Here is a 121,896-nt window from a genome sequence, read left to right on the forward strand (position 1 = left end):
AGAATAGTTCATGCCGCCAAGTACAGAGCTGACTCCACTTTTATTAATTATCTAAGAATTACCTTGAATTGGCACATTGTTTAATTATAAGCAGGTGCTAGTTAAAGTAGTTTTAGAGATCCCGTTAAATAGTTCTTTAACTTGTTATCTCCATTTACATCCTTAACTGACATTTTTATATGTATACATATTTGGGGCAAAGATAAACTACAACGTAGTCGGTATATACACAGGACAACAAAGATAGATTAGTACTGGTTAGCTATTGGATGCTACTGTGGTTCTGTGCTGAGGAAAGGATTGGAAACAGAAAAACAGATCATTCAACTCCTAATTAATGCACATTCTTTCAAATGACTTAGAAGAGAGTATTTTGAAACTTCCCTTGGCTCTGCTTTTCTCAGACATGCAAAGGGAAGAGAACTCTTACTTCATGGAATAATTTCAAAGACAAGCTAGACCAAAATGGGAGCTGTTGGGGACTTCGAAATTCTAAGAAATGTAGCGTTCTGCTTATGAATTGCTTCGGGCCTCTATATACATTATTTCACTGACACTTCCCCAGTGCTCTGTCTTAGCAGCTCACTACTGAGTGTCAATAATTACACTCACAGCTAGCAAAACTGAAGACTGTAACAACCACATAGGAAAGACAGATAGTGATCCACTAGAAATTTTCCGTCCTCATTTTCAAGTACAAAATTCATACTCCTATTTCATCACTGCTTTCCTAGTATAACTTTTCTGAGAGATAGAAATAATGATGATTACAAAGCCTTTAAAGTAACACATAATGTAATCCCAATGTTTACCACCTACTTTCCACACTCATCATTGACCTTAAAATCAGATGGTAATTGTGTTTAATGTATGATTCTCACGACAATCAAGACACATTTGGCGTGATGAGTTTTTCAATCTTATTCTAGCATTATAATATGGGTTCATCCCACTTTAAATTTAGATCTTGTCAACAGATAAAATAAAGGATCATGATCCACATTACAAAAGGATCCTTCTATTTATCAAAGGGTTCATTGCAAGAAGTTTTCTTTAAAGGATGAGCTCTTATAGGTAAAAATGTTTCAGTTTAGAACAAGTTAATCTGCCTGCAGCTTTTCAGTACTGAAGGTGGAACATCAATGTCCTGGGCACGTCTCATTATAATGATAGAACTTTCCAGAGCAAAAGGCAGTCAGCCATGACTCAATAAATCAGAGAAAGAAAAAGGAGGCTCAGCCAAGGAGAGTCATGGAGAAGGATAAAGCAGGAAGGAGGAAGGACGGAATAAGAAGCTTCAAAGGTTCTGAAGGTTCGGGAGTGAAGGCTCTGAAAAATGTTAATCCTCAAATATCTGGGGGGACCGTGAAATATTACAGCAACTGCATGGCTTGTTTACATTGTATGCATATATAGTTAATCTGCCCCAGAGAGTATTTTGAGGTCAGAGGCTCTAATTGTCAGGCCCCATCTGGCAATGGGCCCAAACGTAGGAGTCCTCAATAAATATTTGTGGGATGAAATAATTAACAAATAATGTGAAACGACACATGTGCTAAATTCCACTGAATGGACTCTTCATTTGGGTACCTCTGGAAATATGGCGACAGGTGAAGGACGGCACAGGGATTAAAAATATTGTTCAATCCTCCAATACAAAAAGAAAAAAACAAACAAAACATCAAATCACAACTATTGGCAAGGTGATTACGGAAATTCTCCTGGCGAGGCAATGACTAGTTTTGTCTGTGACATCTTCTGTAATTGGTTCCATCCAGATCCCTTGATCAGAAGCCAGGCTTGTAGGAACACCCTGACTCCCTGCCCCCCAGCTCTGCTACCTAACCCACAGTCAGACTGGGATGCCCTGCTCTTCCTCAAAGGGGAGGGTCCCACCTACTGATGTGTCCTGTCCCTCTGCAGACGGACAGCCCTCCTATCGGCGGTCTAGGACTCTCGCTCTTATCACTTGCCTCTTGGAGATGCAGAAAGGCTGCAAACAGCAACAGGCCGCCACTTCCAGTTCAACGATCCTCTCCTCAAAATGGGAAGAAGCTGCAGTTAATGGAGAGTGCCTGGAAAGAGATCAAAGGAGATTTGTGTCCTCACCTCCAGAAGCCGTTGTCCCGATCTGCAAGCCTGGAAGCTGATTCCATAGCCAAACCTCCATCATTTTTGTTAGTGGAGGACAGGCAGTAAATGCATAATAGAAGTTCAGATGATCCCAAACCCAACTGTAGCTAGTAGTTCTACCTCATTGCCCCACATCCTGGGTCAGAGCAGCCCGGTAAGAAGCCGTAAAGCTGTGCCACTCCGTTGTCAGCTTATTTTTACACTCCCGTCAACCCAGCCAGCCTTCCATGTTCTCCTGCCATTCGCCCACCACCACGTCAGTTTTCCAAGGTGGGCACTTATTAGCCAAAACAGTAGGATTCACGGGTCCCGAGGAAAGAGACGGAGAAAAGAACCTTTAAAACTGGCCTCTGAGGGGCACCTGGGTGGCTCAGTCAGTTAAGCGTCAGACTCTCGATTTCAGCTCAGGTCATGAGATTGGTTCACAGTTTGTGAGTTTGAATTCCACATTGGGCTCTGTGCTGGCAGTGAGGAGCCTGCCTGGGGTTCTCTCTCTCTCTCTCTCTCTCTCTCTCTCTCTGCCCCTCCTCTGTTTGCACTGTCTCTGTCTCTGTCTCTCTCAAAATAAATAAATAAACTTTAAAAGAAAAGAAAAAGAGCCAAGCAAGTTCTGAAGTCTGTATTTTCAAAATCTACCTCCAGTCTGAGCACCTCGTGTCACCCCCATTTTGCCCCACCCTAGGCCAAGTCACTATGACGATATTGAAATGTTTCTTCTTAATCTCCCCACCCATGCTACAAAGATCACACATGAATTGGATAATCAGAACAAATAGCAATCATTATTTTTAAACCAGTGCGCACTGAATGGTGATCGACCATTTCAGTCTGACATTTAAACTTCTCTAAAGTCCAAACTGAACTCTCATTTTTCCCCTCCATGGAAGCTTCAGGCCTCTTTAGAATCACTTCAGAGTGGACCGCCTCTGGAAACTCAGTGCCCAGCATGACAGCAACTGACTGTCCGTGCTGAGATGTCATCCCAGGAAGAAAATATCCCAGAGAAACCTGCCTGACAACTCTAAAACTGAATGTCCTGAAGCCATGCTCCAGACATAGAAAGCTTGGGAGACCATGATGCTAATGACTATCAGCAGCCTATAAGGACTGAAAGACCAGCCACAGGCTGGTCCTTGTAAAAGCAGACAGGAGAAATGTAGGCCAGTGAGCACACAGTCTGAATCAGCAACATTCTGCAAAAGCCCCACCAGCTAACCACAGTGCTGATGTCCAAGAGGGGGAGGGCCACGCCGGGTCTCACGGAAGCATAACTAACCTCCCCTCCCTTCCGCCACTCCTCCCCCAGGCCTGGCCTGGAAACACACAGACGCCTGCACACCTGGGCCAGATCCCCATGCCCGAAGTTATACAATGCCAACACAGTTACTAAGGTAAAACATCAACCAACCACTCTAGGCCCCCACAGGCTAGCTTCTCCTGATCCATTTTTTATCCTCGGGCCTCAGAGGCCTCAGCTGTTCCAAAACTCAAGCTTACCAAACCCTTCAACCAGCCTGATAGGGCTAATTCAACCAGATAGACAGGTGGGGGTAAGTTCAGCTGCTAAGACAAATTAATTAAAAGTTTAAGAAATTAGAGAGTGGGTCCTGGGCAGAGGGAGAGATTTGGATAAAAGCAAGAAAATCAATAGCAGCAAAGGGAATAGAAAGAGGAAAGTATGTCATTTGCCAAGTGCTGATCTGAACTAGGGCAGATATAAAGAAAGGGACGTTGAGATCACTTCATGCTATAAAGAGCCAGCTTGTTGGCTAAGAGGTTAGTCACTCATACTTTCAAACAGCACAAGGGAAGGTCAAACGAAAGTTCCATGTCCTGGCCTGGCAATAAAAGAAACAAGACAACACCCACATGAAACAAAGAACATTGCCTGAGTCTGCTGTCCAGGAACCACGGATTAAAAAAGGAATTACACTGGACCTTTGGATTCTAGGGCGAGTCTCTGGCCAAAACTCTTGTGCTTCTTCTAAATCTTTAAAAACATAGTTTCAACTTAAAATTCAGAAATAAGTATAGTAAGTGGGCTTCATCTTTTTTCCCCCTTAATGATAACAATGTATCATAAGTATTATTTCTCAAGTGGATTGTATGTTTTATGTAGGAAAGGAGATTTTTCCTTAATCAAGAGCCAAAATCATGAACGTATACTTACATCCCATAGACAGGAAAAAGTGCTAAGAAGCAGACTACATGTTGTGAGGAACACCCAGGCCCTGGGGACAGTTTTCAGGAGTCAAATCCCGGCTGCAGCATTTACTTACTATGTGGCTTCTTGCAAGTCATTAAGCCTCTACATGACCAATTTCCTTACGTGTAAATTCTAATAATGTAGTTGTAGTGTTGTGAGGATTTGTGAGACTCTTATGAAAAATAAGGAAGAAAAATAAACTCAGAAAGTAATCTGTGTGATGCACAAAAGGCAGTGCCCTCCACATCATAAGCTCACTATAAACGCTGGCTAGTACCATCATTTTTAGTCTAATTAACAAAGAGCCTACTGGGAACACGTGGCACCTGAGGATCATGGAATGCCAATGTCAAAGGGGTTTAAGGAATCTTCTTCCTAGTCCAGTACTTGCTTCCTCTCTCACGGACTTCCCTGATGTCACAAGGGAAGAAAAGGAGTCGGTTAACTCAAAGCCTATTTTTCTCAAGAAATGACTGCTTATCTTTTGTTTTCTCTTTGTAACACGTTAGGAAACTGGTTACCTCCAGGACGGATTTTCCAGCAGTGCTGGCTCTTACTTTTTGGTGCCACCAAGTGGCCGAGCTTAATGGCACAGTGATACTTCCCCCAGAGGCTTCCCCCAATTTAGTACAGCGTAAGATCTCTTTTAGGTAGCATTCAACGACTCCTTAATGCTCGTTGAATTAGTGAGTAACACTCTGGATTGAGCAAAGACGCAGAAGTGGCTCTATAGAACACTAGGGAAAAAAAGAAATCCCCAGTGAGAAGGAGGAGTGGACAAAGAGCTGGCCAGCTTCAGCCATTCCTTTGATGCCTGGGAATTACTTTGTTTAGTTCTAAGAAATGCATGCCTGGCCTTCTGGGCAGGAAGGAAGCATTCTTATGATAGAGGAGCACGTAATACACATTTTGAGTGAATGCTGAACAGTCAAGTGCTAATAACAGTATTTGGCTGGAAATTAAGATCAAAGCTGAATCTAGCTGAATCAAAGAAAAAAACCTCTGAAATACAAGCATAAATAGGAAATGTTATCCCCCAGGTTGCAATTTTATGGCTCGCGTTTTTGGTAGTCAAATTTTAAAAGGGCAAGAACACCATTTCACAGGGTCGTCATTTGTCAGCTACCTGCACTAAACAGTCGCAACCCTGTAGGGCAGGCACTTTCAACTGGGTCGTCTAATAATATTTTTAAGCTTTTTGTGCACAGTAGAATAAAATTCAGGAAAGTTTTCAGAAAGATATTTTCTATAAAAAATTTCATACCTTTAGCTTCACAGATTTGGAAAACCTAAAAAAAATCCTCCAACTTGAATTATTAAAACGGATTGGCAGTCAAAACTCTAGAGCAATCAATTCACCCATCTTTTGTTTCAAGTCCTAGCCTCTGTGGAATTAACCTTAGAAGAAACTATCTTCTTAGGACATTTTTCAATAACATCTCTTGGTTTAAGGTTTGGTTAGTGACAATGGTATGTGCTTCCGATGCTCATTCTCCCCTAATACTTTTTCTTCACAACTTTTAAAATTCGTTATTCTGTCTGGACAAACGATGATTCATCCTAGATGGGATCGTACACGATTTTGGAGTTTTTAATTCCTCTTTGTAAAATTTTGAGATGACCATATGCACATCCTACTTTTTTTTTTTCAACGTTTTTTTTTTATTATTATTATTATTTTTTATTTATTTTTGGGACAGAGAGAGACAGAGCATGAACGGGGGAGGGGCAGAGAGAGAGGGAGACACAGAATCGGAAACAGGCTCCAGGCTCCGAGCCATCAGCCCAGAGCCCGACGCGGGGCTCGAACTCAGGGACCGCGAGATCGTGACCTGGCTGAAGTCGGACGCTTAACCAACTGCGCCACCCAGGCGCCCCCACATCCTACTTTTTAAAATTCTTTCTATCAAAATGAAAAAGTCCCGGGGTTCCTGGGTGGCTCAGTTGGTTAAGTGCCGGACCCTGGATTCCCGCTCAGGTCATGGTCTCGCGGTTTGTGAGATCAAGCCCCACATCAGGCTCTGCATTGACAGCGTGGAGCCTGCTTGGAATTCTCTCTCTCCCTCTTTCTCTGCCCCTCCCCTGCTTGAGTGTGTTCTCTCTCTCTCTCTCTCAAAATAAATACATAAACTTTACAAAAAATGAAAAAGTCCAAAGAACTTGTTTTTCCTAAAAGACTCAGTGCTTGAGTAAAATTAATGACCAAAATCAAACATACTTCCTTTTTTTTTAAATAGCTCTTTTAAATTTTTTTTTAATGCCTTTTTATTCATTTTTGAGACAGAGACAGAGCGTGAGTGGGGCAGGGGCAGAGAGAGAGAGGGAGGGAGACACAGCGTCTTAGTCAGGCTCCAGGCTCTGAGCTGTCAGCACAGAGACTGGTGCAGGACTTGAACCCATTGGACCGTGAGATCATGACCTGAGCCTAAGTCAGACGCTTAACTGAGCCACCCAGGTGCCCCAAACATACTTCCTAAGGACTGTATTTTAAAAATATGAATGACAACATGGCAAACAACTAATTGAAGAGTAGAATTATGATATATTCTAATTTCTTTATTCTATCTCCTATTATTTAAAATTGTATACAGTCTTTGACTCAAAAAGTAAATAATGATCTTTCTAAAGCTATCGAGCTAATGAATCTAGTTCATTCACATTAACTATCAATCCAGCTCCCTATTCATTTGGCCACTTTAAAGTTTCTAAAAACTCTGGGTACATAAAGCTAACAACTCTACCACTCCAAGCATTAAAGTCCTGAAATAATAAATATCTCAGATATTTATTATTGATAGAGTTTAAACATATGGCCAATGAGGAAGTTTTCATTTCAAGTTACATTTGGAATGCCTACTACGTTTAAATGTGAATATTCAGATATTGGTAACAAACCCAAATGACAGCCCTTGTTCACACTACTGGTGTCGGTATATTGATTACATACAATGAAAACCATGTGATGACAATCTGTTGACCAAAAGTTCAGGCTGTCACAAACAACAGTGAAAGGAGCACTTAGCTAGTTGGCCTTCCAAAGGTCAAAGTCAAAGCAAACTTGAATGACAGATCTAGACCAAATCCAAGGCCCAAACTCAACCTTTAGTACAACCCTTATTATTCGTAGTCTTGGAGTGTGCTGCAGGGGAAAGTGCCCAGGCAACACAGGCATTTAGACTGTTCCAGTCTTTCTTTCCAACTCCTTCCACCTGGGTAACTGTGGGCACGTTACAAAAGCCCTCAGCCTCACTTTCCTCATCGGTAAGACAGGAACGATGTAACCCAAAGATTGAATGAGGCTATGCAAGTGAAGCACCCAGTACAGGGCCTGTCTTGTAGATGCATAAATCCCAGTTACTACAATTGTTATAGTTACCCTGATCATCAACGTTAATATCAGGATTGTATCAGGGCACCTGGATTGATTAGTCAGTTAAGTGTCCAACTCTTGATTTCAGCTCAGGTCCTGATCTCACAATTCATGGGATCAAGCACCACATGGGGCTCTGTGCTGACAGCCCAGAGTCTGCTTGGGATTCTCTCTCTCTCTCCGCCCCACCTTGCCCACATGCACACACATGCTCTCTCTTTCTCAAAAATAAATAAACATTAAACAACAACAAAAACAAATATTAGGATTACATCTACTTTGAGGGCTGTGAGGATTATAGGCTATCTACAAATAGCACATGAAACACTTTGTGCTCAGTTTATAAAATGGACGCTGATGTTACCCAGGCACCTAGAGAACTTTGCAAATGCTATAAATAAAATCAGAATTCCGAGCAAATGCAACTAATAAGTATACACTCAGCTGAAATAGGCATGTCATTTCTTTTAACCCAGTGCCCTCGCCTCCTTGCCCTGTATAGGGAACTCTGCACCTTAAAAATCCTGGGAAAGGCAGATCCTGTCTCTTCATAAAGAAGCTGAAAACACTAGGAAGTGGTTTCACAGCATTCCTGGAAGCGAAGCCTAATAAGCTCAGCCAATCAGACGCACCCACTTGAGATGTTTGCATCTAGAGGTAGTGACATCATGCAACAGGAGCAGGAGATCTTGTTGAGGGACACAGAAGAAGCGTTGACATCCATTTTCAGGTGCAGCAATGATGCCACTACAAACTGTGATGTTCGGTGTTGGGCATCAGTGGCTTCAGTGGTCCTTGCCAGTACAAGGCTGTGACAAAAATTTGCCTGATGTGCAGCTCCTTTATCCTGACTTTTTCCAAACCTGGTACTCCAGACTTCCCAACATTTCTGGAGAGTACCCAATACCTTTTCAATAAGTTACTACTCTGCTTAAATCAACCGAAGTTCCCTTCTGTTGATTGTAGCTAAGGCTGGTAGAGAAATTGGTGGCAAGCAGTGGGGTGCTGGGAATGGAGCCCTGAGTGTGGCACTGGCTGAATGCAGGTAAGGTAGTGGGGACTCCGCTATTCCTCCCCGCGCATAGCCATGAAGACTGGCTACCACCTGAACATGGCGCCCGGAGGTAAGCTTGCAGACTGGGTTTCCCAACTGGGAATTGGTGATACATGTTACACAGGATATCTTGGGATACGTGTCTGTAAAGGCTCTCGTATTAGGAAGAATTGAGGGTGTTGGATGGTGTCAGCTATGTCTTATGGTGTCCGATAGGATATTGAGAAAAAATAGATTTAAGTTGCAAGTGGCAGGTTTTGTTTTTCTTGGAACACCAACCCCTAAAGTGGCTGTCTTAAAAACAGAGAAGACAAGGAGGTATGACTTTGCCATTTGAACTCGGTGAAAAGGATTAAGAGGCGCAAACTTCCAGTTAGAAAATAAATAAGTCGTGGGAAAGAAAAACACAGCATAGGGAAGACAGTCAGTAACAACTTAACAACTGTATGGTGGCAGACAGTAACTCCACTTCCCGTGGTGAGCATTTCATAACGTATATAATTGTCCAATCACTATGTTGTACATCTGAAATGAGTGTCTGTCAGCTACACTTCAAGTTTTTTTATGAAAACTTCTTTCTACCTGTGGTCTACCAGCTAAAATGGCTAAAAACCTGATAATACACTGCCTTGCAGGACTGTGAAATTAAAATGATCTATTCCCAGGGTGCCTGGGTGGCTTAGTCAGTTAAACATCCAACTTCGGCTTAGGTCATCATCTCAAAGTCTGTGGGTTGGAGCCCATGTGGGACTCTGTGCTGACAGCTGGGAGCCTGGAGCCTGCTTCGGATTCTGTGTCTCCCTCTCTCTCTCTCTCTCTCAAAAAATAAATAAACATTTAAAGAAATTTTTTTTTAAATTCTCTACTCCAAATTAAAGCTTTCCAACCGAGGCAGAGACTGCAGAGATGAGGCAGGAAAAAAGACTGGAGCAGAAGACAGGCCTGATCACCCAGGTCTTACTTGTGAACTTCCAGTAAATCTCATCCACAGGACTGAGAGTTAAATATGCCCAATGTGAAGAAGCAGCTGGAATGAAAGCAGCCTGTGTTTAGGTTAGATTATTGCTTTGAAATATCCTTTACGCTGGACACAAGAGTGATCAGGCAAAGCACGGAGGCAGATAGCAAGCAGACAGAAAAGTGAACCCCCAAAGGTGATGTCTGAATAAGAGCTCTGGCTGTGGTTTCTACTCTGTGGAATTAACCAGACGCGAGTAAACAAAATACCCACTAAGTTTCTAAAGCCTCTGTAGTACCCACAATGCTCTGGTTGCAGCCAACATCTTGTGATAGTTTCACTCTTCAAAGCAATCACAAGCTGTCTGAATTTGTACCTACGATAAATAAACTGCTGAAGATTTGCACCTCACAGAAAGGGCATTCCTTTTCCTACTGCCATCGCGGATGTGCCCACAGAGAACAGTGGACAGAACATTCTTTTGTAGTCCAGAACCAGGGTGTCAGAACGGATGCCAGGGCATGGAGCTTGTACTCGTACTGTCCAGCGTGTGCTTTGAACCAATGACCACTGGGTGCTATTTTCGTTCTCCCCTCTTCTCCAATGAGTATTTACTATTGTTTTTATTTCTACTATTGTATATGAGATAATGTTGCAAAGGGTGTGAGTGACTTAACTTTTAACTGGAGATTTCTGGACCCAGAGGAAGATATCACTGAGAAATATTGAACTTGGAGCCAGATGCAAATCTGAACGAAGCTCTGAGTTTGCTCCCTTTGGGAAGGGGGTGACTGCATTTCATGTAGACATTCACCCTTTTGAATTCAGGTGTACTCATGTGAAGAAGTTAGCTAAAGGAGTGTGGGGACATATTGTTACTTGGTTCTTTGGCATCTAACCCTCCTGTGCCATTTCCTAAAAGACCCAGATATTTAGTCCTCCTTCAAACTACCCAAGCATATTTGAGTCAGTCTTAGCCAACCCATATCAAACTTGCCAGTGGAACCCAGAGCATAACATTCCCCCAGTAAATATTGTTATTGGTTTGGAGATGGGCACAAGTCCTAAGTAGACCCAATTAATGTAGAGGAAGTTCTTTTTTTAAAAAAAGAAATTGTTTTTAATGTTTATTGTCGAGAGAGAGAGAGAGAGAGAGCGAGCAAGTGTGAGTTGGGGAGGGGCACAGAAAAGAGGGAGACACAGAATCTGAACCAGGCTCAGGCTCTGAGCCACCCAGGTGCCCCCATAAGGGAAGTTCTTTATGGCCCATGGTGTGGGAGAGGTTCTTTCTCCTGGTCCCCACCCACATGCTCCTTGTTCCCTCCACCATATTCCTTCAGTTAGGAGCCATCTTGCAACCTTCAGAGAAGCCCACTCATAAACACGTGGAGAAAGGCAACATGAGGAAAAGAGCAGAGCAATTGAGGCAGAGCCACCATCATACTGTACCTGAGGCCTACGTTATCTCTGGACTTGTTGTTACTTGAGATAATAAAGTTCCTTCTTGTCTACGACAATCCAAATTAAGATTTCTGTTCATCTTCAGCCCAAAGCCTCATGCTACACTGACCATGTGGAAAGTTAAAGTTTTCATCTAGAAACTATTTGTCTCAAAGCCTGGGATGAAAGAGTATTAAACCAGTACAAAGAGCCCCTGGCTCCTAAACCAAGAGTTATCCAAAAAATGGTAGCCATCAGGTGGTTCACTGACAAATAAGCTCAGGGCAATAATTTTATATTTCTCCTCTATAACTTGACATGTGGAAAATGTTATTGCTTTTCCTCCAGGCATAGCACTGCTATAAAGTTTACTTTTTAAATGAATGTGTCTATGTAAAAAGGAATCAATTTAAAGAAAAAAATTATCTAAATGATAATACATGTTGTCTTAGTTTCCTGGGACTGCTATAACCAAGTGTCACACAGTAGGTGGCTTAAAACAACAGAAATTTCTTCTTTCACAGTTCTGAAGGCCAGAAGTCCAAAATCAAGCTGTATGTCGGCAGGGCCAGGTTCCCACTGAAGTGTCTAGAGGAGGGTCCTTCTTGACTTTTTCAGCTCCTATTGGTGTCCAGAATCCCTAGCATTCCTTGGCTTATAGAGGCATCACCCCCAATCTCAGCTTCCATCCTCCTGTGGCCTTCTCCTATGTGCCCGTGACCCTATGTCTGTCTTCTTATAAGGGCTTCAGTCATTGGATTGGGGCCCACCTGACTCCAGTATGACCTCATCTTCACTAGATTCTATCTGCAATGACCCTATTCAAATAAGGTCAAGTTCATAGTTATTCGAGGTTAATTTATCATATAGAGGCCACTCATTTGGGACATTTTTCTGAGCATCCATCTAATCATTGATGTTTTCAATTGGAACTTAATTCTATTATTTCAGGCTAAAATTACCCATCATTGTACTCTGGTGGGTCTTTCATTACCATGGGCACTATTTCCCAGTACCTGGCATTAGCCTCTGATTTCCTTAGTCCTTGGGTGTCCCTCCTCACAGGAAGACAAAGGGCTTATAATTTGAGACTTGAATTAATTATAGAAAGTAATTATTACATGCTGTACCTCAAAGAGGCTGATCTGCGATTAACTTCTTGGCAGAAATGGGGGAAGTGAATTTAGGAAGAGTAATTTTTCATTTGGAAGATAGCAATCGGAATGGTCACTATTTAAAATTGAGAAAGAAAGTCTGGGGTGAAAAAAATAATAAATCTTTCAAATGGTTTCATGAAATCTTGGGAGCTTTAAATATTAGGAAGGTTTTCCTGTCCCGTTTGTTGAAGTAATAAAGTGTGAAGAAATTTTAAATCTGATTAGCTACGCCTGTCTAGCATTAATCTACGGTCTGAAAGGAAAGAAAAAAAAAATTCAAAACTTCAATCACTGTTCGTTCCTGTGTTTAATCAGTTAAAAAATATTCTCCAAGGCTGTTGAGAAAACAGTGGTGTTAAGGTACTCTGAAAAATCATTCAGGAACCCATGGGCCAGTGACTAAGGCAAATGCATTTTTCTGAGTATTGTCAAAAGCTGTTTTCTCTTCACAATGTAAGTTCAGATGCTTCTAGGCTATTTGTGAACCACCTGGTGTTCACAGACCAATGCAGGAATGCAGAAGGCTGTTTCCATGGTGATGAGACTTTCCTCCTGGCAACCACCCCTCCCCCACTTCCATCTTTCTCCACTATCAGGAGTTTACATAGGATTTCTGGAAAGAGTGGGGGTGAATATACAGCAAGCATGTTGTGGTTTTTCCAAGTGCAGCTACTGTGTATCCGTAAGTAGTGGATGAGTCTCCTCTGCCCACATGGGGAGATGGTCACTCTAACCCATCAGGACCCAACCAAAATCTTCTCACATTTGAAATCACTCCATCAATAACGTTTTACTTAACATCTCATTACGTGAACAGACATTTCTCTATAGTGGGGCTCAGCACCCATGGCCCAAAGTCTAAATCCAGCCTGCCACATGTGTTTGTAAATAAAGTTTTATTGGAAGATGGTCACGTTCAGTCGTTTGCATATTATCTATGGCTGCTTTCACTTTCCAATGGCAGAGGTGAGTAGTTGACAGAAGTGACAGAGACAGCATGGTCCATAAGCCTAAAAGCATTTTCTATCTATCTGGCCCTTTACAAAAAAAAATTTTGTCACTTCCTGCCTTAAAGGAGGTGGAGTCAAAATCTAGTAAGGAGGACTGCAAGGTATAGAAATAGGCACAATGTGCTGTCATAAATACAGAGAGCTAAATGAATGCTACTAGGAATCTACACGGACTACCAAGGACAGAGTGGACTGGGGAGAATCTCTAGAAAAGATGAGACTGAAAGATAGGAAGCCTTGGGATATACAAATCTGGGGCCGGGGAAGAGGCATGCTCCATAGAAAGTGGCGAGCACGCAGAGAACGGTGAAGGAAATGCTACCTGGTGTCCTGACACACAGAAAATCCATCAACACTGGAAAGAACCATGCAGACATGAAGTGTTGCTCTCACAGTGAGCACAAGTTCATAACAGCAGAAGGAGAGAGTGTGTGACTAGCAGGAGGTGAGGTTGGGGCCCAAGATATACAAGCTCCTGAAAGTTATACAAAGAAAATGATCTTAACCTGTAGGGAATGTAAACTCACCACACTGGAAGCTGATCTGATGAGATCTTTGTTAAAAGGAAATTCAGGAAATCCAATGAAGGATGAACTACAGAGCAAGAAAGTAGAAAGAGAGGGAACCCGGTTACTATCTGTCACCTATGTCCTGCTTACCATGTGCCAGTCACTACGCTAAACTCTTCACATACGTGAACTCACTCACTGCCCCTAACAACCCTATGAAGTAGGTACAATCATGATTGCCTCTTTATAGATGACAAATCTGTGGCTAAGAGAGGTTAAGTAACTTGCTCAAAGTCCGACAGGTGGAAATGTGTAGAGCCAGGACGTAAATCTAGGTAATGTGGCTCCAGAGTCCAGCTTCTTCTGTAATCAGTCATGAGATTGTCACAAGAGTGTGAAAGGGAGGTGGTAAGAATTCACTCAGACCTGTTGCCATGGCACACACAAGGTACTCCATAAATACATTTGATGAGGAAATGCTGAACAAAAGAAAAGAAGAAAAAGGAAATGACAAGGACAAAGTGTATTTTGCGGGGGGTAGGGGATTGGGGGGGGTGAATATAAAATATAGGAAGGAGAGGGCGATGTCAAAGATAATTCTAATAGTTCTCCTTAGGATGGCTGGAAGAATGAGAGAATTCACACACAGACACAAAATAGAAGTGAAAATCAGTTCTGGGGAAAAGGTGATAAATTCAATTTGAGATTAAACAGGTAATGAATTTAATGAGATGGCAGAGGATCCAAGCAGAGAAACACCAAGAAGCCCTTGAAGGTCTGGGAGCAGGATTTAGGAAAGAGCTTGAGTCGGAACAACGAAGTTGGTGGTTGGGCTTTGCAGAAGTGATGGAGGGGACAGGATGTCTTTCTCACACTGATGGGAAAAATGAAGTGATCTTCACTCATGACATGCACAATAAAACAAAGGAAACCATTAGACGATGACAGGTGGCAAAATTGGCCTCGTGAAAAGAATGTAGGGCAGGCTCTAGAAGAAACTGGGAAATAGAGGAGAATATTCATTTATTTAATGCCTATTACGTGTCAGGTGTCTGACATTGCACTTGGTGATGACTATGAGTCTGAAACAGGTGGTGTATCTACCCTTGAGAGCGGAGGAAACAGAGAGGATAAATGACTTACAGAAGGACATAAGCCAGAAAGTGAGAGAGTCAGGATTTAAGCCCAGGTCCTCCACTCCAAAGCCCACACTCTAAATACTACCCAACTGCACAAGGGTCCTTCCTCGTATTTCCCAAAGTTCCCTCAGACCCTCAGCACCATCTGATAGGATATAATTCCGTAAATTTTTCCAGGATCCTTGTATCCTGTGAAAGGATAAATTGCTAGTAACTGCTTATAGAGCCACCTCTCCAAGAGGTGTTATCACTAAAATGCTAATTTCAGACCAGTTGTTAGGGAGAACTCTGGATGAATGTACTAATGTTCCTAAGTCTTTGAAAAGCCACTGAAAGTTTTCTCCCTAGTTGTTCTCATTTCCGGTTTCTGCCAGGGCAGCACCTCCCCGAAGCATGGTGTTAGGCACTGAGGACGGGATCTAGAGTTCTGCCTCTGAAAATCTGAGTCCCAGGAAGCCCTCTTCCCAAACCTCGGTGTTTGGTATAAAGACATAATAATTCATTTGGAATAACCAAGGTAAAATGCATTAGTCTGCTTTTAAATATGAATAAAAGAAACACCACTAAATGCAATAAAGATTATTTTTGAAAAGGAAAGAGCTGTCTCTTAATTGACATTACGTCTTCATTGACCTGGTTTGCATCACACATTTAAACAAAGTTTGTGGTTAAATTCCATATTAAATGTGCTTTGTGATTTTACGAATTGTCTTAAATATACCTATTCTAATTCTTTCTTTCTTCTCCGATCAGGCAGCCAATCTCACAGATGTTCTTGGAACAAATTTCTTCGTTGATACTCTCATTTTGTAGTGAAATCACATTGACTCATTGTATACCTCAAATAAATAGATTTCTTCACATAAATATCAATGTTGACACAGCTAAGGAAAGAATTAAGGCAAGCTTATCCCGAGACTAGGACTAAAAGTCTGAATGCTTAGCAGTAAAGAAATACAAGTACTGTGTCTACAGAAACTCATATTAACAATAATAGTATGTAGGTTATTCCTTCTCATAGAAAATGAAACCAAGGAGCAGCAAATAATTTCAAGCAAGCAACGCAGTGCTTCAGTTGGAAGAGCAGGTCTCCAGTTCCTTTAAAATCTCACACCTTTGCATGCTGTGGGCAAAGGGATTGAGCTATGCAAAATTGCAAACAGCATCTGGCTTGACCTTTCCTGAATGTAATTACCCTCCAGGAGAAACAGATCCAGCAGAAAGCAAAAGCCTGCCACCCATGTTAGGAGAGAGGATCCTGGTATATCTAAGACATGACTACTAGCCCCAGCGGGAAAGTCCTCTCAGCATGACACTTAAGAATATTAATACATCTCTGACCAGTCACTAAAGCCCTTGCTGTTTAACAGCAGCTGCACTCAATGAAGTGAGCTGAGGCGGACTGAGGAAGGAGCAACAGGCTGAGTAGGAACATCATGAAAATAGCCATGAGTCCATGGAGCAAGGCATGTGCCTCGGCCAAAAACTCACCTGTCGATATTCTGCACTTCAAATCTATGGCAACTCTAGAATACATACTCAAATTTCTGGGCCTTTTATCTCCTTTGGAAATAATTTTATTTTCTTTCCCTAATGATTGTTTCAGGTCCTAATCTCAGGTATGCCCCAAATGCACTTCTACTCTTCGTGCAAGACAATTCAGAATTCCCTCCTTGGGTGGTTTTTCCTGATACCCCTAAGCAGCATTGTGCCATACCTTTATGTGGGTTTCTGTTGCATTCTGTGGGTTCTATAATCTTCTATCCATTCTCTCTCTGTTCTGCCGGCGTCTGCTAACTTGTCTTCACTCCTGGACTGTGAGTTCCTTAGAGCAAGCAGCTATATCCTCATCACCCAACTCAGGGCACAGGTAGCAACACCTCCTCAGGCATTCTCCAGGCCCTGGGACCAACCACTCTCCCCTTCCGTGGTGGGTTGAATAGTGTCCCTCTAACAATTTATATACCCCTAAAACTCAGAATGTGACCTAAGTTGGAAAAGGGATCTTTGCAGATGTACTTAAAGTAAGAATTGAAATAAGACTTTAACGTGTTGAAATGGGCCCTATGGTATCCACATAAGAAATAGAAAAGGACAAACAGGGGAGAATGCCACGTGAAGACAGAAACAGAAATTGGAGTCACACTGCCACAAGCCAAGGAACATCAGAAGACACCAGAAGCTGGAATAGACAAGAAAGGATCCTCCCTTAGAGCCATCAGAGGGAGTGTGACCCTGCCAACACTTTGATTTTGGATTTCTGGCCTCCAGAACCATGAGAGAATACATTTCTGTTATTTTAAGCCACCAAATTTGTGGTAATTTGTTACAGCAGCCAAAGGAAGCTAATAGACTTCCTTTCTCTGGAAACTGGCTTCCAACCAATCCATATGGTTTTAGATTCTGGGAAGCCATGTTGGGACTACAAGATTCAGTTCCCTCACCTCACCCCAGGGTCCTCACAGAGCTGCACACATAGTGAAGCTGGGCCAGCAATACTCCTTTCCTGGGAGTTTGGGGGACAAAAAGAGAGAAATGTTCTTTTCCCATTCTTCTATCTCATTCAAGTTTCTACCCAAAGGCTATCAGCTCACAGACCCATTCCCAACATCCTATCTATAACATTCTTCTTCTTATGACTCTAGATCTCTATTCACATGATTTTATTTTGTAGTCTTTATCTCCATATGGCATTATATTATTTATGTGCTTGTTTTTTTCTTTTTGTTCTTCTGACCTCCCTCCTAAGAGTGTAACGTCTATGAGAACAGAGACAGGGTCTGATTGCTTGACTACTATACTCCTGGTCCTAGGACTCAGCCTTGCACCCAGCAGCTCTGCAGTGAGACAGATGAGGTTGACCTAAAGAGAGAAATCAAGGGGAGAGAGGAAGCACAAGTTTTCTATCAGAGTACTCATTCCCTGTTTCAATTCCTTCTAAGGCATGGCCATATTTCTGCCTTAACTTCTGAGAAACACTCTGATAAAATATGCCCTTCTAAACTTAAGCTAGTTGGTTTACACTTCTTGTATCTACGCAAGAAACCAAAAGAGACCTAACTAATATACCATGGCACTTAGTAAGAGCTTCAGCACCTCAGAGAAGTAAATAACAGAATGAAAAATGGAATGATAAATGTATAATTTAACTGATTAAGTCTTTCTGGCTCCTAACAGGAATAATCTTACAAGTAAGTAAGGTGATTTGAGAATTGTAGGATGTATTTACCTCCTTCAGAATTTATCTTCTTACCACCAACTTGAGTGCCTGAAATCCTATCACTACAGATTTTAGAAATACTCCTTTCAAATATAAATATTCCTAGAAGAAGCAAACCTTTAGCCAGTGACTATTTTAACATCTTGGAAAGCTCTTCTGAATGATATATAGTCACCTTAATGAAGGAAAAGGAAAGGGATGACAGACCTGGGAAATGGCAGGATAGCAAAGATGAATTTCCACCACTTTTCTAGCATGGAGCTGGTCTTGCACTCCTGGGAAATTATGGATTCTATACTCAAGGAAGACTGATTGCACTGATGGCCCAATGAATGGCCTCTCTGGATCTTGCTTTTATAATGTGATTCTGCAACTCCTCCCATCAAGGGGCTGGGTCTGTTTCCATACTGTTTGAATCTAAGCTGTTCTGTGACTTGCTCTAACCAAAAGAATGTGACAGAAGTGACATTGTACCCAGGCCTTACGAGGTCTTTCTGCTTCCACTGTTTCCTGGAAACCTGCCATTTCCATGAAAACAAGCCCAGCCCACACTGCTGAACAATGAGACAAGTGCCTATCCAACCAATCCTCTTTGCCAGCAGAAAGTAAGTGAGGCCAGCACCCAGCTGGTCTGCCTGCTATTTACAGACACATGATGAAGTCCATCCAATCTAATGCCAAGCTGACCATACCCATGGGTAAACAAATGTTTATTGTTCTAATCCATTGATTTTTGGAATAGCTTATTACACAGTAATGACTAAATGACAAAATACCAGTCTACCCCGGAAACCCCAAATCTGAGAACATGTTGCTTTCTAAAACCATCTGGAAGCTTTAGATTCTGAAACCACTTTCTCTGAGAGAATTTATACTTGAAGGCTGGGTTTTCAGGTTCGACCCCTACCTTCTACTGACCCTTCAACAGCACAATATTACCAAGTGTAATGGTTTCTAAGGAACCTTCATTTAGTTTCTCACTTGGATGTCAGGAACACAGCTCCCTTCACCACATTTGGGACCCTCACCTTCTCTAGCACCTACCACTCACACTGACATTGACGTTTGCACCTGGGACAGAGGACTCAGCTGGGAACTGATTGTTCTAGAAAAATGTATACAAAAAGAGTTCTAGAAAAGTGAGAATAGAGCAGAAGGCAGTGAGCAATGGACACAGGGGACTAGAGATGGAGCCAAAATTGGGCCTAGAGATGGGACATGATGAGGAATCATAACAGAAACTGGGAGAGCCAAGTGGTGGAGGTTGGGCTAGTGGGGAGTGAATAATAGCAATGAGATCACATTTGTCTCCCCCTTTTTCTTGTTTCCTTCATTACCATGTCTAAAAGGGACAAAAGGACAGACAAAAAAGCAACACATCTTCCTTCCCCCCTTTCCTTCTTTCCTGTGCCTGCTGTGGGTTGGAAAGGAGCCCCAGTGTCTGTCTGGGTAGAAACAGCTGCTTCTGCCCCCTACCTCCTCCCTCTGTCCTGTCCTGACCCCTCCTTATTACACTATCACTACCTATGGTAAGAGGTAGAACGTGGGGACTGTCTGGGCATGGCATAGGTAGGATTCCTCTAGTTTGGTGACCAGCCTGTCAGTCATGGATGAAAGCTGTGGGGAGTCAGACTTTCATGGCGGGACAGAGAGATCTTCAACCTGCCAAACCAATGAGGACCACTATCTTCTGGAGACCTGGTGTGTGTCAGCTGGAGAAAACAGGGCAGTCAGTGATACTTGTGACGAATGGAAGAGTTTTATTTGCTTGTTTGTTTGTTTTTAAGGCAAGAAAGGAATCTACAATCATCATCAGGAGCCTGTTCTAATAAATGTCCTGGCAGGATAATTTTTTTTTAAATAATGTTGTGTGATTTTTCCCCTGCATTTCACTTTGGGCCTCTTTACAGGGCAAAGGGGCTCCAAAGCAGATGTTGCTTATAAAAACAACTATAGTTTTCCTAAAGCTTCAGCCATTAAAAATATTATGCTTCCCTGTGGTCCTGGAAGGAAACGAAGTAAAAAAAAGGAGAATGGGAGGCAAGGGAGAAACGGGGTCAAATCTGTAGATCTGGTGATGAGTAGACCCACCCTCTCCCTGACTCCCCCCACCCTGGGAAGGGGCAAGAACAGAGTGGATGCACAGGATGCACCCCAAAGTGGTGAACCCAGGCAGAAGTGGTCCAGCCTCAGCAAAGATTCCCACATCCCCTGGGTCAAAACCCAAAGCCAAGATTTGGGGACTAGTAAGGACCTCAGCAATGAGAATATCAGCAGAAATCATGCTGCACTGGAGGGTAGCATTCCTTCAGTTCATCAGGCTCCATGAATTCTGATGTGACAGTGAGAGAGGAAGCAACCTCAATACTAACAAAGGGGATGGGGTGGGGTCTCTGATGTGGATGTATTCAATTAAGATCAAGAAATGGATGGGGTGCCTGGGCGGCTCATTCGGTTAAGTGTCTGACTTTGGCCAGGTCATGATCTTGTGGTCTATGAGTTTGAGCCCCAAGTCGGGCTCTGTGCTGGCAGCTTAGAGCCTGGAGCCTGCTTCAGATTCTGTCTCCCTCTCTCTTTCCCCCTACCCCGCTCACACCTCTCTCTCTCTCAAAAGTAAATAAACATTAAAAAAATAAATAAAAGATCAAGAAATGGCTTTATCATGCACACCTTAGTCGGATCGTGGTTCATACCACTTCACTTGGAGATGTACCATACCTAACACATCACTGAATGTGTGAGTGAGCTCCTAATCCTGTTTTCTTAGTTCCTTTTGAATCAGAACAAACTTGTTAGCCTCCTATTCCATAAACCTTTCAGACAGATATCCTGCCTCTATAGTTCTACTATATCTTAGAGGTTTGCTATAGGGGTCAACTCAGTGCATGCCTCTTCCATCATCAAGGAGAAATGAGACAACAAGCATGTGAGAAACAAAGGGCAAACAAACGCAGTACAAGTTTTTGAATTTGTAGAAATGAAGGAGATTGTCTTCATTGCATCTCAGGATTCTCTATGTCACGCTCAAAGTCACTGATTGCTTTTTACCAAAAGAAAACTTTTGTCCGAAACTATATTAGATGCCCTTTTGAAGTATGTGTATTTCTTCTCCCCTTGTCATTTCCTAATAAGATTAATGAAACAAGATAAGGCATTCAAAGAACCTAGCACAGGAGAGGAGCTCGGTAAATTATGTTGTGTTTTTCTATCTTTATAAGACAGAAATACTCATGCATCAAACTTCTGGTATCTTAAGGTGAAATCAGTGCAGAAAAAGCCTCAGCCCATTCCACGCTAACCCTTGCCTGCAGCTCATTATAGGAGCAAGTTAACAGCCCACTTTGTAGGCAGTAGGTTGTCAGGAAGCAAAAAGGCCTGGACACAGAGAAAAGAAGCAAAAAGAAAAGAGGCATTTTCTCAAATCCATGGAAACTGGAGACTTACATAAATTTCAATATACAATTTGCCATTGCTACAGACTCATATACTATTTTCAGCTTTATTTTGCTTTTGCTTTAAAAAAAAAAAAAGCCATCTTGCAGCTGCCAAAATTGGGACATCCATCCACCTGCCACCTTCACCTGCACTCAGACACCCTTGTGATTCTGTCACCGTTCCCCAGACTCAAAGTCCATCTCTGTAGCTCATGCCTCATGTTGCTGTGGACGGTAACTGATGGTGACCCTTTCCTGTGCACCTGATTTCAATGAGGGCATTAAAAATGGAAAACCATCACCCACGTGTCACTGAATCTCTTCAAGGGAGGGTAAGAACGTGGCAGTTCTGATGATGTAGAGCAGAGTGGCTTTTAATTCCCAGATTTTCATGAATAGAAACTACACTTGTATCTGTATCTTGAAAATAACATCAAAGGGGAGAGGAAAGTGGTAAATTTTCACCCTGACTTTTGGTTACTGAAAATCTTAAACTACAACCCACTCTGCACACTGGCCTCCAGATATCACATAACACACGCTTGGCAATCATTTTTTAGGTCTCTCCATATACTTCATTATGGCAGCCAGTATCCTTTACTTTTAAGGGAGTGGGATTTAGGCAGTGGAACATTGCAGTTGGCTTAGAGCCAATAGCATGAATCTCTTCCCAAATCTGCATTCTGGGTTGTCACATTGGGTGGCTTCAAATCAGCCACATTGGGCTTATTTACATAACAGAAAATGGCAAATGTCACAAAATAGGGCTTTTTTTTTTTTTTAAAAGATAGATGGTTCTTAAACACTAATTATCAACACAGCACTGGTTTAAGGAAATGAATGGGAGCAATCATGAGGGTACCAGATGCTTAAGCAGAAGAAAGAATTGATGCTGTTGGAGATGGAAAAATGGCAGATATGAGGTTCATAAAAAAGGGGGCCCAGGGCAAAGAATACCACCACCTACTTTACCATTTTTCTTGAACTGTCAGCTAATGATGCCCCACCCCAGATTGTAAGGTCCTCCCTGTTCCATATTTACTTAGCACATTCATTCACATATGCTCACCATCAACTTGAAATTTCTTATCAACCATCTCCAAAGATACTCTTAAAAGCCACAGATTTTATTTTCTGAAGTTGTGTTCAGATAAAACTTGCATATCACACATGAAATAATCTTTCCAGAATATAATACCCCCTACTTGCAAACTGATTAAAATTTTTGATGAAAAAATCTCCATACATTTTTTTTTTTACTTTTTATTTTTTTCCTGTTGAATGTAAGGAAACTTCATCTTTGTGTTGAACTGCTGGTTTTCAAGTAGAAACCCAATGCCCACCTGTATGTTATTTTGATGGCTAAATTAATTAAATTCTTGAGATAGTGAAAGACAATGAACTGCCTATAGGGAATCAGTGTTTCATGCTCTTCACCACTTTAACTGCAAAGGGCAACCTAATCTATACTTGAGGTGACAGATATGACTTCTAAATTATTTATTTTTCTTCCCTTGTTTACTACAAAAGAAAAGGTTTTGCGATTCTGGAAAAAGGAAGTGAACAATACAGGAAATTATATGTCTGTAAGTTAATATTGGCTCAAAGTTGGGCTCTCAATCAAATCTTATCTACAGAACTGATTTGGTCAAAAAAAACCACACAGAACACATTTATTATGATCTTTGGGTCTGATTTCAATTTGGCTATGAAGGGGAAGCAAAGACTAAATGAACTATCAGACTAATGACATTTTTATTTGGTGGCCAAGAGCAAATAAAGTTATTTTTTAATGAAATTACCTTCTTTAAAGGACACCTCTTTATAGGATAATGATGAAAGTGGAAGGTTTCTTATCTCTAAGGGGAAGATATTTAATAACATTAAAATTTAACTCTATTTCACCTCTACAGACTCTAAAATGTAATGTGGTAGATTGCATTAATGGCCCAAATTCTTCATTCATCCATATAGCTATGACCTTTCCCAGGAGACTGCAATTGTGCAAAAATGTGTATTTCCTGACCCCTTGACTCCAAGTTCAGTCATGTGTCTTGCCAATAAGTAAAGTATGAAAAAGTCTTACATGCTTCCACTTGCTCTCTTGAGCTTCTGTCATCACCAAGAGGGAGAATGCCTGTGCTAGTCTATATCTCAGTAGGAGGATTAAAATTACATTAAACAGAGCTTCACCAGATAAGTTATTCTAGCCAAGCCAAGCTTAGAACAGAACCATCGGCCAACCCACAGACACATTGGCAGGCCCAGCCAAGATGAGCCAAGCCTCAGTTCCCAAGTATATAAGCTATAACAATATATGGCTATTATAAGCTGTGGAGTTTAAAAAGTGGTTGGTTACACAAAATAGCTAAATCATATATATATATAACATTACTCCCTTTCACAGTTTGTTCTTGAAGAGTGAAGAGTTTTACATACATAAAGGATTTCCTGTTCAACATGCAAGTAATTGTCACTATCAGACATTTCTACTTCATAACTATAAACGTGGAACACTTTAAGAATCAACATTATTATATTAATCTATCAAGTCTTTGAATTAGTTCAATACCAGAAACATTGACCAAACTACCAATATAATTATGTCCTAGGTCCTGGGAACACAGAATTGACAAAGAGCTCTGAGTTAGAGCTCATGGTCTATGTCAGGGAGGAAAACCTTTTCTCTGCCCTTCAAGATTCTTCTAGCTGTTCTAAGAATTAGACATGAGACAGATTATTGGGAGGGGAAAAAAAACCCCAAAGTTTAATTACATGCACAGAGTGGCTCAATAATAAAATTGAGACCCCAACAAAGGTCAAAGCAGGCATCTTCTATACTTTTTTTAGACAAACAATAAATATGTGAGGAATGACAGGATAAAGAAAACTTATGTTTGGGAGCTTTAGTTAGTAAGGAATTCTAAATAGAATTTGGGCTGGGGTAGTAAATTAGTACTTAGTAACTAAATTTGTCTGTATAGCCTTGTCAGCTCTGAATTCCCTATCTCTGCTGATAAGAATGTCTCTTTACCTCCTGGTACAGGGAGGGTACCTTTCACATGGGAGATTTATTTCCTGATTTCTCGAGACAAAGAGAAGTCAGAGTATTCTTACATTGGCTATTTCTTAAGCAAAGTTAATTCAAAATAATCAATATGCGAAAGTGGTACATTTTGGGGCAATCCTTCCCTTGGCCCCCACATCTATCAAGGGCCTGATGATGCCAAGACAAACAGCCAGAGTCCCTGCCGAGTGCTTTCCTAAAACCAGATGTATTTAGTTCTGATTTCTTTTATTGGAAGCACCAGTTTGTAAGCACTTTCTTCATTTAAGGAGAGCTGAGTCTTACAAGGGGCTTCAAAGATTCTGATACTATGTAATATTTGAAGATTTTAGTCACATAAGAAGTTGAAATTGAGAACCAAGGGGATATCTTAAATTCTAGAAGAAAGCTCAGGAAGCAATCAGTATGTTTTTATATTGAAGGTGCTATGATTGGACTTTTTTCAGCTAACAATAAATTTTCACCAAGCTCTCTACTTTCTCCATAGCTGCTGGAAGTTTTTTCTTCCCAATTTCCCCTGAGTGCCAGGGCTCAATAAGTGAGAAGAGAGAAACTGACATTAATCCAGTAGCTGTGGAGTGATTTTGGTGAACAAATATGAAAGAAGATCAGTTTTTTAAATCTTTCTCAGCTAATTTTCTGAATATAACATATAAATATGCTTTTTATACTCTAAATTCATAGTAATTACATCAGTGAAAAAATCACAATCTTAACCATTTCAGGTTAATCTTCTCTCATAGATAAGCCTTGCAAATATGGTTTTTAAATTCTTTTCTATTAAGAATTTCTATATTCTGGGGTGCCTGGGTGGCTCACTCAGTTGAGCATTCAGCTTTGGCTCAGGTCATGATCTCATGGTTCATGGGCTCAGGCCCGCTTCAGGCCCTGTGCTGACAGCTCAGAGCCTGGAGCCTGCTTCAGATTCTGTCTCCCTCTCTCTCTGCTCCTCCCCTACTCACCCTCTGTCTCTCAGAAATAAAGATAAAAAAAAAATTTCTATAGTCTAAGTCTACATAAATCTAAGGTTTTGTGAGTGTTGTTTATGGTTTATTTATTTGTAAAAACTATGGATGATTATTTTGATGGGGAAATGTAAATAAAATAATAATGATTACAAATGGTTCAAAGTACTTTACATGTCTAAACTCATTTAATTGTTACAACTTTGTAAAATAGCTGTTATTATTATCCCTACTTTATAGAAAAGGAAATGGGCACAGAATGGTTTAGTGAGTTGCCCAAGGTCACAGAGCTAATAACTGGTAAAACCAGAATTTAAAAGCAGGAAATCCTCCAAAGCCTTTGCTTAGACCGCCAAAATAGACATCTCCCCTCCACCACCAAATAAATGGCTGCCTGACCCCCTCCCCTGCTGCATACTCTTTTTATCCATTCGGATTGACTCACTGACACCAAAAATTTGGGAAAGAGGGGTGTCTTTTACGTGAAACACTGTGTGCTAGGCCCTGGAAATACTCCATAAATAAGGAACAGTATTTGCCTTCTTTGGGCTTGTATCCTAGTGAAAAAAGTAACTAAATAAAAGAGCAGTTAAAATAATGTGTAAAAAATATAATCTAGTCAAAGGATTAGAAAGACCTCCCAGAGAAAGTAGCTTTTAAATTGAGATCTAGGGGCACCTGTTTGGCTCAGTCAGTTAAGCGGCTCACTTCGGCTCAGGTCATGATCTGGTGGTTTGTGAGTTCGAGCCCTGCATCAGGCTCTCTGCTGTCAGTGTAGAGCCCACTTCGAAGTCTATGTCCCCGTCTCTCTCTGCCCCTCCCCAACTAGTGCTTGCTCTCTTTCTCTCAAAAAAAAAAAAAATTAATTAATTTAAAAAAATTAATAAATTGAGTCTAAAAGATGCATAAGGGTTAGCCAACGAGTAGAGGAAATATCATTACCAAAGGCCAACAACAAGAGAGCACCCAAGAGCAGTGGAGTGTGCCTGAAGTTTATAGAAAGGAACGGAAGCAAATGACAAGAGGGTTGGGATTTATATTGAGGAAAACAGAAAATCATTAAAGAGTTTAAGGAAAGGAGTCAAATGGTTAGATCCACATTTTGAAAACACAATAATGTGAGATGTATTTGAGGCAGAGTGGCTTGTGCCCCTATAATTACCAGCTCAGAAGAGTTCCCATTGGATACCTAGAGGGTATTATGTGAAATAAGCCAGACAGAGAAAGACAAATACCTTATGATTTCATGTCTATGTGGAATCTAAAAATCAAAATAGACTCATAGATAGAACAATCTGGGGGTTGCCAGAGGGGAGGGGGGAGATGGGCAAAACACAGGAAGGAGATTAAAAGGACAAACTTCCAGTTATAAAAGAAATAAGACACAATGTACAGCATAGGGAATACAGTTAATAATAATATAACAACTTTGTATGGTGACATATGGTAGCTAGATTTATCCAGGTGATCACTTCACATGTATATCAATGTTGAATCACTGTTCTACACCTAAAACTAATATAATACTGTATATCAACTATATTTCAACTCATACCAATGTAAACCTGTGGAGAGTCTTCTAGCAAAGACCCACAACTCCATTCTCCATAACAGTTTTGTCTGCTCTGGTTCTTCCCATCTTAAAAAAACCTCCATCCTTGAGGAACCCAGGTTTCATCCCATTTCCCTGCCTTACTTCACTTCTCATTCTACTCCAATTAGGGTTCAATCCCTTTCTTCGACCCAAACCACTCTCATCAAGGTCACGGGTAGCAGCGGCCTTGCTAATCCAAGAGTCCCTCGCCTGTGGTTATCTGTGCACGCTTCTCAGCAGGAGTCCATACCTGGGACCACGTCCATCTCTAAGAGCGCTTCATTCTCGTGGCTTCTGTGACTGCCCCACTTGCACATTTTATTCCCATCTTGCCTCACTAACTTCTCTTCCCGGGGTTCCTTTGCTGGCTCCTTTTCTTTACCAGGCTCAAATTCCAATTGTTGGCACAGGGACTCTCTGCTGGCTTCTCCTCTTCATCCTCACCCTCTTTCAGGCTGATCTCATTACGGACCCGCAGTTTCAATGCCAGCTAACTGTAGGTGACCCTCAACTGGATATAGCCAACCCTGACATCTCCCGAATCTTCATATTGCACTGGGCCCCACACAGTCCCATTCTCGGTGCAGGGTGCTGAATTCATTCAACAACAAGGGAAGGAATAATGGATCTGTGGTGTCGCATTTTCTATCTGTAACTTTCTCAGAGAGCATTTGTTAATATCACACATCCTCCAACATGCAGATTCAGAGGGAGATAAAGACCTTCAGAAGAAAATCACAATTGTTTGCCAGGGGGAAAGTCCACTGTATTAAAACAGTAATTCAGAAAGCAGTTGCATAATTTTCTTGCTCTTTTAATCTTTAGAATTTTATCACAACTATAATTATGCTTACCAGAAGATGGAATGCAGATAAACTGACTAGGGATGACCTAGTTAATTTTTTTAATCACTTGCTTTCTGATCCTAATAAATGCTTCTAGCCTTTATTCTGTAATTTGTCCTTCCTTAAAATAATAATAAAGAACTTCTATTTTAAGATATAATAAAAATTTTAAATTTCTCCAAGGCCTTCTGAAGCCTTAGTTTTCTGCCTCTGGACCTTGGAATGGCATTAAAGCCACAAATTGACCATCACCTGCTTCCACCAAAATTCTTTACTAATTTCACACTCTTCTTTACCTTGTAAAATGTTAAATATTGAAAATTCCAACTTTTAATGGACTTTGCTTCGTGATTTTCTTCTATCCTTACACTTACTATGATGATTCAATAGTATCTCTTTCTCTGTTGCCCTTTTTAATAGCTATGCTATTATTGTCTCCTTCCTTCTTGTGGCCTTGAACTATAGGTCAAGGAAAGAGACTGCATTTAGAAAGAGAGAGACCTAGTTTCTAACCTTGGCTGTGCTATTAATCAACCATGTAAGCTTAATATATAGAATTCTGAGTATTTTCTTTTGATGAAGAAATTGAGATCCATGGTGTTAAACTATTTGCCCAATTAGAAAATGCTAAAGGAACAAAATAAATTGAAGACATTGTTGTTTTCAATCCTCATTCTGTAAACCGATTAATTGTGGCTTTTATTTCCATACCTTTTAAGTGATAAAATTTGCTGGATTCCTAAATGTGAGATCTAATTCTCCAGGTTTAATAAACGAGGGAGTTCCAAACTTCTCTTGTACCAGACTGAAACAGAGAAACTAAAGGGATCCCATGAAAAACTACTTTTTTGCTTTTTCTCTGGCTTCTATTAATAGTACCCACACCCTGTGTTACACACGCCTTACAGAACAGGTAATATATGTCCTTGTAAAACCCAAGGATTTAATGATTTCTTTGGAGTGTTCCAGCACAACAGATAACATCTAAGGAGTGACTGAGGGGTCACCGTGCAAGTTTTCCAAGGCCACTGACTCATCAAGACCCCTGGCTCCAGGGCTTCTAGAAAACACCTAAACACGTGTGTGTGTTCCTGGCTTACTGAGAAGCCGCTGCACCGAACCACCATCCTCGAAACCCCAGGCCCCAAGCAAAGAAAGAGACACACTCCTCTTTACTTTCTGAATTTCCCAGATGCTCCATCTGTATCTACACTCTATATCTTTAATAAACTCTGCTCTCACTTCCTCTCAGCTCACATTTGACTTCTATCCTGCATGAAGTCAAGGACCCTCTTGGCTTGTCCTGTGGGACCTCCCCTCTGGGTCCTCATACACAGCCAGCCCGCATCAAGACCTAGCAACAAAAGTGTCCTCTCCTGAGATGGCCTCCATTGCCAGCTAGGGAGATGAGCCCTTGGATTGAAGAGTGCCTGCATGCTTGCTGATGAAGAATCTCACTTTTTCTATGAGTCATGCAAGCTAATAAGCATCTCCAGACAGTGTATTTTGTTTGAACCCTACTTAAGACCAAAGTTGCTGATCAGTTGGGCACATGATCAAGCAAGTGTTAAAGAATTCCTGTGAACACACCTTCCACTTCTAGTACAAGCTGTCCCTGCCTTAAGCATGTATGGTGTTTCTTAATAAAGCCACTTTCGTTCTCTGCTGCTTTGATCCCACCTCCTCAATATTCGGAATGTAAACCGGACTGTGGCTTTGAGGGGTTGGCCAGAGATGATAGTGAGATAAGGCAAGGCTGAATAAGGCAAAGCTGCCTCTGGGCAAAGTCTTTCGTCCCTGATACTCGTCCATGACTTTTTCCCTTCCAGAGCAAAGTGCTCCCTGTCTCTTGGAGCCCACTGAGGGTTATACAGCTGCTGGCTGCCCTCCGACCCTCCTGCCCATTACATCAAATTGCCTTTCTTTCTACACTCCCCACCACTGAAAACCCCAAATTACATTCCTGAATCTCAGCGAGGTGGTAGAAGTAAAGAATTTAATCGTATTGACTTACATCACTTGTTCATTCATTCATTCACCTTGCATTTCTTGAGATAGATATCCCATAACAGGTGTCATTCAACTTGCATTTTTTACCTTTATATCAGATATTGAATGGTACAATGACATAGAAAGATGTGTGTCAATGATATTTGCAAACTACCTAAGGAGATATATAAATAGCTAGATATAGATATATAAATAAATATTTTATACATAGATATATATATATCTATATATAGTATAATATATATTTATATATAGATATAATATTTATATATAGATATCTATATTTATATATAGATATACTATTTATATATAGATATATATAGATTTATATAGATTTTATTTATATAGATATATAAATAAATATTTATATAGATATATAAATAAAGTCCCAAACCTAAGTGATTACCCAAGTGTCAACTTAAGTGATTTTCAGTTGGTAAAATTTTAAACTGGTGTTTGAAGGTCATGGGAAGCAGGAGGGGGGAGCTGATGGTGGAATCTTACCCTTTAGATTACTCTCCTTATAATCAGAAAGATTATAGAGGGGAGGGAATAGAGGGAAAAGTGTTCATAAATCAATTTCCTTCCCCTACAGAGAGTTTAGACTTTCACCACATCCCTTTAAACCACTAGGTACTTTGCCGCTATAACTGAGGGGACAGCCCTAGAATCAATGATATGGAGTAAGTTGGCCTCGATAGGTGGTTTAGAGGAAGTGAATTCTCTGTATGGTAGTAACTGGATCATTCTTATCTTTGTGTCCCCAGCATTGTGTAAAATCAATCACTGAAGAAATGGTGCTCTACTGGAGGAACTATTTAGACATAATCAGCTGTAGAATAGTCCTTTCTGACCCCCATAGCACGGTCTGCAATAGCTCCAAGTGCAATGTTTTTGCCCCTTATTGAAAATGGACGACTCTCATTACAGAAGGGCATGCACAACTCTGCCTTATGTTCTATTACTTTCTGCCTTGCCCCAGCTACCGAAAGCCTAGAGCAGAGGCACCACCACCAACCAAAAAGCGTATAAACCATCGTACCTGGGACCCTTGATTATGGCCCCAGAATAAGTGTAGCATCTCCAAGGCTCCCTTTTCCTTTATTCAGCAAGCCCCGCATAGAGCCAGGGTCGGTCCTGTACAAGAAGGGGAGTTATGGTCGTTCCCACAAGCAGATTTCCACTGCTGTGGAGGTTACTTGCAGCTCAGTCATGACACATTCCATTGTCAACTATATGTGATTACAACAGTAAACCCCTTTCACATTTTCTCAGTTTCATTATGTATTGGTTATCCATCATTACTTTTTTTTTCAAGGAAATATTGGTTTTAGCTCAGTTAAGAATGTTGGCAATACCTCATTTTTTAGAGAAAAATCTATAGAGAAGGCAGAAGCTGTCATAAAAGAAGTGCATTGTTAAGGACAAAAAAAAGTGTGCTGTTTAAGAACAAGTGTTACGTTTATGTTTAAAGCTTTGTATTGGCACTTGACACCCATCTATCAACCAATGCATCTAAACAATTTGGACAAAGAGTCTAAGAAAGTGTAATTGCAATCGTGCCAAAAATATTTACTTTTGTATTTTTTGGCAACACCGTTTTAGATCACATTCCTATATATTTTCATTTACTCATAAGCTGCCAGATTCTATTCAAGTAGCAAGTAGCTATTCGATCAGCCAAAAAACCCCAAAATTTCCATATCATATCAGGCAAGATGAGATACTGACCTTTTTGTGCCTGTTTATTACAACCTTCCTGTACCTTCAAACGAAAACATGACTTAAAAGACATCTGTCTAGTCAAAGTTTAAGGTTCACATGTTAAGTCATTTTGGTAAAGCTGGAGAGGAAATGGGTTCCTAAAATACAATAAATAGTCTGATTGAAGATTTTGAGTCTGAACTTTTGATCAGGTGGCCTTGCCTGAGTGACAGTCTGCCAATTTCAAGAGGAGTAGCCACTCCATGGCTGGGGCAATTTCTGCTACTTCAAAAGCCTTACAAGTAATAGAGATACCTGAATGATTGCAACAGAGCCCTCAAATCATCAGGACCTGGTTATGAGGTGTCTAGCTCCTTTTTTTCTTGTAGCATCTGAATAAATGCAAATATTCTGAACTTTGGAACCAGAACTCTTAACTCTAATATATGAAACGGGAAGATCGTTTTTTAAACTATTTGCCTCTGAAATTCAAGAAAGTCCAAGCATCTACTTTGTACTAGTTTTCCTTCTAACATGTCCTATCTCTCTTCATAGTATGCTTTTGTAAAGGTGTATTAAAAACCTACAAATTACAATATTAAGACTTCACAATCAAAAGAGACACTAGACTACGTTTTTGTTTTGTTTTTTGTTTTTTTTTTAATGTTTATTTGTGAGAGAGAGGGAGAGACAGAGACAGAGACAGAGACAGTGCAAGCAGGGGAGGGGCAGAGACAGAGAGGCACAGAATCAGAAGCAGGCTCCAGTGTCAGCACAGAGACCAATGTGGGGCTCAAACTAACGAGCTGCGAGATCATGACCCGAGCCGAAGTCAGAGGCTTAATCAACTGAGCCACCCAGGCGCCCTTAGACCATGGTTTTAAGATCTACTATTGCTAGGAATAAATGAAATCTTATAGATATTTTTAAAGACTCTCCCACCCACCACCAAAATTCTGTAACCAGCATTAACTATTACAACTTAATATAGCTCAAGAGGAAATTTTGCTTAAGATAGATGGCGCATCAACTACAGAAGTAATAAGGCTATGTAAACTATGTTCCCATGCAAAGGACAACAACCAATCAGCAAAAGGCTTTTGAATATCTATGGGCAAAATACTGTCTTCAGTGCTGTGAAGCAGTTCAACACTAAGTACATTTCAAAACTGAATAACATCTCCAGGGGCTTTGAATCCCATGTGAATGATAAGAGAACCAATTTATAAGATAAATTTAGAAAACAGAGAGGTGGGTTGATGCTTTTGGTCTCATCAGGCCTGGATATCTTATCTAAAAAATTAGGGTAATAATGCCTATTCCATGGGATCCTTGAGAGAATTGTGTCAGATAAGTGTCTATAAAATGTCTAGGGAAATATTTGGCACTTAATGGACATTCATTCAATGACAGTTGGGCTCATGGCTGGTGGTGGTGTTGCTGCCTTTGCTACTGCCCTTCTTGCTGCTGATGTTAATAAATCACCCTGAAGAGAGCAATCAGGAAACTCCTGTTTTGTACATGATGGGATTTAAGGGACAGATTATATTCAAATTCTAAATCAATGGGAATAAACGTAGATGTGTGCTAACGTCCTTTTTGAAAGAGAGTAGAGGCTTAACTGACTGAGCCACCCAGGCTACCCTATATCCAGCAATAGCACTGCTAGGAATTTACCCAAGGGATACAGGAGTGCTGATGCATAGGGGCACTTGTACCCCAACGTTTCTAGCAGCACTTTAAACAATAGCCAAATTATGGGAAGAGCCCAAATGGCCACCAGCTGATGAATGGATAAAGAAACTGTGGTTTATATACACAATGGAATACTACGTGGCAATGAGAAAGAATGACCTCATGCCATTTGCAGCCACGTGGATGGAACTGGAAGGTATTATGCTGAGTGAAATAAGTCATACAGAGAAAGACAGATACCATATGTTTTCACTCTTAGTAGATCCTGAGGAACTTAACAGAAGACCACAAGGGAAGGGAAGGAAAAAAAAAAAAAGTTAGAGAGGGAGGGAGCCAAACCATAAGACTTTTAAAAACTGAGAATAAACTGAGGGTTGATGGGGGGTGGGAGGGAGGGGGGGTGGGTGATGGGCATTGAGGAGGGAACCTGTTGGGAGGAGCACTGGGTGTTGTATGGAAACCAATTTGACAATAAATTTCATATTAAAAAAGAAAAGAAAAGAGAGTAGAGGGATGGGAAAACCCAGCAGAAGCCACCTGGGACTTCCTTCTAAGTCTGCCCTAGGAGAGACCACACAGCCAGGGCCTGCAGAGATTCATCAGGGATTTGGGGTCAGGAGGGATCTCTCTTCACAATGCCATGTTTCTTCTTGTTATCTCAGGAATGGAAAGGCCTAAAAGAAGAATAACAAGACAAGTCGTTTCCTAACTAACACAACTCCGAAAATAACTCACCCACATTCCCCTAAAGTGAAGCCCAAAACACTAGGATGGGAAGGGGGTGGGGAAACAAACTGGGCCTCTGTCTTTCCCAATGTCTCTCCCTTTACCTCTGTTTTTCCCTTTCCTTTTTTTCACTCAGAAAAATCTTTCTGTACTGCAATCCCCAGACTTTTGAGGTCCAAAATGACTAACCCGTATCCCAGCCCCTACAGTCAAATGCTTCAGAAAGTGGAAAATCTGGGGGGGTATGGCTTACTATCATGTAGGGGAAAAGTAAAACTTTTCCATATACCCTCTTAGGTTTGTGAATGAGGGCACTGCAAATTAAACTGACAAAAGACAGATTAACAGATGAAGGGACGTAGAAATTTTATTTGATGTTAATTTTTACAGGATGTGGAGTTCTTCCTAGAGAAGAAGTGAACACCCAAAGAAGTAGGTCTGAGAGTTTATATACCATTTTTAACAAAGAGCAATAAACTATGGAGACGTGGCAAGACAAAGGAAAAGGGATTTTAGGTGTCCAGTGGCTACAAACTGAAAGATAAATATATGTGGAAAATCAATGGAAGATAAGGACTATCTTGGCAAAGTTTGTTACACAGATCCATCTCGGTGCCAACTTTCCCTCTTCATGGCCATAAAACTTTCCTTGGAGAAGAGATTTATGGCAATCGTCATTTCTCAGGTGTCTCTGCTTTCAGTCAAATGAGGGAAGTTCTGGGATGGCATCTTTCTGCATCTGTTGAATCTCAAGTGAGTTCAGCTCAAAATAACTCCTATGCCAAAGTGGCATATCTGGGGGTGGCCTATCATAAGGCCCTTCAATTACAATGACAATTGTTAAAAAGAAACAGACCCCAAATGGAGTCACTTACGTTAAGCCCCAGCAAGACTTAATACCTAATCTAAGGCAGTTTCAGCCTCTCCCGGGAGTGGAATTTTAGACCAGGAATTTCCTGATGGGCACTAGTGAGGTCTGCTGCCAGAGGAGACCCCCTTGCCCTTCTCCCTGAGGGAAGGTGACCTGGCCTGAAACAATCTTTTCTTTTCTTTTGCTAATAACTTCCTGGTCCTGCCTGGTTCTGGATACAAAAGCCTTCTATTTTAGATGTAGTTTTTCAGAGCTTCCTTCTACTTGCAAGGTGGGATGCTGGCTAATTCATTAATCCTTGAATAAAGCCACTGGGATGAGATCTTCTAATTTGCTCAGTTGCATTTTTTTTTTTTTTCAAACACCTGTAAATAAGAGAACATTACAACTTTCAAACTTAAATGTTTGGCCCAGGCTCACCCTATTCCTACTCCATATTCCATGCGAAAAGGATAGTAAGGTTGTCACAAAGGCAATATTTTTACTGTGAAGTGGTTATTTTAAGGTCTCTGTGAGAACAACTGTAGAAGGGGCTTCTACATGGCGCCATCACTAATAAACCCTGAACAAGAGAATATGCGTAACATCATCTGGACTGACTCCGCCAAGGTTCCAAGTCTTCTGACATGTAGCATATTTTAGAGAACAGAAGTGAAAACTATTTATTTATTTGTCAAAATAATGATCTCATTTCTATTTTGTTCCGTGATCTTTTAAAAAAAATTTTTTTAATTTTTTTAACGTTTATTTTAGAGAGAGAGAAAGACAGAAAGCAGGGGGGGGGGGGGGGTGCAGAGAGAGAGGGAGACACAGAATCTGAAGCAGGCTCCAGGCTCCGAGCTGTCAGCACACAGCAAGATGCAGGGCTCAAACTCACAGACTGTGAGATCATAACCTGACCCAAAGTCGGATGCTTAACCGACTGAGCCACCCAGATGCCCCTCCATGATCTTTAATAGAACCATAGTCTTAAATTTATTTCCTTAACAATATTCCTGATGCCGAAGAAGAAATCAGGGCAGACATCAAACATAACCTTTGGAAATTATTGCCCATGCCTAACTTCTCCTAGAAAAAGCAGAAATGAAGCCTTTCTTAGGATACAAGAGACCACATATAAATTTTCAGTAATTTTTGGAGAGTGCTTGTTTTCAAAACAAAATGGCGTTTGCAATTTAAAATGCTTATTACAAGTTTCATATCAAGATTACTCATGTCAACGGTAGTATGTGTGTCTTTACGTATTCCAATATCGCCAACATTTCTCTAGTACTCCATTACTTTAACACACTGGGTTAAGCTCAAACTCTGTTACTATGACAACAGAGATAATTGTGGCTGCTTACACCAGTAGGTTCCTCTGTAAATCACACTTTTATGGGTAATTTTTCTAACAAAGCGTCGTTTAAATTGCTTCAAAGTTCTAGCAATTATGATTTAGATTATAAACACAAGAGTAGAGAGAAAAAACAAATTTAGTAACTCTAGACCAGGATTATAATAGTACAACTGTAGACAGATGCCATTTTAATGGGTAGGGCTCCTTACACTCCACACACACACTATTGTTGGTTCTGGGCAGAGCAATTCAGGCAGCTCATCTCAATCTGTTTTACAGAAGAGCAAAATGTCCAACCTGCTCTTCCCTTCCGTTTAAACTTCTTTTCATACTGTGAGTTTTCAACATGCTGCCATGAACATGGCCTCTTCCATACAACTGAGATGGAAATAACTTTTCTATTATGAATTGAATCTCATCCCTTAAAACTCGGGGTACCTGGGTGGCTCAGTTGGTTAAGTGTTCGACTCCTGATTTCAGTTCAGGTCACGGTCTCACAGTCATGGGATTGAGCCCCGTGTCGGGCTCTGTGCTGAGCATGGGGCCTGCCTTGGATTTAATCTCTCCCTCCCTCCCTGCCCCTCCCCTGCTCATTCTCTCTCTCTCTCTCTCTCTCTCTCACTCCCAAAATAAATAAATAAATATGTTAAAACTGTATAGTACTTAAATTGTCACCCTATGGTTGCAACTTGTTTTATATATGTATGTAATTGGGTGATCTTTCAAGAGATTGCAGTCAGACAGGGCTGCCATCACTGCCCGGCTCAAATGGGGCTGAAGAATCGGCTTCTAAGATCACTCCTATCACTACTGACAGACCTCACGGCTGTTGGCCAGAAGCCTCCCTCAGTTCCTCTCCAGTGGACTTCACAGGACAGCTGGCTTTCTCCAGAGCAAGTGATCCAGAGGAGAGAGAGAGAGAGTATGCAAGGGGAAGGAAATCAAGTTCTGCTTCTCAAAAGTAGAAGTATTAAAGAATCCATGGACATAATTTTATAAATCACCACATCAGAGCTGTGTAAAGTGTTAACTAGTATTACCCTTCTGATGCTTTTACCAAATCTACTGTGGCTAGATAATACTTTAAGACACGCATTTGTTTCTGTTCTCTTGTATGTTCCCTGCTCTCTTTCCACTGTTCAGTGGGTAGCTGGCTGACCCCTCATTGCCCCTAGGGACTTATGCAGCATTGGGGAAAGCAGGACTGGCCTACAAATCTAATCCCTTAGAATGACAAAGTATCTATAGACACTAAAAAGGAGGAGCATTATCTGTGGGTACAAACCAAATATTACGAGGCTAATACAGGAGAAAGAAAAGGGAAGGCTCTGGGGAGGTCACCAAGCTGACCGAGCTGCACCAAGCTTTCTGACCCACCTCATAGGCCGTGAGATGTTAGGGAGAGGTCTGGCTATGGTTTACCTGGAAGATTGGGCATAGATTCCCTCTGGTGTGGCAGAGGAAGTTAAGAGAGCCTCTAGACCCAAAAGAGCCAAGCTGACAAGAGCAGTGACATGCTTTCCCCAGTGACTGCCACTTCTTTGTTCCCAAGAAAAATATATTTTTGAGAACAGAAGTGAAAACTATTTATTTTATTTATTTGTCAACCTGGGGGGGGGGAGGCTCCCAGGGAAATGGCGGCCTAGAGTCAGAAATTGAGAAATGGAAAATGAAAAACTGATATTTCCTTTATACTTGAGTTGTGACTGAGACCCAACGGCGACATTCCTGTAGTACTAAGCCCTGGCCAAGTCTGGGGCCAGGAACTTCATGTGAATGATCTCAGCTGATGTTCACTCCAGCCCTCACAGATGAAGCAGCAGTCTTAACCAGATTCCATGACTTGCCCAAGTTCATGCAACTGGTAAGAGGCAGGACCAGGATCTAAACCTGACCACAACTCCAGGGATTGGGCCTTAACATAAAACCAGACAGAGAACATTACAGATCTGAAGATGAGACCTAAAACCATAAAACTCCTAAAAGAATATATAGGTAGTAATCTCTTGGATATCTGCCTTAGCAACCTACTTATGGATATGTCTCCTCAGGTAAGGGAAACAAAACAAAATTAAACTATTGGGACTACACTAACATCAAAAGCTTTGCACCAATGAAAGATACCATCAACCAAATGAAAAGGCAGAGAGAAGATATTTGCAAATGATATATCCAAGAAGAGGTTAATATCCAAGATGTCCAGTAAAAGTGACCTTGCACATACATAACGGAAGACAAGATGGCACTTCTCAGCTAACAGTGACACTCTGGGTTAGAGCACTGAGCACATTTGTAACCATGTGTCCCTGTCCATCTCCCCATAGACAAGCTCTCAAGCGCAGAGCCCAGGACCTGTTTAGCTCTGTCCCTGTGGTGCCCAGCACAGTACAAGTTAGGTGCTCAGAATGGTTTTGCTGCCATCAATTTCTAATATTATCACTTTATAATTCTTCAACTATCCCATTCTGCTTCTGAAGGGGAGGAAAAAAAGAGGCTAAATAATACTGATTATTTAGGTGTAGACATTTAATTGTTTTGAGTGATTCCTCATCAATATGAACACAAACAATAAAAATATATCAGTTTCTAGCATTGTGACAACTGGAAATAGCTATTATCTCTTTAACTCTGATATTTGATTCACTAGAATACATCTCTTCATTTGTCCTATAAGTATAAGTCCTAGAAGTCCTATAACTTGCTGCCCAGTAAAATAGAGATTGAAGAGAACGTTACAAATGTAGAAGGAGATATGCATATGATAAACATACAGCTAGAGTTCTGGCTAATAAAGTGTTGAACAAAATGACTTTTTTATATCAAATTACTACTATATGCGTTTTGGTAAAACAGCAGTTAACCACGATTCACCTTTATTTAGAGATTTTTATTTTTAATCCTTTTTTTTACCTTAAAGAGGAAAATTCTGAATCTCTGTCTCACACACATACTTACCTACATATCCACAAACACATACACACACAGCCTGGGAAGATTTTTTTTTTCTCCTCTTGAATTTGCTTCTGATTACAAAAGTAAATGTTTTGAAACATAAAAAATTTTAAGATTCAGAAAAGCCAAAAAAGAGGAAAATTCATATAATCGTCCAAAGATAGATGCTTCTACCTTTCTCCCGTACTAGTTGAAATGATACAGTAGATTCAATTTTGTACCCTGATTAACATCATAGCATATGTTTTTTCCCTTCATTAAGAACTCTTCAGATATATGTTACTATCAGGAAAGTTAATGAAGCTTGAAGGAAAATAATTTCTTGACTTATATGCATTTAGCCAGAAAACATAACGAATTTGAATTTTTTTTTTTTTTTGAGACAGACAGAGCATGCATGCGTGCTCGAGCAGGGGAGAGGGGCAGAAGGAGAGGGAAAGAGAGAACCTCACACATACTCCACACTCAGCCCAATGTGGGGCTCAATCTCACAATGCAAGGTCATTTCATGACCTGAGCCAAAACCAAGGGTCGGACACTCAACCGACTGACGAACCCAGGAGGCCTGAGTTCTTGAATATTCTGATTCCCAGAGCATGCAGGAATATTTTTATACGTAGTCAACTGCATTCAGTTCCGTTTAACTCAACAACTGTTTTTTTTTTAAGCCTAATATATGAGAAACAATATGCAAAGTGTTTATAAGATGTTGCCCCTGACCTCAAGAAACTGATAATTTGGTGGAAGAGGCAAAATTTTAATACACTGAAATGTTAAATAATAATGTAAAGCAATATGTAATAAGGAATCCAGCAGAGTGGGGTAGACCATGAGGGCCATAAGAGTTCAGGGATAAAAAGACGAAATGAGGTCTGAGTGCAGGGCAAATGTGTGTGGCTCTCATCCTGGAATCACACAATCACAGGCATGATCACAAACAGTTCCTTGGGCTACACATCCAGCTAGGAGCTTTCTGCAAATCTACTCTTTCCAGTTCTTTGAAGAAGCATGCAGGTGGTGAGGGAATAAGAATCAACCAGTACTTGAACGCAGGGATGGTGACAGTGACAGATTATCCCCTACTCTCTTCTTGCCCTTGTCCCTTTTATAAATTGGCACATGCAAGTTATACATGCAAAACTGGATTGTACACGAACAGTAACACCATGCATTCATAAATGAAAATATACAAAAAGATGTGCAATTGTTATGGGGTTCCACTTAAGTACAGTGACTACCCCCAAGGTTAATGCAAATCAGTTTTCTTTAATTACTGATTTAAACATGAGCTCTATTCGGAGTGCAGAATGGGTTGAGCTCTTTCTTAAAAATATGGAAAAGGTATTTTTAATGTCTTTAAAATAGCTGGCAAAAAATTGTTTGAGAAAATTCTTTTTGAAACCAAAAATCAATGCAGAAGCTTTCAACTAAAAGATGAAATTTTTTAGGCCAAGAACTTAAAAATGGCTGAACAAATACTGCATTTGAGTGTTAACTGTTAACAGTTGCTGTCACAGTCATTACAATTAAACAGAAACCACATCTCACCCATGGCAATGTGAGTATTAACAGAAGCAGAACCATTGTGTACTTAATGTGTTATCTTTCTGTTTTCAGCTTTCTAAGCTCCCTGAAATATTGGAGTCAAATATTGGGTCTGGGACACAATAAGAATTATCAGCAGAGTTTATAATCCCTGGCAATATGCATAAGATTTTCCTTGCTTCACATCCTCTACAAACTGCAATTTCTATGATGTTAAAGTATTTTTACTATGACCTTTAGCATCAAGTCATGGCCTTAGTATATGAAAAATTATGCCATTCTGTAATGTCTACAAATGCAACGTGAACGTACGAGTAATGAATCTTGTTTCAAATCATCGAGTAATTATTACAAATTTCCTTGACACCAGATTATCACCCAAAAGACACGTCACAGGAATAATAAGAGCTCAAAGACTCAGTAGCCATATCGCCAACTTCAAATTGCATTTCATCCATGGCATTTACCTATTTTTAATGTTGGAAAAGTTCAGCCATTTCATATTAGAAGGATTACCAAAATAGACATCTGCACGGACAGGGGAGAAGATTCAATATTTTATTAAGCCACAGTTCTGAGATGAGCAGCACCCCACAGACACCAGCTTCTAAAGGAAGCCGCCACACCTGCAGCCCATGGGGAGGCAGTGGAAGCGAGTGGGCTGCCCACACCCTTACTTCTACATCCTTCCAGAAGCTGCAACTCCTAGATTCAAGAGGATATAAAGCAGGGGGAGGTGGCTTAGCACTGGGAGGGGTAATTCCCACAAGTGCTGTTGTTTAGACACAAACAGAAAGTTTGGCATTACTGTATCTCACATTTACTTGTATTTTATTTGCTCAGAGTATCAAGTTGAAAGGAAGTAGAGTCAGGGGGAAAAATCCCATCTCCATATCACAGAGCCACCCTAGCACTACATGAATGTGCTACAGCTTGGAGATTGGTTTGGCAGATGCACATGTGGACTTGGCCCCCAGCTGTGGATCTAAGAGGCTAGTTCCACCCACATCCATATGACCATGAATCACATCCAGGGCATCCACAGCCTGGCTGCAGACAGACAGACACTGAATCTAGAGTTCTCTTGTCTCAACAATGAATTTAAGAGCCTGTATGGAGCTTTCTTTCTCAAGATTCAGAGTAAGATTAAACTTTTTTTTTTTTTTTATAATTTATTGTCAAGTTAGCTAACATAGAGTATATACAGTGTGCTCTTGGTTTGGGGGAAAGATTCCCATGATTCATTGCTTACATGCAACACCCAGTGCTCATCCCAACAAGTGCTCTCCTCAATGCCCATCACCCATCTCCCTCCTCCCCTGCACCCCCATCAACCTTCAGTTTGTTCTCTACATTCAAGAGACTCTTATGATTTACCTCCCTCTCTGTTTGAAACTATTTTTTTCCTCTTCCCTTCCCTCATGGTCCTCCATTAAGTTTCTCAAGTTCCAGATATGAGTGAAAACATATGATATCTTTCTCTGACTGACTTATTTCACTTAGCATAATATCTTCTGGTTCCATGCATGTTGCTGAAAATGGTAAGATTTCATTCTTTCTCATTGCCAAGTAGTATTCCATTGTATATATAAACCACTTCTTTATCCATTCATCAGTTGGTGCACATTTGGGCTGTTTCCATAATTTGGTTATTGTTAAAGGCGCTGCTATAAACATTGGGGTACATGTGCCCCTACGAATCAGCACTCCTGTACCCTTTATATAAATTCCTAGTAGCACTATTGCTGGGTTGTAGGGTAGTTCAGGAAACCATGAAAACCCAAGAGGAGAAAACAGGCAATAATCTCTTTGACCTCAGCTGCAGCAATTTCTTGCTCAATGCATCTCCAAAGGCAAGGGAAATAAAAGCAAAAATGAACTATTGGAACCTCATCAAGATAAAAAGCTTCTAGGGGCGCCTGGGTGGCTCAGTCGGTTAAGTGTCCTTCGGCTCAGGTCATGATCTCATGGTCTGTGAGTTCGAGCCCCGCGTTGGGCTCTGTGCTGACTGCTTCAGAGCCTGGAGCCTGTTTCAGATTCTGTGTCTCCCTCTCTCTCTGAGCCTCCCCCATTCATGCTCTGTCTCTCTCTCTCTGTCTCAAAAATAAATAAACGTTAAAAAAATAAAAAAAAAAAAGCTTCTGTACTGCAAAGGAAACAATCAACAAAACTAAAAGGCAACCGATGGAATGGGAGAAGATGTTTGCAAATGATATATCGGAAAAAGGGTTAGTATCCAAAATCTATAAAGAACTTCCCAAACTCAACATCCAAAAAACAAATAATCCACTGAAGAAACGGGCAGAAGGCATGAATGGATACTTTTCCAAAGAAGGCATCCAGATGGCCAACAGACACATGAAATGATGCTCCACGTCACTCATCATCAGGGAAATACAAATCAAAACCACATTGAGATACTGCCTCACACAGGTAGAGTGGCTACAGTTAACAACTCAGGAAGCAACAGATGTTGGCAAGGATGTGCAGAAACGGGAACCCTCTTGCACTGTTGGTGGGAATGCAAACTGGCACAGCCGCTCTGGAAAACAGTGTGGAGGTTCTTCAAAAAAGGAAAAATAGAACTACCCTATGACCTAGCAATAGCTCTACTAGGCATTTAGGCAAAAGATTATTAAACTTTTTAAAATGTATAATGCACAAACCAAACATCTTCCAAATTGTTTTGACACCCTTACTCAGTCGATAGCAAGAACACACTGTCTCAGTGAAAAAGCAGCCAACAGTCATAGAAAACCAGCTAAGGATAAAAGAAAATAAGAAGTAAGTGAAAAAGAAGTCGGCTAAGATCATAAATACCAATAAGGAAACAAAATCAAAGTTAGAATGCTTTGGTCTGAATGTTTGTGTCCACCCGAACGAAATTCCTAAGTTGAAATCCTAACCTCCAAAGGTGATGTGTGAAGAGGTGGGGCTTTGGGAGATGCTTAGGTCATAAAGGTGGAACCCTTACAGATGGGATTAGTGCCCTTATATGGATCTAGCAGAGCTCCCTTGTTCCATCTGCTTTGTGAGGACACAGTAAGAAGTGAGTGACCCAGAGGGAGGCCCTCATCCAACCACGCTGCACCTGATCTCAGACTTACAGCCTCCAGAACTGTGAACAATACATTTCCATTGTTTATAAGCCACCGAGGCCCTGGTATTTTTGTCTTAGCTGCCTAAGACGGAACTGAAATGTGCCTCTCTGGCAGTAAAAAGCAGAATGCACACAGCAGAAAAGTGAACCAGTGATACAGAAAGCTAACCGGAGTTCTCCCAGATTGCAAAGGAAAAGGAGAAAGAGATTTTTGTAAAATTAGAGGATAATAGTTATTGGGAACATAAAAATGAGATATGTCTCAAGGATTACTTTTGAGTTCCTGATAAGAAAATAGCTATATTAAAAGTGGTAATGGCACAATTAAAGGCTTTCTTCTGAAATTGTGAAAATAGCTTCTGTATGAAGATGAAGAGAGTCTACTGAGATACAAGCTAAATCAATTAAGTGACAGTGTTACATCCTGACTAGAAAATTCAATTACCACCATGTTAAATTAGACCAAATTGTTTGTGATCCTCAGCATTCACCCTATACATTCTGCTGCTGCTTTACTTATAATGTTCAAGAATTCCTTTTAGACAGTGATAGATTCGAAACCAGGTGTTCCTCCTTCTCCGGTAAGTCAGGACTTCACTGAAAAATACTCCTCTCAAACTTGGCATGAATTCTAGCAATCAGTAGATAAAATATTCAGTCAAAAAGACCAACTGAGGCACTTGAACTTCAGTTTCATCATGGTCCAGAACTGTCGTAAGCAATGCCTATCTCTGAAACAGCATATTGAAGGTGTTCAGTTGAGGGTTGGGGAGGATATCGCATCTGGATGTGAGAACCCATGTGTCTTATGGGCCAATGGATTATATTCTTGTTGCACCTATAGTCTCCTTGTATATGACCCCCTAATGGATGCTTTGGGATTTAAAGTCATGCCAGTTCCTTAGTTTCAATATCAGAATACAAAGGAAAGTTTAATGGACTAAGATTGGAAAATAAAGAGGAAACAAAATTGACAAGAGATCAAGAAGGAATTACCAATTGTTTACAAATACATCCAAAAAAAGGTGACTTAAGAGGTCTCCCCAGAAATACCAATTGGCAAAAGACATTGGAGAAATTACTATGGAATTTACAAGGAAAGGATTATGACCCAGGAATATCGATAAAGACATCCTCAAGTATGAAAATGCCTAGAAAGTCTATACATGTACCTCTCTTGGAAGAAAATACTTAACAGAATACTCCAGCCAGGATAAATCAAAAATTTCAAAACTCAATAATAGTCCAACTATATGAAAGGGAATATCTATTGTCAGAAGCATTTAATGGCCTGGTGACAAGTTTTCACAGCGTTAGACCTTCTCAAATATTTCTCTTCTGCTTCTGAGTTTGTCTGTTTCCCATAATTCCAGAAAATGTGCTTCTTGAGCCCCATCCTTCACCCCAGGGTTCAGTTGAAATCCTTCACTTGCTATACATATTTTTTAAAATATTTAATTATTTATTTTGAGAGAGAGAGAGAGAGGAAGGGACAGAGAGAGTGGGAGAGAGAGAATCCCAAGCAGAGAGAATCCTATCAGCACAGAGTCCGACACAGGGGCTCGATCCCAGGAACTGTGAGACCATGACCTGAGCCCAAATCAAGAGTCTGTGGCTTAACTGACTGAGCCACCCAGGCACCCCTCGCTTGCTATACTTAATGATCATTTAAAAGACTACCTGATGAAGCCCGGTTCCAGCTGTTGCCAACAGTGGCTAAATTCTTTTTTTTTTTTTTTTTTTTCAACGTTTTTTATTTATTTTTGGGACAGAGAGAGACAGAGCATGAACGGGGGAGGGGCAGAGAGAGAGGGAGACACAGAATCGGAAACAGGCTCCAGGCTCCGAGCCATCAGCCCAGAGCCTGACGCGGGGCTCGAACTCACGGACCGCGAGATCGTGACCTGGCTGAAGTCGGACGCTTAACCGACTGCGCCATCCAGGCGCCCCATCAGTGGCTAAATTCTTTCATGCAGTTGTGACACTGGACAGGGAGAAGCCCCCAAACCAGGATTTTCTTCTGTCTCCTCTGCCTTCAACATACACAATCGGTTTCCTGGAAAACAGTAGGAACCAGTTTCTTAGTCAAGTAACCTGAAAACTTATTTTGTATTTCTTTAAATTTCATTTTTAATGACCTAATTTACTAAGTTTTTCTATGAAAGATAAACATATTATCTGTCACTGGCCCCTCTGCATAGCATCATCCACAAAGCCTTACAATATTTTTCTGGTCATTATGCCAAAAGAATCACTATTGTGTACCTCTAAATATATGCAAATATGCAAAGAAAAAAGATTGTAATTAGAAATGAAATATTGATAGTGGTTATCCCTGGGTGGAATTCTAGATTACTTTTATCTTCTTTATTTTTCCAATGTTCAAAGTGTTACTTTTATAATCAGAAAAAGACACTTTAAAATCAATTTATATAATTTATATGCCATATGATCACAATTATTTCTGAACATATAACAAAATATCTGGGCCCAGATACACAACAATAGTATTAACAGCGATTATCTCCGGGTGATGGATTATGGATAGTCTTTCCCTCTTGTGCATTTAAAATATTTTTCTATAATAATAACCAAATATTTTATTATAGAAAATGCTGCTCATATAAAACTCAAGGGTTTAGAATGGCTTTGAGGAATATATACTCACCCATACCATAAAATATTTATTGAGTTTTATTTCCATTTCACATTTAGAATTTAATAGACTGCAACACACCCTACAGAATAAGCCACCTGGTGCCCAACTAGGCAAAATAAAACAGACAGAGGCAGAGAGGTGACATATTAGGACTGTTTTGTCATGCTGCATGTGTCACAAGAGAGCAAGGACTGCTTTAATTACTAGTCATTGGAATTTCTAATAGATATTATGGAAAAATTTAAATCTTGTTAATTTACTTTGGCAGCTAGACAACAGGCTCATTTACAATCCTTTGAGGGAATTGCAAATTTCCCATGCCTCAATTTGGGGTGAGATGGTATTATTCATATAAGAGCACGTGGTGGAATTCAGGGGTGAACACCAGTCAGAATATATTTTTAACCCATCAGAAGCCTAAATCATCATTTTTAATGTTTGAAATGGTACAGGGAAAAAAATCAGTTAAAAGCTTATAAAAATGCAAACACAGTCCAACCTGATACTTACATAACTTTTTAAATCTAAAATTTTATCACTGGAACACTTCCAGAAAACTGTAGGATAAATGCTAAGTTACACTGACCCCTCCTGAATAGCTTCTAAAATTCTTTTGACTACCATTTGAGCAGTGGTTTCTTCTAGAAACTAAGCTTTTTCAACCTTAGGTTGTAAACTCCACAAGCAGAAGAAATTTCCCTTCCTTCATTTACCTCCACCCAAGCCCTCAGTTCAGTGCCATAAACATTTGGAATGCTGGATGAACTCTATTTTTCAGGAGTGGGAAAGAGATGGGGCCCAGGCCATGTAAAAAAAAAAAAAGGAAAAGAAAAGCGTGTAAAAAATTTAAAGGCGTATTTGTGGATGCTTTTGTGTTTTGGCATCTTCTTCACATGGGCCAGTTGTCAGAATGGACTTGAGTGAATATTTATAAACACGGACAGTCACCTCCAGGGGAAAAATTTTTCAAGCAGAAGACACTTTAGATTTTCTTCTTTATCAAAATGCAAAATTATCTTTTCCTGGCTTTTACGTTCATGATTTTTTTTTTTAAAGCCAATAAAGCACAAGTTCGTAGAATGATCATGCTTCCACCTCAAAGTTCTGGGACCATAAGGAAATCAACCCACTGAAACTAAGACCAGTGGAAAAATAAGCTGCATACCTCAATACTTGCTGGAACAAGATACTAGCTCTCTGACCGGAGTTGCAACATCACCTCCGCTGCCCCTGGTGCCGAGGCACATCTTGATATAGTTAACTGCCTGCATCTGCTTCACATTAGTCAAACCTGACAAACTGAAAGGGCTGCCAGCACACAGGACGAAATATGTGTTGCTTCATTACTGCTGCTCGTTTCCTCTTCTGAGTCTCTGATCTCAGCGGACTTTCAGCTAACCCAGGAGGACAACCCTGAAGAAAGAACTGGACTTTATCTTCTTAATAAGTAACTGAAAAGCAAACACAGATGCATTAAATAGCAAGTTTTCATTATTTAGACATCCATATTCTCAAGTGATTAACATAAATTATGCAAAGTTTAAATTCAATCTGCCAGCTTTGAAATTTGTTGTAGGTTGACGGGGGCCTTTTCCGTTATTTGACTTCAGCGTTTGGGGTTCTTGATATAAGAGAGGTCATTTGTCAGTTGCGCCTCATTTCTCTCTGATGCAGTAAAAGCTCTGGCCTAAAGACTCAGCCTCCTCTCTCCAACTCCTGAGACTTGCAATGTCCTTGCCGTAAGGCATCTTTTCATCTTCTCGCTGCAGAGTTCAACACTGTGGAATACAAAAGAGTCAATTAGTTGATATATGCATGGACACTCAATTCCTCAGCAACCCAGACCCATGAAATGATCTCCCCGACACTGTGTGAATAGAGGAATAAACGCAGCCTCCGCAATGAGGACAGCATTTCTATTTCCTGTCTGATGTGGATCTTTGATAGAGACCAAAACAGAAGCAAAACAACTATGAAGGGCCTGCAAAAAGTACCTACACAAAGGCAATCAGGGCACTAATAAAATTAAGAGCTGCCATTTACTTATCCAAGCATTGCTCTAACCCCTTTACAACTAAAGCATCGTAATCCACACGGCAACCCTCTAAGAGACGACCTAGCATTACCTCCATTCCACATATGAGGAGAGCAAGACACTGAAGAGTTAGGTAATCTGCCCAAGCTCACACAGCTAATAAAACAGTATTAGGATGGGGCGCCTGGGTGGCTCAGTCGGTTGAGCGTCCGGCTTTGGCTAAGGTCACGATCTCACGGTTTGTGAGTTCGAGCCCCGCGTCGGGCTCTGTGCTGACAGCTCAGAGCCTGGAGCCTGCTTCGGATTCTGTGTCCCCCTCTCTCTCTCTGCCCCTCCCCCACTCATGCTCTGTTTCTCTCTGTCTCAGAAATAAATAAACATTAAAGAAAAATAAAAAAATAAAAGACAGCATTAGGAGCCTGGATTCCCACCAGGGTCTGGCCCCAGACTCCATGCTCTGAATCACTGTGTATACTACCTTTCTATGAGTGGCCCTGTACACATCATTTTTTAAATGGAAGTCATATACTGTCATTGTTTCCCAAACCCAAAATGAGGACACATGCCTGGCTAAGTAGTTTTTCTTAATTTTTGGATTTGCTTGAATAAAAATTAGTTTACTTATTTTTTTAAAGATCTTTTTAAAGTTTTGGGGGTTTTTTTTGGTTTTTTTTTTGAGACAGAGAGAGAGACTGAGTGAGTGGGAGAGAGGCAGAGAGAGAGAGAGAGAGAGAGAATCCCAAGCAGGCTTGGAACTGTCAGTGAGGATGCAGGGCTCGAACTCACAAACTGTGAGATCCTGACCTGAGCCAAAGTCAGATGCTTAACCGACTGAACCACCCAGGTGCCCCTAGTTTACTTACATTTTTTTAAAACCATAAAAACGAAGACGTTCAGTTATATGATTAATGAATCACCTTAACTTAAAAAGAATCAAGTCACATGAGAAGCTAGAATGTCTGGTTGCCCAGAGTCACAGTGAATGCATAAATTTGTAAATTAAAAGATGTATGTTAGCAACATAGCCCTAAATTTTGTTCAGGGATGACTTTCTTACCTTTTTTTGAGAAAAAAAAAAAAAAAGTCAAGCATGTTATCAGTGGGCAGGTCTAAGTTTAAATCACCTCAATGCATTTGTCCCCTTTCCATTATAGTCCATCAAGTCTTAGCCTCTTCCTTGTCAGTCATTTACTTTGCTCTTGGTTGGGTCACTTAATGGCCCTGATCCTTAGTACCTGCAGGATTGTAGAATGGCTTTGAGATAAACAGTGTGAAGGCCTTAGATGGCACCTGTATATAATAAATCACAGTTATTAGCAATGTCGCCATTTTCATTATTAATAATGCCTCTCTCTAGAGAAGTGTTGGCTTTGTCTGCCCAGTCTGTCTCCCTCCTTACTTCTCTTGGAATTTGCATCTCCCACTCCCTTCCCCTGGGGGATTCTTCCCAGGTCCATGGGGTTTGGAGGGGCTGTCGGTCACAGTGCCCACACATGCTGGCTACAAGGATGGGCTAGGGCTCATGGTGGTCCAGTTAGATATTTACCTGCAATTCCCAGAGGGGTGGTGAAGCAAAGTTCTTTTACTTTGAATTAAAAGTTCTAAGGATGGGGTACCCGGGTGGCTCAGTCGGTTGAGCATCCGACTTGGGCTCAGGTCACGATCTCACTGTTTGTGAGTTCGAGCCCCGCGTCGGGCTCTGTGCTGACAGCCCGGAGCCTGGAGCCTGCTTCGGATTCTATGTCTCCCTCTCTCTTTGCCCCCCCCCCCACCCCCCCCCACCCCCCGCCCCGCTCATTCTGTCTCTCTTTGTCTCTCAAAAATGAATATACGTTGGGGCGCCTGGGTGGCGCAGTCGGTTAAGCGTCGGACTTCAGCCAGGTCACGATCTCGCGGTCTGTGAGTTAGAGCCCTGCGTCAGGCTCTGGGCTGATGGCTCGGAGCCTGGAGCCTGTTTCCGATTCTGTGTCTCCGTCTCTCTCTGCCCCTCCCCTGTTCATGCTCTGTCTCTCTCTGTCCCAAAAATAAAAAAAATTTAAAAAAAGTTGAAAAAAAAATTAAAAAAAAAAACGAATATACGTTAAAAAAAATTTTTTTTAAAGTTCTAAGGATATAACCCCAGAGCTGTCTAAAGTCATATTTGGGTGGCATACTTGTAAAGGAGCCAGAGGGAATCTGAAATAATTCATGGGTGGCTAAGGAAAGTAAAACTACACCGGAGTACAGCTTGACCCTTATGCTTCCAGGTACAATAATTGTTAATGCCCCATTTATATTCAGTTTTCAGAAACTTGCAATTGAAAAACATCTGATCGACTATGTTATTCATGCATTCACTTATTCTTTCATGCCTTTATTCATCAGATGTTTATAAGATGTCTACCACATGTTGGATTTAAACAGAAAATTATATACCTTGTTCTTGACATCTATAAATAACTGAGTAGCTGGACAGGTCTCAGAGGGAAACTACAATTCTGTGTCTGTTTGAATTTTTTGAAGGTCTTAGGATTTATAGGAATAGTTTATGGTTTTCTGAAGCCGGGCTCAGGGCCTTGGCTAAAAGTAGGACACTGAGAGCCAGGCTACCATATCCCTCATTTTTTAAAAATCTGAATCCAAAAGTAATTTTTATTATTTTTTTAGGATACAGAAAGTCCAGAAAGCACAAATAAGAAAATAAAAACCATCCATAGACCAACCACCAAGAAGTAACCTCTGTTAATATATTGGCAAATCTATTTCCAGTAAGACCTTATTTTGTGGATAAATTCATGGGTTTATACACTGGAATTATTTTGATTTATCAAGATATTCTATTTTTTTGTTCTCTTCTGTCACAGCTAAATTAGATGGCTATTTAGGGTATAATAAAGGAACTTAAACTGGATTATCAGAGCAGCATTTAGCTATGCCTTCTTATTAGGGGCACAAGTTCTGCCTAATTGACAACTGTCCACGGTCAACTGGTTGTGTTCAGCAGGAGATAATTAGAAAATCTGCAGCTGCCACTTGAGCAGTTAACCATGAACTAGATGACATGTGTGAGAAATTGTCCATTCTAGTAGACCAGAGAGGAGGAAGGGGAAACCTGAAACAGCTAAGTTTTGAGGCTTAATACAACTCCAGACTCTTCTCCCCACATACAAGGGACACCAACTGATCTGTTAGTTTGCACATAAATGAGTTCCATCAGAAACTGATCCATTACTTCTCTCATAGAACTTAAGGTTACCCAGTCCTATCTTGATGTTTTGCTAAACTCCACAACTCACTGCAGGGGCAAAAAAAAAAAAAAAAAAAAAATGTGAGTTTTCCCCTCCAGCTTTAGGGTGAGTAGATTCTGTGAAGTCACATTTACCCAGAACCTCCTCAGGAGAGTGCCTGCTTCTCCAGAAGTACCTAAGGATAGGCATGACTAGTCCATTTCAGGTCTGGGTCAATGAGCAAACATTAGACTGTGCAACTTCCCCTTTCATGTGGCACCCTCAGGTCCTCAAGCTCTCATCCCAGTGAGGCATCCCCAATAGCATCCCCACTTTCTGGGTGGGTCCCTGGGTTCAAATCCCTGAAGTTGCTACTAGTTGGGTAAACTTTTTTGTAAATATTAAAAGAGCTAATATTTTGCAGCTTTTATAACAGTTCCTGGCATATAATAAGTTCTTAAGCAATGTTAGCTCTTCTTTTTACTTACCCAGCAACAATCAGCATAATAATTAGAGGTTGAGAAGTATCCATTACAAAGAAGAAAATGTTCTATAACAAAAACAAATACTAGATATGTTTATATAAATGATCTGAAGGATATAGGATTTCATCCCTCTAGGTAGTTTAGGAACTATTCTTGTGATCTTATTTATAATCTCCATTTCCTTAAACAAATTATGGCTAACGTTCTGTCTGAATGATCACAAATTCTGAAGTGATAATATCCTAATTATTGGTTCCAAACCTCTTAGTTCTTATTTTTCAAACTAGTGAAATCTTGTTGTAAAGTGGCTCTGGTAATAGTGAAATATTTTGTTTCAGACTAACCATCCTACCAACTACAATTATATATTCTAGACAAAATGTAAAGATCAACTATTCAAAGTCATTGGAGAATGTCCAAAGGAGGCAGAATTGAGAAATCATTCAACACTTAAAAGAAGCAACCACAATGGGTAAGACCTACATTATTCAGTTTTACCCTGGGGGGCACACTCCAATCCAGGACATGAAGGATAATCTCCAATAGAAAGCTCCAATCTTATTAGCTGAGTGTGGACTACCATAGTGGCTGGAAACTGACAGAAGGAATCTCAAAAAGGAGAGAATCAGAGTAGTAGAAGCCCCCAAATCTGTCTCTTAACTTCCCTCAAATTGTTGGCTAACCTCTGAGCTAGATTTGTGCAAGATAAGATTCTAAGAAACTCAGAAGGAAAGTGATGGCTGGAAAAGCTGAAAGACTTGTGCGTTGGTTTCGGAAGCCATGCACCATGGGGAATACAGAGTTTAGCTTTCAAGGCCCATCAAATTAGAACAGTTGGGTAAATGTCCCAGGCTTCCATTAAAACTCCAGAAGGGACATGCATTAGGAGTAAAGACCTCCTCTCAACCTCGAAAATATGCTAAGTGAAAGAAACCAGAGGCAAAGAACTACATACTGTATGATTCATTTATTGCATGATCAAAGAAAGTAAATTTATAGAGACAGAAAGCAGATCAGTGGTTGTCTACGGCTGGGGGTGAGGGTGGGGATTAATTGCAAGCAGGCACAAGGGACTTTTTGAAGTGATGGAAATGCTCTAAAACTGAATTATGGATAAACAAAATGTCATATGCATATGTGTGTGTGTGTGTGTGTGTGTGTGTACATATATACACACAGAGTGGAATTATTCACCTTTAAAAGGAAGGAAATTCTAACACATGCTGCAACACAGATGAAACTTGGGGACATGATGTTGAAATGTGAAATAAGCCAGTCACAAAGTACAAATACTGTATGATTCCATATATATGAGGTACTTAGAGTAGCTGAATTCACAGAGAAAAATGTAAAAATAATGGTTTTCTGGATCTGTGAGGAGAGAGGAATGGGGAGTTACTGTTTAAGAGGTACATAATTTCAGTTTTGCAAGATGCAAAGGAGTTCTGGAGATGGATGGTGGAAATAATTGCCCAAGAATGTGAATGTACTTAATGCCACTAAACTGTACACTTAAAAAAGGTTAAAATGGTAAATTTTATGTCATGTGTATTTTACCACAGTTTTTAAAAATTGGATTGTGGTTATAGTTGTACAACCCCATAAATTTACCAAAAATCATTGAATTATACACTAACAATAGATGAATTTTATGGTATGTAAACCATACTTTAATTAAGTTATTAAATAGACCTTTGGCTGGGGGGGAGACCTTATCCTTAGATGAAGAGGTTTGCCTTAGGACTAATGACAAAACTCAAACAAACCTGCTCTAAAGAAGGTTAAAACCAAGATTTCCGAGCTCAAGGGGATCTTGTTAGAACAAAATTACACACGCTTCAGAGAAAGATAACAGAATTCAGGTTGTCTGTAATGTACTGTCACAATAACAAGTAAGATATTAAAAATCACAACTCACGTGAAAAATTTTTTAAATGTGTCTTGTAGTCAAGAGAAAAATTAGTCAAAAGAAACAGGCTAATAGATGGTCCAGATTTAGAATTAGCAGAAAGGGACTTTGAAATAACTGTAAAATATTTAAAGCATTTATAGGAAAAGATTTATAGCATAGGTGAGAAGATAGGAAATTTTAGGAGATATATGGAATTTGTAGAAAACTTGAGAAAGAAAAGAGCTAAATGGAAATATTAGAACTAAAAAATATAATATTTGAAATAAAATATTCATTGGATGGCATTAAAAGAAGTTTGGCCATAACAGGAAAAATGATTACTGAAATTGAAGAGTGGTCAATAGAAGTCATCTGAATTGAATCACAGAAAAAGAATAGACTTTTTAAAAATAAACAGAACCTGAATTACCTATAAGATCAAGCAGCCTAGTACACACGTAATGGGAGCCCTAAGAGGAAAGGGGAGAAAGAATCAGGCAGAAAATTATATTTAAAGAAATAAGGACAAAAAATTTTCTAAATGTGATCTAAATCAGCAACACACAGATCCAGGATACTTGGTGAAACCCAAGCAAGATAAAAAACAAATAAAATCACAGCTGGTAACATCATAAGGAAACTTGTAAGATGGAAAGAAAATCTTAAAAGCAACCACGGTTTAAAAAGACTTACCCCATAAAGGTAACAACAATAACAATTAGGGCTTACTTCTCATCAGAAAAAGTAGAATCCAGAAGACAATGGAACCACATCTTTAAAATGCTAAAAGGAAAAAACAAAAACAAAAACAACTCTCAATCAAGCATTCTATACCTGGCAAAAACACCTTCCAAAATGGAGGTGAAGTAACCTACTTTCAAATAACAAGCTGATAGAATGTGTTGTCTGCAGACCTCTGCTACAGGAAATGACAATAACAATTCCTGGGGCTGAAGGAAAATAGTACTAGATACATTCTGGATCTATAGTTAGGAAAGAAGAACACCGGCAAGGGTGAATATCTTTTCAAAAGAATAGACTTTTAAAATTTCTTTTCTTACATTCTCTAGTTGCCAATTCAAGGTTTAAAGCAAAAAAACGACAATAATGTATTGTGAGCTTTTCTCATTATCGAGAGGTTGAAAACAATGAAAATAGTACAAAAGGTGAAAAAACCGCGCTAATGCAATTACACTACTGTGAGATTGTTGCATTACACAAAAAGTGATATGTTTATTCAAATTCAACAATGTGACAGTTAAGGATGCATATTATTATCCCAAAAGGATTCTTTATCATGGATTAGTTACTATTCCAATTTAATAATATTTCCATTAAAACTAAGAAGCATTAAATGAAAGTTACCTTAAAAGTTACTTTAAAAACTCACTGGAAAACACTATAAAAATTATTATGGGATATAAATATTTCCAGTAGAAAAATAAGATTTTTCTCTAAGTATTCAAATATTGTCTAAGTCATTCTCTTACAGACTCAGAGAAGGCTCAGAATAAATCAGGGTAACATATTTGATGGAAAGATTTAGGCAACAATACCACAAGCTTTCAAATTTTATTGTAATTTCCTCATTTCAAGCCTTATAGTGCAGGATAAATTTAAAATATCACTATTTTAGGGGCACCTGGGTGGCTCAGTCGGTTGGGTGTCCAACTTTGGCTCAGGTCATGTTCTAACAGTTTGTGGTTTGAGCCCCGCGTCGGGCTCTATGCTGACAGCTCGGAGCCTGGAGCTTGCTTCCGATTCTGTGTTTCCCTCTCTCTGGCCCTCCCCCACTCACGCTCTGTCTCACTCACTCTCTCTCTCTCTCAGAAATAAACATTTAAAAAAATTTTTTTAAATATCACTATTTTAAAATTCACTATGCAGATTTGGACTAGACAGCAAAAGTCTCCATAGAGAAGCTACCCTGAAAAAAAGAGGAAATATTTTGTGGTTTTATAATAATAAAAATAGCAGATAATTATTGAATGTCCATCATAAGTGCCAAGGATAAGAGTTAAGTACAGAGTTGATGACCATCCTAACCTTCAAGGGACTCTTCATCTAAAATAATACATAATTAATACAAACATAATACATAAAGTACACAAATAACTAGAATTCAAGACGAGTGCAAAAAAAAAAAAAATCCAACAAGAAAATTATCAAGTTTAATGGAGAATGTGATCATCTCCAGTTGCAGAAATTAAGCAAATCTTCAAAACATTTCCAATGGATCTTGAAAGGTGAGTAGGATTTTCTTGGTGAAGAGTGGGGGGCTAAAACAACATGCACAGAGGCACAAAAGTGGGAAATTATAATGTGTGTGAGTAGACAATCCAGTTATTCAGTTCAGCTCTATTACGCAGGACTAATAGAGGAGTTGTCAGAAATAACTTGCACATGCACATTGGGGCATCCTCTAAAGGGATATGTAGGTCACCCCAAGAATTGAGAACTTTATTCTGTGGGTTATAGGAAGTTATTTCCACATGCCAGCGGGTTGGCATAATCAAACTATATTCTTGGGGAAGACAAATAAGGCTGATGAGCCACAGGCAAGAGAGACCGCAGAGTCCCATAAATGTGCCCTGCTCACCTGAAGGATCACAGCATGCTAGAAACTCGACTAGGATGACACTGGAACAGAGGCTAGAGCTAATGTTTAGGAAGATCCTGCCAAGGGACTCCCAAACCACCCAATATCACCCACAGAATGCTTCCAGGGTCCCAGCTCTACGTTAGGCACGGCAGCATGTAAAAATCGGAGAGCAAATTAAAAACATTCACAAATCACCAAAATACAAGCTGGAACAAAACAGATGCTATATAGAAGTTTTCCCATCATTCAGCACATGGGCAACCGCAGCTGAACAGGGCAGACCGGGAGCAGCTGGAACACGAAAATAGACATGTCTACTAGGATAGAGTCACACTGAAAGGACAGGCTCAGCTTCAGGTGGAAGAGGGAGTCCAGTTTGGCAAACAGAATATAGAGTCTGGAAAGCACAGCCATCAACCATAGGAAGAAATCCAGTTAAGCCATCTGACCATGGGTGGGTCCAATTCCCAGCAATGCTGTGGCCATACCTTTGGATGGAGCAGAAATAGGGAAATCCAGGACAGTCAATCACAGATGCAAGCAAACAGGTAGCCATAAGGGCACTAGTATGTCTGTCATCACTCACCAGAGCCCCTCCTATTAGGCTTGTGGTCAGGGGCAAGACATCAATACAGGAAGGGGGCAGCAGCTTGCTTTATGATGAGACCCTTGACAGTGTCCACATGATCAATGCCCTCATCTAGCAGAGTCTAGTCAGGTAAACAAGTTTTGAGGCACAGAGAACAATCACCAAAACTGGGCTATAAATGTGAGAATATGTATTAGGACCTAACCATAAAGCCAATTAACAGAATTGGGGTCAAGAGTCAGTATCAGTCTTAAATATTCAAAGCTGAAGTGGTCAGCTAGAATTCTTTAAATCCACCCTATTCCTGGTCAGGGTCTGTCCTAGAGAATAGGACACAGTTGAGACTGAGTAGAGGGCAAATTATATCAGTCAGGACAAGAGAAGAGGAGAAGAGAGGTCAAGGCCAGGGAGCCAGGATTCTGACTGGGAGGCTCAGAGTGAGGCATCATTGATCAGACAATATTGGAGCCAGCACTTTTCTAACAGGTAAGATTTTCTTAAGATGGAGAAGAAATGGAAAGATTTGCCAGGCTATGGGAACAACACAAGCAAACAGGATGGCCAGAGTGTCAATGATCCATAGGACAGTAGAGAGAGGTGAGGTCAGGGAGACATGGGTAAGTGAGGCCCCAAAACCAACCTAAGTAATTGGGACTTCATTCGATAGGTAAGCAGTGGACATTAGAAATTTTGAGGAAAGAAATGACAGGGTTCCATTCTAGACAATAAGCCTGACCATTGTGTCTGGCCTCTACCTCTCCACCTTCTCAATTTGGGAGGTTTCAAGCACAGGAATATTTAGAATGCCCTCCCTGCTCCAATATTGGATCAAAAGGCATCATTGGCCCTTCTGGCCCGGGTTTTGTTCCATCTCTGCCCAACCTGCCCGTTCTGATCAGGAATCTCCATTCTCACTTCTTACTGTGGTCTCCGCAGCCATCTTTCCCTTTCCCCTTTGTCTCGGGGTCTTGAATATAACCTATCTGGTAGATAACTTTCCAGGCTTTGTTCTGTGGGTGGGTATCTGCACATGTGTACCTGCCCTGTATGCGGCCCTTGCTTCTGCATATTTGTGTACAATATTCTAGGCTCAGCCTTGCCCTCACCTGCTCACCTAAGAATTTCCCTTGAGATAGATAAACCTTGGGATTATGACTGTCCCAGGAGGTCACAGTGGTGAGAGTAAGAAGGTCGTGCCAGGTGCTGTTTATGTCAGCACATTGCCCCATGCAAACTCGGACCTTGGTCTGATGTTCTGACTAGTCAGAGAACGGTCACATCACTCATTCTCAAGTGTGCTTCGTTGTGTTGTACCAAGTGACCTAAGGCCTAACCAGCAAGCTAGTAGATATACAAAGAGAAGCCCAAGATTAAAATGAAGAGGGAGGAAGTGGGGACAAGGGAAAAAAGAAACAACAAAAAACCAAACATTAAAGAGGCACCACAGGTTTCTGACTGAGCACAGAAAGCAAGTCATTCAGCAAACAGTAGAGCCCTACTTCTGAGTACTGCATAACTCCCTATTGTTGCCTTCTCAAAGGTATCAAGCTAAGAAAAGAAAGTCTGTCACTTATCCTTAAAATTGGGAGGGAAGAGGAGAAACATTTCATGGGTAGAAAGATCACAAAGATAAAAATTCAGACTCAACCTTTTTGTTGTAACTAATAGGAAGCATTGGGGTAGACAAACATCTATTTAATTCAAAAGTGCATCTATGGGTTCTTTAAAAATTCAAAACATTACTTATCAGGGGCATGTTTGGGATAAGAAGTATGCTATGAAATTCCATTTCATGATCCTAGTAGTCTGAATGGAAGTATCAGGCTTGAGATCACAGATCACCATGTTGAGATTACAGACACACTGGTGCTAGAACTCGAGGTGAATAATACTTGGCTTCTTCTTTTTCAAATACCTCTGGGAAAGGATTTTGTCAACAGCGTGATAACATAGAAATGTGATGTTCTGCACTTCTGATTCTCTGATGAGTGAGATATTCTACAGAAAGAGAAAAAGTGAAATTTGGTAACATGAACAAACTCTAGGAATTTAAATCAGTATTCATCTGAATTCAGATAACTTGATTCTCCACAGTACTTGAAGACCTCTTTGCAGAAAATAAATTAAAATTTTCAACTTTGACAGATAGCTACTTTCAACTACAATATTTTTTGTAGGCTGAAGAACTAAAATTATCATTTGGATTTATATAACAGCATTTCTGGGTAAAGCGGCAGAACCTAAATCTGGCTATCTTAAGCAAAGAGGCAATTTAGTAGAAAGATTGAGGGCTCACAGAGCCACAGCAAAGCTGGAGAATTGGGAGTAGAAAATGAGTTACCCAGGGCTCCCACCGGGCCTCAGGAACCCCAGTCCACATTGTGGAGAAGCCTCATCCTCTGAGCCACAGGCCACCACTGCTACTGAGATGAATTCACCGATTCCATCTCCAGATTCTTGGAGCATTTTCTCAAGGCTGAAAGTTCCGGAAGGAGTGTCTCACTGGTCAGATTCATCCCGTGAAGTTACCTAGTAAGATAAGCCTAAGATTCAGGGGCAGGCAAGAACCTGACTCCTATAGCTTCCAAAAGGAAAGATGGTTTCCAGCTGGGCTACATACAATTGGAGTCTTTCCAAAACGGAGAGTTGGGTGCAAACAGGACGGAGTATTAAAGGTTGAGCAGTGAAAAACATTACACGTGTTCATTAAAGTCTACCCATTTGGGTCCACAGATTTTTTTCCTGCTAACACGAACCAATTATCCCTAATAGAACTGAGAACACTCTCACTGCTTCCCAAAGAGAAATGTCTAAATTAAGTAGTTACTGCTTCCCGGCTCTTAATCCAGGATCTCCCATTGATGTACATGTTTCCCCATATTTGTAACATGTGGCTTCAATATAACCACAAATAATTCATCCTATAAAGTAGGTGAATGAGAGAGAAGAAAGAAGAGTTATGAGTTAAAATATTTATGTACACTTGATAGAGTAGAAAGGCAAATGCAGTTGAGGTTATAGTCCTTATTTCTGCAAATAATCACTAAGCTATTGCTGACATTCAACATTCAATGTTATCAGAAGCAGTTACCCATCCATTTTTGGCTTTCCTTATCTTTGACACAATCCATGTGCCCTTTGTATCAGTCAGCATAGGTGGTTGCAGTCCTTTGCTCTACTGAGTTATCCCCAACTTCTCAACTGAGGAGCTGAGCCCTGGAGGTACTATGAGGTTGCATGAATAAGGGACATGGTGGAATGAGGAAGCGCCCAGAGATCACATGGGTTTGATTCATGCTCTTCCCCAGCACCATTGAGATCAAGACTACTTTTCTTTGATATCCAAGGCCTCTTTCTCAATTCTACAACTCAGTAATCACTTTTGATCCTGATAGTTCTAGGACATGATGAGACTAAAATGGCCACATGCCAGTGTGGCACCCAGTGCACCAATATCATTGTTGTATCCAAGTTGGCAGCATTACTACCTTTAGGCAAAGGCATATAATCAGCTAAACCCAGCATGCAAAGATAAGTTTAAAAAAAAAATTCCAAGCGGATTATTAGGAGTAATTATCCTTTAGTTTACTGACCCTAATATCCATACTCTACATAAAAAAATTTCTTTGGGTCAGACCACTTACATTATCATGCTGACCCTACTGATCATTATAGAAATAATGACCATTTTGTCTCTGATAGTTAAGTGGAGTTACGTGGCCTCTGTCACCTCTGGATCCTTCAGTCAACCCTGAAATCAGGTAACCCATTTCTACTGTGTAGTCTCCCGCCAGAATCTCCAGTCTTCAGAAAATACCCTATTCCAGAAACGGTGTTTGCTATACCAATGTATGTCTGAAGACCTTGTTGAAGGCAGTGGGTTGTTAAGACAATCTCTGATGTAGTTGGATAAGATGCTCACGAGGGATTACTCCGTATTTCCCATGTATGAAATAATACGGTCTTTAATTCTATGCCAAGAAATGTTTTCATCAGTCCTAATATTTTGTGGGCTAGAGTTGAAGATTTGGGTTAATTAGCCAAATAAATTACTGGAACCATATCCAGCTACTCAAGGCTTGCTCTGAATGCAAAAATATCTGGTAAGCACATCCATATTTAAATTTTCAGCCAGACTTACAATTATATTCCTCCTGATTTGTCAAACACCATCAGTCATTCCCATACACACTCCACACATATTTTCTCATAAAATTAGCAAATCCCTAGAATTTTAATGGTATAGAAACCTTCTTCATCAAAGGATTGATTTTGTAATTTGTGCTCAAGTCATGTTGACATTTAACTCCAGTTATTTCTCTAAGCATAGAGAAATGTAAGGCAGGTGGGGAATTTAGAGAATATGTGTCTCCCTTTAGGAAGATCTCTTTCCTCTGGCCAAAGAATAAAAGAGTCTTGAAGCAAGAGAAGAGCAATCTCGTCATAGCAGAAAGGGGAAATTGTTCTTTTGGGAAACAGAAACTCCATACAGTATAGGGTGAGGATTTGGGTTACTCGGATGTGAGTCCATCCCACTGCCCAAGGGCCTACTTTTTTTTTGACAGATGACCACATTTTCATACACAGTGAAATATTTATTCAACTGATGTAATTTGGCATCGTTTAGGATCAAAAATCTGCTTCTGGGTTTTGAGTATTACAGCTGTGAGATAATAAATCTTTTCATCATGCTCACAGAACATCCCTAAATTTCTCTCCATGGCTTAAATTGAGAATTTAGATATTTGGGTTTATCGCTGTCTGGATTTAATCCATCCAAAGTTATCAGAACCAATTATTCATCAATTTTTTCATATCTGTCATACTATTTTTATGGTGGTGACACCATGGTCCACCAGAACCTTCTCCTCAATGGATCATGGGACACAAATGTCCATAGGCAATCATTTCATTCATTATCTTATCATTGCAAGCCATGGACTACTAGATTACCAGTCCAGAAAAAAAAATAGGACATTCAATTCTCTCCACACTATCTCAGATTGAGATTGTCTCCAATTCCCCACATCTCCTTGGAGGTCTGTTACTTAAAACTCTACTTTCTGATATAGATTTCTGAATAGTCTGCTTCAGGCATTGTGTGGATTCAAATCCTGGCTCTGCTGTTTATTTGCCAATGTGAGCAAGCTCTCTGCACTTCAATTTCCTCCTTTGGAAACCAGGATAATAGTGCCCACTTCAACGACCATCATTAGGATGAGGGAATTAAGACATGTAAACACTAAGAACAGTGCTTGGCATTGTGAATGTGCTCAATAATCGTTAGCTTATCATTACAAAAATAATGGCAATTAATATTACTATTGTATTTATTATCAGCCAAAATTCTTATACATAAGTGAAAGAAACCAAGTCTAGGCATCTCAAGCAAAAGAAAGGGACATTATTGGAATATCTGGCATCACAGAATGGATGGGAGGTGGGAGGACCAGGCCTGGGAAGCATGAGGGGCAGGAGGGGTCCTGAGAGCTGAGCTGCCACAATCACAGCACAGACAGGGCAGCAGGACATCTGGTCCACACACTGCTACTGCTACTGTGAAAGCCAGACCCCAACCAGCTCCATCCATGTCCTTCTGTCCAGACGGAAGTTCCAAAGCACTCAGTTAACTAAACCTATGTCACATGCTTCTGGGCACTAACTGCCACCAAGATTACATAATAGGATTTTACCCAAATGGTAGTTGGGGTGCTATTAGGAAAGAGGAGTTAGATATTGAAAAGCCAAAGGATGATAAGTGTTGAATTCATTAGGTAGCATTAGAGTCACTCAGTGCAAATGGTCAGTAATCCATGGGTATGACAACATGTGACCAACAGGAAATTTCCTCTGACTTGAGTATGAAATGCACATGTCAAAGAAAGGAGGTTTTCAGCTTTTCTGAATATTTGAAGTATCAAGCTTCTGGGAACCGATCCATCCAGCCTTCCTGGTGGCACAGCCCAGGGGGTTGGTGGAAGGGCAACGTACAACAACCCTCTGAATGGAAAGCTACTGGTATCTCTCCTGTTACTCATCATGGCCATCCCCATGGTCCAATTGGCATTGATGATTCAAAATAAACCCATGGGGTCAAACTTGGAGATATATTCTGGGGATGAGGGAAAAACCATGAGAATCCGAAGATGGATAATAAAACCTTACATCCAGCTGGTGTCATTCCTGACTGCCCTACCTCTACCTAAAGGAAGCATAGCCGCATATATTTCCCAGCCAGGGAGGGGGGCAAATGGGTTCGAAAGCCCCACTCCGACAACAAAGGAATGTATCTATGGATACAAGTTACTCCAACCCCTAGGCCCAACTTGGTCACCTGGAGGCATTCCAGATGATAACTGGACCCGGTGGGTTAAGGTACAGAATGGTACCTAGGTACATTAATTCCTAGGTATCCGGGAGCGCATAAGGCGTGGGTTCCCAGGGCCCTCTTGGCTCCCTCCAGGCACCCCAGACCAAAGCAAATACTATTGTTCCTTGTACTGCAAATGGTTCAAAGGAACAATTAAGAAGTCATGTCCCTGTAAACGTTCCACTTGAGGTGTTGAGAGCTAGATGACCTTTCATGAAAATAGCAAAGCAAACGCTTTATAGACTATAAATAAATGTAGATACATAATGAAAATAGTAGGAAGAAATTAATCAATAAGCAAAAGGGCAGGAGGGAACATTACAAAGAAATAACCATGATGTTCCTTAATGGGTGATTTTACAAAGGAACATTTTTAGAATTAGGTAATGCCAAGAAACATAGATGACGCACACTACAAGGAAATTGCTAACATATACAATGCCACTCTTTCCACAATAAAGCGGCCAGTCTAACACACTGCTGTTGTCTGTGTCCATTTGTTACGCTCGTCGACGCCGTTCATCCTTCGGGAATCCCTGGACCTGCTGGAGCTGGACTCTGGCATCAAGCCCTACCATCTACACCAGGAAACTTTCCCAAAGAGACATAAATATTGTACCAGCTTATTCAACTCTGCCTGACATCTTCTCCACCTCTCCAGACTCACTCCATTTTTCCAGATTAGGATCTCTGCTTCTTCTCTCCCCAGCTCCAGAATAGGGAGGAACCTCTGAGAAACAGAAAGGTCAGAGATGACCTCAGGAAGGGGGTGGCCTTAGCTCATCCTCGAAGGATGGGTCATTTTGTATAAGAGAAAAAAGATAAGGTTGGTCTAGCCACCGAGATGAGGATGAGTCAGGCCAGGCCAGCAGGACTTGCCTGTCTCTCTGGAAGCTTCATCATGAGGATAATGAAAGAGTAAGACTGAATTGAAGGCTACATCTAGTGTGTGTAGGCCCTTAGTTGCCAAGCTAAGATTTGAAATTTAACCTAAGAAGATCAGACTCACACTAAGTTTTAAAACTGAAGATGAATCTGATGTTCCTGCAGCATGGGATAGAGAAGGAGGAGCCAGAGGCAAAGAAACAAGTGAGGATTACAATTCCATCCACTCTTTTTGGGGTTTTGATGGCAAGTCATTTTGGAAGAAATTTAGGGTATTTGCAGCAAACAAAACTAGAGTTTCTATTATAAAGTCAAAGACCAGTGAAAGTCCTCAGAAAGTTATTAGTTGTGATTTAGACCAATGGGCTAGACTGGCATATATGTGCCAGGCCAATTTAGATAATGCTGCTGCTGGTGTTGCAATAGGGTGAATATTGGACTATTGAGAAATTATCTATCTTGCTTTCAACTATAGAATTATTGCTCCCCATTCCCACATGCCCACATTTGACAGTGTAGTCAGGCCTTAAAGTTCTTAGCATGGGGAACATTAATAGCACTTTGTGGAGTTTCAGAACATAATGGAGAATGATCAGGAGAGGTATTCTGCTAGGAAGGCAGCTCTTAAATCAACTGTTGTTTTCATATCCTAAATCTATCAGGCATTGAATAGGACCATCAGAATCAGGAAGGGTGATGGGAGAGGGGTGTGGTCCAGTCATGGTGACCTTGCTGGCTTCTGAGGTAGGTACCAAAACCCAGACGTTAAAGCCTCATACAATCATTCCCATTTTAGGGTCAGCCACTCCCAGTAGTCTGAAACTGAGTAGACTTGGGTCCCCGCCCTGGGGTGACCAACTGTTCCCATTTGCTCTTGGGGAGTTCCCAACGTTCAATGTAAAACCAAGAGAATCCTGGGTAAACCAAGGCAGTTTGGTCAGCTTCGTCTTAGTAGCCTGGTTCCAGACAGAAGGGTGTTCAGATTGATTTGATATTTATCTAGCTGCATTCAAAGGACGAGGCAAGCCAAGGGTCTCCCTACCCCTCCACCATCTTAACTCCTCCCTCCTGAATCTATAGTCTTAATTAGTCAGTAAACTGTTCTGTCTTATTTATGGATTAAAAGATGTTGACAGGTATAAAATTTGTGGAAAATATACACAAGAATTTTTTTTGTCCTCTGCACCTAATAATATTCGTAATTTACCATGTTCCTTATTATTTAAAGTATTTAATGATTGGGAAAGCTCCTGTGGTCTTTCAGAATAATCTTTGACTTCATAGAGGGGGATTCATTTATTGGGGCTTCTTATTCGTGACATAACCTTTTCCCCCTTCTTTGAAGATTTAATGTCTTTTGTTTAAAATGTCAACACAGGGGAACCTGGGTGGCTTAGTTGGTTAAGCATCTGACTCTTGACTTTGGCTCAGGTCACGATCTCATGATTTGTGAGCCCTACATTGGGCTCTGTGCTGACTGGGCAGAGCCTGCTTGGGATTCTGTCTCCCAGTCTCTCTGCCCCTCCCTTGCTTGCTCACTATCTCTCTCTCTCTCTCAAAAAAAAAAAAAAAAAAAAATGTCAACACAGAGCAAGAATGACAATTCAGGGCAATGTAAGGATGGTTCCAGTTACATCTTAAAGTACCTTCTTTTAACCTTTGTATTGCCTTCCTAGCAGGACTGATGACTTCATCCAAAACCACAGCATCTAAATATCTCTTCTCTTTGCCATCACTCAGCTTTTTCACAAAAAAAAAAAAAAAAAAAAAAAAAAAAAAAAAAAAGGCCATATTCGGAGGAAGCCGCATCCCTTACATTTTGTACATGAGCCCAACTGCAATCTCTCAGAGGACAGAACCATTTCTCATTAGACCTTAACTACCAATATAAGATTGGCTTATCAATTTTCAAGGCCAAATACATTTTATGGAAATAATCTTCTCTGGAACAGAGAACTTAGAATGGAAATCATTGGAGTGCTACAGAGTTCTAAGCGTACTGGTGCTTTTCAGAGAACATGGACCAAATAAGAACTTCACAAGTCACAACTTCAATTTTGGCTGAGGAATGGCTCCAGAACAGCAGCAAGTAATAGTGTCACAGGAGAGGCATTCAAAAACAAATACATTAACCTACCCCAGAGACCCTTTGACTTCTTTCTGGTCACTGAATCTTAGGAAGTTAACAAGCTTAGAAGTTCTGGAGCTTCTGAGGATGGGTCTCATCCAGAGCACAGTGTGGGCACTCTCCACACAAATAGACCTAAAAAGTCAGAGCTGCAGGCCAACGGCAGTGGCAAAGAAATCAGGGATGGCTGCCTAAATTACCATGACAAAGACTGGTTTCTGAGGAGGGAAGAAGATACAGTACTCCCATACCCTTCCAAAGAATCTGCTGGTTGACTGCTAGTTGACTGACTGCCCCCAGCTGCCACCCCTTTGGATCCCCCACTGTCTTTCCATCCAGGCCATACGACTCCCAGTATGGCCCCCGCCAATGACTGAGCATGGTGGGGATACTGGTGTCAAACCATTCCTTAACAAAGTAGGACTCTCCCAAAGGCCAGCCTTTGCTCAGGGACTCCCCATCAGCCTGACTCCAACTCTCTTAGATCCGCAGTCCACCCTTGCTGCCGGATCCTCCTTTCTCTCTCCTGTCACCAGTGTGAAAGCAGAACTGACCAGAAGAAACGTAAAGTGAGGGAGCCACCACGTATGTCGTTTCCGGTTTTTAAGTAATCACATTACAAAAGGAAAAAGAAACAGATGGAATAAATTTTAATTATAAATAAATGTATATAACGATATCTTTTATCCCAAAATATTATTTCAACATGGCGTCAATATTTTCAAAGCCATTAAGGAGGTACTTTACATTCTCACATGTGTGATGGGTTTTCTGCTTTTCAGTTTGCAGTAGTAAGTTTTACACATCTACGGGGTGTTTACACACCTCAATTCAACCTAGCCACACTGCGAATGTTCAATAGTCCCATGTGGCTAGTGGCTACCTGTCAGACAGTGCAGGTTCCAAGGCTCTTCCTGCCTTCCCCTGCTCCTTTATCTTGTACAGACACTATCCTCCAAAACCCTTCTGCGGGAGTGACTGCTTCTCAGAGGACCTGAACTGACACGTCTCTCTCATTGCCTCTGGTCCAAATACTGTTATCAGATGCAGATTCTTAAAAAACCAGTGTCTTTAGATCACTCTCCTGCTCAAGACCTTTCAGTGGCCACCCTTCTTTTCAGTGAAAAGCTCTGCCCTTGATTCCCAGTGGCCTCCCCAGCATCACGACCTTTCACACGGTCAGTTTGCTGTGAGCACTCCCAGCTCCGCCCCCGTCCAGTATGCTGGGTTGAGTCTCCTCACTCCCCCCACAGAAACCAACTTCTTTCACACCTTCAATTGTTTCCATTTCCTAAAAAGCTATTTTTTCCCATTGAACTTATTTGAGGCTAATCTGTAAAGAGTCAGTACTGATATTGCCTATCCACACATGCAATATTTAAAAATTATATCTGGATACCATTGGCATTTTCATTTATGAAGTAATACATGTAATTTTTGGAAGACAAACTAAAGTAATACTCACCTCCAATATTCATTTAACCAGTATGTACTTACCCAGAGTATATGTATTCAATAGACAATAAACACTGTGGCAACACACAAAGACACAGAATCTATAACTCTTTGTTTTCAAGGCGCGGTGGTTAATTTTATGGGTCAGTGGGCTGGGTTATGGTGTCCAGTTGTTTAATCATATGCTAGTTTCGATGTTGTTGTGAAAGTGTTTTTTGATGTGACTGACATTTACAATTAATTGACTTTACATAAAGCAAATTACCTTCCAGAATGTGAATGGGCCTCTTGTAATCAGTGGAAGGTTTTCAGAACAGACTGAGCTTCCCTTCTGCTGCAAGACTGCAGCATAGAAACTCCACCTGCATTTCCAGCCTATTGGCCTGCCCTCCAGATTCCAGACTTAAGACTTTATCAATTCTTACCTGAACTTGCAGTCTGCTCTACAGATTTCGGACATGCCAACCCCCCCAGTTCCATGAGCCAATTCCTTAAAATAAATCTCTGTTCTGTTTGTGTGGACATAAACCTATTAGTTCTGCTTCTCTGGAAAGCCCTAATACACAAGGGTTTTTCTTTCTGTTTTGGAGAGGAAAACTTGGAAAATTAAATGACAGCCGAAGACAATACTATGTTACCCAAATAAATTATTAAATTGCAACTGTCAAATTTATGCTACAGACCCCACATGCTCAGGTGTGTTCAGAAGAAAGATAAATTACAATGGACTAGTGATCTCAGTGAAAGCCCAATCACTCAAGCACTTTGGTATTTAAATTTGAAACTATTTAAAATTATAAAACTAATTTGTTAACATTCCAAACCCACCTTTTTAAAAAGCACATCCCACATTTGGTGTGTTTGGCCTTTGATAAAGTATGTTTCTGCTGAGATAGAGGAGAACAGAAAGCATGACCTAGTTAAACTCAGGCAAAACTAATCTTGCAAATTGATCAAAAAGTGCCTCGCAAAAATTCCCTTGTTAAAGTGTCTTGGGAATACCTTAGTAAGAATTTAAAAGATCCCAATCTAAATCAGGACAGAAAACTGTGGTTTTCCAACATTACACACCAAAAAAGTCTGTGTCATTTGCTTCATTAGAGAGGCAATTTTATTTTAACATGACATTTTTAAAAAGGCTATGTTGTTTCATTTTCCCTGTGTCACCCTACTTTTTGCCACACCTACTCCCTCTTTTGCAAAGCATTTCTAAATTTGGCAAACTCAGTTTTACCTCCCTTTCACATTGCAGCTGACATTGTGGGGTTGTGGTTGTTCAATCATAATTAATCAATAGGATACACAACCAAAAAGAAAAGATTAATAATAAAGCAAACATTTTTTTTTAAATAAAAAGACTTCATGTCTGATAAAAGACCGTTATCCAAAATATACAAGGAACTCTTAAAACTCAACAATAAGAAAACAAACAACCCAGTTTAACATTGGGCAAAAAAGCTGAACAGACACTTCACCAAAGACAATATACAGAGAGTAAATAAGCATATGAAAACACATTCCACATTGTACTTCATGAGGGAAATTCAAATTAAAAAAAAAAAAACAATGAGATACCAACACACCTATGAACATGGCCAAAATCTGGAACACAAAGTGCTGGTGAGGAGAGGAAGCAATTGGAACTTTCATTCATTGGCTGATGGGAATGCAAAATGGTGCAGCCACTGGCAGAAGACATTTTAGCAGTTTCTTACAAAACAAACATACTCCTACCATTCAATCCAGTATTCGTGTTCTTTGGTATTTACCCAGATTAATTGAAAACATACCCACATACAAAAAAAAATCTGTGTATGGATGTTTATAGCAGCTTTATTCATAATTGCCAAAACTTGGAAGCAACTAAGATGTCTTTCAGTAGATGAATGGAAAAAGAAGTGATGGTACATCCAGATAATGGAATACGATTCAGTGCTTTAAAAAAAAAAAAAAGAAAGCTATCAAGCCTTGAAAGGACATGCAGGAAACTTATATATTACTAAGTGAAAGAAGCCAATGTGAAAAGGCTACATACTGTATAATTACAACTAGATGACATCTGGGAAAGACAAAACTGTGGAAACAGTAAAAAGATCACTGGTTGCCAGGGGTTAGGGATTGTGAGGGGAGGAAGAAAATGCCATGATCCGAACTTATGAATTATATTTTCAGGAATTATATTTTTTGAAGCTTTGCTAAAGGAAATTTTTCTCACTGTGAATCTGAGTATAGAATATACCATTTAGAATTACAAAGTTCCAAATGTTCAAATATCTTCCTACTTGGGTGTTAAAAAAGAATTTTAAACATTTATCAGCCTTTACTGTGTTACTTAACCAACCATTCCATCTTCTCTTGGCCATGTGTGTCTATCAGCTCTCTTCACATCTCATGTGGTACTTGTTGGGTGAAGCAATCAACTCTTGGCCCTGAGATGCCCTGCAACTCTTTGCTGGGTGCCCCAAGAATAGAAGGCTCTCCCCACTGTTTGCTGAAGCCATTTTTTAAGGTTGGGTTTACAACTTTTAGATATAAAGTGACATCTACCCAAGACAAACAGCAGGCTTGCTTCCACTTACTATGATAGTGGCAGATTTCCCAAGTTCAATGTTCCTCTCCTATACTGCAACCCACTGCATGTGAAGGCATCCATCTAGGTCCACTTATCCCCTTGTGCAGCTCTGAGGCACCAGTTTCTGGGTATTGCTTTGCTGCGAGTAATAAAGCTTTTTATCTTAAGCCAGGAGTCTAACACCTTCTGCCCTGGCAGAATCTAGCCATGAAACATACACAGGCTAATTTAGTGAAATAGTGCTGAAATTTACTGAAATAGTGCTAACAGTTACACATATCCTGCCCTCCCAGAAAGTTGATCCCTACGTGGGCTCAACCAGGTCTTAAGCTGTTGAATGGAGAAAAGTATTGAAAGAAGGATCAGAAAAGAATGGGGACAGTGTCTAGAATGGGTGGCCAAAATTGGGCACTGCCATGCAAGTTCTGAATAGACTAAAATGGTAAAGACAAACTCTGCAACTGTGTTTGAGGTCAGGCTGCCTACCTCTTTCAGGAAGAGTGCCAAACTATATTTTCTGCCTTAAGCACTTAAGCATTTCTTTTGTTAATGTATTCATTCAATGAATATTTATTGAAGGGCCTGGACAAGACTAAAAAGAGAAAATTTTCTGAACATATCTATAAGACCATGTAGGTTGGTATTTTAGTTTTCATTCTGTAAGTTATTTCACATTCTAAATAAAATTATCTTTCTCCTCTTCTACATCTATTCATGTGCTCAGAAAGCACCTTTCCAGGGATTCCCTACACTCTACCCCAGTTACACCTTTATTCTTTATCTCTCTGTCTATAATATTATTGTTAAAAGTTGGAGAAGTCCAGTGAGATGAAAATGCAACTCTTTCATTGTCTGCCCAGTTCAAGACTTTCCCTAATCTGAGGGGCGCCTGGATGGCTCAGTTGGTTAAGCGTCCGACTTCGCTCAGGTCATGATTTCACAGTTCGGGAGGTCAAGCCCCGCGTCGGGCTCTGTGCTGACAGCTTGGAGCCTGGAGCCTGCTTCAGATTCTGTGTCTCCCTCTCTCTCTGCCCCTCACCTGCTCACACTCTGTCTTCCTCTGTCTCTCAAACATAAATAAACATTAAAAAAAAGACTTCCCCTAATCTGAGAGCTGCCCCCCAATTAGGGTGAACCTCCTATATTCATACAGTCCTTCGGTCATTCAACAAATATTTACTAAGCACCTTCTATCTACTAAGCACTGTTACAAGAGCTGGAAATCAGCAATGAACAAGATAGAAAATAGTCTATTCTAGTTGGGGATTGGAGATAGACATTGGGAAGCAAGCAGTGATGCATGTTCTTAGATATGGAGAAAATAAAATAGGGTAATTGGATAAGCCATACAAAAGTAAAGGGTATTTTACATTATATGACTCTAGAAAGTGTTTCTGAGGTGGCATTATCACTGGCACTTAGAAGGTGAAAGAAAACCTTCATGGATGCACGGGTACCCAGGGGCAGAATGTTTCAGGCAAAGGAAACCCTAATACACGGGAGTGATTGGACTCTCCCAAACATAGAGAGGGTCAGAGTGGCCAGAGGAAGGGGAGAGAATTGAGAGATATGCAAGATCCTTTCCCAGTAATGTGGAGTTAATGCCTAAGAGAAACTAAAACTAGAAGTTGTATGAGCAAAATAATTAAGTATCTAATCTTTTATGTTCTCATAGATCTATCCTGGAATTGTTAGATCACCAGAAAGCATAGTCTCAGAATCACTTTATCTTAGCTTCTCGGTAATGGATATTCACCAGCTTTACAACAAAGTGTAACACATGCTGTATCACCGGGTTTCCTCAGCCTTGTCATGTCATGTTCAACATCATAATGTCTCCAGAGGTAGAAGTAACAGTGTGCAGAGATAACTTTTAAGACATCAGATAAAAGTATCAGAGGATTAAATACTGTTATTGCTAATTAAATAAAGAAAGCATAATATATGCCCCTGTGAGCCCTGGAGTAGAGAGAAGAAAGGATCCTGATCCTCCAGGAACTAGCATCAGATCCTAGAAGAGTATTAGGGTCTTGACCAGGGAAAGGATGTTACTTGGACGAGAAGAGAGAGAAGAGAAGAGAAGAGAAGAGAAGAGAAGAGAAGAGAAGAGAAGAGAAGAAGAGAAGAGAAGAGGAGAGGACACACTTGGTTTACTTCATTTGCCTTGGATTAGTCTTTCCACTGGAGGCAAAGATATGGGAGTCTCAAATATAAGCTGTTGCTAGAAGCATTTTTTGTTAAACACATTAAAGCTGACTCTGGGTCTTATCCAACTAACTTAGCTGGAGAAGAAGGAAGGCTTTTTTCATATTTTTATTTGTAGTGAAGCATTATCTTAACAACCCAGCAATTTTTTTCTCTTTTTAAAGATTTTAATTCCAGTATAGTTACCATACAACATAGTTGTATAAGTTAACAGTAAACAACCAAGCAAATTAAGACCAGAAATCACTGACCCCAGAACTCCACCATTTTAATAAAATTTAATTCAAAAAACTAATTTTTTCTGTTTCTAGTCTTTTTACATAGAGTCACTTATATGTAAAATTGTTGTAATAGTTTTATAGGTACAATCTCATGTTCTTATACAGGCTTTCTGGTTTTTTGTTTGGAGAGTAGAAAAAGTTGGCTCCAATTCTGGTCATCTGAGATGAAGTAGGCTGACTGTCTGGGTGGAAGACAACTCTGTCTTCTAAATTTTCACAACAGAATGACAACTCTGCCTTCTGTGCATCTGGTTCCTAAGCATATGGTTCTCACTTTTATCAGCAACATAGACTTCATGCAGAACAAGCACTTGTCAGAGAAATCGACTACAATCCAAACACTCCCTTATTCCCAATATGCCAGAGACAAATGGACAAGTAAACTACCTATTCTTTTAGGCTTCCCAAGCTCTATCTGGGTACTACTACATCAACAGAAAGTGTAGTTCCAGAACCACACTATCTCAGCTCTCCGATTTCATACTATATTCTTTGTAGAGGGTTGATAGTGGAGGAGTTCATGAAGAAGCACCCTGGTCTCTTTTTCACCATGAAACAGATTTACCTATGAAAGAAGACTCACAATGTATTGTGAGGTTTTGTTCCTGGAAAATGTTGCTTCTGCAAAACTTTTTCATGTGCTTCCTCTTTCTAAAATTAAACCAAAAAATGAGGATGATATACCCCAATGTGCCTTGCAGTTTGGCTCAGCTGCTTAGAAAGTCAGTCACATTTGTGACCCATTACAGCAAACATTTCACCTCAGATTACCTGTTAACATCTCTTCTTGGTCATTATAAAGAGTTTAATTGTCATCATTAATCTTCCATCGTGTTAACTTTTACAAGTCATGTCACATCCTCTGTAATATATATAATATGTGTTAAAGAAATGGAACATACTCAAAATATAAAGAAGTCATTGGGGGAGTCAGGATAATTCTGTGGGTAGAAGGGGCCAAGCCTTCCGTGACTTCATTGCAACTTTCTGATTAGAGAGAGGAGAACAGTTCTGCAGAAATATTACTTAAACAAATATAGTGAAGAAATATTCTCCATGGCAGTGAATACATGCCTGACCACAGTGAAGGATTCATAGGGGGAAATAGTGGAGTATGAATTTGGAAAGATATCAGGGTTAATCTGAAGAGTGCTTTGAATGTCAAGTTTATGAGTTCAATTTCAATTCTGTAATTTTTGAACAGGGAAGAGGCTGATGAAATTGCCTGAATAATCATGACCAAGATGGCACCATTGATAGATCTACATCGCTCTGGAGGATAGGTCATTTGTTGTATGGGATGTTGAGAGTTTGTTTTTAGACATTAAATTTTAAGTCCCATCAAGATATCTTGGTGGAAATTCCCAAGAGATTGTGAGGTAGGCATCTAGAGCTTGATATTGATGTCAGGGAGACAGATTTGGAAGTTATCAGCATAGAGGAGCATTAGAGAAGCATTGAATGGAGAGGACTACTCTAGGATCATTCTCTTTCAATAATATTTGAAGTAACCCCAGAGAGCTGTGACATCTAAGGATTAAGCTCTCCTAAATTAGAGGGCATGAGTGGACAACAGGGCACTTGAGTGCCCTCAAAATTGATACTTCCTCTCAGTCCAAAATACAGGCTTAATTTAGAGTAGTCTTCAGTTGCTGGCATTGCCAGGATTAGAGAGTTAATGAATAATTGGGGGGGGGGGGCAACAGGAGGTAAAAAATAATGAAGCTGAAATGCTGAGAAAAAAAAAAAGAGACAAATGTATGCTGTCCATAAACTGAGAAAACAAATTCTTCAGAGAATAACAAAAAAGCGGTATTGCCAACTCAGCTGGGAAAAAGGTGAATAGGAGGCAGTGCCTCAAGGTTGGTCAGTGGCACATTATATTGCACATATTACCCAATGTCAAGCGAAATAAACTCACACTGTGAGAAGTCACAGCCCCCTGTTAAAATCACTAGAGAGAATGGGCAGAAAGGGGAAAATAAAGGTAACACTGGCACCTTTATAGCAAAGGTAAGACCTTTGGGATGTGGGACTCCGACACATGATAAACAAGCAATGTAAGTTAAATTCAAAAATAGCCTGGGTGCTAATGGTATTTTTTCAGAACTGGTTAGCCTAAACTTGGTTGGGTGTAAAAGATAATGTTGCAGCATGGAAAGCTCAACGTGACCTATGAGGGGATGAACATTAGAACGTAGGGATGAAGCTACGGAAGATGAAACTGGAGAATTAAGGGACAGATGACAGGGCAAGGAGTTTGGGCTCCACCCTAAAGGTGAAGGGATTTATGAGAAATTTGTAAGGAAGGGGAACCACAGATTCCTATTTATGTTGGAAAAGGGGCACCTGTACAGGTGCACACAGGTGCCTGGAGTGGGGCCACAGGCCAGCAGAGGGAGGCCAGTTAGAGGCTTTTGCGATAGGTTGATGAGTGCTGCTGAGGCCTGCAGTCAGGAAACCATGGGAGAATGGAAGTAGGTGGGAGGAAGGATGGTGACCATGATTCTTGTGAGTCATGCACTTTTGAGAGCTGTTCTCAGACAGTTAACCTTCTAGCCACGATCCCTCTTCTTTCCTCATGACTTTCTATAAATCGGTCTTCCAGGCAATACAATTTTCTTAGAGGTAAAGAGAAGGGCTTATATAAGCACCACCACCTCACCTAGTAAAATAAGATAGAGAATCTCCGGGGCTTACTGTAGAGCTTAAGACAGGTGCTAATGCATGCATTCCTCCGTTTCCTCTTCCTTTGGAGAGTTTCTCTTTTGATTGTCATGCTCCCAACACATGGGCGCCAAAGGATCTGGAATCCACCTTTAAACTCTGATTATACACAGGCAAAGCTCTTTCCATGCTTCCTCATAGCACTGCCAAGAAACACTATGACAGTTGAGATTCAAAAAGGAAAGCTTGAGAGATACCAGATCTTCTAAGCTCAGCCCCTGTAGCAAGCCTTCAGGTCCATCACAAGCGTTTTGGAAACTTCAATGCTTGAACACATATAGACCTGAGTTGAGTTCAAATTCTAAGTCTCCTAAATAGTCTTAGGGCCTTAGCTATGTCCACAAATGCTCAGAGTCAGTAATACAGGACTCAAAGGGAGTTGAGGAAATTTGGATGTAATACTGGAAAAGCAACTGACACTACATGGGTCTGCATATCTGTGAGTAACTTAATTCGGCTGATAGCAAAGAGACCCAACTCCAATGGACTGAACACACAGAAAAAGGTGTGTGCCTAGGGTAGGCAGTCCAGGGCTGGTATAACACCTCCAGTTTTTAGGGGGCCAGAGGCCTCCTATTTTCAAACTTCAAAGTTACCCCATGGTCAAGATTGCTGCTGGGCACAATGAAGGAAGAATTCAACACCCTTCTAGAAAACTTTCCCAGAAGGAACTTTCACTTACATCTCATTGACCAGAACTTAGTCACAAAACCATAGCTGACTAAGTGAATAGTCAGCTATGCTAAGTAGACTAGAAAAATCTAGTTTTCAAATGGTCCCAATGCATTTGAGTCTTTTACAAAAATAGAGAGAATTAACATTTGATAGGTAATTAACATTGTCCTCTATAACTCTTATTAAATGTTAGTCCACTCTCTTTCTAAAATTTTTTTATGTTTATTATTTATTTTTGAGAGAGAGAGAGAGGGTGTGAGCAGGCGAGGGGCAGAGAGAGAGGGAGACACAGAATTGGAAGCAGGATCCAGGCTCTGAGCTGTCAGCACAGAGCCCGACGCGGGGCTCAAACCCACGAACCGTGAGATCATGACCTGAGCCGAAGTCGGACGCTTAACCGACTGAGCCGCCCAGGCGCCCCTAGTCCCCTCTCTTTCAATAAAAAAATTCGACATAGAACTTAATATCATATCCTTGGTTTTTCTTGATCAGTGACATGATAAATGGTCAAATGAAGAATATTTCTGCATCTGTTAAGAAATTGATATACCATCCAAAATGGTCAATATTCCTTGACTCAGGCAATAAATTAGTACCAGAACAAAAATTCATCTCTCCTGGTTAAAAGAGATTTTTTGGTCTGTTTTTCTTATCATATGAGAGCTCTATTTTTTACTTTGTCATATTTTGCTTTGGCTTGCTATTTTGCATTCAATGTTAATATGAACCTTAGTCTAAATTCCAGATATAATCATCTCACATTATTTTCTTAATTGGCCCTTATACTTTTATTTTCATGATTCTCAGAGCATTTGCACTTCAGATTCTTTTGAAAGTTTAAGGAGGCTAAAGTGACAAATAAATCCAAAGATTCAGCACTTGTTCAGAGTATCCACTTGAATTATTCTTCTGCTCCAGTGCTTAAATAATGAATAGAGAGTTGAAAACCTCAGTTTCCAAGGCACTATATGAAGAGAATTACCATCAAATTAATGCTAATGGTGGCCTTAAGATCTGGGAATATGTAAAGACTGTTCATTCATTTCAAATATAAAACTACTGGGCAGTCAACAAACCACTGTGAAATTCATCTCCAAGAACATTAAAGCCTTAGAAAACTTTCCAGAACTAGAATTGGTCGTGGCCAAATAGTTTTAAGGAACTACATCTAATATGACAAGAAACAGGAATTTCTTACATGGCTGCATTTAACAAAATGGACATTTGAGAGAGGAAAAAAAAAATCACAAGATAAATGGAAAATTTCATAAGATAAAAAGCAGACTCTGATCTCTGCTACTATTTAGAGGGCAAAATGCTGACAAGTTAATAGATAAAGATGGCTCAAAGGTCATGACTTTAAAAAAAAAAAAAAGAAGCAAAATGGAACTCATCTGGTTAAGACAAGTGAAGAGATTTCTTTTTTTCTCAGTTGTCCACTGTCAGAGAGACCATATTAAGAGATGAAGGAATAAGCTGAGGCAAAAAATGAGTTTTGATCATCTTCAATGAGACAGAAAGCTGATGTTTAAAATGAAGCTGCTGTCCTTTCTCTTCACCCCCGTGACACACTCTAGCCCCCATCCTGTTTGGACTGACCTGTTTCCTTGCAGACCCACATGTGAGTCATGCACATCTTCAGGGCGCCTTGCACCCTGGTGCCTCCTCGTCTTTCCTCACCATCTTCCCTCCTGAGGAAAGCCTTCACATAGCTGTGTCTTAACCACTTTTTCAGAACCACCTAAAACCCTACATTTCCTGAATTTACTGCCCTCTTACAACAGTTTCTTCAAATTCTGCAATCAGCCTCTGCCATACAGCGCAGCATATGTGCAGACTAACAGCATTTGATGTTCTTTTACTTATGTTGGTCTCATAACTAGCAGGGAAGTCACCTGGGGACAAACCTACATTCTGTGTCCAGCTGTGTCCAGCTGATCTAACTGTACCTGATCAAAGCCGAGCAGAGGAGTGACAGAGACGGCAACCCAGAACCCGATGCCCTATGTATGACTTTCCCCCTTTTCTCTTTGTATGCCATTTAATCCATGCAAATTATGAACTCTCTCCCAATACAAGTCTACTACTGGCACCTGTCTTTTCATTTTCTTGGTGGTTCTCCTCCTGGAGAACCAAAGCAACAGAGAAATGAGAGGTGAATTGAGGGGTTCAAATTTCAAAGACTGAATTGGCTTTGCTCTAAAGGACTTTGCCCTTGACACACTCAAACAATCTTCTCCCTGGTCCTATAGGATCCAAACAACCAAACTGTCACTTTATTTCATATTAGCCAGAAAGTCTAGGGATCCATTGCATTTTTATATCCTTTCTTTTTATCATATCATGCAACAAATATTTATTGGGCACCCATTATATCTCTTAGTGTGAAATGTAGGAATCATCCTACATCCTACATTCCCTGCTGGGAATACAGCAGGGATTAACAGTCAAGCCCCTGTAGCAGGTTGAATAGTGGCCCTCCAAAAGCTTCTTCCATCTGGAACCCAGAGATTCGATCTTATTTGGGAAAAAGAGTCTTTCCAGAGGTAATCAAGTGAAGGAATGAGGTAACATCATCTTGGATTCGAATGGGTCCTATTTCCAAAGACAAGTCTTTAGAAAACAAGGGAAACAAAAGCACAGATGGGGAGAAGAAACATGGCAAAGGCCATGAGAAGACGGAGGCAGAGATTAGAATGATAAGTGTAGAAGCCACACAATACTGAGGACTGCCAGCAGCCACCAGACCTGGAAGAGGCATGGAAGGACTCTCCCCCAAGCTTTCAGAGGGAACTCTGCACTGCCAACACCTTGATTTAAGACTCTGGCCTCCTGGCCTGTAAGAGAATACATTTCTGTTGTCTTAAGCCACCGTGTTTGTGATAATTTATTTCAGCAGCCCTAGAAAATGAATACATCCTTTCATGAAGCTTTCCATTATAGTGAAGAGACAAACTAACAAGAAAGTATAATATAGTGAGAGGTAAGTGCATTAAGAAAACAAAACAGGACAATGTGACAGAGTGTCACCAAGAGCTACTTTAGATTAGAGGCTGAGAAGACTCTATTTAATTTCTTCCAGTATTTCGTGGGAAATCTTACTTGGGAAAAAGTTTATTATATTCAAATTAACGAACTTGTTAAGGAATTTTCCATGTACATGTTAAAAATTATTTCCTTTGGGTCATTTTAAGGTGTAAGTGAGGGTTTAACTTTTCTAGATATCTGATCTAGGGCGTCATTAACATGTATCTAATGTCCTGGAAGGGACAGTGCAAATTACCCTGAGCTGGTAGAGTGAAGCCTGTTTGGGGTTCTCTCTCTCTCCCCCTCCCCTGCTCAATCTCCAACCCACTCCCTCTCTCTTAAAACAAATAAATGAATAAACATGAAAAAAAAGATCAAAATTAAGTTGTGAAATAAATCATTTGTCCAGGAAATAAATACCAAATGTCATCATAATTCAACATCATCCACGTTATGTTTTTTCATATAACAATTAGTTAAGTAAGTATTATTTTCATGGTATTAGGCAAATGTTAGGGAAACAAAGAAATAAAATGAAAGAGATATAGTCTGTGCTAGGGGAATCTGCAGTCTTTGGGGAAATGTTGACATTAAATAAGTCATTTCAAGTAAAAAAGAATGTTTAAAACCAGAACAAGTATAGGATAAGGCAGGGAAGGTCACACAGGGACTTCTGAGAACAAAGACTTCCCTTTCTTCAACGAACATTTCCTGCGGGCCCACTATGTGCCAGGCACTGTTCAAGTCACCACGGATTTACCAGTGAACAAAACAAGCTGAGATCTCTGTTCTTATCTCTCTTTCACCCCCTACCAGGAGAGGCAGGCAAGAATAGAGCCAATAAATGAATTATTTAATATTTCACAATGGACAAATGCTATAGTAAAAGGAAAAGGTAGAGCAAGGTAAGTAATACTGGAAGCGAGAGATAGGAGATGGGCTCACCATTTGTATGGAGTAGAGACAGTGCCATTGAGAAGGGGACATTTGAGCAAAGATCTGAAGGAAATAACAAAGTTAGGCAGACAGATAATGTGAGCAAAAAGGATTCCAGCATCGGGAACTCTAAGGCAGAGTGTACTTGGCATGTCCAAGGAGCAGCAAGGAGGCTGGTGTGGCTGAAGTGGAGGGACAAAGAAGACAGGAATAGAAGACAGTGTAATGTGGGATGAGATCCTTTAGAGCCTCCTAAGCTACTATGAAATTTACTTCTCTCATAATGAATGGAGAGCCATAATGAGAATCTCTCTTTATCTTCACAATATCTTCAGTCACGTCACAGTTACTCCATGGCTCAACTTTATTGTTATTCTTAATTATCACAGAACATTTGCTATTTCCTATAGAAGGCTTATGATTTTATTTCCACATAATAACCACACATATCCTCCTCCCTTCCCCCACTGCTACCCATGCACAATCTAGGAAAATAGCATACCGATGAATAGAAGGGCTTGCCAGAAGTCTGACAGGAAAATGGCATTAATGCATTTCCTAAAGATGAAAGAAGAAAGCCCATTCATAAATCAAAGTGTGCTAATTTTAAAATGTCACTTAGCCCACTATCACTGTGGGAAGGAGTGGGAGCAAAGATGAATGGCCCTCGGATTGACATGGGGGTGGGGGGACACCTGAGCACCAAGTCAAATGCCCGAGTGTTGTTCAGCCTGTCAGCAGTATAAGGTAAAACTGAGCCAAGGGAACATTTGTCACTTTCAACAGGACAATGAGAAGAAATTGAAATGGAACATTAAGAGGAGAATTTCTCCTTGTTTGAAGAAATCATTCAAAAGCATGACCTGACAAGAAACCGAAGTGACCTAGAAGACAGCCAATCTTTGATGCTTCTCTTCAGACAATAGTTCTGAGAGAGACGGGACTGCCTTACTCGCCCCAAGGAGAGCCATTAGCTGGGGAACGTGGGGAAGAGTAATACTGTACAAAAAGGTCAACTCTCTATGCAAAGTGCCCACCTTAAACAGAAACTCTTCATGCAGTTTTCTACTTAAAATAAAATAAAGATCTATAGTCCCTAAATGACATAATTGCAAGCAGGAAACTCCTCAGCCAGAACAGGATTTATAGCTGTAGCCTCAGGTGAGTGAGCCTCTTAAACCTGGAATGGCCAACTCAGGGATCTTTTGCATGACATTTCCTTCAAGGCTACATGGCCTACAGCTACATTTCCAAAGCAGGCTTAGTGGCCTTAACATAACTATATTTCGCCTCCAGTTATAAAATAAATAAGTCCTGGGGACGTAGTGTACAACATCGTGACTATCACTGATGCTGTATTGAATTTATGAAATTTGCTGACGATGCTCAGGCAACTAATCTTTGACAAAGTAGGAAAGACTATCTAATGGACAAAAGACAGTCTCTTCAACAAATGGCATTGGGAAAACAGGACAGCAACATACAGAAAAATGAAACTGGACCACCCTTTTACACCATACACAAAAATGAATTCAAAATGGACAAAAGATCTAAATGTGAGACAGGAAACCATCAAAGTCCTAAAGGAGAACACAGGCAGCAACCTCTTTGACAACGGCCATAGCAACTTCTTACTAGACACGTCTCCAGAGGCAAGCAAAACAAAAGCAGACATGAACCATGAGGACTTCATCAAGATAAAATGCTTCTGCACAGTGAAGGAAACAATCAACAAAACTAAAAGGCAGCCTACACAATGGGAGAAGATATCTGCAAAGGACATATCAGATAAAGGGTTAGTGTCCAAAACCTATAAAGAACTTATCAAACTCAACACCCCAAAAAACAATCCAGTGAAGGAATGCGCAGAAGACATGAATAGACAATTTTTCAAAGGAGACATACACATGGCCAACAGACACATGAAAAGATTCCCAACATCACTCACATCAGGGAAATACAAATCAAAACCACAATGAGATACCACCTCACACCTGTCAGAATGGCTAACATTAACAACACAAGAAACAACAGTTGTTGGCAAGGATGCAGAGAAGGGAACCCTCTTACATTGTTGGTGGGAATGAAAACTGGGGCAGCCACTCTGGAAAACAGTATGGCAGTTCCTCAAAAAGCTAAATATAGAACTACCCTATGACCCAGCAATTTCACCACTAGGTATTTACCCAAAGGATACAAAAATACTGATTCGAAAGGGCACATGCACCTTCATGTTTATAGCAGCACTATCAACAATAGCCAAATTATGGAAATAGCCCAAATGAACACTGACTGATGAATGGATACAGAAGATGTGGCATATGGGTGCCTGGGTGGCTCAGTTGGTTGAGCATCTGCCTCTTGATTTTGGCTCAGGTCATGATCTCGAGGTTTGTAGGATTAAGCCCCACATTGGGCTCTGCACTGACAGAGGAAAGCCTGCTTGGCATTCTCTCTCCTTCCCTCTCTGCCCCTCTCTCACTCAAGCTCTCTGTCTCTCAAAATAAATAAATAAAGTTTTTTTTGAAAAGAAAATGTGGTATATATATACAATGGAATATTACTTGGCAATCAAAATGAATGAAATCTTGCCATTTGCAATGACTGGATGGAGCTAGAGTGTATTATGCTAAACAAGTCAGTCAGAAAAAGACAAATACCATATGATTTCACTTATACATGGAATTTAAGAAACAAAACAGATGAACACGGGGAGAAGAAAAAGAGAGAGAGAGAGAGAGAAATCATAAAAGGGATTCTTAACTATAGAGAACAAACTGAGGGTTGTTGGAGGGGAAGTGGTTGGGGGATGGGTATTAAGAATGTGTTATGAGATGAGGTGTTATATATGTCATGAATCGCTAAATTCTACTCCTGAAACTAATATTACACTATATGTTAACTAACTAGAATGTAAATTAAAACTTGAAACATTAAACAATAAATAAATTAATTAAATAAAGTAAAATCTCATACAAAAAATATGTAGTCACACAATTACCAAACATTAAAAAAAAAACTGTTTTACATCAGAACAAAGAGAGACATGGGCCCGGAAAATACACTTTAAGAAATAAAACAGAACTGACCCAAAGATCTGGTTTTCAGCTTTTCGATATGTATAAAGCTCTATGGTAATTACACAACAAAACACCTTGTAGTTGGCATGCCCCTAAGAGGTTTGCATTTTAATTTGGGGATTTGGGATCCTATCATACCAAATAAAATTTTCCTAACAAAATTCGCTTGACTTGAGCAAAATTTCTGATGTGCAACGGGAAAACAAGAACCTCAAACAGAAAGCAAATTGTCTTTGTGGATTTAATTGCTATTGACAGAAAAAGGCCATTTGGCTGGAAAGATAATCATCATTTAGCCAAAAGGCATAATATAGTCTAAAATTAATGGAAAAAATTCTATTAAAACAGCTGGAAAAAGAAATCTAATTAAGAAAATATTTAATTAAAAAAATTGCTAACAGTAAATCTTAAAAGTTCTCATCACACACACACACAAACTATGGTATAGTATAGTATAGTATACCTATAGTATAGGTATGATGATAGATATTAACTAGACCTATTGTGGGATCACTTCACAATATATACAAATATCGAATCATTATATTGCACACCTGAAACTAATATACCTCAATTAAAAACATATATACCATCTTTTGTATTTTTAAAGAAATCCTCTATAAGTTTTCAACCTTTTGGGGGTGGGGCAGTGGAGAAGGGTTAATTGTGCTCCGCTTTCATAATTATAACTCTTATAACTGTGAACAAAACACACACACACACACACACACACACACACACACACACACACCCCAATCTCCATCAACACAGATTCTTCTAAACAAGAGGTCCTGGAGATTATCTGAGACAATAGCATCATTTTGCTGAGGAAACTGAGCTCACTAGACAGAGTATATAAAATAATTTCATGTCTCTATCAACTGGCTTTCAACGGGTGAATTTTGAAGACATGAAGGAAGTCCAAGTTGTAACAACTCTGTGCTTAATTTGTTTCTTGTCACATAAAGTCAGTTCAGTTCCAAACAGGGGCAGGTGCGCCACAACTCCAGGACCCATCATTCATATTGGAGCCTACAGTATGGCTCCTTCTGGACATATGCAGCACAGTCTGGGCAGGATTACTTAGTGGCCCATCATGAATATTCCTTTAGCTGTTAGTCTTGGGTTCAGTAAAAAGGATGCACTCATTTCCAGTGTTGATTTTAAAATGAACTGCTCTGGCTTCGTTCTCTCTGAAGTTGGTTAAATTATAAGTCTGAAACAAGTAAGAAGAGCTATTCAGAAGACACAGCCTCTATAGAGAAAGAAAAAAACCTTTTCTCTACCCTCCTAGGTTCTCAGCCTGGGGGCTTGGAATTAAACTGAAAAAACAAGAGAACAATGGCTTGTTAACATATGCAGTGCTCAAGCATGTGGGAGAATCTGGATGATGAGTAGCTCAAAGGGGTGGTTAGATCTTGGGGCTTACATGCTTCTTAACAAAGACCAACAAATTTGTAGAGAAGTGACAGACCAAGGAAAAGGGAAACGTTTAGGCTTTTAGGTGCAGCAACCTGAGAAGGCAAATATATCGGAGGAAACTAATGGAAAAGAAGGATTATTTTAATCAGGTTTGTTATGTAGATGCTTCTCAGCACTTCTCTGGCTGCTAAGCGTCTAGAGTTGTCTCTGGGGATTAGGAATCTAAGACTTCTCCTTCCTTTCTTGGTATGGGAGTGGGAGACACCATTACAAATGGAAATTTGTGCTCTCCTTTTAGGCAAATGGAAGGGGAGAGCAGAGAGCTCTTTTGGCACGTGCTGTTTCTCTATTGTCTCAAAATAATCCTTATGCCAAAGTGGCATATTTGGGGGTAGCATATTCTGATCCCCTATATTTTTTTTCCAGCTGAACTGCTAACATCCACTGTAGATAGGAGATCATGGACTCCATATTGCAGAAGTGATCTCCTCCTCTATTCCTACACCTGCAATCCTAATTCAGGCCATCATTACCCAAGTCTATTGCTATGGGCTCTTCATGATTGTACCTGGTTACCTCTCTAGCCTCATCTAGCACTCCTTGTCTTGCATTTGCCACTTCATTAAATTATAGTCCTCTACAACCACCTTCCTGTTTTGTGCCTCCATGATTTTGCTCATATTGTTTCCTTTGCTTAGAACACCGTTGCCCTCCATCTTTTGGGATGAGCACTAGGTGTTGTATGGAAACCAATTTGACAATAAATTTCATATATTAAAAAATAAGAAGAAGAAAAAAATTTTAAAAAAAGAACACCGTTGCCCTCATTCTTCACCTGGCAACTCTATGCATCTTTTGACATTAAGATCAGATCTGACGCTTCAGAAAAATCTTCTCAGTCATCTTCTTCTCAATCCACCAGCTATGAAACGTGACCCCCTTTAAAGCAAAACACTCCATGCATTAAAGTTACTTGCCCCCTTACTAAATTGTAAGCTCCTTCACACCATAGTAAAAGGAGTTCTAGGAGATGAGCAAACAACATTATACTTTTAGAACCTGCTTCTGCTCAAGCTTCTCTGCCCAAGTAATTGGGAAGTTAATCCTCAGATAACATTACCATTGGCTGTAGTCACTGCCATGGAACATATCCAGGTAGGTTATAATTACATCATCTGACCACAGCTTATGGGCAATGAGTTGCATGTCATGATTCACTCCCTGATACCCCAAAAACTTTAGCCCTGAGATTCCAAGGCTAGGTAGGGAATTCATTTTGTCAGTGACTAGGTTAAATATATGAAGTACTCAGGAGTAAAGTTCGCCTTACTTATAGGTGTGATCAGCCATTATTTACCTATGGTGATTTGCATTGTGGTAAAGTCCCTGGAGACTGAAAGACCACCCTTAGAGAAAAATCCCTGACAGTTAATTTCAGTCATCCATGGTCAACTGATTCAAGGAGAATTGGCTCAGGCTGCTTCGATATTTACAAGTCTGATTGGTACCAGAAAGGAAGCATGTATTCCAGCCCACTGGTCTTGCATGGTTTCAAATGCTATTTATTTGGTGAGCCAGATCAATGATTGTTCTTAGATCATTCTTACACAGAAGGATACTCACTAACATGGATCTGTCATTCAGAGAAGTCTCTCCCATAGTCAGGTCTAAAGAAATAGTAAAAGTTTAGTGCTCATAACCAAAAGTTGGTTCTCATCGTTAAACTGAATGAACACTAGGGGTGCCTGGGTGGCTCAGTCAGTTAAGTGTCCGACTTCGGCCCAGGTCATGATCTCACAGTTTGTAAGTTCGAGCCCCACATCGGGCTCTGTGCTGACAGCTCAGAGCCTGGATCCTGCTTTGGATTCTGTGTCTCCCTCTCTCTCTACCCCTCCACCATTCATGCTCTGTCTCTCTCTCCTTCAAAAATAAATAAACATTAAAAAAATTGAATAAACTATGCAAAAACTACTTAGAAAACTTTAAAGCACTATATAATTATAATAATTAAATTGTTTCTTTCTAATCCTCCCCCTTTTAAGATTCTTCGTATGGTAGAAAAATTATCCATCTTCTTAATTTCTTTAACATATTAGTGATTAGCATAGAGCAGGAATTCGAAAAACATTTATGGAGTGAATGAATTGATGAAAAAGCAAGAAAGATATAAAGAGAAAGACTGACGTAAGTAACACCGAGAAAACAAACATCCTAACTCTTAATAACCTCATCTTTACTATAATGGGGTTGAACTAGATGATCTTAAAAGTTTGCTTCAAGGGTTTTGTGACAGCCTCTTCAACAAATGGTGTTGGGAGAACTGGATGGCTACATGCAAAAGAATGAAACTGGACCACTTTCTTATACCACACACAGAAATAAACTCAGAATGTATTAAAGACCTAAATGTGAGACCTGAAACTATAAAAATCCTAGAAGAGGTTACAGGCAATAATTTCTCTGATATTGGACTTAGCAGTCTTTTTCTAGATATGTCTACTGAGGCAAGGAAAACAAAAGCAAAAATCAACTATTGGGACCTCATCAAGATAAAAAGCTTCTGCACAGTGAAGGAAACAATCAACAAAATCAAAAGGCAACCTACAGAATGGGAAAAGATATTTGCAAATGACATATCTGATAAAGGATTAGTATCCAAAATCTATAAAGAGCTTATCAAACTCAACACCCAAAAAACAAACAATCCAATTAAAAAAATGGGCAGAAGACATAAACAGACATTTCTCTAAAGAAGACATCCAGATAGCCAACTGACACATGAAAAGATGCTTAATATCACTCATCATCATGAAAATGCAAACCAAAACCACAATGAGATACCATCTCACACCTGTCAGAATGGCTAAAATCAAAAACACAAGAAACAACAAGTGTTGGAAAAGATGTGGAGAAATAAGAACCCTAGTGCACTATTGGTGGGGATGCAAACTGGTGTAGCCACTGTGGAAAACAGAATGGAGTTTCCTCAAAAAGTTAAAAATGGAACTACCCTATGATCCAGTAATTGCACTACTGGGTATTTGCACACACACAAAAAAGACGCTAATGCAAAAGGATACACGCACCCCTATTTTTATTGCAGCATTAGCTACAATAGCCAAATCATGGAAGCAACCCAAGTGTCTATCAATAGATGAATGGACAAAGAAGATGTAGTGTGTGTGTGTGTGTGTGTGTGTGTGTGTACATAACACATCATAAATATATATGTATATATATGTGTATATGTATATGTGTATTATGTATATGTATACGTATATATGTGTGTACATATATATATGTACAGTGTATATAGTGTATAGTGATTCTATACATTACTCAGTGCTGATCATATGATCACTATACACTATAGAATTGTTGAATCACTATGTTGTACACCGGACATTAATAGAACACTATGTTAACTGTAGTGGGATTTTTTTTTTAATATTAAAAAAACATTTTTGTCAAATACATAACTACCTTGGAGTAGGCTTATAAAGTTTAAGAGTCCAACAACCCCAAGATTAACACTCAAATCACAGAGGACCATAAATTCTCTGCAAGGTCTCCTAATCTACCAGGATGATCAACCACGACCCTCATCCTTCCTACACATTACGTGTGCCGTGTACTGAACAGGATATGTGTATCTGAAGAATCTCAAAATACAGTCCTGATCTTGGATGACTTGATATTGTGCAGAATTCTTTATTTAGCCAAACTTCAGCTCTGAGGAAAGTCAGCAAGCCATGCATGACAAAGGTAAAGGATCCACATAGCTGTGGTCTGCAAAGAGAAAACGTACGACTGCTATCAAGAATATGCTGGAATGAGACAGAAATTGGCAATCAAGCTGGAGATCTGTTGATTCTGCAAGTACCAAAAGACTAAAATGCCTCAAAGCAACTTTTGCTTAGGGCATTCCACATGCCTAGGCCACTGTCAGTTGCTCTTCTAGGAGTTGTGAGTTTTTAAACTTCAACAGAGTATCTGTAGACACCATGAAGTACTACAGGGGGCTTGTGTTATATTAACGTAATCCAATCTAAAGCTGAAAGTGATTAATCCTTACTAATCTTTCCAAAGGAAAACATTTGTCTTCTTACATTTGTAACATCAATATTTAATGCTTCACTTAAAAAGAATCCTATTTTGGAGGTGGAGGGGGGTGCCTGGGTGGCTCAGGTGCTTGAGCATTTGATTCTTGGTTTCAGCTCAGGTCATGATCCCAGGGTCATGGGATCGAACCCCCGTCAGACTCTGTGCTGGGCAGAGAAACTGCTTGGGATTCTCTCTGTTTCTCTCTCTCCCTTTGCCCCTCCCCCATGCTTGCACTCCTGTCTCTGTACACTCTCTCTCAAAAAAAAAAAAATGTTTTTAAATCTTCTTATGGGGAAAATCCTTCTTATGGATTTGGCATACTATTGATGAAGACAGAGAACATACTTGGGCAGAGGTTAAAGAAAAGTGAGCAGAGAAAGAAAAATGTGTCAAATATTAAAGAACAGTATACCAGTTGGTCTTTTATAAAAGAGTCTAGCTTTGGTAATTGTACAGCTCCTTAACAACAGTTACAGCTGTATAACAGTCAAATCTCATTAGTCTGGAATTCAGCAAGTAGGAGAAATAAAATCAATTTTCAGCACTGGTGTGAATAATCCAGTGTATCATTTTCTCTGCACTATAACAAAGAGCCTAATAGGCCCTTCCTTCTTCAGCCAGGAAACCTTTGACTAAGGCAAGTTGATAGAAGAATTAAATTATTCCGTTGTTTACTCTCCCCTCCTATTGGCAAAGCATGATCGTTATTCATCGATCTTTCTTTTTCTACTCATAGCACCTGATGCTATACTTATAAGAGCAGACAGAGCTAAATGTTTGTCATGAAGACAATCCAAATCCTTTCCTGTTGGCTGTGAAATGTTTTGGGCTTTGAAGGTGTTATTAAGCTCATCAAATATATGCAGTGAAGATGGTTTTTACCTTGAAAGAAACACAACTTTCTCTAAAGCAAATAAATATGGGAATAAGACAAATATTTTCAGGGTGAGGGACCAGGAGCAAAAGGGAGAATGAGAACTAGAAGGGGAGAAAGAAAGGAAGAATATAGTGTTATGCAAAAGTGAAAGTTATCAGGATGTAAACACCTGTTTTTATCAATCTTTCTAATTCACTTTACTCATATAAATGGTTGTCATGAACTTCCAAATACAACCGGATACAAGTAAAGGAAAACTCAGAAGGCACTCAGGTAATGTGGGGTAGCCTTATAAGCACTTTTAATCTGCTTACTCTTTGGGGGAAAGCGTTTTTCTGAAGCCAGAATATAAAATGTGGCACCAGACAACATAGAGTTTTAAATACTATTCCCAATTCTGTTCCTAATGGCCTGTCTGATCTTTAGTTCTTATTGATCTCTGTTTTCACAAGTATAATTGAGCTTTTGTGACAGCCTTGAACCCGCCTCCCTGACTCCCCTCTTGTCTCAGCTCCCAGTCATCCCCCGTGAGGCTGCCAGAGTCTTCTTTCCGTAACACATACCTGATCATGCTGCTACCATGATCAAAACATCTGCTGCCTCTTAAAATAGATAGGATACAATCTAGCTCCTGAGCAGGCCTAACAAGCGCTTGATAATCTAATCTAACACAACCAATCTTTCCATCCACCTTCATCTCTTACCCCTGCCCTTGTCCCACACTGTGTCTTCTCAGTTCCCTACGCACACCACCCTCTTGCCTTCATGCAGGCCATTCCCACTGCCTGGATCCCCTCCTTTCCCCCTCTCCCACATCTCCATTACAACATCACAGCTACCTGATGCTCAAATTCCTTTCAAGCCCTGGATTTCCTCGGGGATGCTTTTTCCAAGCTTCCAGTCTAGTATAACCCCTTGTTCCAAAATGCAGGTTTATTATTATTCTGGCAAGGCCAACAGATTGGGAGATGATTGCCATTGAAAAGATAGTTTGTCCAACAAACCATAAGAGAACAAACTGAGGATTGATGCGGGGGGAAGTGAGGGGAGGAGAAAATGGGTGATGGGCATTGAGGCAGGCACTTGTTGGGATGAGCACTGGGCGTTGTATGTAAGCGATGAATCATGGGAATCTACTCCCGAAGCCAAGAGCACACTGTATACTCTGTATGTTAGCTAACTTGACAATGAATTATATTGACAGAAAGAAAGAAAGAAAGAAAGAAAGAAAGAAAGAAAGAAAGAAGAAAAAGAAAACATAGTTTGTTATTCACAGTTCCCAAGGGAAGGAGACAGGCAGTGCCACACAAGGGCCACATGGGGAAGCACCATGGTCAGTCTGGAGGCAGGGGGAGTAAGGAGAAAATGTGGGCAAAAGCCTCTATTGTGGTTTCTGCAGGAAAGGCAAGGCAAAGCAAGGCAAACCAGTTTAGGATTGGTTAGTTTGAATAATTTCAGCAGGCTCCTGGGTGCAGGGGCTGTCTTTGGTTGTCTGGTGTTTGGCCCTGGTCCAGTGATTAGGGCAGAGGAAAACCAGCCTCAAGTGTGATTGCCCAGTAGAGGAAGTGGTCAGGTGAGGTGTGCGGATTCTGCATCAGCTAGTTTGCTTGTGAAAAGTATGCTCCCTGGTGGGCAAGCTGTTTACTGTCTCTAGGAATTGGTTAGCTCTGGGAAGTGCCATCTTCCCAAGGTCAGCAAGGGCTCAAGATGTCAAAGCATCAGAATTACAGAAAATAAAAAGGCTTGATTAATACACCTGTCCCTTGTGTAGCTTGTGTGATACTTTTATAACATTTTGTATTCAAATTGTTTGTTCTTCAAGAACAGAGAGCTCGCCTCTGGAATTCGACTACACAAAGGTCTAAAATTAAAGAAGCAAAAAAAAAAAAAAAAAAAGACAAGAAAAGAAAAAAAAAATGAAGGCAGACCATACTGACAAAGAACCAGAGATGAGTATTTTAAATAATCTCCTAATGTTGAATTTCCCAGAGTTTTCAAGATCACAAAATTTAAACTTTGCACTGGGAATATTTACATATGAGGTCTACGCAGTCGGCCTTTGGAGGTCCAGTGCAGATCTGAGCAGCTCCCGCCTGATCCCAAGACCCAAATAAGCACTCCCAACGTTGTGAGTGCCTTTGGGACCTGTATGAGCTGAGCAGCACCTTATATTTATTCTATTTCTTTAATACAGATTAAACAGATCATGACAGCAAATAATATCATTCCCTTACATTGTCCATTCAGTCCCACAAATGAATATCTGTTAGCCTATGCTTGGTTTTAACAAGAATAATAAACCAAGAGACAGGGTGTGATGGATACTCTAATTTTTCTGTGAAGATATTTCCCCTTTAAGAAACCTAAAGGGGAAAATATGCAAAGTAGTTACAGAATACATCTTTCTTAATGTCCCTGATTGTCGCCCATTCACTAGAGAGCCCTAGAGAGCAGTGTGTGCCTCTGAGAAGGCCCAGATTGGAGAGCAGTGTACAAAAAGGAGGTCTGAGGACTTGGGGAAACAGCAGGTTACGGATACATGATGTTAACCAGATATAAGGAAGGATGGGGCCAAACAGATCAAGAAAATCCGCTAGGGAAGAGTAAACAGAATCAGGAGAGTAGATGGAAGAAAAGAAACACATGCACTAATGATTGAGGTCACTCATTTAAGACCAACTTTCATTCACTATGATTTGCAACTAGAAAACACAACAGGCACTAAGTGGAATTCATTACTGCCATCGACCGAAATCTATAATAAAAACAGCCAACTCACCCTTTCGGCCAAGTACAACATCCCCTTCTTTGCGTCAAACAGAACTACTTGGGATTGTTTTAAGTGAGACAATATATGTGAAAACATCTAACATACTGAAGAGAGAATGAGGCTATTCAATAAAGGTTAGTGTTCCATTTCCTTCCCTGCATGCAATTTGAGAAGGGCACCAAAGTCATCAAGTTCATGGTCAATGGACAAGTGAGACACTTTCAAATTTCATGGCTGGTGAGAAATGTAAGATTTCGGAGGAATTCGTTCACATAGGGACTCCATGTGTGATCCTTTTCTACTCTGACTCTGGCATTTTCTGGCATTGACCTTGGCTCTTCCTGACAGCTGACAGCTTCTGCCTTTCTCTTTGCGGCCGGAGGCTAGTGGGTACATGTTCATCCATGTGGCAAATGTGGTGTCTCCTTTGTGTCTGAGTCAACCAAACCATGCCACTGATGGAAGACATCAAACAAAGATTTTTAATGTCCTGGCTCCTATCCCCTCACCCCTGCCTTACTATGTGGGTCATGGGAGGGAAACTTTATTTACCTGATTTTCTACCTTTGAGCTTTTTTTCATAGGAGCAATCACGCAAATGAGATCGAGATGACCCTAGTGAATCCTGTTTGATTTCTCTCTCCGACGTAATTTCACAATTAGTACTCATGTGTCTTATACTCAGCAGAGGATATTAAATCTGTTTTTACCTCCTGGAAATATGCCAATTGTGCAGAAACAAACAGGTGTCCTAAAAGTAAAGGGGTCATCACAGCCACTGTGCCAGATTGTACAAATTGTGCCCTGTAGGCGGAGTCCTGACTCGGGAGGTAAGTGGGGTTACAATCTAGCCCTTGTTCAGCCAAGCCACCATGCCCAGAAGAGGTACATTTTCCTAATTTATGCAAAAGCACCATATCAGACAGAGTGACTCTTCTCATGTCAACATTAATAGAAAGGGAGACGAGTAAACATATGAAATTGGTGTTACGTAGCCAAAGAGATATTACTAATAATAGTATCAATTAACATTTGCATTTTCTTCCATATTATCCCTATGGAAATTCAGTTTCCATCTAGTTTATTTATTGCTTAATTTGAAAATAATACTCTAACCTAATAAAGATTTCTGGATTTAAAAGCCGAAATGGTATAAATAGCAAAATTCATCAAAATCAAACAATTTTATTTCTGAAGTATAAATGCCTAAAGGTAGAAAGGCACTACCAAATTCTGCTCCCTAAAGGGAAAAATTAATTAAGTGTGAAAAAAGATCAGAGACCTGAAATGAGTTCAAGCAAGCCCCACTATAAATAATGTAATACAAATATGGGGTAATGTAATACGAACTTCCTCTCCCACCCAACTGACTTAGGGAGAATCTGAAAACATAACTTAACAGAATAGACTGTCAACAGAACAGAAAATATTTTTTGGCCACAGAACACTTTCCAACACTAAACTCCAGAATGGCCTATCCATATATACTAAAGCACAAAATGCACTACTTGGTAATGGGAAGAAAACATTAAAGAAACCAGCTCCTACCCTCCAGGGATTAAAATCTTAAGTAGAAACAGACTTAAAACTCTAATGTTGCTGTCATCGAGGTATACATGGTGGGAAGGAAAAAGGAGGGGTCAGAAAAGGGTTTGGTGACATTTGAGCTGGGATATGAAGATGAGAGAGCCTAAATGAGAATTAAATTCTAAAGCTCAATGGCCTGCCAGTCAAAGCACACTCATGAAACGATGGCATTTGTGTGGCACTCTGGAGTAAACTGAGGATGCTGACTCCTACTGGAGCCAGGGCTCTGGCTAAGACTGGCTGTCCCCGGGGATAAAGAGATCTGTAACCCAGTACATCTGTGAGCCATTTTGGCCACACCAGGCTGCCATGGAACACACATTGGCAAGTTCTGTGGAGTGTTGAGAGTAAATTGGTAATTCTCAACCTCTGCAACCCATTATAATCACCTAAGAGCTTTTAAAAGACTATAGATGCCACTCCAATCAGAATTTCCAGGGAAATAGCCTACACATGGGTGTGTTTTAGGAGCTCTCAAATAAGCCTAATAGGAGATTAGTTGAAACCACTGGCCAAAACTTCCCCTCTCGTACCAAAGCAAAACTGGGTGACTCACACAGCAAATTTCATCAACATCAACATCATCATCATCATCAACAACAACCAGCAGATAATTGAATATTAAATAGTATCTATTTCTAACCATGAAGAAGTCACAGAATCCAGAATTACTATTCTCTTATAAAACAACTAGAAAACTCAATAAAACATACATACAGACACCAGGCAGTGGAGGACTGTGATCGTTAATAGTAGGGCAAAAAATAAGGTGATTCCTACCATAAATCAGGGTTTTTGACAATCTCTAGACTGTAGGGCGGAAAGGGGGAATACAAACAGCCTGAGAATCTTGCTGAGTTTAGGATTCAGAGACTGGAAACTGGGGAGGACAAGGCAGCTAGAATTTGTAGGGCAGAGTCCTCAACAGGGGGAAGCTAAGTAGAAAAATAATTCCAAAAACCTGCATAGGGATCCCTTGAGTCCTTTGCCAAATACAAATCTGTGCATGAAAGATTGAAACCCTCAGAAACTAGGCAGAATAGCTTCCAAATAGAGAACAATTGCCACTCTTATTCAACACTGTACTAACTAAACGCTCTAAACAGTGCAATTAGGCAAGAGAAAGAAGTAACAAGCATGCAGATTGGAAAGGAAGAAATAAAACTTTATGTATACATGACACATAAAAACCCCTAAAGTATTTACCCCAAAATAAAAGCCCTTAAAATTTATAAACAAGCTTAGAAATGTCTCAAAATATAGAATCAATACACAAAAATTAATTGTATTTCTATATACTAGCAACAAACAATTCGAAATGAAAAAAAATTAAATTCCATTTATGATAGCATCCCAAACATAAAATACTTAGAAGTAAATGAAACAAAATATGTGCAAACCTGTACTCTGAAAACTACGGAAAACTACGGAAGATTCCTGAGAGACATTACAAAGGCCTAAATAAATGGAAACATAGGCCGTATTTATGAATTGGAAGATTCGATGCTATTAAGATTTGCACTTTCTCCACATTGATTCATAGATTCAACACAATCCCAATCAAAATCCTAACAGGCTTTTTTTTGGAAATCTGATTTTAAAGTTATTTGGAAAAGAAAAGGATTTTAAATAACCAAACAATTCAAAGTTGGATGATATACACTTTCTGATTTCAAAACCTACTATAAAGCTACAGTAATCAAGGGATGCCTGGGTGGTTCAGTCGGTTGAGCATCCGTGGAGACTTCGGCCGGGGTCATGCTCTCAAGTTTGGTGAGTTCCAGCCCTGCAGCGGGCATTGCCCTCAGCGCTGAGCTTGTAGGATCCTTCGTCCCGCCCCAGGCCTGCTCTCTGACCCTCCTCCGCTTGCGCATGCGCGCTCGATCTCTCTCAACTACAAACATTAAAAAAAAAATCTTTTTAAAGCTACAGTAATCAAGAGAATGTCATATTGGCAGAAGGAAAGACCCTACAAATCAATGCAACATAATAGAGAATTCAGAAATAGACCCACACATAGATAGCCAATTGATTTTCGATAAAAATTAAAATACCAATTTAATTCAATAGGGAAAAGAAAGTCTTTTGAAGAAATGTTGCTGGGGGAGGAGCGCCTGGGTGGCTAAGTAGATCATGATCTCACGGTGCGATGGTTGGATTCGTGAGCCTCCCCATTCCAGTTCTGTGCTGACAGCTCAGAGCCTGGAGCTTGCTTGGATCCTGTGTGTGTGTGTGTCTCTCTCTCTGCCCCTCCCCTGCTTGCACTCTATTTCTCTCTCTCTCTCTCTCTCTCTAAAATAAACATTAAAAAAAACATGTTGCTGGGGGAAGACAATGAACCTTGACCCTTACTTCAAGCAATACAATAATTTAACTCAAAATGGATCACAGACCTGAATGTAGTATTTAAAACTATTAACTTCTAAGAGAATATCTTCATGATCTTGGAGTAGGCAAAGATCTCTTTGATTAAACACAAAAGGCATGAACCATAAAAGAAAAAAATTTGATCACATCATCAAATTTTAAAACTTAAGCTCTTTGAAAGACATTTTTAAAAATGTTTTATTTATTTTTGAGAGAGAGAGAAAGAGAGAGAGAGAGAGAGCATTAGCAGGGTGAGAGGCAGAAAGAGAGGGAGACACGGAATCTGAAGTAGGCTCCAGGCTCTGAGCTGTCAGCACAGAGCAGGATGTGGGGCTGGAACTCACAGACCTTGAGATCATGACCTGCACTGGAGTCAGGCGCTTAATGGACTGAGCTGCCCAGATGCCCTGAAAGACATTTTTGAGAAAGTGAAAAGAAGATTAAATTTTCTCTTACAGATTGGGAGAAAATACTTACAATATGAATATCTCACAAAGAACTTAAATCAAAATTTTATTAATCAGTTAGAACTCAGTAAGAAGGCAGTGCAATTTTTTAATTTTGGTTTTGTTTGTTTTTGAGAGAGAGAGAGAGAGCTCGCAAGGGTGCAAGCAGGGGAGGGGCAGAGGGAGAGGGAGAGAGGGAATCTTAAGCAGGCTCCATGCCCAACTTAGTGGAGCCCAACTCAGTGTGGAGCCCAACTCGGGGCTCAATCTCACAACCATGGGGTTATGACCTGAGCCAAAATAATGGTAATTCATTACCAAAAATGGTGGCTACTGAGCCACCCAGCTACCTCAATACAATTTTTTTTAAAAAAAAGCAAAAAAAAAAAAAAACAAACTTGAACACTTTACAAAAGAAGCTATATGAATGAGCAGTACACACATGAAAAGATGTCCAACAGCATTAGTCATCAGGTGTATTCATCATGCCTTTTTATTCTACATTTTTGATGTTTTAATATTTTGGGTCCTGGGGCGCCTGGGTGGCTCAGTCGGTTAAGCGTCCGACTTCGGCTCAGGTCATGATCTCGCGGTCCGTGAGTTCAAGCCCCGCGTCAGGCTCTGGGCTGATGGCTCAGAGCCTGGAGCCTGCTTCCGATTCTGTGTCTCCCTCTCTCTCTGCCCCTCCCCCGTTCATGCTCTGTCTCTCTCTGTCTCAAAAATAAATAAACGTTAAAAAAAAAAAATTAAAAAAAAAAAAAAAAGCAGCACATTATTAAAAAAAAAAAAAAAAAATATTTTGGGTCCTTGCTGACCCTTGTGGCAGTCATCTCTTGATCTGTTGACCTTGCCATACCTAGATAATAATAAAACCTTTATTTTAAAACACAGGGAAATTCAAATTAGATGCTCAGTGAACTACCACTACATGCCTACTGACATGGATAAAAATTTTAAAAGATGACAATACCAAGTGTTGGTGAGGATATGGAACAACTGGAATCCTCCTTAGCTATTGCTGGTAAGATTGTGAAATGGTACAATCATTTTGGAAGGCTGGTTGATAGTTTCTTATAAAGTTAAACATACATAGGGGCGCCTGGGTGGCTCAGTCAGTTGGCATCTGACTTCAGCTCAGGTCATGATCTCACGGTTGGTGGGTTCAATCCCGGCATCAGGCTCTGTGCTGATAGCTCAGAGCCTGGCGCCTGCTTCAAATTCTGTGTCTCCTTCTCACTCTCTGCCCCTCCCCTGCCCATGTGCGCGCCCACGTGCTCTCTCTCTCTCTCTCTCTGTCTCTCAAAAATAAATAAATGTTAAAAATGTTTTTAAAAAAAGTTAAACATACATTTACTATAAGACCCAGCAATTGTATTCCTAAGTTTCTACTCAAGAGAAATTAAAATATATGTCCACACAAAGACTTACACATAAATGAATTCATAACAGCCAACAGCTGGAAATCAAATGTCCATTATCCACAGATGAATGGATAAACAAATCTATATCTATAATGATATGGAAGGATACGGTGTGAAATAGTACTCAACAATAAAAAGTAATTCATTACCAAAAAATGCAAAGGCATGGGTGAATTATGCTAAACAAAGAAGTTGGATGCAAAAGGGTACACACCATAAGCTTCTGTTTCTATGAAACTCAGGAAAAAAATCAATTTAATCTACACTGACAGGAAGAACATCAGAGGTTTCCTGGCGCTGAGGGTGGGAAGAATTGACTGGGAGGGGCACAAGGACAATTTGGGGGCTAGTAGGAATATTCTGTGTCTTGATTGTGGTGGGGATTATAGGAGTATATCAATATGTCAAAACACATTGAAATATAAACTTATATGGGTAGAATTTATTATATGTAAACTATACCTCAATGAAGTTGATTCTTTAAAAACAGTATCCTTGAAATTGAATCAATTTTATGTCTGTCCTATTCATGATTCTTTTATCCATAATGAGGTAATATGTCTGATTATTCTGAAAATATCATGAAAAGAAAAAATATATATTTGGAGGCAATTACTGAGACCAAATGGTTTCCTGTTCTTCTAGGAGTTAAGACAGTATTAACAATATTGCTTTATATGTGTATAAAGAGCCTTATCTCTGTGTACTTTGTATTATTATGTATCTATAAACTACCACGCTGTAACAGTAGCTGTACTTTACAAATCTCTTTTTTACAAAGCTTAACTGTTAACTCTGATATATAGACTCTGTTATCTGTGCCCCTTCTCCCACCTCCTTAGCCAGTTCTGAAATCAGGAGGCTTTTGCCTTTCAACACCAACACAAAAACTGTGTGCCAGTTCAGGAATCCGCTGTCTGGACAGCTATCTACCCTGCATTCCCCAAAAGGAGGACTTGGAACGCTAAGCAGCTGGATGGATGCCCATGTCCCCATCTCTGCTTCTTTTTAGGGGCAGTGGGGGAAGATAAAATAGGACGGCCAGATGGCTACAACTCATTACTGCCTGGCAGCATTCAGGGTGAAATGAGAGTAAATTAATCAGCATTCAGGAGAAATGAATGGCAGGGGGCAATGTGTATGGATGCCATTTTAGCGCAAGTCAAATTAAACCTGTAGAACTGACAAGGTGCATTAATCTCCCCGTTGCCTCCGGTAGCCGTGCAAATGAGCTCCTAGTTTCCTTATACAAACAGCTGTTATTTTCCTGTTACTACCTTGGCAGAAAATTCTAGTAATGTCCTGGTAGCTTATGTGTAGTGATTAATACAGACTGGTGCATTATACTCACTCTGCTAATGAAAGAACTTAGCCTATATTGCAGCAACACATTTTTAAAGTGTAGCGCTCTGACAGAAAGCAGGGCTGGGCAAAAGCAACAGATTTGTCAGTCATCTGAAAACACTCGGGTTTAAATGACACTGTGGATGATATACTGTTTGCATACTGCAGAAGTCATAAGGACTTTTTTCTAAAGGGAAGTGGAAATAAAATTATGTGTTTTTTTTTAAATAAAGAGAATTCTGACTCCTATTTCAAGGGTCAGCTATAAATCTGTGTAATGGCATTATGTTAGATTATCTTCTCTGTGACATAGATTTTGGAATAATACTATATAGCAGGACAAGGTTGACTCCCAATTAAAGAAGAAAACCACAATCATACAATCAATTGATGACATCTGGGTAAATTTCATGTCTGCTAAAAGCTCCTCTCTGACATATCGAGGGTCTGTGGCATCACTCAATCCCCGCCCCCCACCCGCCACCCTACCCCCTGCCCTTTCATACTGAATACAGCCATCTTTGGTAATGCCCCTCTGGTGAGAGCCCATTAAGTCAGAAGTGCCTTCCAGAGCCTCCATATGGCCAGAAAGACCAATGAGAAGGGGTCATTATTATTTTTAAATTATGGCAAGAAGTGGAAATCAGAGAATTTAGAAATCACAAAGTGGTCTGCAAGGCTGTCTGGTACTTGTCTCAGGCTTTTCTCTTCTGGAACATTTCTATTCTTATCCAGCAGCAGATTCAGATTTTGTAGGTCTGAAGCTTTATATTTGGGGGGGGGGGGGGGGTTCCTATTTCAGAGAAAAAAATACAAAGTTGCCAACACAAAATTCTGTATGACAGTGAATACCCACATAAACTGAGAAAAGAAATAACAAGTTACAAATTTTAAAAGCTAACTTACGGGGCACCTGGGTGGCTCAGTCGGTTAAGCGTCCGACTTTGGCTCAGGTCATGATCTCATGGTCCATGAGTTCAAGCCCCGCGTCAGGCTCTGTGCTGACAGCTCAGAGCCTGGAACCTGCTTCAGATTATGTGTCTCCCTCTCTCTCTCTGACCCTCCCCTGTTCATGCTCTGTCTCTCTGTCTCAAAAATAAATAAACATTAAAAAAAATTAAAAAAAATAAAATAAAAGCTAAATTTTTTTTTTTTTTTTTTTACATTTTTGGGCTTCTGTCAATCTTTCAGTTTTTGATTTTTGCTTTTGGCCTCCACTAGGAAGTTTCCTTCTTATCATATTTGAATTTTGGTATAATCAATAATTTAAAAAAATAAAAAAACCTAATCTGAAATTAATGCATTCCAAGAGGAATTAAATGTTTTTAATTGTCATTATATTATATTGTTCTATATAACCATATAATCAAATTTCTCTTACATACCTTGAACTTTCATAAATACATACACTTTGTTATCAGAACACAGGTTTCTTCAGGTGCATGCTCTGCCAGGTGGCAGTTCTGTGTGCTCTTTTGTCCAGAACTGCCACACTTAGTCAAGATAAGATCCACCATGCACACTAAAACATAACCAAGTACTTGGGAATCTGTGAAATCGCACAAAGATACAATTACTGTTTGTGGTGCCACTGCTAACCGTTGTCAACCTCAGACGCAGTTCTCACAAATTCTGTCTTACCCAATTAACTCCAGAATGTGTGTTTAGAGTTGTGTATACACTGTAGGAGAGAACTTTCGTTTTGACTGAGCACGAATGAGAATCAAATCTTCCCCTTCGAATTTTTACATGTGTGACATTTGGAAGAGTTTTCCAGAGTCACTCTGGCTCGTATATTTCAAACCTTATTTCTCCTCCAGTTCCCATATACTTCTGAAGTGGAGTACATAGGACATGTTGAGGTATGACCTTTTGCCCCTGAACCTTTAGGTCACATACTAAGAGTTACTGCACAGTGGGTGGTAGTATTCCCAAAGTCTTTTTTCACACACAACTAAATACGACTTAACTATGTACAGAAATGACTGCAAACCACATAAACATTCCACTATTGCAATTAGATGTGTCCCTGACTCATCTTCCCCTAGACCTCTCCCAAATATGTCCATGGCTGCTCCAACACTACCCAACACAAGCAACATGACAGAAAGGGAGTTGAGGTGGAAAGACACAGTCTTAATCAATTGCAGTTAATATATTTCTTTTGTAAACTTTACAAACACTATGCCTGGGGCACCTGGGTGGCTCAGTCAGTTGAACCTCCAACTCTTGATTTTGGCTCAGGTCATGACCTCACGGTTTGTGGGTTCAAACCCCGGGTGGGACTCTGCATTGATGGCCCAGAGCCTGGCTGAGATTCTCTCTCTCTCCCTCTCTCTCTGCCCCGCCCCTGCTCATTCCTGCATGCTCGCTCTCTCATTTTCTTCCAAAAATAAATACACTAAAAAAAATTCAAACACTATGCCCATGTATGTATATTTTCAGTATCCTTCCCTGGGTCTGGAAGCGCCTATGCAAATGAGGGGTACTGGCATTTAAACTTTACTAACTTAAATCAGCATAAATCAGTCTCTGTTCTGATCTCTTATTTCAAAAACATATTGATTGATCAAAGCATAATGGGTGAAGGCAGTGGGGGTGGGAGGACTCAATCAGCAGGACTTCCACCTCTGATATTCTAAATTTTTCCAGGAACAAAAACTTTTTGGTGTGTCAAAATACCCTCGTGTCCTTGGCACCTGGGAGGGCACATACTCACTTTTATCCCAGAGAGCCACCTGCCCCTGTCACAGCTTATTGTTTATGCCCAGAAACATCTAATTTTTATGGCCACCCTAGCTAGGATTGGATTACAAAGAATCTGTGTTCAGGTGGGCATGTTCTAATGATCGTTTTCCAGTGAGCAAAATAAGCTTGCAAAGTGGAATGAGCTGCCAGTTGGAAAATTTCATGAATGAGACAAGGTTGATGCTTCTTGAATTGTTCGGGCCAGTTCATGCTAGTACAATTTACAAAAACAAAAGCAAACAAAAACAAAAATAAAACCAAAAAACACCCACCATCATAATTTCTCAGAATAATTTGTTCCTTATCCACTGTTCTCTACCTAAGAGTCTCAAACATGTATGTTGATACTTAGGGATAAACTTCATGTTCAGAGCAGTAGGATAAATCTCCCTACCCAGTAGCCCATACTCAAAAGCATGGTCTGGAGACCTTAATCCCCTGGGAATCTCCTGGCAAAAGGACTTGATGGTCTAAGTTTGGAAGAGACTCATGCAGTATTCCTCTCGGAATACCAAATTAAAACCTCTACAAAATCTTGCAATAAAGAAACCTACTTACCCCAGTATTCGCTATATTTAACCATTTTCCAAGCAATGTTTAATAAATTGTGGTAGAATTTTAGAGATTCGACTATGGGCACATCTTCTTGGCCTATTGTCATTGTTGTCAAGTTTCTAGATCAATATTTCTCAAAAGTGTGTTTTCTATCGCTTGGCCTCTTTCTCAGTGTGCTCTAGCCACAATAGGCCTCCTTACATACCTTCAATCACCCCAGAAACATTTCCATTTCAGAAATTTCGTACCTCCTATCCCCTCCGCTTAGAACTCTATTCCTCCAACTGTGCACGTGATTCCTTCTTTCACTTCATTCAGCACAAAAGTCAAGCTTTTCAGAGAAACTTCTGAATTGTGTCCCCTCCCAAAATTCATGTTGAAGCCCTAATCCCCAATGTGACTAGGGCCTTTAGGGAGGTACTTAAGGTATCATTGGTCATAAGGGTGGGACTCTAATCCAATACAACTTGTACACTTTTAAGAAGAGGAGGAGACACCAGGAGCATCTGTGCACAGAGAAGAGGCCAAGTGAGGACACAGCAAGAAGGCAGTCATCTCTACAAGCCAAGGAGAAGGGTCTCAGCAGAAACCAACTCTACCCACATCTTTATCTTGGACTTCCAGCCTCCAGAACTCTGAGAAATACATGTCTGTTGTTTAAGCCACCCAGTCTGGGGTATTTTGTTATGGCAGCCTTAGCAGGTCAATACAACTTCCCTGTCCACCCCGCTTAAAATGAGCACTTCCTATTATTTTCCCGTCCTGCTTTAGTCTTTGCAGAGCACTTATCACTACTTAACATTGCATATGTGTATCTATCTCTAGGAGGTTGAGAAGCAGAAGAATAGAGTACTGTGGATAAATGTTTGGGCTCTGGGTTCAAATCCTAGCTCTGCCATTTTCTAGTGGTGTAATCCTTGATGAGTTATAAAAACTCCAGGAGCTTTTCTGTCTGTAGAATGGTGAAATGAAAAGTGGTACTTATTTCATAGGCATTGATGTAAGATCATAATGAGATGTAACACATGAAATGCTTAGACTATTACCCAGAATAATATATGCATTTGATAAATGTTACCTACTATTGCTTATCGACAACTTACTCCACTGGAATGTAAGTTCTATATAGACAGGGACTTTACCTTATCCACAGATATGTACATAGTCCCCAAATCAGTGCCTGCAGGGCACGTGTTAACGCCTCAATAAATATTTGTTACCTGCAAGTATGAATAAATAAGAGCTGGTGGACCTTTTCTCAAAGTTTACAAAGAATTTAAATTCTTTATGTCTCTTCTGTGATCATCTTTTTTTATGGAATGAGCACCCTATAATGCATTACTGTTACATGGTTTCAGAGCACTGGTTTTCGTGTTGACTTTAGTATTTGTGCCATGTAATAGGACTTAGTTATGGGCCAAGCTAGGAGGGGCAGTTAATATGGGGCAGAAGCATATAGGCTTTTTCCTACTCAAAAGAGCTGTCAGTTCTACATTTACATTGTGGGCGAGGCTTCACTTTAGCAAAATGTCATGCACATGATGAAATCAAAGAACTTTATTTGATAGTCACTAGTTGTGTTTGTACTTAAGTTTTGGCATTGGTTTCGTAGCTGTACATAATTTGGTATCCCAGCTATCAGTCAATGGCACTTTGGCATCTTCCACTGATGGACTTCAGAACTTTCATTGTCCTATGGCATGTCATTGGAATGAGTCATTCTTTATGGCTCAGTAAGACTAATATAGAATCCAAATCAGAGGCCTGGCGGGTTTGGTATTATCTATCATAGGTCACAATTACCTAAGGTAAGCTTTTGCCGATGTCATTAGAATGAGTCATTCTTTATGGCTCAGGAAGACTAATGCAGAATCCAAATCAGAAACATGGTGGGTTTGGTATTACCTTCAATAAGTCACATTTATCTAAGGAAGACTTTTGCCCAGCTGTCACCAAGAATATAATAGGTGGTAAATGAGTAGTTCCCTAGTAATTTTATTCCCAAATCTCAACATCTGCAATCACTTGTTTCTTAAATAACCATGTAAATCAGCAATGGGAACATTCACTATTATGGAAATCAACAGGAGAGTGTAATCCCCAATGTATTATGTCCCTCAGTTTTCACAGATGTATATTTTCCAATGGTATTAATGATTTTTCCTACAACATGGTAAGGAGCCAGGTAAAGAATTTGCTGTCGTTTGGGTCGGAAATTGCACGCTGCCCGTGGAATCCCACCCTGAATTCTGGTAAATCAAGTTGATTACCAGTGTTTCCAACATCCCCAGCCTTTATAACTAAAAGTTCCCAGTTCTAAAGGATGTTTTAATTAATTCTAATATTTAGTCTTCCAGAAGTTCCCAGTGGTGTGACATTTTTCATAATTGAAGAAAACCTTTAATACTAGCAATAATCACAAATCAAAACCTAAAAAGCAATACTCTGCAACAGCATAAAAAATATGAAATACTTACACATAAATCTGACTGAAAATGTTTAAGACTCACACACTGAAAACTACAAAAACATTGTTGTGAAAAGTTAAAGAAGACCCCAATAGAGTGGAAACACATGTCATGTTCATGGGTCAGAAGACTCAATATTGTTAAAATATCAATTCTCTCTTCATATCGATTCTCTCCTCATTTACACATGCAATGCAATCTCCGTCAAAACCCCAGCAGGGCTTTTTATCGAAATTGGCAAGGTGATCCTAAAATTCGTATGGAAATGAAAATGACCTGTATTACTCAAACCAACTTTGAAGAAGAACAAAGTTGGAGGGCTAAGAGTTCCTGATTTCAAGACTTATTTTAAAGCTACAGTAATTGGGATGCCTGGGTGGCTCCGTTGGTTAAGTGCCCGACTTCGGCTCAGGTCATGATCTCCCGGTTCGTGAGTTTGAGCCCCGCGTCAGGCTCTGTGCTGATGCCTCGGAGCCTGGAGCCTGCTCCAGATTCTGCGTCTCCCTCTCTCTCTGCCCCTCCCCTGCTCATGCTCTGTCTCTGTCTCTAAAAAACAAATAAATGTTAAAAAAAAAATTAAAACCTCTATGTTTTCCAAGACATTGGTAACTGAACGAAAAGACAAAGCTAGAACAGGGGGGAAAAAATCCTTCCAAATCATATGTGTGATAATTGACTTGTATCTAGAATATATGAAGAAGTCTCAACACTCAATAAGAAAACAAATAATCCAATTTTTTTTAACATGCAAAAGTGTTGAACAGACACTTCAAATAAGATACATAGAATGGCAAATAGGCACATGAAAAGATGTTCAACATCTTTAGGGAAATGTATATTAAAACTGCAGTGAGATACCACTACATATCATCAGAATGGCCAAAATTTAAAACAAACAAACAAACAAACAAACAAACAAAAACAAACTAACCATACCAAGTGTCAGTGAGTATGTGAAGAAACTAAAATTCTTTTTTTTTAAATTTTTTTAATGTTTATTTATTTTTGAGAGAGAGAGACAAAGAGACAGAGAGACAGAGCATAAGCGGGGGAAGGGCATAAAAAGAGGGAGATACAGAATCCGAAACAGGCTCCAGGCTCTGAGTTGTCAGCACAGAGCCAACTCAAGCCTTGAGCCCACCTACCGCAAGATCATGACCTCAGCTGAAGACTGATGCTCAACTGACTGAGCCACCCAGGTGCCCCAAAACTAAAATTCTTATTACACTTCTGGTGGAGATATAAATGGTATAACTTACTTTGGAAAACAGCTTGGAAATGTCTTAAGAAGTTAAACATACACTTACCATATGATCCAGCCATTCGGTTCCTAGGTGTCTACCCAAGAGAAATGAGAGCACATGTCCACATAAAGAATTATTGGGGGAGGGGTGCTTGGGTGGCTTCGTCAGTTAAGCATCTGACTTAGCTCAGGTCACGATCTCACAGTTCGTGGGTTAGAGCCCTGCATCCAGCTCTGTGCTGACAGCTTAGAGCCTGGAGCCTGCTTCAGATTCTATGTCTCCTGCTCTCTGCCGTTCCCCTGCTCGTGCTCTGTCTCTCTCTCTCTGCCTCTCTCAAAAATAAATAAACATTAAAAAAAAATAATTGTGCAGGAATGTTGATAGCAGCTTTATTTGTAGTAGTCTACGATGGAAAACAATCCAAATGGCCACCAAAAGGTAAATGGGTAAAAGGTGGATCTCTACACAATGCAATGGTGTTCAGCAACACAAAGCAATATTGATACACACAACAATATGGATCAATTCCAAAATAATTACACCAAGTGAAAGAAGCTAGAAAAAAAGAAGACATACTGTGCAATGCCATGTGTATAAAATTCTAAAAATGCAGACTAACCTAGAGGAACAGATAATAGATCAGTGGTTGACTAAGAATTGGGGGAGCAGGAGGGGTGGGAGCAGAGATAGGAAAGGAACACAAGAAAACTTTTGGGGTGAATGGGTTCATCATTTGATCATGACAATGAGCTCGCAGACATAGACACACACAGGTCAAAACCTATCGAGCTGTGCAGTTTATTGTGTGAATTATATCCCAAAAGAGGCTTTTTAAGAAAAAAGTAAAGCTTTACGTCCACTTCACAGATTGCACTCTCTTAGACATTTCCATGTGGATCAGAATTAGCTCAGAGTCAGTAACTGACACCACTGCTCACCCTCTCCTTCTTGGAAGTTTCGTTTGCTACCATTTCCTAACACTGCATCCTGTGGGCTCCTCTCCCACCCCACAGAGCCTTTTGGTTTTCTTCCCTGGTTCTCACCCTGCCTCCCATGTCTTAAGTCAGAGAGTTCTTTTTTTTTTTTTAACATAAGAAACAGAGAGACAGCATGTGAGCGGGGTAGGAGCAGAGAGAGAGGGAGGCACAGAATCTGAAGCAGGCTCCAGGCTCAAACGGTCAGCACAGAGCCCGACGCAGGGCTAGAGCCCATGAACTGTGAGATCATGACCTGAGCTGAAGTCAGATGCTTAACCCACAGAGCCACCTGGGGGCCCCTAAGTGAGGGCATTCTTTAGGGGCTGCAACTGGTGTCTCTTTTATCCTCATGTGCACTCCTTCCTGAGCGCTCTCTCCATCCACTCACCCGCAGCCACCATCTACACTACAGAGGACTTGTCCTCTCTCTTGATCTCCAGATTTCCACAAGTTTCCCCTTGAATATCTCTGCATTACCACCAATTTAATGAGCGCCAAACTATAAATGTTCCCCCATCCAAATGTGCTGCCCGACCTGTGTTCAGGTCTCACTTTATAGCCCTGCCATCTCCCCAGCCACCCAAGCCTGGCATAGCACAGTGGATGAGAGCAGCGGTTCAGGATCAGAGTCCTGAATCTGTCACTCACTAAATATGTGTCTTGGGAAAGTTATTTAACCTCTCTGTGCCTCATTTCTTCATTTGTCAAATGAGTCTTCCTCATATGGTCACTCCGAGGATTAAATAAGATACACGTAGAGTGGTTATGAGGTGCTTGATACATAGTAAGTGCAAAGTGATTGGTAGCATCATGGGTAACATTTACTCTATCTACTTATTCACCAACGACTGTTCATGGGGTCCTTCCAGCCCCTTGTCTTCCTCTTTCCCTTCCCTTTGCCACCCCCATCTCAGACTCATTATATACTGACACCATGTTGAAACAGCCTACTTGCATCTTTCTCATTGGTCCATTTTTTTCAAGGGCTACCTAAGTGAACCCAGGTCAACTCATGTGTGTCCATGATCAAAGACCTTTCATTGGTCCCCTTTGTCCAAACAGCATAGTCCTTGGAAGCACGTTCAGGAGTCTATGCCTTGATGCCCCCCCCGCTACTTCTCCACCTTCATATCTCTGTTCTGAACCCCATATCATTTGGCTACTCTCATTTCTTCCCTGTCCTCCATAAACCCTGCTGTGCCCCCACCGTCACGTATTTGTTTAAGGAGGTCATTCCACAGCTCTCCATCCCCAGGCTCAGCTCAAATACTATCCTTTTCATGAACTCGGCCCAATTCCCTAACTGGAATTAATCAGTCTCTCTTCAACGCTTCCATTGCGCTTTATATGTCAACCTGGGAGCTTATATTAATATCATTTATATTTTTGCCTGCTACTCTTACTTACCTTCTCTAGGCATTCAGCAAAGGCTTGAATGTTGAATGGAACAAAACGGAAAGAAAGAACATGACAACAGCTGCCTAACATCTCCCTGGTAATGTCACCTGCTCATGGAGCTTCTTGTAGACTGACACTTTACAAATTAGCATCCTGTTCAAGCTGAAAGAGCACCAGAGAGCCATCTCATTGGAAAGCACTCAAGAGAAAAAACAGCAGCACCACTCAAGGGTTTGTGGAGGGGGGAGAAGAGAAGCAAATAAAGTACGACAGATGCTGACTTAATCTTGGCTATTCTAAAGGACTCTTCCTGCAATTAAGATGTCTCTCTTCTGAGAGGAAGCTGTTTATTGTTCACTGCTTAGGAATGCCAGCCAAGCATCCCAGAGATGCTCCCTATTCTTATTATTTTATAAATTAGGGTGCCGAGTTTATAGGAGGATTAAGGCTGTGCGTGGCCATGAAGAACCCCTGGTAAAGGAATTCAAGAGGCACTCACAGCAGCATGTGCTTGATAGACTCTGCCAGCCACTCACCAAGGCAGCTGCCAAATGGGGACGGGGACAGGGCCAGAGCACGAGAAGAGACATGAACCCAAGAAGGTGGCTCGTCAATTTCCCCTCCCAATTTCCCAAATTCTCCAGGGGATTCTTTCATTATGGAAATGATTCTTTCTATTGCCTTTAGTTTAGTAGACCAGTGTCTTTCCAGTGGCAACTCAACTTAGTCAACAAGTCAGTGTCAACATAATTTTTTGCCCTTTCTTTTCCCAGAATCTTTGTAGTTACCACTCAAACCACAACACTATCATTCAGGGGCCACCTTCTACTGCTAATGGTGGGCCACAGAAATGTGTTAAGTGGAAGATAATTAGTAATACAAACTACTAATGCAGGAGGCAAAAGCTGATGCATTGAGGGACGAAGGAAAAGGGGCCATAATAGCATCTATCCCATCACTATCGCTCGGGGTCATTACCTCTTTCTGCATCTGTTTCCACTCGGAGAAGGCAGGCGCCATGATTTACTATTCTTTGTACTTTCAGCGTCTAGCCAAGAGGTTGGGTTCCAGTGGAATTAAATATTTATTGAATAAATAAATACACCAAATGCACCTCCCAGAAAGTATTCAGAGCAGGACTACTAGGAAGAGTTTTTACCCATGGAAAGAATAGCGTTCCCCCTTCCTTGATATCATCAGTTGTATCAACTCCGCGTGAAGGAAAATTCACTTTTTCCAGACACAGGTTCATAGGCACATGGACGTGGCTGCGAAGCAACTTTCAACTCTGAAATTTAGAAAATGCAGGACAACTTCTTTCCATGTCTGGGCACATGTAAGTAGAAGATACGTAACAATGAGATTTGCTTGGAGTCAGGTATTATTCACTCCAGATAAACTGAATACAAAGATATCGAGGCCTCCTGGCGTCATTCCCCACCCCGCCAGATAAACGCTCCTCTCCGGAACGCTTCGGAAGAATCACGTTTCAATTCCTCCACACATCGTAGCTGAGTTACAGAGTAACCCGCTAGCAAGCCTCTCGGCGTCCCCGGGGCTGTTGAAATAGAGCAAAGTCCACAAAACTTCCACTGAGACTTGCTGAGCAAAAGCCGGAGCCCCAGAAGCAAATACAGACTCTGAGCAAAGCTGCTGTCATCCCGAGTGCGGCCCGCTGGCCCCTCGGGGGGCCGGGTGCTTGGCAATGAGCCCCGTGCTGTCAGCGTTCCTGAGGGAGCTCCCCGGCTGGCTCCTGTTCGCTGGGGTCTTCCTGCCTGTGACTTTGCTGCTCCTCCTCCTCATCGCCTACTTCAGGACCAAACTGATGGAGGGTAAGTGGGAAGCCACACAGGGCAGGGGCTCGAAGGCCTTTCCCAGGACTCAGCTGCACAGGCCAGCGCGCGGTCCGTGTTTCCGGGGGGCCTCGGGAGACACCCGGCTGTGACTTACAGGCACTTCTCACCAAGTGCTCTGTCACCACCCGTTCACTGGTGGACGGGCAGTCTGACCCTTTCCGCAACGTGGACGGTCCGCCGTGGGGACCCCTAACTATAGCCTCTCACGGAGAGCCCAACTATGAATCAGCAATTCCTACATGTGACTCTCTCTCTCTCTCTCTCTCAAGGAAAATATATTCCACAAACGTTAAAATGCATATCATGGACTGCCTTCTCTACGTGACACATAGGTGCATATGCCATGAGTGTGCACACACACAGGTTTCTTGCTCACCCACTGAGCTTCTATTAAGCAAATGTGCGGGGCACCTGGGTGGTTCATCCAGTTGAGCATCTGATGCTTGATTTGGGGTCAGGTCATGATCCCAGTGTTGTGGGATGTCCGCGCTGGGCTCCCTGAGCTGGGCACGGAGCCTACTTGGGAGTCTCTCTCCCTCTCCCTCTGTCCCTCTCCTCAGGTCGCACTCCCTAAAATAAAAATAATAATAATAATTATTATTATTATTGTGCTGTCACAGTGTTTGGCAAATGTCAAGCCCTAATAGATAGCTGATGGCTTGGTGTATGCTTTTCATGAAACTATAGTCTCTTTTTTTAATGTTTATTTATTTACTTTTTGAGAGAGAGAAGAGAGAGAGAGAGCTTGAGGCAGAGACAGAGACAGAGAATCCCAAGCAGGCTTTGCACCGTCAGCACAGAGTCTGACGCAGGGCTTGAACCCACAGACAGTGAGATCATGACCCAAGCCAAAATCAAGAGTCGGACCCTTATGCGACTGAGCCACCCAGGCACCCCCATGAGACTATATATAGTCTCAAGGAGAAACAAAACAAAACTCAGGAAGCTCAAAGTGATTTGGACATAGACAATTGGGTCCTAGTTTGAGACTGGTTATTCTGCTATAATTAAATTAATGAAACTGAACTTTGACTTCATAGACTGTTATGAAGTCTATGGACTTCATAGAAACGCTAGATTAATATCACAAAGGTTAATAGTTATTTTAGCAATAGCAACAAAAACCAGTAATATTTAAAATGTTGGATGGTGTCAGGGGCATCTGGGTGGCTCAGTCGGTTGAGCGTCCGACTTCAGCTCAGGTCATCATCTCATGTTTCATGGGTTCAAATCCCACGTCAGGCTCTATGCTGACAGTTCAGAGGCTGGAGCCTGCTTCGGATTCTGTGTTTTCCCCTCTCTCTGCTCCTCCCTCTCTCTCTCTTTCTCTCTCTCACACAAAAAATAAAATAAAATAAATAAAAAATAAAAAATTTTTAAATAAAATAAAATGTGAGATGCTGTCATATTAAAGCACTATTTAAAACAAATTTGAAAATTGTTCCTTCTCCACCGAAATTGGCCATGTCCCAGCAATGCCTTCATGGATTCCATTCTGAAAACAGATGTTCAGAATCTTGACTGAAGAATGCCATCACCTAGGCCTAAAGTCAAGTAGAAGTACAATTGGGGATATTTCTAAGGTGAGATTTAGAACCAAGAAATCCTAGAGGGCAGGGAGCTCATTAGAAAATCGCAAGTTTCCGATCCTAACATACTCAAACGTAGCTTCGCCTTTCATTTCTTGGTCTCATTTTTATGACCAGCTCTCTTGTTGAATGACCCAGCTGTATGCTGTCTTGCCCTCCAGCATTCGTGTGGAGATCCTCATGAATCCTCTTCTTTATTAAGTTAGTTTATCCTCCACTGCCTCAAGACCAGTCTACTGGATGTTCTGCCACTTAGCCATTCATTAACAATGGACCTTGGAAAAGAGCCTCTGAAAAAGGAAGAGAAAATTAGAACCCCCCAGGATCCTAACTACAGGAGTTTTAGTCTTCCAAACTGGTCTAATGTGCAGCCACTGCAAACACGTGCATTTTGAAAGTCTTTTAAAGGTGTTGCAATGGCCGCCTGTCACGCACATGCATGCCACAGGCTCCCGGTGACACTGAGCACCCTACGGAGAAGTAACAGGATGCTGACGTCACAGCCGGAGACTTGAATCGTTTATGTCATTCTCAAGTTTCATCTCTGCCTGCCTTTTCAGGTAGATAAAATGTTTAGTATCTCAAAAGCGTATCAAGCATTAAATGACGCAAACAACACACCCAAATAGGCTCATGGATTCTCAAGTCTCTTTCTGGCCTCTACTTATCAGTTATTTTAGGTCAGATCGTTCAGCAGGACACCTGGTGTTTGGGACAGATTCTTCAACAAAGGATGAATCTTGGTTTTATAGCTTTATTTATCCCTGGGTGACATTTGGGGGAAAATATCTATAATCTGCAAAAATTAAAATTAAATGGGTCTACAGTATTTTGCCTAGATATTTAGATAATGTAGAGAATTATGAGGTATAGACATATCAATCTCATTCCTTCAGAAGGCCCTGGAAAAGGCAGCCTGCCCTTGAAAGTGTGGCCTGGCATCACAGGGGGCTGAGGCAGGACAAAATGTTGGCAATGTCCTACACGCATGCCCGGCCCCAAGGACATGCTCAACGTGTGGGCTACGATCATTGCACAGTGACACCCTTCCTTCTTTGACACCTCCCTGTCCATGTGAGTTATCTAGAGATCAAAGCCTCTGATTTTTGCAACATGGCATTTAAACCAAAGGAAAGCAAGAAGGTTAGCCCTACACAATGAAGGCCAGCGCCCCCTGGGTAGAGGTCTTTCACCAACTTTGATGCGCACTCCAAACTTGCCCCATACTTCTGGGTAGGAAGAGTTCTCATTCATTCATTCAGCACATATTTGAGAATCTGTCATATACCAGGGATTGTCCTAGCTACTGACACAGATTTTTACTCTGAGATTTTAGAACTAAGAGAACAATCCCAGGTCTAGAAAACCACAAAAATCATCCCATAAAATTGGTAGAAGTTGAAGGAGAGACATTACAAATCTCTATTTTTCTGGCTCTGGCCTCATTAGATGTCTGGCCAATGGCCTTAAGAATGACCTGCCCTTCTCCCTAAATCTTACCCCAAAGTTAGAGCAGAGCCTTCCCACCAGAAGCAGAACCCTCTGAACAGCTCAGGGGCACCCACAGCGATGTAATGAGTCTCATTTTCAGTGGTTCTTCTCCATTGTCCCCTTTTGTTGGCTCTCACTGAAGTGTGCCTTGGAGCTTCCAGGCTACTGGTGAGGAGCCCAGGAAGGGTGAGTGAAGATATGGAAGGAGCCAGCAAAACTTTCTGCATCAATCACTTAATGCAGTAGGGGTCCCATTTGAGGCTTATTGTTGGAAAGAATACTAAGGACTGTTAGCACTCTGACACCGGTGGCCTTCCAAGGAACCATCTGCAGGACACCAAGGGAGGATTGCCCGGCTGATGGGGCCAAAGAAGGCTCCCTGTTGTCAGTTTTCATTCAGTTGAGACTGGGTCCCAAGTGCAGTGGGGTGAGGAGAGCGGGGGCCTTGGGCACCATCCCTTATAGGTACCTGGCCAGGGGTACCTATCCAGGGGTACTTGGCCAGGAGGGCAGCTGAGGGGCAGCCTGCACCACATCACTGTCTAGAGAATTTTCTATTCAAACCATGACTTGCTTATCTTTCCCTCTTCTCCCAAACGGGAACTGTGCATCCTTTTTTGGAATAATTCCTGATTATGTTGTCCAGTGTAAGCATATTTTCATTTTCATGCAGATCTGTTCCCCTGATCTTCCAAAATTTCCTTAAAAAAAAAAAAAACTTCAAGAACATGTAGCCTTTTAAAAATGGAGCTGTTTTCCTAAGTGTAAGTAGTAATATCTCTTCTATAGTTTGAGGGCAATTGAGCTCACTTGGCCCCAAATAAAATATCACCAGTTTATATCTCTATTTAGTAGTTCCCACTTAAAAACTGTAACCAGGTGGTCAAATGTCATGTCATTAATCTTCCATCCGGGGTTATGGCAAGTGTAATCATTCCTATTTTGTTCCTGTAAAGAAAGAGACATTGACAGATTAACTAGTGTGTTCACAGAACCCCAGAGTCCTGCATTCCGAAACAGAAAATCAGCTTGCCTGCCCCATACATCCTAGTCCATCAGACAAGAGAGACATTTTAAGATGTGATAGAAAGCTTGTGCAGGTACTGTAATCACTCAACGTTAATCCCTACACTTGAAGCCTTAGGAAGTAATGGCGCATGTAAATTTAATTAGTATGTAGAGCACATCAATTTTCTCACAAAGGAAGAAAGAAAATTCTCTAGCATCCTGCACTCTTCAATCTCTGTCAGGTGCCTTGAGGAGCAGCTCTTGAGGTGGAGGTCTGAATCTTGAACTTGCCATCTGCCAAACCTTTCATCAGCCATTACTATGAACATTTCATTCCTTCTAGAGTAGAAGTTTTGATTATCTTATCTCCCCAAGTCCCGAGATTCCTAAGCCTCTACTTTCAGTGCTGTTATTTCCCCTCAAAATACCGTCACTCTGATCAAGAACAAAATGCTCTCTAAGTAGCCAACATTGCCAAAAATAATCATTATTTTTTTTAAAAGTGTCTATTGAATGCCTGAAAGTTTTCATATGGAGTTAGATCCAAAATAAGGTCAGGTAAGTGATCACATTCTGGCCTTCAGCAACTTACATTCTGAGACAACTCAAGTATTGAAAATGTGCAGGTGGCTAGACCTCGTTCACTGAACTTCATATATATGTTTTAATAGTCAGCAATCAAAAGGGGAAAAGATAAGTATTTGGAAAAATCAGAATAATTTAAGCGTTAGTAGGGTAAAATTGTTAAGAGCTCGGACTATGGGGTCAAACCAAATGGGGTTCAAATTCCAGATCTGTAACAATGGCCACCCAATCTTCTGAAGCTTCAGTTTTTCATCTGTAAAATAGAATAATAGCAGGAGGGGTAGCTGGGTGGCTCAGTCAATTGAGGGTCTGACTCTTGATTTCGGCTCAGGTCATGATCCCAGAATTGTGGGACTGAGCCCCACATCAGACTCCATGCTGACTGTGGAACCTGCTTAAGATTCTCTCTCTCTCTCTCTCTCTCTCTCTCTCTCTCTGCCCCTCTCGCCCACCCTGGCATGCTCTCTCTCTCTCTCAAAAAATGAAATAAATAAGTAGAATAATAGCAGGAAGGAGCTATAAGATTGGTGTGGGGATTAAGTGAGGTCATACATACAAGTCTCTTAACAATGCCTGTTCTCAAAACTGTTAGTCATTATTACCCCTGCTAGCTTATAAATTCCAAGAAGCAGTGTTCATGTCATTATGATAGCTATTATTAAAATTACCATATAATAATTAAGTAAATAGCCCAAATCACTCACCTAGAAAGTGGTAGAGACAGGAATTGAACGCTGGCTGGCCAACTCCAGCGCTAGCCTTCTCAGCCAACACACGATTCCTGGAGTGTTGAACACAGATGACATGTTCAATAGATATCTGTTGAATGGATGAAACCTTTTGGACCAGGCAAATAAACTTACTACCAATATGGAGAGCAACTGTGGGAGAATTTTAAACGTGGCAAGAATTTTATAAAAGCTTTGAGAGGATTTGATCTGTTTATATAACAGGAGTGATTCTTCTTTTTTTTAATGTTTATTTTTGAGAGAGAGAGAGAGAGAGAGAGAGAGAGGCAGAGTGCAAGCAGGGGAGGGGCAGAGAGAGAGGGAGACACAGAATCTAAAGCAGGCTTCAGGCTCTGAGCTGTCAGCACAGAACCCCAACTGGGTCTCAAACCCACAAGCTGTGAGATCAGGCCCTGAGCTGAAATCAGATGCTCCCCCAGGAATAATTCTTTATGATGGTGATTCCTTAGTGTAAAGACTTAACGCTGAGGCAGGGAGGTTGCATTTCTTCACCTGTGGCCCAATAGGGAAAACTTCCATTGCCTGCAGAATTTCCGCAATTAACAAAACACCCGCCTGCCAAGCTCATCTATCTAGCATCTCTCTGAACTTTCCTTAACAGACTAATTAAGTACAACAATGACCAGGTTGCAAGCTCTTTTAGAAGCGTAAATTATTGCTCTTGCTCTCTGGGTTGTGCCTTGCACCACACACTACGTACTGGAGAGATAACTCCTTGCGGATTGATGAGCTTCCTCTTGGTCTCTCTATTCTAGTTCTCCACTCCTACAGGTACTCAGGTCACGCATTTTCAGTTCTACAATTTGTATCCGGGCTCCTCATTCAAAGCACTTGTGCACAGTCTTCGATAATTAGAAATAAGAAGGAAGGGGCATCTGACTCTTGATTTGGGCTCAGGTTATGATCTCACAGTTCACGAGATTGAGCCCTGAATCGGGCTCTGCACTCTGCACGCAGGGCCTGATTGGGATTCTCTCTCTCTCTCTCTCTCTCTCTCTCTCTCTCTCTCTCAGTCCTCCCTCCCCCACCTCGAGGTAAATAAATAAACATTAAAAAATAATAATAGTAAAATAAAAAGGAAGAGAGGTGCACGGGTGGCTCAGTCAGTTGAGCATCTGACTCTTGATTTTGGCTCAAGTCATGATCCCAGGGTCATGGGATCGAACCCCGCGTCAGCCTCTACACTGAGTGTGGAGCATACTTGGGATTCACTCTCTCTCTCTCTACCTCTACCCCTCTCCCTCACTTGCACATCCTCTCTAAAATGAAATTAAATTAAAAATAAAATTAAATAAAGTAAAAAGGAAGAAATTACTGACATTCCAGTGAGTTTATTATCTAAACCATGGGCCATCTCAAGCAACATCTTAGAACAAGCAATAATCTAGTGGAGAGGCCGTGTAACCAAGTAGTTGAGAATGTGGGCTCTGGAATCAGACTTCCTGGGATGGAATCCTGAGTCTATTCTTTTCTGGCATCTTAGGCAAGTGGCTTCCTCTTGATGTCTCCCTGCCTCAGTTTGCTCATCTGTAAAGTCAGACTACCAAGGGTGACTACAATATAATGCCATCAAGAGTTAAACACGATAAGACACGCAAAGGGCTTCACACACTGACACGTAACAAGTACTCAGCAAATCGTAGCTATTAAATATTGAGGCTCATGCAGCCTGTCTCTGCCTGGTGTACATGTAATGCCCCTCGACTATGACAACAAGCAGTCACGGAGACCTAGAAGAACCTGGCTCAGGGACAGTGCCTGTGTCCTGGGCTACAGGGCGTACAAAGTGCCCAGCGAGGGCTAAATTGCGTGGGTTGGGTATGGGAGCCAAAGGGAACATTTCCAGGCTCAAGTCTATAAACGTGTACTCTGTCCCATAAGATTACAAGTGCCTGGTCTCTGGCTTTGGATGATCTGATTTATTATAATTCTGAAAATAAAACTTTTAAGAGCAAAAGCAGGCTCAGTTGTGGTGGTCAGGAAAAGAGATATATTTTTTTAATGTACCAGGAAGCTCCCAAGTGATACTTGTTGGGATCTCAAGAGAAATCTCAGAGCTACAGGTCCAATTTGTTATTGCCAGAGAGGTAATAGTTGAAGCTACGGGAGCAGAGAAGAGGACACGGAAGAGACGGTACATGATAAAAACCAAAGGGAGGAAAATAACTGGAGCACGGGAGGGCTTGTGTCAAATGCTACAGAGAAGGAAGCTGGGGATTGAAAAATGCCACTAGATCTAGTAATTAGGATATCAGTGCTGAGTTGTGGGTGTGTGTTTTTAAAATTTTTTCTTATTTTTGAGAGAGAGGGAGAGAGAGCATGAGCAGGGGAGGAGCAGAGAGAGAGGGAAACACAGGATCTGAAGCAGGCTCCAGGCTCTGGGCTGTCAGCACAGAGCCTGATGCGGGGCTCGAACCCATGAACCGTGAGGTCCTGACCTGAGCTGAAGTCAGACGCTTAATGGACTGAGCCACCCAGGTGCCCCTCATGGATGATTTTTCATAGTTCAGTAGAGTAGCTTTAACGGAAGTTATATTTTAAGGGGTTAAGGAGTATGCGGGTGGTAAAAGTTGAAACTGTCAGTTTTCACTAAAGGATGACAAAAGGTAAAGGAGAGAAGACTAATCTGACATATCTAAAGATTATAAATGTGCAAACACATTATTTTGGGGGTGGGAGGAGGAACAGGGATAGAAACTCTTATCTTACTCATTTCCACATCCCCAGCCCCTGGCCTACAGACATGCTGAATAAATGCCTATTGAATGAGGGAGTCGTAAGAAATTTAATCAACACTTAATCTGCTAAATATTAACAATACTTAGCATGTAACAATTATTACAGTGGTAATTTGTCCACCACAACCGGGACCATTTTTGCAAAATAAACATCTACATTTCTTCTGGAAGTGGTTGGGGAGGTAAGGGGAGCTCCTGCAGCAGGCCTTGCTGTGGGGACCCAGCCTTGGGGACCTGGCCTTGGGGACCTGGTAGAAATGCTGGCCAACAACCACTTATGAGTTGTACTTTGTCTCCAAAGTACTAACTGATAGTTTTCCTTCCAGTGAATGAAGAATTGTCCCAGACCACCAGTCATCACCAATACAAACGCAGGGCTGGCTCTTCCCAGTACCAGAGAACGAAACAAAGGTGACTTGGGGACCGGTCAATGGCTAAAACACAGTGAATTTCTACTGGTCAGCGGCTTAGCTAATAAAGTAAGTTAATAAACTCGAACAACAGCAAAAATAGAAAGAATACTAAGAGGCTTGTTCTTAACCACATTGAAAAGTGGCAGCTATTATCCAGGGGGACATCCACGAGACTCAGTCAATAGCAGTTCATCAGAGAGTACAAAGAATATGATTTGCTTGGATGTCGACTGGACATTTTGCAATTTTTTTACCTTTTATAGGACTAGGTCCACTCTGATGGGCACTCTTTTTCATTTTTTAAAATATTTTTGTTTATTTCTGAGACAGAGAGACAACACGAGTGTGGGAGGGGCAGAGAGAAGGAGACACAGAATCTGAAGCAGGTTCCAGGATCTGAACTGTCAGCACGGAGCCCGACACGGGGCCCGAATCCACAAACCGTGAGATCATGACCTGAGCTGAAGTCAGACGCTTAACCAACTGAACCACCCAGGCACCCGTGATGGGCACTAGTTTTAAAATAAAATTCTTTTGTAAAATATTTTACGTAAGTAATCTATGCTCAATGTGGGGCTCGAACTTACAACCCCAAGATCAAGAGTCACTTGCCCTACTGACTGAGCCAGCCAAACACACCTTGAAATAAAATTCTGAAGTATCCTTATTGCATAATCCCATAGAAGCATACATTATTCTGACTTTACAGATGAAGAAATTCTGGTAGACAGCAAATGGATAGCAAAAGACGAGTGCCCGGAGAGCTCTGTGGATTCCCTTTGCGAGAGCACTCCCACTTCCTCCGTTTAGACCATGCGACAAGTCTTAAATGGTGTTCTTTCAGACAGCATTTCCGGCCCTGAGTTTGCTTCTCTCCCTTTCCCAGCTGCCTTCACAAATCACATCATCCTTGTCACAACCCACAAAATCAGCAGAGTCTCTCCATGCTTGGTATGGATCACCCATGAATGTGGATTTCAGCAAAAAATGACTTGGGGATACTGGCAACGTGCTGTTGGGAAACGGGAAGAACAGAACCTTCATGTAGCTCAGATGGAAAACCAAAACATCAAGGAACTATTTCTAAATGCAGAAAGAAGTCAACATTTCACTAGCAGAGTTCTTTTTTCAGGGGGAGCCCCAACGAGCCAATGCAGATAACTAAAAACAAAGTGGTGGTTAAAATAGATTGTGATTACTGTTGTGCTCTCTGCAGTTTTCTGGTTAACATCAACAAAAGATGCTTCCCGTGTCCTAAGTGTGGGTCCGGTTATATTCCAATCATTGCATGTGAATCTAACAGGCTATTAGGGTGACTCACTTTATAAAACGTAATGAGTTTGGCCACCTGGAAGAAATGCACCGGCTTGTGTGGCGACATACAATCTTACAGCAGATTGTGTGAATGACCAAAAGCAACAATACACGACTGGTCTGGTTTTCTTAGCTCCCCACCCCTCCCTGCTCCAAATTCCTCACACGCGTCCAAAGTCATTAGCCTCCATTTGCACTTCTTGTATAATGTGAAACTCAAGTGTTGGAAGACACTCATTTCTGTGTTTTATTGCATTTGATTACAATGGAGCTGTCTGCTGCGGCTTTCAGACTGTGGTAATTTAAAATAACAGTGTTCGTGCCATATGGAAGGAATAATAATATTCTATCCGTTCTGGGAGGGATCTCTTTTTAGCCCCTGATGGAAATCAGATTATGTAAAAATGCTTTCTTGAACAGAAGGCGTGAAGGGATGTAGCGTATTCCCAGCTGCCAGCCAAATCTGTGGTTCGGCCACCGGGGGTGGCTCCATCCTCTTCTGGAAGCAGAGGGAAGGCTGGTTTTTGGTTCTGGTGGATGTCATAGTCCACCACCTCTGCCTTCCTAGGGAAAA

The 121,896-nt window shown here is 40.7% G+C and overlaps 1 protein-coding gene across 1 annotated transcript; it reads left to right on the forward strand.

The window, feature by feature from the left end:
* Positions 1 to 8,796: 8,796 nt before the first annotated feature.
* On the forward strand, positions 8,797 to 121,064 carry SMLR1 (small leucine rich protein 1). Its single transcript, XM_078447634.2, is given in 5 exon segments — positions 8,797 to 8,833; positions 110,001 to 110,181; positions 111,150 to 111,247; positions 111,250 to 111,411; positions 119,922 to 121,064. Coding segments are annotated over 5 exon segments (567 nt in total). The 3' UTR covers positions 120,011 to 121,064.
* The last annotated feature ends 832 nt before the right edge of the window (positions 121,065 to 121,896 follow it).

This window comes from Panthera onca, chromosome B2 (assembly GCF_046562875.1).
Source record: "Panthera onca isolate mPanOnc1 chromosome B2, mPanOnc1 haplotype 2, whole genome shotgun sequence".
Lineage (NCBI taxonomy): Eukaryota > Metazoa > Chordata > Mammalia > Carnivora > Felidae > Panthera > Panthera onca.